At 44.0% G+C, this 144,179-nt stretch overlaps 1 pseudogene; it reads right to left on the reverse strand.

The window, feature by feature from the left end:
• Positions 1–14,037: 14,037 nt before the first annotated feature.
• On the reverse strand, positions 14,038–109,305 carry LOC146865622 (uncharacterized; annotated as a pseudogene).
• Between the last annotated feature and the right edge of the window lie 34,874 nt (positions 109,306–144,179).

A 144,179-nucleotide genomic window follows, 5' to 3' on the forward strand; every position in this document is an offset into this window, starting at 1 on the left:
CGTGACAGGGACAGGAACAGCTAGGCCTCTCTGCAAACCGACGGACAGCGATGCATCAACCCTCTCTCTTTTCCATTGGACCTAAGCTTAAACCACACCCCCAAAGGCGCCCCAGTTATATCCTAAAACCTACTTGTCCAACCCACATTAGTTGAAACATTTCACAGAATTCGACTGTTCATTGGTTGGTTTGGGAGGTGGTACATCACACCACCGGGATTTCATTCATAATTTCTACATGCTCATTGTTCTACATCCTTTTCTTATGACATAAGCTTTGACTAGTTCATTCAATTTAGTACTTGTTACATTTCATTATTTTTTCATAAATTTATAAAACATGTCCGCGGAAGAAGTGTTGAGTCCCACGGCCAGTCTCATCTTTTGGCAGTCGAACAATGTTCACTGATCTGAACAACCTTGTACTTTTGTTCTTCATCCGCAGTGCTCAGCGCTTCTGTTTGTTTTGTCAGGTCTTTCTTGCTCATTTTCTAGCCCCTCATCTATCCGGTCAATTTACGAAAATGCAGGCTCATTTGGCTCACTATGACTAATAAACATAAAAATTCATTAATTACATGGAAATGCACTTTTCACTGTTTACCACCCACCTTTGCATTAGCCCTTGTTAATATTTTCTTAGCAGAAGCTTAAGGCAAAAGCGGCATTATTTATTATCGTTTTAAAGCCAACTGCAAGAAGCGAAATGCAAAATGCGGCCTGGACATGCACTAATTTTTGTTTCTTTCAAAACGCAAATGTAAAATGTTGCCTAGTTCTTTCATGCATCAGTTCACATTAGTGAACGCATGCGCAAAGCGATTTTCCATATGGTTCATGTGTTTTGCATGTTCGTTTTCACTGCACACTGTTAGTAAGTATTATGGGGGAATTAATTTGAGCAGGTTTCTTTTTGCAAAATCCTGCTCCATCAATCCAAACTGTGAGTCTACCCTAACAAGTGGTGCCACCCCAGTCCTGGACCCTTGGAGGTTGGCCTAAGGTGCTTGCCAGCATAACCGATTCATCCTCTCTGTTGAGCAACGCATCCCTGAGCTGAACCAGTGCATCTCCTCAGCTGAGTGGTGCATCTGGAGCAGAACTAACACATTGCAGCTGATGCATGGATTGGACGTGTCACAAAAGAATCACATCGCCGCCACAACCCATATCTTTGGACGATGTATCCCCTTCGGAAACGCCTGTGTGCACCGCTTTCACTGGTGCAGCTCCTCAGATCTCTCGTCAACAGCAGCCTCGACGACAATTACAAGACTCCGCATCGCAGCTTCACCTCTCATCGGAATTGATGCATTCCCTCAGCTGTGTATCATAACACCGATACCTCAACACCCTGACTTTGCATTGCAAGGCCCATGGATGGGACCCTTGACGTTGACGCAACAGGAGCTCACATTGCAGCCTCACTGAATCTTGGAACCGATGCATCACCTAGGCTGCGTGGTGCATCTTTGATGCGGATCCTCGCAGCTCAACCAAGATTTAAGGTAGTTTATGTTACTTAACATGTCTTGAACAATGTAATATGTGAGGTACTTCTACCTGCGAGGGCCATCACCCTTTAGTTGCTGATACAGAAGTGAAGAGTTTATGAAATGAGATTAATAACTGTGGGTCAGAGGGTCTAAGGACCTCAGTTTTCGTTGCATAATGCTTGATGGCATCTCTTGACACACAACTTAGAGTGCACTGGGAATGAAGGAAACCTAATAATGGCAAAGTGGACTCCCACTGAGAGAAAGGCATTGTGGAACTAGCCGGAGAGTTAACATCTGAACTGAAATCCTTCTGAAAGATACTAAACATAGCAGCATAACCAACGTGCCAGATAGTAACTTCAAAGAAAGGTTATATCTGTTTTCCCATGATTGAAACCATTTGCAGAACCAAATTCACATCCCATAACACTGAATACCTGAGCTTAGGAGAGTTTGCATCCCTAATGCCCTTCATCAACCTACAAACCAAAGGTTTTTCTCCAACCAGCTTAACATACAGCTCCTGGTGCCCTGTTAATATTGCCAATCTGAACTCATTATTGGTCCAATAGGATTGGTGACCTACCACCAAAGAGGCAAAGCAAGTTAAAATTCTTGTGGCATCAAATGAAACAGGATTCAAACGCTTTCCAAACACTAGTCATTTCACACCTCCCAGCCAGAATTATGTGTCCATAAAAAACAGCTCTATCTTTTCTTGGGAGAGCTGCAATGGAGTCTGAAATATAGTCTAAACCAAAGTGGAATAAAACTCTATGTGAAACACCTGGATCATTTGCAAAACCCAAGGCTCGCTTGATATCAACATCCAATTTTCTACAAAAAAGGAAAAAGGGCCAATCTACCACTGATTTTAATCAGTAGAGGAGAAAACTCTTGAACTCATCCTCCCCTTGCTTGCCCTGTATGGAAGCCAAAATATCCTACCCTTCTTCTTTGTGGGAATAACATTCACCTAGTGTACTGGTAATGCAGCAAACACAACAAGATGATGGATGGTGTGCTGAAACATTTCAACCACTCACCCACAGTATCAGATCTGGGTGGAATCCATTGGTCTTTTGCTCATTATGCCACCCCAGTTTGGACCCAGCCATATGGAAATCACTCCTCATGTGAACAGTCCAGATCGAACTGCCAGGCCAGGTCCTACCTGGACCATAAACAGCATCCTGGGGCTGTTTTTTTTTTTAGTTGGTTGTCAAAAACATTTACTGAGTGCTTAAATGTTTACGATACATAGGTTTTAAGGAAGTGGTACCTCTCCCCTTAGGCAGGGCAGTCCACTTTAACTTTTCTTCACATGTACCTTAACATATACATTCCATCTGGCAGGGATTCAGAATTACTTGCTATGCGGGGCTTAGTCACAGTTTTAATGGGGTCATTTGAAAGAGTACAGTGGGGAGTGAGGGGTATGTTTTACAGTTCTTCCTCCTCCTCACTTTCCTTTTTTGTCCATGGCTGCGTAGTCCCTTAGCAGGCTGTGCACCATCCTGCTGCACCCTACCCTGCTCACCACCTCTCCGTTGGTCACCTGGTGGGTCCTGGCATACAGGAGAATGTCCTTCACACAACAGAGGAGTATCCAGCAACCCTGTATAGCTCCAACTGTATGTGTCTGTGGAAACATCCCATACATCATCGACTGATGCATTATGTTCTTCTTGAGGATGTGGGCTTTCAGGTCTTGTCTTACGGTAGCTGGTAGTCTCTGGGCAAAGGGGCAGGCCGAGAAAAGATGGTATGCCGTTTCCTCTGCGGGACATCCCCTTGGGCAGTTTCTGTGTAGGCATAGGCCCCTGCTGTTCATTAATGACCTTAGTGGCAGACCCCCCCTTAACGGCCTTCCACGCAATGTCTTTGTGTTTGTTTGTCAAGGTTGGGGAGGAAACATTTCCCCACATGTGTGTTGGCGTTGCCGGTGGCAGGCCGCTAACTTGTTCTGTGGTGTCCCTGGTCCTGATGAGTTTATGGATGATTGTCCTAGACCTCCAAAGGAAGGAGCAACACAGTTCTGTCCAAATTCCTCCACAAACCTTTCAACCTCCCTGTAGTTCCATGGGAAGTCCCAGTTAAATAGCACGTTGTTCTCCCACTTATCCCAACCTAATCTTCTCCACACCAGGAGGAGGAAAAAGCGGAACACCTTGTAGGCAGAATGGTCCTTGTTCTCATTTGACAGGCCTCATCCACACACAAAGAAGGCCATGGGGATTTTCGGGATGCCTGGGACTGCCTTCCCCCCATTTTTTGGTGTTCCTTGTGCATGACTGACCTTTTAACCCTGTCCATGTTCCAGTGCCAAGCAAAATGGAACATCATGCTGTTCATTGCCCTTTCTACGTTGGCCAGGAGAGGCCAGGCCTGTGTCACATACTGCAGCACAGGCAATGCATCATTCCTGAGCACCAGAGCCTTCCCTTCAATGCTCAAGTTTCTCAGACTCCAGAGGCCCAGTTTTTCCTTCACCTTGGCGAGGTGTTCTTTCCCACTCTTTGCAGCTGCCCCTGGTCCCCCAAACCAGTGGCTGCAAATCTTTACCAGTTCTGCCTTGATAAGGAAGTGGAGAGGCTTGTTGCATAGGTCCCATCACCCGAAGAGTTTCACCTGTGATTTGTCCACATTGATTTTCACCCCTGATGCCTTGCCAAAGTCCTTGCACACTTCCAGCAGGGATTGAACCGATTTACCATCCGCACAGAAGAGGGTGACATCATCTATGTACAGCGCACACTTGACTTCTTTCTTCGCGTCGCCTGGTGTTGGGATCCTTCTGATGTTCGGGTTCTTCCTGATGTACTCAGCGAGTAGCTCTATTGCCAAAACAAACAGAGGGGGTGAGAGTGGGCAGCCTTGAATTACCTAGACTTGATAGGAAAGGGATCTGTTTTACAACCATTTACTATGACTGAACTGAAGATGTATTTATACATTATTTTAACGTAAACATAGAACCACTCCTCTAGCCCAAAACCGTGCAGTACCCTGTTCATGAACTCATGGGAGACATGGTCAAATGCATTCTCCCGATCTAGACAGACCAGGGCATCCAGGATTGTGTGGTCCATGATGTACTGTCCCCAATCAGTGCCAGGCTATCTGCAACTCTGCGCCCCGGGACCCGCAGGCTTGGTCTGGGTGAACTAACTCTCCCATGGCACCCTTGAATCTGTTTACCAGTGACTTAGCCAGGATTTTGTAATCTACATTCAGGAGAGAGATAGGGTGCCAGTTGTTGAGGTCACAGATCTCCCCTTATGTTTATACAAGAGCGTGATCATTCCTTCCTGTAGAGTATGGGGCAAGGTTCCCTCCCTCTCCATCTCCTCATACAGCTGCAGGGGGTCTGGTCCCATTAGTGAGGCATAGAATTTGACTGGGAGACCGTGACTACCTGGCATCTTACCTGACTTGAAGGATTTAACTGCAAGGTGCAGCTCCTCCCAAGTGAGGGGGGCATTAAGTACCTCTCTCACTTTTGGGGACACAGTTCTTGGGATACCATACAGAAACTTTTCTGCTTGACCTCCCTCTGACCTCTTCTCTGAGTAGACGTCCCCATAGAAGTCTATCACAACCTTCGTAATGTCCTCTGTTGTGTCACAGAGGGTTCCCTCCTTATTGCGCATTTGAACCAGAGGGGTGTGCGCAGAGTGCATTTTCCTAAAGAAGGAGTTGCATTTCTGCCCCATCCTCAGGTTCTCCACCTTGGAACGGAAAATGATCCTCCTGGATTCGCCATGAAAGTGCTCACTCAGCTCTTTCTTGACTTCTTCCAGAGGGCTTATGACATCCCATCCCCGGAGTTGGAGGTCGTGCAGTTCTTGCAGCTCATGCTGCTGTCTACTGAACTCCTTCTTTCTCCCCCTTGCAAACTGACTGCCCACATTCTTGAAAAATCATGGATCCTGCCTTTGACCCATTCCCACCATTCCCCTCTGGACTGGAAAGTGTCTTTCATGCCTTGCCACTAGATGTATGTCTCTATCAGCTCCTTCTTCACCCCCTCTCTCTCCAGCTGAGAGCCTGCCCGTCAATTCCCCTTGAAAGTGAATAGCTGTGTGGCAAGAGAAATGCACTGTCACCATTGAATGTTGCCTGATCTTCACTAGTTGAGAGGTAGAGATGAAGTCGATCCTGGAGCGCATGGAACCATCAGGGTGACTCCAGGTAAAAATCCTGGTGTTCGCCCCCATATACCCAATGACATCTGTCAGGGAGGCCTCACCCACCATCTCCACCATTAGTTTCGCTGCATCATCCATCCATCCTTCCCCAGCCTTGACCCTGCATTGTCCACCTGCTTCTAGAATACAGCTGAAATCCCTACTCATCAAAATTGTTCTTGAAGTGACCAGCTGTGGCCTGAGGTGCTTAAACAGCTCCCATCACACACCTATGTCAGAAGGGGCATACACGTCGATAAGTCTAACTGGCTCGCCTGCCCATGAACCGTTGATGACAAGAGTCCTGCCGCCCTCCAGTTCGGTGACTGAGTCCAATGTGAAATGCCTCCCTCTGACCAAGGTAGCCACTCCTAGAGACCTACTGCTGTTCCCCTAGACCAAAAGGTCCTAGGGTCCACTGCTGTTCTAGGTGTCTTTATGATGTTGGTAAGGGGATGGAGCATTCCTGAATTATGTATACATCACTCTTCTGGCGGGCAAGAAAACTACTAGAACATCTGCTCCTGTCTCTAATACTTCTGACATTTATAGAAAATAAATGCAATAGCCATCAATAATTAGTTTTTAAGAGTTTAACTTAATAATTATCAGTCGGAGCAATTGGTTCCAAATACCCGCTCACCTTCCTCTCTCGCTGCCTGCTGGCAGGGGACTCCAGCCCCAAGATTCCATTGCGCCAGGAGGCCCAACGTGAGGCAGCAAGCGCCCGTAGCCGCATAAATTCACCGCGGGTCTCCCGCTGCACGGGAGCCCGCTCACCTTCCTCTGTTGCTGCCTGCTGACAGGGGACTCCAGCCCCCAGATTCCATTGCACCAGGAGGCGCCGACGTGAGGCAGCAAGTGCCCAGAGGGTGAAGCCCGGGCCAAGGGCGGGCCTGTCCTTGCCCATCATCCCCAAGAAGAAGCAGGGCAGGGCCATCCCCTTTGATTTGTTTGCCATCCAACTGTGAGTTAAAACCTTCTTGACTTTGATTCCAGCACTTTGACTTCGTCTTTGGCCTTTAATAACTGTTGCACTAGTTGAACATTTGAACTTGACCTATTCGGCCCATTTGCTATCTTGGGGGCGTTCATTACTTGTTTCTCAACTTACTGGGTTGCTGGTTGCCGCTTGCGGCTAGCTAATCTGCTGTTTTTGACCCACGTCCTGTTTAATTCCTGTATGTTTAAGTCCTGTATATTTCTCGCAGCATAAATCTGTTTTTATACTGTGCGGGTATAGTGTCTTGTGATCAGTTCTGTAACTCCTGGTTGATTACTGTAGTTGTGATCTGTATACTCGCTAGGTTGCTTGTTGAGCATATTAGCATCAACTCACTATATATAGACTAACTAAGGATTTAGGGTAGCATCTCTGGCTAAATCACTAGATTTGTAAGTCATAAAACCCACAATTGATCATGGGGAAAAGGAAGTCCAGAGACTTTGAAAACAGGGATGGAGAGGCACAATCTAAATTAAAATCAAATAAAATTTGAAAAGCGCGTAAGTCGACAGGAGGTAACTGTGTTCTAGATCGCATAGATGATCTTCTTGCTGAATGGGAAGACATCCTAACTCCACCGGCCGACATACCAGTGAACCCTTATTCATCGTACTCACCAATCCACTCTAGTAGTTCAAAGTCCAGCAGGACCAAACATATTCCCTCTATGTTTAGAAAGCCCAAAACATGCAGTACGAAAAACTGTTCCCTGGACCACTCACTAGCACTCAACATATGCAACCTTGTTGTAGAAGAGGCAGATGTGGGAGAGGGGGCAAAAGACTCTGAACCTACAGCCAGGGTCCCAGACAACGCCTCAGTTGCTAGTAATTTAACCACCGGTTTAACCCTCTCTAATAGGTTCCTCCCACTTCAGGCTATCCACGAGCACTCAGTGATAGTGGAGAAGGGGCCAGGTGAGTTTCGTAGCATAGATGTTGGGAGACAGGATCTAAGAGCAGAACAAGGGCCCTGAGACACTCAAACATGGTCATTACGTGAAATAGTTATTAGTGACCAGGTCCCTAAGGACCAGGATCCACTTATGACTCTAGCCGATTTGAGGTCAGAGGTAGATAGTTTAAAAATGCAGCTCAAGAGCTAACGGATCAAATTAAGTTGTTAATTAACAAAAGAGATATTGAAGCCCAACTGCCCAATCAGCTTCTATGAATTCTTTGATCCGTACAACTACCCCTGATAGTCCTACTGTTCTATGTCTAGCCTTTGTTGCAAATCCAATCTGCAAGAACTCCTCCGCCCCCACGACTAGGAACACAGTGCCCTATGTCAAAACAGCTCACAGTCGAACTCCAGTCCAGTTGCCACATACTGTCCCTCTGATTCCTCCCCCTATTGACTCTCACCTTTGTAGAGATATACCTAGTAGGCGAGTCACACCACAAGGACCCCCTAGGAGTATCTTTTTGTCCAATGTCCCTGGATTGTCGCCTACTGCAGGACACAAAAATTAAGACTCTATTATTAACAAAAGTATTCATTGGATACGCCATGTGAGGGAGTGCCAATCAATAATTAGGGAGGACATTTGGGGGGCTAAAAGGATTAATGGAGCCAATTCCATGACAGATTGTATAGAACTGCTCTTTGGGAATTTGAACCTAGCACATCATTCAATTGCATTAGAAACGAGGTACAATCGTTCCGCTACCACAGGAATTCAGATGAAATATTGCCCTGTAATGCATCCATTACTGCCAACTACCCATAGCCTGGCCCGTCAACATACCCCTGGTTCAAGTGTTGATGTTAATGATTGACTTGTGCATCCAATTTTTTCATCAGGGTTTACATCACTCCCTTCTATCCCAACTCCACTTACCCCTGTGACAGTTTGCCCTGCTGACTTAACCCCATCCTCAGCAACGGTTTTGGTCACCCTAACTGGTGAAGGAAATTCAACTGCAACCAGTTGCTGTAACGAGGGAGGTAGCCCTGAGGAACATGGGCCGGGATCCCAGGGAGGAGGTATGGGGGAGAGTGATATTCCTGTACTCTCAGGTATCACAGACCACGTGACCAAACTGTCTCTAGTGTCATGGAATATTGCCGGGGTGAGACCAAAACTCATACTTGCCCACTGGATCCAATATGTGGAAAGGACATCTGTATTTTACAGGAAATGTGGTGTCCCTCTCCCATCCTAATACCAGGGTATATTACTTTTCATCCTTCTGCTACCGCTGGTAAATCTGGGCACCCAAGCGGGGGTTTACTAATTCTAAACAAAATTGATCTCCACTGTTCTGCTAAACAACTCAAGACTAACAGCCCGAACATACTTGCAGTCCAGGTGAGGGTTAAAGATGGTTTGGGATTGGATCTTTTTAATGTGTATGCCAGAGGGACGAAAACGGGAAGTCCGTCTTCTACACTCCATGAGTTGGAGAACCTCCTAGATATTAGAGATACTTCAGTACCAGTAATAGTTGCAGGAGATTTCAACGTCACCTTTGAACCTTTGGGGTTGGAGGACTGAAGCAAAGAAGAGGAGGAGATAAGGTACATTACCCCCTTGGATCTTACTCCCATTAAAAAATGGGCTCAAACCGCACTGCAACTTCATGCAATAACACTTGAATTTGGTTTGAGGGCTACTAACGGACGAACCAAATCTGACAAGGCAGGAGCAAATACTTTTAATCGGACCACAAATATGAGTCAAATCGACTATTTTTTGTTAGATCTAAGACTGTGGCCGAATGTTGTCGACATGATTGTAGGGTCTACACGGATAGTGATCATAACCCCCTTGAGCTAACCCTAATCTCTCCTTGGGCTAGACGCCTAAACTCCACTGATACTACCCTCCCAACTTGGGAGGTCCTTTCCACCAATAACAATAGGTACCTTAAATGGGCACGGGTAGCAATGGACCCAGAGAAGTTAGTTCTTATTAACACAAATCCAGTACTAGATTGATGCTCAGCCTCATAGAACCTCCGGGTGATCTTAGCAAGATTGCTGACTGCCATGCAATTTTTTTTAACAAGCTGGCCAACTTTTTAAAAACCCAACGGAAAAAAGGGAATACATGCTCAAAATCGCAGTTTGTTTGGTTTACACGAGAATCCTGGGAATCCGTTCCAATAATGTAAATCAATTGAGGGAAACCAGGCGAGCTTACAAGAAAGCGATTCTCAAGGTAAAAAGGACTGGGAAGTGGAGCGATGGGCACTGATTAGTGACGCTTGTGCAAAGAAAGACACACAATGGTTTTGGCTTTTAGTAACTAGGGGAGAGGAAAATAGGTCTCAGTCACCCGACAACAACATTGCTGTCGAAGAATGGCATCGCCATTTCTCATCTTTATACACCGGAGAGCCTACCGAAGCTAACGAAGACCCAACAGTTGCTCATGACAGCTTTCAGACTGATTGGTTCTTTGGTGTGGCAGAAATAAAATCTAGCATCATAGCAATCATTAGCTCTCAAGCCCCTGGGCCGGACGCCATTCTTGGCGACCTATTTCTCAGCAATATTGAGATTTGGTGGCTGTATATTTTGGCCCTGGCAAACGGAATAGCCACTGGCTCAGCAATCCCGCCTTCATGGAAAGGGGCTGAGGTAATCCCTGTGTTTAAGAAGGGTGATCGTTCACTGCCCTCGAATTATAGACCTATCAACCTGATCCACAGTGCTCAAAAGGTCTTTTCCCGAGCACTTTTGATGAAAATACAAACATGGATAGAAGACAACAACATTCTGACTTCCTTTCAAGCCGGGTTCAGACAGAAAGTCAGCACTGTCGATCAGGTCTTTGCCTTCCAATATCTAAGATGGAAGACAGTGACACTCTCTAAGGAAGCCTATATGTAGCTTTCATTGATTTACGGTCTACCTTTGACCTTATCCCTAGACACAAAGTTTGGAGTGTCTTCAAGAAAATGGGTATCCCACCTGAAATTCTTTCATTGACCATTTGCTTGCACGAAAACAACTATGCAAGGGTACGTTGGGGTAATCAAGGTCAATTGTCAGATCCGATTAGGGTGGATAGAGGGGTCCGACAAGGGTGTGTAATGGCCCCTACTCCTTTCTCACTCTTCATCAATGGTGTAGTTCAGTTTCTCGCTGAGTGCCCAGCTGATGCACCGACCCTGGGGAGGGTTAAAGTGACAACCCTACTCTTTGCAGACAACACTTTCAAAGACCCAGAGTGGCCTTTAATTGCTCCTAAAACGCTTCGAGTCCTTTTGTGCACTGAGAGGACTTGAGATAAATACTGCAAAGACTAAGCTGCTAATGAATCACCCACATCGATCTTTTTATGGCAAAGCTTTTTTTTAGAGGTGAGACCACTAGAGAGAGTGAGTACCTTTGATTATTTGTGTATCACTCTCTCTTATGACTTCCCCTGGAGATTTCATGTCAAGCGACAGAACCTAAAGCTAAGACGTATCTCAGGGGCCTTGATTAAGGAGCATACGATCTCAGTGAACAAGCCAATAGCTGCCCCGCGTGTGTATTTACAATCACAAAGCCGTGGGAGCAGCTCTGAATGAGGCAGAACTCTGAGGGTTTGAAAAGCTGGGTGCACTTTTAGTGACCGAAAATAAATTCTTGAGGTCTCTTTGTTCCCTCCCACAGATCACCCCTCTGCAACTGCTGAGATTTGATCTGGGTAGATTCACGATTGTGCAAAAAGCTCAGTTACGCCTTTTGCTCTTTTGGCTACGTCTAAAGACAACCCCAAAGCTACGTCCATATGCTGCTGCTCTGGATGTGGTCTATACGTTAGATCACCACAAGAAAATTGGATGGATTACCTGGGCGAAATTATTGCTGTCCACCCTGGGGTTGGAAGGCATTTGGGATACTGACATCCCAGAATCCCTTCCAACGAAAGCCCAACTTAAACAGCACTACTGGGACTGGGTGGCACAGTCCCTTATTTCCGATCCAATTGGGGGCCGTTTGACCCTTGATTTTATGGAGTTCATACTGGAAGGTGCTTTTGAGCAATATCTGGAGGTTATTACAAATGCCCAGGACAGGAAACTCTTCATGCAATTTAGGTTTGGTTGTCTTCCTCTTAATACCTTTGTTGCCTCCTGGTCCCAGCACTCTTCTGCATCTGTGATCTGCCCTGGCTGCTCTCTTGCAGCCGAGACCATCAATCACATACTTTTTTGTATGCCCTAGGTACCACCAGTTGAGATCCAGGTGGATAGCTCCTATCTGTAAACAGCTAGGCACCCGCTGTTACAGTCAATCAATCAATCAATCAATCAATCAATCAATCAATCAATCAATCAATCAATCAATCAATCATTTGTAGAGCGCGCTACTCACCTGTGAGGGTCTCAAGGTGGTAAGGGGGTGGGAGAAGCCTCTACTGGTAGAACAGTCAGGTCTTGAGAAGTCTCCTGAAGGTCAGAAGGTCCTGGGTCTGACGCAGGTGGGTGGGGAGGGTGTTCCATATCTTGGCAGTGAGGTGGGAGAATGATCTGCCGCTGGTGGTCATTCGGTGGATGCGTGAGATGTTGACGTGGGCGAGGTCGGTGGAGCGAAGCTAGCAGTTTGGGGTGTAGAAGGACAGTCATTCGCTGAGGTATGCTGGTCCGGCGTTGTGGAGTGCTTTGTGAGCGTGGGTGGGGAGCTTGAAGGTGATCCTCTTGTTGACCGGGAGCCAACGCAGATCTCTCAGGTGGGTGGTCATGTGGCTGTGGCGAGGTAGTCTGAGATTGAGGTGTGCAGAGGCGTTTTGTATGCGTTGGAGTCTCTTCTGAAGTGTAGCCATGGTTCCTGTGAAGAGGTCGTTGCCGTAGTCCAACCTGCTGCTGACGAGTGCTTGGGTGACCATCCTGGTTTCAGTGGGGATCCATCTGTAGATCTTGTGGAGCATGTGGAGGGTGTTGAAACAGCGCTGATTTGCTGAGTCATAGAGAGCGTTGAGTCCAGAATGAACCCCAGGTTGCGTGCGTGGTTGGTGGGTGTCGGGGCAGCTCCCAGCATGGCCGGCCACCAGGAGTAGTCCCATTTGCAGGGGTGGAGCTAAGGATGAGGACCTCTGTCTTGTCCAAGTTCAGTTTCAGCTGGCTAGTCTTCATCTAGTCTGCGACGGACTTCATTCCCTCATGGAGGTTGGATTTGGTGGTAGCCGGGTCCTTGGGGAGGGAGAGGATCAGCTGGGTGTCGTCGGTGTACGAGACGATGTTGAGGTGGTGTGCTCGGACGATATTTTGTGAGCGGTGCAATGTAGATGTTGAAAAGTGTCGGGCTGAGGGATGATCCTTGGGATATGCCGCAGGTGATTGTGGTGGCTTTGGATCGGAAAGGGGGGAGGAGGACTCTCTGGGTTCTGCCGGTGAGGAAGGAGGTGATCCAGTCCAGGGTTTTGTCTCGTACCCCTGCGTCGTGGAGGCGTGTGTGCAGGGTGTTGTGGCAGACGGTGTCAAAGGTGGCCGAGAGGTCCAGGAGGATTTACGGCCGCGGTTTTGCCGTTGTCCAGTAGGGTCCTGATATTGTCAGTGGCGGTGATGAGGGCAGTTTCGGTGCTGTGATTGCTATGGTAGCCGGTTTGGGAGGAGTCAGGACGTAGTTCTCCTCCAGGAAGTGGGTCAGTTGTCTGTTGGCGTCCTCTCAATGACTTTCGCCAGGAACGGGAGCAGGGAGATGGGTCGAAAGTTCTTGAGGTCATTTGGGTCCGCATTGGGTTTCTTGAGAACAGTGATGCACTACGTATCTTAAAATCTGACTCCAGCATGCTAATTGTCTGTGCAGTTGCAAAAGTTCTAGGTAAAATGTGGATTAGTAGAAGATACGCATTTTCCACCCAACTGACGTAACCCTTTTGCTTTTTAATATTTCTCAAGCGATTTTATATAAGTAGCTATTTATTCATTTAGTGTATTATAAAACAAAGAATTGTACTGCTTGACGGGTCATGCTGTTACCTCTATGGCATATACTTTTGCTGCTATACTTCCTGGTCTTGATTACAATTGTTTTTATTGATCTTTTTGAATCTGTTCTAATATTGTATTAGATAGCTTGAACCGAACCAACTTTTTGATCTTTGTAATCAATCTTAGGATCATTTTGCACTTTAGGCACTGGCACTTTTAAGGTCCTTATCTGTCAACTGGGGGTTAGGAAGACTTGCTAGTCATAGGCTCATGCTTTTGAATGATGGTTACTAATTTATTATGCCCAATGCTCATGCACTTTTGTGGACTGTTTTTCTTCTATGGAGCTCTAGGAAGTACGGATCCCAAGAAGTAAAGTTCACATGTTATTAAGGACTGTTTTTTAAAAATTGATTGTTTACTATGTTTGTACTGTATTGTTTGCATGTGATACTTTTATGGCTGCAATGTTATTGTCTGACTGGTTCCAAATACAAGTGACAAGGGTACTTACAGGGCTGCTCAGCCTCCTGTTGGGACTCCGTTGTTGGCCTTCTTGCTGGGCAGCTGTTGCTTGATGTTGCTCAATGGCTGGTCCACACTCTTGGCTGGGCTTGGGGTCTGCCTCTTCCAGGGTGATGGGCAGGTCTTGCTCTTGGTCCTCAATGGAGGTCTCTTCCTCTTCTACTGTTGATGCCGATAGGGGTGGGGACACTTCCATGACACTTGGCAGCGCCCTCATCTCCCTTAGCACTTTTGACACTTGCTCGAGTTGGTCATCCAGGCTGTGCCTCCTTTTCCTGTGCTCCTGTTTTGTCCCGGGGCCTTCACCTTGATCTTCGGTGACAGGTTGGGCGGGTGCCTCCATTGGCTCACAGCGCTCACTGGGCTCAGGGATGGCAGGTGGGATATCTTTGGCTGTCTATATCTACAGGGCCTTGGCTGTGACCTGGTTGAGCTTGGGTTTGTCCTGTTTGGAGCCCTTCCCTCTACCAGTTTGCCTGACCGGCCGCGTGGCTGGGACTGGAGGCCTGGTCTCGTCAGCCTCCTCCTGTCAGTCTCTCAAAGGAGGTTTGGCCGCCTGGGTATTGGATTTGGCTCTTTTTGGGCAATCTTGCAAGTGGTGGCCTACACACCCACAGAGGTTTCATGGGGTCTCCTCTTTGCACGTCTTTGACGTGTGGCCTTCTTGTTTGCCAAACTTACATACTTGCACTGTGCAGTCCTTGGTGGTGTGGCCTGGTTTGCTGCACCTGTTGCATAGTTTGGGCTGCCCAGGGTAATACAGGGATCCTGAGTCGTGCCCTAGGGAGAAGCTGGAAGGGGGATGGTGGATTCCATCTGGGGCTGATGGGTCCTCCTTCAGCTCTATTATAACTGTCCATTTACCATCCTCGATGCTGTCACTGCCCAGGTTGCGGGAGGGTCCTTTCATCACTGTGCAGTGGTGGCGTAGGAAGGTTGTCAAGTCTTGGATATTGACGTGTGAGTTGTAGACGTGCATGGTCATTCTCTTTACCTCCTACACGAGCTCACATTCCAGGTGGAAGTCAGAGAAAGGTTTCTCCTCCCGTCGTGACCAACACATCTTCCAATATCTTCTGCAGATTTGTTCAGACATGACGTAAGCACATAGGTGCCTTTGGGTGCATCCGACATTATGCACCTGATTTCTGATGCTGTGAAACCCATCTTAATTACCAGTTGTTCAGTGAAGATCTTCCTGCTCAGGAGTGGTGTGGAGCCATGTGATTCCTGCTTCCTCTGAGGCTTTGCTGTTCTCTTGTGCTGTGCCCAGAAGAGGGATTTCTCAGGGAGTTGGTAGCAGGTCAGTAATCCTCAAAGCCAGTAGACAGGGTCCCCCTTAGTTGGGTGGAGGACACAGGCAGACCCCCAGCTCCAGCAGGGTGGGTGTACCCCAAAGCGGGTGGGGAGCCCAAAGGGGCTGGCAAGGGACTCCTTCAGGCTGGCAAGGGAACCCCAGCTGGCAGGCAGCTCCAGCAGGCAGCCCACAGCAGGCATGTATTCCACAGCAGACAGGAAGACAGTCCACAGCAGGCAGGCAGGCAGCTCCAGCAGTTAAAGCATCCCTAGCAGGTCAGACAGCTCCAGCAGGTCAGGCACCCTCAGAAGGCAGACCATGGCAGGCAGGGAGCTCCTGTAGGTGGGCAGCTTCAGCAGGTAGGAGTTCTCAGCAGGCAGGTATCCAGGCGTCCTGGGCAGGCAAAGCTCACGCTGTAGCACTTGAAAGTGCATTTGTGTGGGTAAAAGCACCAGACAGCTCTTTGGCAGAACAATTATCTCTAGGATTAGAGGTACTGCAGGCAGGTGATCATGGTGTCTACCCTGCCAGGGACCGGTTTCAGGGTATTACCCCTCTTCAGCCAGGCTACCTTGAATCCAGTGGCACAGTGAGCAAGGGACCCACATCTTAACATACCTTTGGCCGCTTAGTAGGAACATAGCAAACACAGCAAGATGATGGACGGAGTGCTGAAACATTTCAACCACTCACCCTCAATCACAGATCAGAGTTTAATCCATTGTTCTTTTGCTCACTATGCCATCCCACTTTGGACCCAGCCTTATGCAAATCAATCTTGACCCTGTTCCTCATGGGGACAGGCCTGCCTGAACTGCAAGCCAGGTCCTCCCTGGACCATAAACAAGCATCGTGGGACTGGTTTCGGTATATTAACTGGGGGTAAGTGTCTGAAATGTTTCAGCGCTCCATCCATAATTTTCTTGTCTTTATTTTGTTTGCCCTAAATTGGCAGGGTATGCCCAGATGTGGGTCACTTGCTCACTATGCCACTGGATTTAATCTAGACCGGCTGATATGGGGTGTTACCCCAAAACCAGTCCCTGGCTGCTTGTTTCCGGTCCAGGGAATACCTGGCTTGGACGTTCAGGCTGTACTGTTCCCATGAGGAACAGGGTCAAGACCTATTTGCCTATGGCTGTGTCCTGAACTGGGGTGGCGAAGTAAGCTAAAGAACGATGATGGATTCAACCTAGATCTATTAGTGACTGGGGGTGAGTGTCTGAAACGATTCAGCGCTCCGTCCATCATCTCCTTGTGTTTGCTTTGTACTAGTATTGTGGGCAGTTAAAGTATGGTCTGAAACAGGAATGATGAGCAAAGTGAATCCTATATCTGCCAACCCTGGAAGAGACCCAACCGAAGACCCTCATCCATGAGAAATGATACATACCCAAGAGAGCAGATGCCTTCTTAATGAAGTCGTCATCAAATAAACATCTTTTTTTTTTATCCAAGCCTTGGAATTGGATAATTCTCCCAGCTTTGCATCAATTCTCAGAAAACGCCTTTGTGCCTCTCATAGGACAATCCCGCATTTGCATTACCAAGAAGCATACTGCCCTTCGGACTCATCTAGATATTACTTCCAGGTCCAGTGTCTCACCTATATTTTTTGCTTACTCTCCTAAGTATAACTCTTTCTCAGTGAACTCAAGGTGTCCCACACTCTATCCTGGCATCATGACTAGCCTCTGTTTACAACCCTGCTAGGATCTTTAACACCCCTAAATTAAATTTTTAGTGCGCAAACCGGAGTCACAGCTGCTTTTTATGAAATAACTGGTCTGGGCATTCAGCCCTCAATTTGGCTCTTGTAGCTTTTTTAATACGAATTCTGATAAAAAAAATGTACATACTCATACACAAAACGTGGAGGAAAAGACTTGCCAGATTTCAGGTGTTGTAACAATTCCAGGTCAAACATTTGTATCTAAAACCACTCTTTGAGTTTCATCAGTTGATTTATATTTTTTGAGGGAGCTAACTGGATCATCATCAACACAGCATATATCATCATCGTACAAATCATCTATAAATTGGTCATTTAAATGGCTGTATGATGGAACCCCACATGCTTTTACAACAGCAACCTTACGATGTGTTACTTTACCACACAAGTCGGTACAACAACTTGCTTTAGGGGGCACTGGGCTTTGCAATAGTATAAATTGCTATTGCAACTCCAGACTACCAGACTACGCAACAGTAGTGAAGGTATTGGACTTAAAATTCCAACACCAGTCCAACAACTCGCCCCCTAAAGCAAGTTGTTGTAACAACTTGTGTGGTAAAGTAATGTGTGGTAACTTGGCAGTCAATGTAGTGACTGCGTTTTAAAGGCAGGTCATTGCTGTGACTGTCAGTAAAGGATGTTTCCCATTTAAATCATCAGATGGCCTTTTATATGCCTACCCAGTGTATCCATAAGAGTCTTGCCATGAGGACAGTAAGTCCTTTCCAAACTGCTGAATTGAAGTGCAACCACCCATATTATGCTTAATTGCTTGGGGATTTTATTACATTAGTTTATGTTTCTTTACCATTAGGCTCTTGCCCCCAGCAGGCGCAGGTCAGGAATAGGAGATGGCTGTAGCCACAGAACTACTAATATCATTAGCCACACTTTTGAAGGAGGGGGAGACTGCCTTATAAACAAACCTTGCGATAGACACACAATGTTTTTCTGAAAAGCTTTCTTCTCCGCATAGTCCTTCTTGGAACCATCATAATGATTTCCATTCATAATGAATGCCACCACAAACAGAGAATTGAATCCTCCAATGAATTTGTAAAAGATAAGTTGTTTTACTTCATGCAGATTACAAAAGTCATAACAAAAAAACACAATGTATGTTGTTGCTATTTCATTCAAATAAAACTATGCCATATATTTTGAACATTTGCCATTATGTGTAAAAGTAGCAGGGTGTATAGCAAACAATATAGCAAATGAAACCCCAGGTTTGAATCCTTAGGGGCGGATTTAACAAGCTCCTTGAGCACCCGTACGTCTCTTTTGCAATGTTAAAAATGACCAAAAAAATGTGCGCAGGAGGCTTGTAAATAAGCCCCTTAATCTTTAGAGTGAGAACATGAGATCCGATAATTACAGCTTTCAACTCTTTGTAAATTAACAAACACTAGAGGAGACATTTGTCCATGGAGACACCAGGACTCAAACCTTTAATCTTCGCAGTGATAGTCTAAGTGAATAGCTATTAGCACACAAGCAACTGAAGCACAGACTAACAAAGTCTGTTCTACTGAGTGGAAGTCAAACAAGTGCACCAAACTAAAATTGGCCAGGCCTTCAAACAGCCGCCCGTAGCAGGAAATCAATAGACACGCGACACGCTGCCCTTGCGGTCAAGAGAAACAATGTATCAAGCTGTGAATGCACCTTGCTGCCAGGATCTAAACAAACAGAAGTAACTACTTCTTCACAACATTGTACCCCACAAGCACACAGGTGCACAGCATGAATAACAGTCGTAAAACATTTCTATACATTTAACAATCAAAACTCAGCTCCCACACACCATTCATACAACGTAGTACACAGGTGCAGCATATACTTAACTCAAGCATCAAGAAAACAAAACATGTTGGTTGGACTTCCCTATTTATAGGGGGGTGGATGTATTATATCCATGTTGTTACTTTATGCCCAAGAGAACCTAAATCATAAGAAATGTAGTGCTTTGAAGTTTCTATTAAAAAAACAGCAAGAGAAAAGATTGCATATTATGAGCCAATTGTCTTGTAATAAAATTGCACACAGAATCTCACTCCTCCAATTAGCAGACAAAGTGCAGGCTAGATCATTATTGGTTGTTTTAGCCCAGTCAGTGACAGATTTATTTATTGCAATTTGTGAACACATGCCCGAAAAGGATTTGGTCACGTGGCCGCCTTCGAATGACAATATCCATGACTTGATGCAACAACAATATTGAAACTCTTGACTAAAATACACAAAATTCACCATATGGTCGTGATTCACAAGAAAATCCATTCACTATCAATGTACTATTGCTAGGAGGAAGCCTCCCCTGACCTACCAGCCTGCTGTGGCACCAGAAGGACTTTCAACACCCATGCTCCTTTCCTTTAGGATACAGAGCAATATATTTACTGAAAAATGAAAGATGTTGTGCTGTGTAGCCTGAGAGGGAGAGATCAATGACAGTACCTTATCTACTAAGATAAGGCACTGTCCTGCTCTCTCCCTGGAACTGGCACCCAATTAGGCTGTTTAACACCACACACACACACCCACCTTTGCACCATAGTGCAGGGGTGTGCAAGTGATTGTCAGCATAGGTTTTGTAATGGAAGGGTCCAGGAATGGAAAAGGGAACTTTCTAAAGGTTGTTTTTTTCTTAATATTCATTAAAAGTCCACCTTTACTACTTAATTGGAATTTTAGTAATGATTGCAAATATTGGTTTCCAAAGTTAGCAGTTTAGTATTTAAATATGCACTGTGATTTTCTACATTGGACAGCTATGCCTACCACAGTGAAAATAGCGTTTTGGGCTTTTTCACTGTAGGGACATGGTAGTTTTCATTTCTACATGTCCCACTTTAAAGTACCATACACCTTACTTCTGTGGGCTACACCGCTTATGAAAGGGTGACTTATTAATATTTAAAAGGGCTGTTTCCCCCCTCCCCTTTGGCCGTCCATGCAGATGACATTTTAATATTTTCTCATTGCTCTGAGCCAACGATCAAGAGTTTTGAGCGTGTTTCACTAGACTGTGGCCAGGTCTCAGGGTATGAAATAAACACTCATAAAAAACAATTGATCCTTGTGGGAGGTGCGACTAACTGTGCTCAGAGGGTGACGACTCGAGAAAGGAATTTAGGTATTATTTTGGCTGTGAATATAATTATACTGCACAACAACGGTCTCTAGGACTATTGTTAGATAAATGGATGTATTTACTTATTTCTCCCATTGGGTGAATAAATGTAATTAAAATGAACATCCTCCATAAATTTTGTATCGTTTTCCTTCATTACCTTTTTGTTCCTTATAGGCATTTTAAAATGCTGGACTCTTGTACTACAATATTCATATGGCAGATAAAGAAAGAACTGAGATCTTTAAAAATTGTAAAGCTTCCAATAGTTGAAGGTGGGTGGGCACTTCCTGATCGGCGTTTTTACTATTAGGCTAGTATGGCTGACCGTATTTGCACGCTGTGTGACTTTTTTTCCGGGTAACTGGTTTCATGCCATCTTAGCCATGAAGCATCCTGGTAGCAGTAGTACAAAATTTAAAATAAGTAATTTTTACCACAAAAGTTAGATTAAAGACTGTGATAGCTCTTAAAAGATTTGGAATGATATGAAGGGTCATCGAAAATCCCATTCTTTACATGCCTTTACACTTCTGCTGGATAACCCAGGCTTACCAAAGTGCTTTACCTCTTCTTATTTTGGTTTTTGGTTGCAGCTGGTAATCAAGCTCCTAGGCGACCTGATGGATTATTCCAGGCTTCAATCTTTCATAGATCTACAGGCAGAATTTGCCATACACCATTGCACTTTTTTAAAATACCTGCACATTCCAACTTTCTTACTGAGCGGGAGTAGCACTATCATTACCTCATTGGCTCAGTCCGATATTGCACAAATGATATTTGGTGAGCATACATGTAGCATTTTGGAAAATTATAGCTGTCTCATCCAGTATTCTTTGAACTTGGGCTGATAAATGGACTGCTAGCGTAAATGACGGTGTTTCGGTTCAGGAACTCTCTAACATTCATGCACGATATTGAAGAGTTGTCCCTTCTACTAGACTAAGGGGCCAGATTTATCGCACAATGTTTGATATTTACATCAGTCCTTCCAAATTGTCTAATTGGTATAATAGATCACATAGCTGCCCATAGGGCGCTCTTGAAGCAGCTGATAACACCCATATGTTTGCTACATGTCCTAAACTGATAAAATGTTGGCTTTTGCTACACAGGCAGATATCTATAGTACAACCTCATGCAGAGATACTTAAAATGTTTTATCCTGCTTGGCATAGGGGCTACGGACAGGGTTCTTTATATTCTTTCCATAGCTATACTTTTTTTTCCTTTTTTTTTAAGTTTGAGTTTCTTGAAGAAATAAAGAAGGGAAGGAGAAGGGAGGGGAACGGGGTATAATCATCATGATAAACATATACAAAAAACAAGCAATTCAATAGAAACTCTCATTGAAAGCAAATATAACAAGCATGAAAATTACATGAACAGAACCTACGTATATGAATGAAAAATACCATATAATATAGTAGAACGTAATATCATAGCAAAAAGGCATTAAAGAAACAAGAAAATCATGGTGGCTTACGCACCTCAACTGTGTTAGGGTCTGGAGAGGCGTGTGCTGGAGCAAAGGAGGAGAGATAAGATACCAAAGGGAGCCAAATGAGGTCGCGTTTAATTGCTAGGGAAACGGGAGATACATAATTAGTATCTAGGCGATGATGGAAGCAAACTGCATTCCACCAAGATTGGTAGGAGACATTTGCAGCCTGTTTCCAATTAGAAGTAATGGTATTGAAAGCCACAGCAACTAGAAGGTCAAGTAATAGATAATGGGAAGGAGATTGCGGGAGTGTCGGTGATAGGGAACCTAGAAAAACTTGCGAAGAGGAAAAGGGAATTTGAAGTTGGAATATCTTTTGTATTTGCGTCCAAACTAGGTGCCAGAAATTGGAGATAGGGGGGCATTCAAACAACATGTGTTTGAGATCTGCAACGGGACAGGAACAGGACCAACAAATAGGGGAGGTGTCAGGTGAAAAACGGGATAAAGCATGTGGAGTACATAAAGTTCTGTTATAAATGAAATATAAGGTTTGGGTAGTATTAGCAGCCCTAGAGGTTATATGAAGCTTAGCCCATATTTTGTCCCAAAAAGGTATTGGCCAATCCTGAGAAAGATCCAATTTCCATGCATTCTCGATTTTAGATTTTAGTCTGCCAGTGGCGTACCGGAGAGAGTTATAAATAGCAGAGGCTGAGGGAGAGGTCTCCAATAATAAAGAAGTAGCTTTGCGGTCCAAAGGAATATCGGTAGATGGCGCCAAGGAGCGCAGATATAAGATCAGGACTGGGAGAAGGGCATTGTATTGCGATCGAGCAGAAAAGGCAGTGAGAAAGAGGATTAAAGTTCCTGGAATGAGAGAGGAGTGTCTTGGGAAATTAATTGAGAGATCCAACACAATCCTCGAGAATGCCATGTCTTCCAAAAGATGGTGCGATTACGAATTTTGAAAAGAGAATTGTGCCATATCGGTTGTTCGTGATTGAAAAGGAGGGAGGGATAAGATGATATTATGTAAGGGAGAAGAAGAGTATGGGAATGAGAAATAACAGGCGTACGAAAGCAAACTAAAGAAGACGTGAAGGATAAGAACTCGCGAAAGGTAAAGGGGGACAGAAAGGAAGATTCCATACCTAACCAGACGGGCGGATAGTGCGGAAGGTCAGAAGAGAACCAACGGGTCTATTGTTTCGAAGAGAAAGCTCGATGATATTCTCTGAAATCCGGAAAGCGCACACCAGACTGGGCCTTATCCTTGCGCAATGAAGCCAAAGCTATCCGATACCGCTTGCCATTCCATAAGAATTTCAGCAACAAGGAATCAGTCCGTTTAAAGAAGGAAACTGGAAAGTGTACGGGAAGCATGGAGATGGTATAAAGAAGAAGAGGGGATCACATCAGTTTTATAGAATTGAGCCGACCCCACCAGGACAGAAAGAGCGGGTTCCAACGTTGAATAGCCATGTCCATTTTCTTGAAGACATAATCAAAATTACATTTGAGCGTATCAGACAAGAGAGGAGCGAACCAAACACCCAGATATTTGATCTTAGATGGTTGCCATGAGAAACCCGTTTGGGAGAAAAGATGCTTTTGACAAATAGGGTTTAAAGGTAGAATCTCGCACTTATCAGCATTCAGGTGATAACCAGAGACCGTGGAGAAGGAAGACACCTGCTGGAGAAAAGAGGGAATAGAGGAAACAGGATCAGAGCAGTAAAAAAGAATGTCGTCAGCATAGACCGAGAGATTAACCTTACGCGAACCAAATTTAAAACCAGAAATACTGTTGTCCAGACGAACTTTGGTAAGAAAGGGCTCCAAGGCTAAAACAAAAAGTAGGGGGGACAGAGGACAGCCTTGTCGCACTCCCCTGTGTAACGAGAAATAATCCGAGGTCATCCCGTTGACAAAAATGGAAGCCTGGGGGTTAGAATAGAGTAAAGAAATAATAGAGATGAATTTGGAAGAAAAGCCGATCCAACGCAAGGCCTGAAACATAAAATCCCATCCAATCCTGTCAAAGGCTTTCTCCGCGTCTAAAGAAATAGCCGCAAAGGGAAGTGACAAAGAGTAAGCCTTGCTAAGTATTTTAAGAAAAACACGGGAATTGTCAGAAGAGAGACGGCCCTTGACAAAGCCTGATTGTTCAGGGCCAATGAGATCGGGTAAAAGGGGATCCATGCGCAATGCCAAAATTTTAGCTAGAATTTTATAATCCGTATTGACCAGGGAAATTGGCCTGTAATTTTTGCATAACGAGTGATCCTTATCTTCTTTGGGAATTAAACAGATTAAAGCCTGTTGGAAGGAGCCGCTGGAAGAACCCGCTGCAAGGAAGGATTGGAATAATAGTAACAGTTTAGGGAGAAGTAGAGAGGCGAAGTGGCTATAAAATTCAATAGTGAAACCATCAGGGCCTGGAGACTTACCGTGCCGCAATTTAGAAACAGCATGGGAGATTTCAGAAAGTGAAATGTCCCGTTCTAGGGCAGTAAAATCAACGTGAGAAGCCGGGGTTGAGGGAAGCGAATGAAAAAATGAAAGAATATCCGTAGTCTCCGGGATGAGTTCGGGGGTATAAAGATTGTCATAGAATTTAACAAACTCAGAAAGAATGTCTTTATCTTTAAAGCAAGAGTTCCCAGTGGTAGTCTTAATGAACTCAATCTTTCTACGCTCCTTTCTTATCTTTAAGTAATTTGCCAAATGTTTCCCCATTTTGTTCTTACCCCCATAATACCTGGAATTACATTTTATTAAAAGGTTGGAGGCAGCATCAGTTGTAAACTTATTGAAGGAAATTTTCGCATCAATAAGCTTTTTAAGAGAAAACTCAGATTTAGAAGCATGATAATCACGCTCTAAAGTCTTAATAGTAGCTAAAATGCGTTCGGACTTGGCTTCTCAAAGTTTCTTTCGTCGGGCTACAGAATTAATAATAAAACCCCTAGAGGCTGCTTTAAAAGAATCCCAAACAATAACAAAGGAGGAATCAGGGGTATGATTGAGAAGGAAAAATTCAGTGGCAAAGGCAGTAAATTCAGAACAAAAAGTAGGTTCCAAAAGCAAAGCATTGTTGAAATGCCATCTGCCAGAGTGAGGGGAAAAAGGAAGTAGGTCAAGATCCACATGAACCGGAGCATGGTCCGAGATTAGGATGGAACCAATGTCAGAGCGTATAGCGTGCTGGGATAGGGATTTACTAAGGAAGATATGATCAATGCGGGATTGTGATTGATGGGGAGGGGAGTAAAAACTGTATTCTCTAAGATCAGGATTACACAATCTCCAGATATCCACCAAGGCACTATTTTGAAAGGTGTTAACAAATTGAGAGTGCATCCTAGAGGGGACACATTTAACATTGGAATGACGATCGAGGAAGGGATCAACAACTTGGTTACAATCTCATCCGAGAAGTATGTAATCTCCAGAAAGGGAGGACAGCTTAGTTGAAATAGAGGGCCAAAATAATCTGTCAATCCCAGTTGGGGCATACACATTAAAAAGAGTGATAGGAATATTATCTATAAGCAGTGTAACAATAACCCATCGACCATCAACATCACATTCGTGAGAAATTGAGGAAACATTTAACTTTTTATGTAATAAAATCACAACACCATTTTTCTTAGAAACTGTGGGGGAGCAAAAAACATGACCCACCCAACAACGCTTGAGTTTCAGAGCCTCCGTTTCAGAGAGATGAGTCTCCTGAAGGAGGGCAACATCAGACTTAAGTCTCGCTAAATGTGATAAAACCCTTTGCCTTTTAATGGGATTGTTTAAACCCTTAACGTTCCACGATGTAACACGGAATGGAACAGCAAAGAAAAACAGCTAAGAGCAACATGCTTATTACTACAGAAAAAATAACTTGAGAAAACTGAGAGAATTGTAACGAATTGATGAAGGAGAGAGGGCAGAAGGAGAGAAAGCAAATAAGAAGGAAAGAAAAGGAAAAGAAGGAAGGAACCACTATGAATGTAATACTGAATCTAAGGAAAGGAAGAAGAAAGAAGGGGAGATGGGAGGTGAAAGAAAGTGAAAAGAGAGAGGAAAGAGCAAATGGTAAGAGATCAAGTGTAGAAAAAAGGACAGAAACAAAAACCAGCAAGAAGACAGTACACGTTCGAAACGAATGACTGAAAGACATACTTACGGAACGAAAAACTCAAGAACAAGGATGGGGTGATGGCGCCGGGAGACAATGACGACAACATCCAGAGCAGACATCAAACCTCAACTGCTATGGATCCAAAAACGCAGCATATAGAAAATAGCATGGCACATCAGGGTAGGAGGGAGGAAGGAGATGTCTGTAAAACCAAGAGAGATAGACAATTGAAGGGAAAGACGTGTCACAGGGGAACAGAAAAAAAAAAATAAACAAACTTCAATTGAACTACCTAGGAGACACATGAGAGTGAAACGGCTATCGGAAGAAGAGACAGTAGGGGATTCACAACATCAGCGATAACGGAGAGACAACAGAATCATAACACAACGAGTTCCAAGAAGAAGTAGCAGATCTTGTCAACCAGGTCTGGATACATCCATAACACCTGGGCTGTGCCGTTGGAGAAATGCCTGCAAGGCTGCAGGATCTTCATATGTGGTTGTTCTGTCTATATGTGACCTTGAAGAGACAAGGATGTAGTAGTCCATATCTAGCATTCAGGGCCCGTAGTTGAGGACGCATGTCCAAGAACTTCTTCCTTCGATCTGCAGTGGCCTTGGAGACATCTTGTGAAAGATAGAGGCGATGACCTTCCCACATAATTTGCTTCTTGAGCTTGGCAGCTGAAAGGACCTGTAGGAGGTCAGTGAATTGCAGGAATAACATAAGGACACCTCTAGGCCTACTAGCGACCTTCGGTCCAAGGCGATGAGCCCTTTGGATGTTAACGGAAGTTAAGGCCGGAGCATCCAAGATATTGGCAAGAAAGGATTGGAAGAAGACGGTGGGGTTTGACCCCTCTGTGAGTTCTGGAAGACCATATAGGCGTAAATTGTTCCTACGATTCCTATTTTCCAAATCCTCCGTCTGACGTTTAAGTAGAAATATCTCCGCCTCCAATGACGGAAAATGGGAACAAGAGGATTGCAAAGAGTCTGTGGAAGTTTCCAAAGTTTGAAAACGAGACTCCAGAGACGACCATTTTTCCTGCATAGCCTGCATGTTCTTTGTGGTAGCTTCCATAAAGGGTTTGAACGCACGAAGTTCTTCCAAAATAAGATCCATGGAAGAGAATGAGGAGTTACTCGCTGGGGATGGTGGATCCTTCTTCAGGCGCTTAGAGGAAACTAGAGACGACGGCAGCTTTCCTTTGTTGCGCGCTTTTGGGATGGCTCCTCGTATTAAATCTGGTGTTGGTGCCGTGGTGTCTTCCATGTCCTGAGGAGGAGAATCCGAATCTAAGTCCACAGGTAATTGAGAAGAAGTAGCCAGCTTTAAATTTCGGAGTTTTCCCATGAAGAGTAGAGAAGAACAGAGGCAGCAAACAGCTTGTGCTTAAAGGTGCAAATGAACAGCTCTCTGAGGAACAAGATTAAGATTGTGGTGAGCCAATACTTGTGGAAAGTTCAATAATTGACCCTCTTGAAGAACAATAACATCCGTAGTACTGCAGACACCCCGTGAAATCCATGAGCCAGCCGTCTCTTAAATTCACGGCCGGTGCGAGGGAGACATCTATAAGAGAGGGAAACAGTGCCACATGTGCCTCACAAGTAGAGTGCATGTAGAAAACCCAGAGGACTAGAAGGGCCATTATGCACTTGGAAGATAGTCCAAACCCGACATGTAGATCCTTGTAGCACTGAGGACAGAATTCTCCAAAAAATGGCGGACATAGCCGCGATGATTAGGTCGAAATGTGAAACGGGGAAGAGAAACGACCAAAATTTGCATCAAAATAGTTGAAAAAGTCTCACCCCTTGTAAATGTCCAACTTCAGGGCAGCAGACTCCATAAAAGCATATGCGAGGCTCTTCAGCCGGCCGCTGTGAGGAGACGCGGCCGGCGGAGAAAATGGCGGATAATTCCGCAGGAGCCAGAGCTGGTACTGCCGAGCGACATGCAGGAAACGCCTCAGAACCGGGAAGTAATGAGGTTTCCAGCTCACCTCATGTTCCAAAACATGAAACACGCTGTCCGACAGGAAAAAAACTCTGTAATGTTGCAAAACTGTGCAAATGAAAGGAGGTTTGTGCCGGAGCTCCGGTGCTACGCCGCCATCTTGGCAGCCGCTCAAGCCACGCCCCCTCCATAGCTATACTTAACATTGCCAGAAATTGGAAATCTTTATCTGCGCCAAAGCATGAGGAGTGGTGGAAAGAAGCAATGGAGGCATGTCAATTAGAATTTCAGATAGCTAAGGCCAGAGACTCTGACCTGAAATTTCATCGTATTTGGGGGAATCTGAAAGATTATTTGATGTTAGATTAGAGATTGTTGACTGTATTCATTATTTTTTTGCCTGTCTGCAATGATTTACTCGAATTTTATGAAATAATTTTGATATAAATGAATAATTCATGTTTTCTTGATTTTGTATTATTATGATGTGTCTTGCTATTTTGTTGTTAGCACTCTCGACAATAAATAAAATAAAAAGAAAGAAAAAGAAAATGTGAGGTTTTTTTGCCTGGCAAAAAGGTGTTGCAGCGGCCAGGCCATACAGGTTAAGCCTGAAGTCATATTTTCCTTTGTCACACTAGTGGATGACAAAATAAATGCCGCAGTCCACAGATAGCAGTCAAGATTTTGTGACATAGGTGTATATCTGTACCAAATACTATGACCTTATAGAAACGTTAACTACACCAATCAGGAATTAGCCAATTTCGCTGCGGTTTAGGAGTCGGAGCACATTCACCGGGCACTGGATAGCAGTGTCCCATTGTGCAGCATATAAAATCCATAAAATAATTTAAGGTCCAGAAAAGGTGACAACATCTGGGGTAACCACTCACAAAAGGCTGATTGCTTACAAAGAGTATGCTCAACTATTGCTTAACTCATAGACGGATATGCTATGCCTAAAAGGAGGCTTTGAATGGCCGAGCATCCGAGATAATTTCTGTAAAGCGTTTTATCACATTAAAAATCAGGTCCACAGGGAATAACCATAAGAGTCAGCTGTGCTCAAGGCATCTTCATCTCCTGCCTAAACGCTGCAGCATTCTCATAGGCACTACCTACAAAAACACAGGGCAGATTTATAATAACTGGCGCATCCCTGCATATCAGCAGGGATGCGCCAGTTATTTTGCGCCCCAGCTCCGCCATCATGAATGCGCCGCATTTATAATGCGGCGCACCATGGGGCAAAAACGGCACAGATGCCTCACGCATCTGTGCCGTAAAAGTGGCGCATTGCTGGAGTTGCATCGCAAGCGCGACGCAGCTCCAGCAATGCTCTGGGGGGCCCTATCTGCACAATGCTGCGTCAATCCTTACGCCTGCTTCAAGCAGGCGCAGGGTTTTGATGCATCATGGGCTCAAAAGTGACTGAGTGAAATCTTGTAGATTTCACTCAGCCACTTTTAGGAGGTGTTCCTGCGCCAGAACGCCCCCACCTGCCCTGGAACGCCTACTTCTGGCGCAGGGCTTTACAACGTGACGCATCTCCCAGATGCGTCACGTTGTGAATACCCCGCACCATGGCGCAGGATTTGCGCCGCTGCTGCGTCACAAAAGTGACGCAACGGCGGCGTAAATGAGGCGCAAGTCGAACATAAATCTGCCCCACAGAATCTAAACTCGAGTTGATTCGTAATATCATGAACCACAAAAAAAAAAAAAACACAAAACAAATCCCCAATTTATAATGACAACTCAAAAACAGAAACAAATTAGATCTGTGCAAAATGGGATTTATTTTTAAAGGAATGTGCTTGCCCAAAGTGACCATAAACTTGGGTATTTTAATAAATCAGAACTCCCATGATATCAATATTTGCGAAACGTTGAAACCACAGACTGTTTTTTCACAACCGAGCACACATTAAGTCACCTTTTCGGTACGCAATTAAATTAATTTACTTTAGTGAAAGCTGAGAAAAGTGTATACACCAACGAAAAGCGAAAGGTGCATCTACCATGCTGCTAGCTCAGTGTGTACGGTGCAGGACAAATACATAAAAGATGACCGAACAAAACTCCACAGAAACAAAATGCTGTGAATAATTTTCTTTATTGGCACTAAACAAACTTCCATGAAGGGGAAGAGTTTTTTTTCCCCATATGTTGTGCAGATTGAATATTGTTTAAAACATCAATATAGCATATAGCTTTGCACGTGTTGATCAATCGCAGTGGGGCCTTTCTTCAAATGCAACAGTGAGGCAGTGAGTGCACAATCCACACCCTCCCTTGTCAGCAGCGGCGGCTAAAGCCAAATTGTGACTGAAACTGTGCTAGGAAGGGTCTCCTGACACTGGCCCTTTCGGGGCTCTTGCCAACTGGAACAAATCCGAAAGGGAGTCAGAAAGTGTGCGTCTTGTTTTCACCCTGCGAGAGGTGGCTATTTTTCTCACCGCGAGCTCTAGCTCGCAATGTCTGCTTTCAGTGGTGGAAATTTCATTATCACTTCTAAATCTGGTTCCTAGCACATTAAACTTTCCAGCAGTTAATGACTCTCTTTGTCTCCCCGCTCGGCTTTACTTTTCACATCGGATGGAGTAATGCGGGAGGGGAGATATTACAGTCAGACCGCCGAGCTCTGTTTAAATGAAGCCTGTGTTTTAGATTAGATTTTAGAACGGTCAGGAATAGCAGTCGGCAGTGTGCACACACTGGTAGACAGAATAGACAGACCTGAAGCAAATCAACTTAGTAGGACATCTATGCATGGTTAAGGGAACGCTTCTTCAAGTGATCAAACATGTTTCCATTCCTCCCCATTTTAAAATCTCTCCCTTGACATCTGCTTCTCTCCTCTTGTTCCTATCATACCTTTTCTCGTTTTCACCCTTTGTTTCACTTCGTAATGCCTCTTTCGTTTTTCCCACATATGTCCTTTCTTTATATTTTAATGCACCTTCTGTCATACTCACCCTAATAACTACAGTCATTTGTTTATTAGTTGTGGTTTCTTTCCCCCTCCTTTTATTCACTAAATCTGGATCTGGAGCCTCAGTGGTTAAACACATTTACTGCAGGGGTCAATGTTTGCCTGCGTGGTCACAAGTTTGAGTCCCTGCAGGTTTACTTCAGTTCCTGCTTTCTGTGGTTGGTAAGATAAGGTCTGCTAGATATGGGGGTCTCTAGTTGGCAGAGGTATGCACCTTGTCCAAGTAGGGACCCTTGCTTCTAGTCAGGATAAGGGAGTTAAACACTTTAGATAACTCCTGCTCACCCCCTTGGTAGCTTAGCATGAGCAGACAGGCTTATCCAAAAGGCAATGTGCAAATTATTTGCACCCAGACACACAGCAACACAGTGAAAACACTACAAATGGACACCACACCGGTTTAGAAAAATAAAGTATCTTTATCTAAACCAAACAAGACCAAAATGATAAAAATCCAACACACACAATTCACAATATGATTTTTAAAAGGTTTCAAGCAATTCTGTCCATAGAAAACTACGTCTGCGTGATTTTTACACAAAGTACCTCAATGTGTCAAAATCCACAAGGCAAAACAGCGGCAGAGAGGGGAAGCGTTGAAAACCTCAGCAGTGTATCAGTTCTTGAGTACCTGGGGAGGCGATGCAACAGTTATGCTGCACCCAGGAGAAGTGATGCATCGAATCCGGACTGTAGGGGGAAGCGATGCGTCGATTCCAAGATGGTTCTGGTCTGCTGGCGATGGGGTGGAAAACTTGCTGCACAGGTGCGATGCGTGGAAATCCGTGACACACTTGAGGTCGATGCAGAGGCAAATAGGCACTGCATCGGTTTCTTCAGCTGCAGTACCGCGATGCGCTGATTCTTTCAGCCACACAGCAGCGCCTGCATCGGAGTCGGTGCAGTGATTCTGAACTTCATAGCTTGGTGCACTGTACTCGACATACAGTGGATTTTTCAGCCGCTGACAAGCGGTGCGTCGATTCTTTAGCTGTTTGTATTCCGAACATCGACTCTCGAAAACCTTGAGATAATCCAGAACAGCAAAGCAGACCTTGTTTACATTACATTTTGACTTTGTCTTGCACTCAGTAAGATAATATGTTATTTTTTGCAGATGTGGTGTTTCTGTAGCTTTTTCATGCAACATATGCCTTTTTGTGAACAGAGTCGCCTTCAGGTATCTGCATGATTTCCAATTGTGGATAAGAGTTCAAAACAAGATATGAGTGAGAGTTCTGGAGATGAATCTGAAGGCGGTGTGAATTTCTCACCGTGACTTTGTGTGTGTCATAAAGGTGTTCAGACATCATGCCCTTGCAATCCTTGGCTTCACTGCTGAGCAAACTTAGCGTATTGCAAAATGTGTGAAGTAGGTATACAGCATTCAAAATATTGACCTTCTACATCCACAAACCCTTAGATTAGTATCAAAGCTACTTTAAGCCATGCAATAGACAATGTGCACCCCAGTAAATTGAAAACAATTACAATATCCTAGAGCACAAAAATCAACCTACATAATTTTCATATCTTCAAATTTGTGATACTATTTCTATAATTTCTATTGAAAGACAGAAACAGTGAGGGATCACTGTTTCATTGTCGTGTAACTCACCAGAGTGTACACAGATTTTATAGCCAAGGTAGTTTCAAACTTTCCTTTCCTTGAGTTATAGTTTTAGGTTCCCTCTGTTATTACACACTGCTTTTTACTCTGAATCATTTTTTACTGTTTTGCAACTTTCACATAGCTGGCTGCCCCTGATTCCTCTCTTCTTCTACTCATAATCTGCAGCTGAGTAATAAAACGCCTGCTCTCGCTTCTCGTCCATAGCCTGGTCAATTTACTAGGTATGGGTTTATGCTAGCCTGTCCTCCTAGGTCTCACTACACACATTTCGCTGAGAAAGAAATGGGCTGGAGTGGACAATATAGTCCAGAGAATCCAAAAAAGGCTCTATGCTGGATGGCCATACTTTTCCAAATAGAGGAAAAGTAACACCCCAACCCTATATATAACCACCGTCCAGTGCAAAGGTTCACGCTATTTTGTTTAGTTGGGTACATATTTATGCTTGTTGGGCAATCTCAGACTCACATGCCCCTAAAATGATTGACTACGATTCACACTTGCAGAAGGAGCAGGCACAGTTCCCCTGGCTCACTGATTACTCCCCCTGGGGCTGCAACTACTTTTCAGACTCATAAAATGGGCTTTGGCTATTAAAAAAAGAATATTTGTTCAGACTTGAACATACTTTTAGGGTTCCTTTTAGTAGTTCTTTCCCAGTCTACATTGAAGTCTTGCCTCAGACCACTGTCTTAAGCAAGTCTCTAAAATTGGAACTGGAAATACTTTTTTGAAATAAAAAACGAGTTTCCAACAATTGTCTATTTAGTTACCACTTATCCCTTTGTCTTGAAACAAAGAAAATACATGTTCTTGTTACTAATCTCCCTTTATTTGCTGTCTAGTGCCTTTCTGGACATGCCTGAGCCAATGTTCAATAGCCAAACAACGACCACTGACCATCATGCCCTTTAACCTTCATAATGTTAACACTGGGGGCAATGAGGGAATGCCTTCGAGTTTCTTTCAATTATAATTAAATAAAGAAGTTCTCACCTTCATCCATACATGAAGCGGCAACCTGTACCGTACTGCATTTTTTCTGAACGTTTCCCCTGTCTCTCAGATCTGGAAATAATGCTCTAAAGCTCCTCCCTAAAAGTGTGATGTCTGCAATGTGGACTCGCCTGGTTACTTGACCACAAGCAACCAAGGGTGGAGCTCACCTTAAACACCAGCATCTCACCCAAAATGTTGACAAGTTATTTCAAGATCCTGCAAGTTGCACACAGCTCTGCGAAATCTTGTGGTTTTCCAGAAGGTTGAAAAACTGAGGGGCAAGAATTACGGAGTCTTTTCCCCCTGCCTCATCAATGTGTAAGTCCAAAACCTAGGTCTTTTGCAAAGTGGTTTCTTACATGCCACCTGTACCACATGATCTTGCAGAGGTTGATATGTCAAAGACCTTATGACCATATATTCTGGAGGAGGTAGGTGACTAAGATGGACAGGGTGGACCTTGATATTGACAGAAAGAAAGGGCTAATTTCCATCCAGGTTCAAACCACCAGTATCTGGTAAAATTCACTGGACATGTTATGTTATGTTATGGTTATTTCTAGAGCGCACGACTCACCCTGGGGCATCTCGGCGCTATACCTGGTAGAGAACTAAGGGGAAGGTGGGAGAAACAGCTGGAAGTGAGAGCTGATCACGAGTGATCAGAACAGAAAGGTTTTCAATTTTTTCCTGAAGGTGATGAGGGAGGGGCAGGAGCGTATGGAAATGGGGAGCATATTCCAGTAACGAGGGGCGAGATATGAGAAGGACCTCCCCCCAGAGCGGGTAAGGCGTATTCGTGGGGTCTTCAAGAACCCTAGCGCATTAGACCTAAGGTCACGAACTGAGATTTGTTTAGTGAGTCTGCGTGATAGATATTGAGGGCCTTTTCCGTTTAAGGCCTTATATGTAAGACAGCAGGTCTTGAAATATGCTCGTTTCGCAATTGGAAGCCAGTGAAGGTCTAGCAGTAGAGGGGCTGACGGTGAACCCGGAGGGCGGTTTAGGATAATTTGCGCGGCAGTGTTTTGTAGGAGAAGTGTGGCTCAATGGTTAGAGCGGCAGACCCTGATGCAGAGGTTTGGCCCGGGACCAGGGTTCAATTTCCGCCTCGGTGGCTCTTGGATTAAATTTCCCCGGACCTGATAATTCCCGCCTCGGTGCCTATTCTAATCATGGGTCCCACTGTGCAACTCTGGGCAATAGCTTGCTTAATCTCCACAACGGCCCCCACAGCGCTAGGATGCCTGGCTTCACCTTGGGGGTGCCCAGGAGTGGACATCTCACAGGAAAACCAGGAAGGGTTCCACAGCGGTATGAATACAGCGCTACGAGACCCCTGGGTAGAAGTGCACTATATAAGTACAAATACATTTACATTTGTATGACCTGCAGTTTCCTTAGCAGTGTCGGGCCTAATTCTGCCAATAACGCGTTGCCATAGTCGAGGCGAGAGATCACCATGGCCTGGACCAGGGTCTTACGATGCTTGGTAGGTAGATAGGGAAGTATTTTCCGTAGGAGCCGCAGGCTGAAATAGCAAGAGCTGGAAGTTGCTGCTATATGATCCTTCATGGATAGTGCTTGATCAAGTTTGAAACCCAAGTTCTTTACCACTTGTTTTGCGGTGGGGGGGGGGGGTACCCAGATCATCGGGCTAGCAGCCCTGGGACCAGCACAGAGAAGCTTTCCCAATTAGCATAATTTCTGTTTTGCTGGGATTTAATTGGAGATAATTCTCAGTCATCCAGTCGGCGATGTTGCGCATTCAGGCTGCGAAGTGAAGATGTTCGAATTGTGCTTCTGGGTTGATTTTAAAAATGAGCTGGGTATCATCTGCGTATGAGATTATCTCAAATCCTGATTATTCTGCTATTTTTGCTAAAGGGGCCATGTACAAATTAAACAAAGTGGGGCTAAGGCACGATCCCTGAGGAACCCCTTTGTCCACACAGTACTTGTCTGAACGGTAAGGTCCCAGCATGATTGTCTGGCTTCTATCAGACAGGAAGTTCTGTATCCATTTTAAGGCCTGGTCTCGAATACTGCAAGATATCAGTCTCTCCGACAGCTTGGCATGTGAGATAGTGTTGAATGCTGCGGACAAGTCCAGGAGGACCAGAATAGCTGATCCTCAGGCATCCATTTCTAGCCTCAAAGAGTCCGTCACTGCCAGGATCGCGGTTTCAGTGCTGAAACCTGGCCGGAACCCTGATTGTTATGGATCCAAATGATTGTTAGATTCTAGGTAGAGACTTAACTGTCTGTTAATGGGCGATTCAAGTAGTTTGCCCAACAAGGGTAACAAAGATATGGGCCGGTAGTTACCCAGTATGAGAGGGTCCGCAGCCGGTTTCTTCAAGATGGGTCGAACAAAAGCTTCCTTCCAGGATGGGGGAATGCTACCCGAACTGATAGAACAGTTAAAAATTTCTGGGGCACAACATGGGGCTAGCAGGGCCATAATTCTGGGGGAGCACAAGTCGTTAGGTGAACCTGATTTAGCCGAAGATATTAATTTAGAGACTTCCGTTATAGAGAGAGGTTGAAATTGTGTGAGATTATCGGAAGTCTGCTGATTGAATTCTGTGGAGCTCCTGCAGGGGGTTACGGACTGGGCTAGTGGGGGAGTGAAATTAGCATAGATCAAGGTGATTTTTTCTTGGAAGTGAGTCGCAAGGGAGTTGCAAAGATCCTGTGATTCCATTTGAGGTAGTCTGCAGGCTTGGGGTGAGACAAAGTCTCTAACTATGTTAAATAGTGTTTTTGAGGAATTAGTGGCCTGGTCAATTTGTTTTAGAATAAACAGTTTCCTAGCTTTTTTTATATTTTGATGGTATTTTGATAGGGACAATTTAAAGGTATGTCTGTCCAAAAGTGCTTTGCTGGATCTCCAGCGTCTCTCCAGGACCTTACATCTAGTTTTTTCCGTGCCAAGTTCACCTGTATACCAGGGGGCTGATGGTCGTTGTTTGAAGGGGGAAACATTTTTTTCAGGGATCACCAAGTCAAAAGCCAGAGTTAGTCTGGAATTGAAATTCTTCAGCAGTCTCAGGACGGTTGGGTCTGCCGGAGTATCTGCCTGTGAATATACCTGATAGGCGGCCTCAAATGCCTCTAGGGATAAGTTGTTCCAAGGTCTACGGCGTTGCTTAGGGCGAGGCCCAGATCGTGGTTGTACCATTGTATGCTGCTGTCGAGTAGAAAAAGGGACCATGAAGTGGTCAGACCATGTTTAGGGAAGGGGGGGAAGGACGAATAAATGATCTCTAATGGTGAAAATCAGGTCTAGAGCATGGCCTGCCTTGTGCGTAGGGGCCGTTGTCAGTAAGGAGAGCCCGATTTGAGTTAGGCTGCTTAGGAGGTGATTTATCTCAGGGTTCAGAAGGTCTTCGCCGTGGAAATTAAATTCTCCAAGCAGCATGAAGTTGCTGGATGCTAGAGCCTGCATGGCAATCAGCTCGACTAATTCATTTGAGAAGTGGGTCCTGGTGGACGATAGATCAGGGCCCCATTCCAGCAATCCGAGGGAGACCTAGTGACTTTAAAAAAGCCTAATTCCAGGCCATCCGTGCTATGCGTATCAGTCCATTGGACATTTAGATAATTCGTAAAAGCGATAGCGATTCCACCCCCCTGTTTTCCCTGCCTATCCAAATGAATGAATTTGTACCCATCCGGTATAGCAAGATTAATCTGAGGGTGGTTTGTGGGATTTAACCAGGTTTCGGTCAGAAAACATAATTCCGGGGCATGTGAGCTGATCATGTCCCAGATTTCGATCGGGTGTTTCGTCAGAGATCTAACATAACAACGAATGAATTTAGGAGTGGGCTGGACTGTCTCGGCCTGGTCAGCCCCCGACGGCATATCTAACTTGCAGCCGAAGGGGCAGATTTTGCATGCTACAGGTCCTTCCAGGTTCCAGGGAAAGGTGTTTGAGCAACTAAGCATAGGTGTTGGCTGGGAGACTATCCTGTTCTTAATGTCTAGTAAGCCTGTAGCGGAGTAGGTTATCCGAGTCATGCTGCGGGAAGTAGTCATGATTTGAGCAGCCGTTCCTGGCTTAGAGCTTGTAAGGGCGCGGACGGGCGCAGACGGGCTTGCCTTGGTGCAAGTGCAAAATAGCAAGTTAAACGAATTATGGTTTAGCAGCAGAAGATAGTTAAAAAACGAGCATAAATATCACCGCTAGCGTGCGTTTCCCGGCTTCCGCCTCGGGAAACTACAAGGTGCTGCGCGTGCGCTCAAGCTGGGGCATTTATGGTGGAGAGAACCCGACAGCTAGCCCGCTACCTGCTTGTCCCACCCAAGATGGCGGTCGTCCCAAGCAGCGAGACGAGCTTTCCGCGTCTGATTTCCAAGCGTGGCTCTCAAGAAATGTGGGATCACAAGTATTAAAAGTAAGTGCAAGTGCAAAATAGCAAGTTAAACGAATTATGGTTTAGCAGCAGAAGATAGTTAAAAAACGAGCGTAAATATCACCGCTAGCGCGCGTTTCCCAGCTTCCGCCTGAGGAAACTACAAGGTACAAACTACATGGAGTACTATCTCAACTTCGGCCATTTATAGAGAGGAATGATATTTTTGACTATATGCAGTTGGGAATTACAATTGATTGTTGCACTGACATAGCTATCACTGTGATCTTGGATGATATGAGAATGGCGTTTTATGAGACCTCTAGCCTGTTTTTGGCACTGTCAAACATTCCATCCTGTTAACCACATTCAAATGCTATCAAATAGAAACACATGTTTTGGATTAGTTGAGGCCCCTTCTCCAAGGTTGGTTTCTTAAGATCTTTTTGCATTGGTTCTACTTGAAGGATCAAAGAATAATTTTTACTGTACCACATGCCTTTGCACTCTCGCTGACACAGTTTAACCTTTATATGATTCCTTTCAGTTATTTATTACGATCTTTGTGAATTGTTCTTTAACTGTGCAAATGACATCCAATTGAAACTTAGGTTACATTAAGAAAATGGATAACAAAAAGAGATATTCCCTTGTCTTACATTGTTGGATCAATGAAGGCATCAAAACAATCAATCTATACGTTACCCCCCTCTTCTCTCTCATTAGGTCATTCGGTTTTATGACAGTGTCGTACGCCGACTATACACAAATCATAGCGTCCTTTTCAGGGGACTCAACAAATACTGCTCTGAGATTTCAGCACTGTATGCGCAAAGTTGGGCTTTGGATGTCCCAAAATTGCTTGAGGTTGAACGCGGGAAAAAACGAAGTTCTCCTGTTTGGGCGAGACACCTCCTTTTGGCAACCCAACTGGTGGCCTCAGGAAATGGGAGAGATTCCTATTCCCACCTCAAAGGTGAAGAATCTAGGAGTCTTTTTTGACACCAAGTTGTCTTTTGAGGGGCAAATAAACGCAATCACCTCCACATGCTTTTATTTGATCAAAACTATTAGGAAAATTCTCCCATACATCCCGTCAGATCTCCAGAAAATGGTGGTTACAGCCTTGATTCTGTCTAGAATAGATTATTGTAGCGATCTGTTTCTAAATATACAGGCACGTCTCCTTAACAAAATGAAAGTCCTCCAAAATGCAGCAGCTCGCCTTTTACTTGACATCCTGAAACGTCAATCAGTGGCCCACGCCCTTTCAATTCTACACTGGCATCCAGTTAAATGAAGGATAGAATTCAAGGCCCTCTGTATTGCCTTTAAAGCATTACAGGGCGTGGGCCCTGAATTTTTCGCAGACAAGTTCAAGCGTTATACTCCTGGAAGGCAACTGTGCTCTGTGACACCTGCTAATCTGATAATCCCCAGGGCCAAGACGGCCTCCTGGGGAGGGAAAAGCTTCATTTCAGGTACAGCCAGATTGTGAAACTCCCTCCCACTGGCTCTAAAGAAAGAGAACAATTTTCTGGGATTTCGAAAACGTCTGAAAACTCAACTTTTTAATAACGAGCCTGTTACTGCATTTTAAATAACCACTCTGGTTAGTATATCAGGGGGAGCCGCGGCGCCTAGACACCTCCGGGTATTAGTGCGCGTTATTAATCAAATTTTCCTTTCATTTAATTTCATTTTCATTTCATTCATTTTCTAAACCATTTAAGGACCTGATTTAGATGGTTGCGGTAACGGTCCTGCCATTGACTTTTCAACTGTAAAACTGCCTGCCGTCTCAATGGCTTGCCCGACGTATTTAGATTGTGGCAGTCCCAAGCGAAAGACCACATCCAAACAGCTGTGTTGATCGCAGAAAAGGGGATGCCGGCGGGACCACAGACATCTTTTTTTTTTTTTATATATTTTTTTTAATTAGTTTTCCAATACATCACATTAACCATCGGATCTATCCATGCTGAAGCGACGCACATCCTGAAGATGGCCATACCAACAAAAATCAGCCCCTGTATCTCACTAGATCGAATATTGTCAGAAACGCCCAGCAATACTTCTGTGTTCGTGATATTAACCTTACAGTGTAAAATCCTTGATAAAAAGTCGGATATTTCAGAAAGGACTTTGGTTAAGACGGGGCATGAAGCAAACATATGCGTTATATCTGCTGCTGGAAGAGCACACCGAGGACACATCGTTCCATTCCCCGTCCCCCATTTTGCCATTTTTTCAGGAGTGTAGTAAAGTGAAAAAAATGTTTTAAAGAATTGAGCCTGAAGTTTCATAGACATTAAATGAGTTAATGACATATCATAGGCGTCACAAGGAATTTGAGATGCAACACCCAACCTGGTCTGCCATGTCATCACATGTTTATTCATATCATCGGGTAGTAAAGCGTTTAGTCCTGCATATATCTCCCTGATTCTCGGGGTTTTAACTAATCTCAATTTATCTATAATATCACAAGGGTGAAATTTAATGCAGCCACCTAATTTCCTAGATAAGAAGTCCCTCACCTGAAGAAATTAAAAAAAATCCCGATTTGTCAAATGAAACTCTATTTTTAATTCATCAAATGATTTTATTCCACTACCTGAAAAAAAACACCCAAGTCGTTTAACGCCTAGTTCAGCCCATCTCTGTATATATATATCATGAAATATTTCTGGGAGATCCGCATTCTGAAGTACGGGGGTGTAGTATGAATATCGACCTAAACCGACTAGTTTTTTTATACTGCTCCATATTTTGAAAATACTAGAAATAGTTTTAAATTTTACTTTTTTAAAATAATCATCGTTCATATGGCGCCATAGGCACCCAATACTGTCCTCACCCAGAATAAGTTCTTGCGGGTGGGTATATTGTGACCCATTGAAATCTCCATTAAGAGACTATTGACCGCAGCCATCTTTAACGCTGTGCAGATTTAGATGTGCCTTACTGCAAATGAAAAGGTGGCTCTGTGACCGCCACTCCTTAGTTGGCAGATTGGAGGTGAAATGGAGTAACTGCCCACCTTTTCACCACTTTCCAACCCTGTCTTTGACTGGACAACACCTGCCTGCACTGCTGCCATGACCCATGGAGAAAACAGGACCCCGACTAAACACTGTGAAGTAGGGATGCTGCATTGTCATGGTACATTGGGTGGGCATTGCCTGTGAGGTGGGGACCGCTGGAGAATTATACGTCACAGTAATTTTTTTAATCACTTTTACTTGAATATGTCACAGACACAATTGGGTTAGACTCAAGCGAGGACATAAGGGTACACAACACAGATCGCACTAATACAAATACCATCATGGTCCAGTATTCATTGCCAAATGAATGCTGGCAACAAAATGACGGTACATTTTCACCTGTCAACTGTGTCCATGTGTACACAGGGGACCTGTACCTGTCATGTAGTGCTGCGAGTTGTGTGTGTGAGTCAGTATGTGTATGTGTGTATGCGATGCCATTGGTGTGGGTGTGTGTGAGTGTGAGTGCGTTGTGTAGCTCAGTGTGTAGTTGTGTTGTTTGTTGTGGCTGTGTTGTGTGTGGGTGCACTATCAATGGTGTGTGTATGTTACGTCATAGATGTGTGTCAATTTGTCTTTTCAGCATGTAAAGATTGTGTTGTGTCAGACTGGCAATATGTAAATGTGTGTATGTGTTGTGTAGTATGTAGTGCGGGGGCACCTATGGCTCGGGGACAGTGTGTCTCTGTCACTTACCTCCCTTCCATACCTGCTGCCATTGTAGGAAGTCCATTGAGTCCCTCTGCCATTTCCAGCTGTCAGCGAAACGCCATCAGTAAACCACATGCAGGACTGTGACATCTAAATACGTCAGGCAGAACATTGCCACCTTGACAATCTTCTTGGGTGCGCCGCCGACATGGCTTGATGGTAACTTGAGCAAAGAAAAACATTTTCATGGTGACAGAGACCTCCAGATAGGAATGTCCTTAGAACATGGTCACTCCACGCAAGCTCAGAAACTGAATGTTTTGTTGATTAAAGATAAATTGATGCTAATAAAAGATTTGAGAACAGGGACCTAGCTATTGATGCTAAATAGATTACCTGTTCTTTCTGAGACATGTTGAAGGTTTAAGTGCTCTTTTGTTTCAAAACTGATTTACTTCCGGAGGGATATATCTTCCCGACAAAGAATAGGAACTTGTACAGATAGAGGGCCAACAGTTAAATTTGTGAGGGATCTGATAAATTTCATTGTAGTGCTAGAAGTAGATTCAAATTTGCTAACCAAGTTATCACACTTTGATTTAAGATAAAAAAAGGCAAACTTACCAACGATAAAATGTTTGTTTGGTAATTTGAAAGCCTTTCATTCAGTCAATTAATGGGAGGTCACTCCCGCAGACAAGGATATACTTTAGACCTTCAGTGTTCCATGTACACTCAAAAAAAGTGCAGACTTTATCCCTGATTCTGATAATTTGGCTGGACTATTGGGCTATTCCTTTTGACCTATGGAAATCTGGGGAACATCAATCAGCCTGTAGGCTGAAGTTAGGCTTGGGAAAGAAAATGGAAGTTACTCAACATGGAAGATCAAAAGACTCGTTTGTGTATTGTCCCATAAGATGGTTCATTAAATGGTAACTTGACTAGTTGTGTGTCATCAGCCACACCGCCTCGGTCAGGATTAACTGCATTTAAGAACTTTAAATTCAGACTTCTTTTCATGACAGAAAGTAATTGAATGAAATCTTACTTTCAGGAAAATAGAACACACATTATTGGTAAGGCAGAGGTGTCTCAATTTTAATTCAGAGACTCTTTTTACTCATGACAAATTTTTTTGTCATCACAGTGGCCTGATCAGGAAGGAAAAGTTTGCTGATTTGTTGATGCTGACAGAATTATAATGTATCAACCACCTCATAGGAAAATTATCTTAAGGAAATGGTTATACACTAGGAACCCCCAACTCTCCGGATAAATGTGAGGAGATCACTGAGTATTTTTTAAGGAAAATAGAACTAATTTTTAAGGAGGCGCAAAGTAAGAAAAACAACACAGAGAGGGAACTTATGACTCATACGGTGAATACAACAATGTTTTAGACCTCCCGTTAATTCAACTAAGGCACACCACTGAATATTTCTGTATTTAACGATATAATGGTGGCAAGTAAAGTTGCATCATTTATTATTTCTTTATTTACTTATAAAGTACAAATTCTCGCCTGGAGATTTTTTGGTGCTAAAAGAACTAAATAGGAAGGCAATTACACACCACCTAAAGATTAGGAAGAAAATCTAGTTTCAGAGCACCTCTAAATGCTAGATAGCTCTGAGGAGCTCCGTGATACAAAGGTAATAATTTCTAGAGCTTGGGGTAAAGATATGGGACAGCACAAACACTCACCCAAATCTTCTTTACTCATGGGACAGGAAGTATTAATAGATGGACAGGACAAAGGGGGTGGGATGGTGCGTGGGGAGTCAGCAATTGTTTTTAAATCAGATTTTTCTACATCATAGAACATTCTATGAGTCATGCAAAGGGTCTTAATTTGTACTCCTTGTTAACTGTTTAGGTATCTTGATTGGATATCTTGCCAGCACTAATCTTTAAACCATTAGTTTTATCAGGGGTGCGACTCAGTTGAGGGAATCTTTACACATGTTTCTGAACTATTGACTGCTTTCTCACTCCCTAATCAGAAAAACCCTAGCTTAGATAGACAATAATGTGTCTAGTATCTATACGGTTTCCACCCTTTCATATCCAGAAAAATTAGGTGAACAGGCACTACTAGCTAATCATTAGCCATTATTAAGAAAAGTAGCATTCCTAGCAATGTGCATCTGGGTATTAGACCAGATCATAGCAAAGAGGTAACATCACAGCAATTGTGGATTATTCCATAATGGAGCTTATAAAACGGTGACATAATTAGATGTAGTGGCTAGTTTCAACACATTTGATCATTCCATTCTATTAACTGGATATCAGGAACATCAACACAGTATTAATTACTTGTGGTTAAAATAGGAAAGTTTTCATTATAGTAGCCAATTAAGATAAATGGACATGGGTATGAGGTATATTCATGGTAGCCCACAATTAGTCATTCAAAACAGTTATATCTTGAATGTTGATTTCACATTATTAAACCTGACAACCTTCATGTGGTATTCCCTCAACCATTTTACCTTCACACATCCTATTTAGCTGCATTCATTGTTGTTGGCATTAAGACTATGTTCACTTTACCACTGCTAACCAATGCTAAAATGCTTATATTTTCTCCTTCAGACATGGTAAAAGTTGGGCACACACAATTGGCATAGGTCCCAAATAAATGGTACTACATGTACTGAGGGCTTGTATATTAAATGCTACTAGTAGGCCTGCAGCACTAATTCTAACGCCCACTAAAATAGTCTTTTAAAACATGTCTCAGGCCTGCCACTGCAGTCTTTAGTGCAGTTTTACACTGTCATTGGGACCAAGCAAAATAAACATTTTGCCAGGCCTACACCTTCCTTTTTAATATTTATGTCACCCCTAAAGTAGGCCCCAACCACTCATAGGGAAAAGTGCATTGTATTTCAAAAGTTGGACATTTGTACCTAAGTTTTACGTGTCCTGGTAGTGAAAATACTCATAAAGCCATTTTTCACTGATGCAAGGCCTATCTCTCATTGGCTCACAGTGGGTTAGTTACCTTAATATATTTACAAAGTGATAACTCTGGATTGGGAGCAGATAGAAATATACTGTTTACACTCAAATATAGTGCAATTTAAAATCCTCTATAATGGTAAATTCGAATTTAAAGTCACAATTCTGACAGTGTCACTTTTGTAAAGTTGGCATTGTCTTATCCTAACCATTTGTACCTTCTGCCTATGCCTGGGTCTCATGACTGAATGGATCTTCTATTGGGGTTTGTGTATTCATTCCAGAAAGTGACACAAAGGGGGCTACGTTGTGGACAAGATGGGCCATCCTGGCAGGATGACTGGGAGACACTGCAGCCAACCCCACCTGTACTTCAAAGCATTCTGTCTCACTCACATACAAAGCAATGTGTACCATGCCAGCATTATCTTTTCTCAGCCGACTTCTTGAATCTTTGACAGGGGAACAGAAGATTGTTCCAAAGCAGATATGGGGGTAGTATAGTGAATCCCCCTACTTAAAAGGCTGCCACCAGGTGTACATTTTGGATCTTCAGAGCCGCTCTTCAATACATTCCTGGTCCAGTGGACATTACAAACGAAGGACTGCCCTCCCACCAGAAGACAGTCCTGCTGCTATCAGAGATCTGCCGTTCTACTTGAGGACTGCTGTGCTCTCTGAGAAGGAAGAGTGGACCTGCTTTCTTCATCTGTGGTGAACCTGAGTGGCTCTAAGGGTCAGTTGCCTGACCTCCTGTCTGTGCTACAGGGACACAACAAGCTCCAAAGGCTTCACTGCAACTGCAAGGCTGACCTGCTCTTGGACCTGCCTGGAGCTGCCTAAGTCCTACTGGAGTGAGTTCCAGATCCCAAAGAGGTGCTTCCCCGGGTCCTCAGCTCTTGACCATGAATGGACCCCTTCGTGCCAAGACTCTGCTGCCTTCAATGACCTGTGAAGACCTTCTCTATGAACTACAGTGACTTCCAGCGGCAATGAGCACCGCGAGATCTGCTCTTCATGCTACAGCAACAACAGCGCGTGATGACCGCCAGAATGAGGCACCAGCAACAACTTCCTGCAATGCCTAACCTTCTCTTCATGCTGCAGCGATGACCATCCACGATACTCTCCCTGCTCCCTGCGTAAACGGAACTCTTCTTGCCGGACTGTGAGAAGATAACTTTTTAAGCTGGACTATCCTGGTCCCTGTATCTGGCCAGTGCTATATCGTAGTCAGCCTAAACATGTGACTTTCCCCTGGTCTAGCACAATCAAATATCTGAGTGGCGCTATTTATTTATAGAAGCTATTTCTACCTAAAATGTAAAATCTCCAGGTCTAGTGATTGGTTTTCAGTTTTTCTGGTATTAGTTCATTTATTAAAATCTACTGTATTTGCTAAATTAGTTTAGAGTTTTTTGTGCGATGTGTTTTCATTTTATTGCTGTTTGTGTGCTGTATAAATACTTTACATTGTGCTCCTTAGTTAAGCCTGATTGCTTTTGTGCCAAGCTAGCTGAGAGTTATTCACAGGTTAATTTAGTGACTTTTGTGGTTCAACCTGACAAGGATTGTGATTGTTGCCTAAGAGGGGCTTCCACCCCATCAACCAAAAACTCAAATTCTTAATTAATATCAAATGCAGACTTAACTAAGAGGGAAGCTGAAATGGTGAATGTTTTGTGTATCTTTTCCAAACCAAGATGGTGTCCACATAGTGAGAGTCACATTCGAAATGTGAACAAATATGATCAAGAATGTGAGCAGCCATCTTTGACCTCGAGTTTGTCAAGGTTCTTACTTAGAGAAACTTGCTTCTCAATGGCCATTTTTTGTCTCACTCAGTTTGAGAACTCTCTTATGCTAGGTCATTTTCGGGAAATCATCTTTGTGTTTTCAGTTGACTTTCTTTAGTGGATTGTTGTTTAAGTGCCGTCATCTTTGTTTGTATGGATTTGGAAATTTCTTCAAAAAAGGTATAGCTTGAAGACTGGATCTATTGAAACAATGTTGCATTTTGTCTGTCGGGTGACAATCTCCCATTTCTTCTGAAGACTTTGGATCACATACTTGATTTGGTTTTCTGAATGTATTATAGCATTTAAGTAGAGTTAGACTTTAGAAGAGCATTTCGTATTATATGTTACAAGTAGAGCCACTTTTGGGGCCCGATTACGAGTTTGGCAGTGCACTTCCGGGTCCGCACTGCCAAACCTGCGGGGAGGCCGCCTGTAAGATTACGAGTGTAACTTGTGTCTGGTGTTTTTTTTCCCCATGGTGGTGCTTTTAAAAACAGGCACAGCAATGGGATGCTAAAAACAGTTCCTGCATAGCATGGACAAAAAAGTCATGTTGTGCCCCCTGTGTGTATCCACAGGGTGCACAAGCACCAGGAGGGCCTTTAGGGGCCTCTTTGTTTCTTCTCTGCCAGCGTTTACATGATGAGGGAACCGCCATGTAAACCCTGGTGGAGCGCAAACTCCTAATATGCTTGGCTGTGGTCCTGCCAAGCATATAGATGCATCCTGACCTTCACAACACCAACAGGGAATGGCGGTTCCCTGGCTGCTGTGGTGGGCATGGTGGTCCAACTGCCCATTTCATAATAGGGCAGTAGGGAGACTACCACTGCCGCGCCCCGCGGGTCTGGCAATCCTTGGACCGCCAGACTCGTTATCGGCCAATTGTGTTACAAGCACATAGAGCTGCAGAGTGATAGCCAACTTTAAAATGTATATCATGCACAGTATTATGGATAGTGTGAGATGAGACAAAGCCATACCAGGTTCAAGAGAGGGTGCTTCTCAGTGGCATGTACCTTTCCCAATTCCATGTTCCCCCTTTGTTTTCCAGAGTGACTTCTTAGCTTCAATCAGTATACAAGGTGGGTGAGGCGGAGCAGCATCAGAGTTCAGACATCCCCAAATGAGGTAGCATTTATAAAGCGGATGGCTACCCATGGGCATCGCCGCGCTGAAAAGTGAGAGAGGCTTCCGAGGCTCATTTGGGGAAAAGTCACGTTTTCAACAGCTTGCGAAAGGTCAGGTGGTTAGTCTCTCTTCGTAGCCGAAGGGGAAGGGAGTTCCAAAGCTTGGTGGTATCGTAGAAGAAAAGCCGACCACCGCTTCTGACTCTCCGACTCTCTAAATGAAACCATGACTTAGAAAACACTAGATTGTAAGACTGTGGAATAGGAGGAAATGATTTGGAATGGATCAGTCTATTTTCCAGAATTATTCACTCTTTTTTTTTTACTTCAGTTCCACTGTAAGTATTGAAGAATCGTCTGCTCACTACCAAAAATCTGTCCACAGTTACTGGTGCTGTTTAGACTTTTTAACCGTGTGAAATCCATTCAGAACTTTTGGGGCCAAAAAGGATCTTCCAGTACTAGATAAAAGCTTTAGATCAATGGATGGCTGTAAAATGTAAAATCTAATTCTATTAACACTGAGAATATGGTGATGGGTGCACCCTTAACTAGTTGACTATAGTCATTTCCATTTACAGAAAATCTAGAACCACTTGCCAGCATAAGAAACCTGGAAGTTTTGATCGATAAAGACTAATTTTGAAAGTTAGGGCACATAGGTAGTCTAAGGAGCATTCTTCCATTTAAAGATTGTGGCACATATTTTCTCTTTCTAACCTCTTCCATTGCATGCAAGTGAATTTGGAACTTGTTGTGTTGCAGCTGAACTATTTAAAACAGTGTGTATCTTAGGCTTTTAGGATATCTGATTGCTAAACAGGCTGAATGCTGCAGCATTTATAATACAAGAAGAGATCATGTCTCCCCACATCCACAGGCACTTCTTTGGTTGCCAATAAAATAAAATCGCATCCAGTTTAATTCCTTTGGCTTCACAGACTGTTTGGGCAGGATGTACCAAGGGGATCAGAATCTGGACTAAGTGCTGCCAAATTGTATAAAACCAAGATGGGGGAGGCAAATATTTTCACTCATAGCTACAAAAGCATTGAATGACCTAGTGCTGACAGGAAACAGTTGGGACAACGCGGGCAGAGCCATGTGTGTTCCAACATCGCAAGCACTACCACACTTGCCTTAACCACACATATGCCTTAACAGTGCGTGGTCTAGTTGCTGGTTGGCGGAAGCAGGAAGGATTGGGCAGGACAAGACGTGGTGAGGTAAGTGAGGGTGGGGCTGGGCTTTGGAGGGGGTTAGTTTGTGTGGTTTTGGGGGTTCGGGGTTGTTTTCAGGGCTGGGGGTCAGGTAGGTTTTAGGGCTGGGGGTTAGATTTCAGGGCTGGGCGTTAGTTTTCAGGGCTGGGGAGGGGGTTGTTGTTTTAGGAGGGAAGGGGTAGTTTTAGATGTCAGGGCAGGGGTTTGGGGGCCATTTTAGGGCTCAGGGTTGGGAGCAAGGATCGTAATACTTTTTAGGGCTTAGCAGCAGGGTCGTTTTTAGGTTCCATAGGGTCAGGGTAGTTTTTAGGGCTTAGGGAAGGCCATGGTTGTTTTTAGGGCTCAGAGGGTGTTGGGGTAGTTATTATGGCTAAGGGGAGGGTGGGCTAGTTTTTAAGACTGGGGCGGGGACGTTTTGAGGACTCCGGGGAGGGGGTTGGTTTTCAGGAGGGAGTTTTTTTTTAGGAGTCAGGGCAGGGGTCAAAGGGTTAAGACTTGCAAGTCAAGTCTTAACCACGGATATGGCTTTACCATACGTGCCTCTTAGCAATGCATAATTTATTGTAAAGGCAAGCGTGGTAAAGGCATATTCGTGGGTAAGACTTGCATTGTTGAGACGGCATCGAACCGGCATGCGTAGTAAACCCATACGTGGTTCCATCACACAACCAGTGCTAACTTTAAGGAGAGATTCTTAGTCATAGAACGCCAGCATCTTTCAGTGGCGGCTGCTTGCATTTCAAAGTGGTGAGATGAGGAGGTGGGGAAAGATGAAAAAAAGCATGGAAGACACTTAAAAAATATGAAATTGTACTTACCTGCCGCTCCGGTAGCCACCACCTTGCTTCTCTCTCCCGATCCTTGCCTCCTGGACGTCTACGAATTGCTGCACACTGCGCAGGCTCCCAGATGCCAATCCCAACGCTGCTTTCATGCTTAGAGTACCATTCCCAGCATGAGAGAAGCGTCACAATTGGTTGGAGCAGCCTGGTTTGCTGCTCAAACAGTACCTGAGAGTCTGTGCTGGTCTCCAACCCGGCTGTGCAACACAGCTTGGGTTGGAGAAGCCTAAGTGTGCATGTCTGTTTGGCCGGCCAAACTGACATGCACACTTACAAGTGCACCTACCACTACTCCACCCAATCCCTGCCCTATTAAGGATTGCCTGGCCCTGCCCGCTGTAGACTTGCGCCAGCTGTCAGGTAGTGAAAAATACAATCCTAATAAAATAGTTTTATTATCACTTCATTTTTCTTCTGCTGGCTTTTAGCAGGGGGGCAAAGCTCCTCTGCCATTATGGAGGAGCCACAGCTGGCGTCTTTATGATTCTACAAAAGGCAAGGACACTGATCAAAGAACTCGACTTTTGTTAACTGCAGGGCCTAAAAAAAGGAAATATATGAACAGGGTTTTCCTGGATTCTGCAGTTCACCATTAATAGCCCTGGCTTATACTCCTGCATTCAAAGGAACAATCATCTTAATTTGCATGCAAATGCTTAGTCGTTTTAAGCAAAAAATATACAGTGATTTGTGAAAGTATTTATTTATTATTTCATTGTTTGTTGGAAAGGTTGTTCGTGTAATGCCTCCTGCGTTATGGGAGAGAAGCAGGTTGAGTATGAATTCTAATTCAAAATGTGGGAAGAATGTTGTCTGAAATTATGAAAACAACAAAAAATACAAAAAGTGTGTTTATATGAACACTGCGGGTGCATTTATTTTCCCTGTTAATATGTCTGCAACATAATTGTGTGTTGATAGTAAAGACTTAGGTGACCTATGCATTACTGCACTAGAGCAGAGGCTGATGTATTTTGTTTTAAAGGCAGTCTCAAGCAGTGGTGTAAATGCCATGGGAATGCAATCGGAAGCAGCAGCTTTAACACACTACATCTAATGAACAATGACTGGTAGATCTGGGGGGGATGGAGAGGGGGGCAACTAATTCAGAAAAGCAGATCATTGGTGAAATTTAAAGAGGCAGGCCGGAGTTAATTTGAAGGAATGGCAATTCAGGTACCAAGGAAACTATAGGGATGGGTAGGTTGACAATTTGATTGGTAAATATTGGGGGTTTGAATGATAGGAGTAAGAGAGGCAGGACAGGTGAGGTGCTACGATCACTGGGCGCCGATATCATATGCCAACAAGAAACCCATATCCCTTGTCAAAAGAGAGGGCTCAACGTCATCCCAGGGTATATTCAGATATTGTGCTCATCTCAGTCTACCACGATTAGAGGCGTTGCAATCCATGTCTCTAATCGGATGCCACCCATTAAGCGAACATTTTCCGATAAGTGGGGTAGGTGGGCGATCGCCTCAATACCAAGTGGATTAACATTATGTACGATCATAGGGTCGAACTTAGATGATTCAGACTTGATGTTAGAATTAGAACTCAAATTGGCCTCCTGGCCGTCCCCCCTTATTATCTGCAGTGATTTTAATATTCATTTAGATGCAAATGGCCCCTTGCGGGGAGGATATCGGGGGAGGAAGCCACAAGTTTTTAAAGCATTAGAGGCTCTAGTGGACAGTCACGGGCTAGTGGATATGTGGTCTTATAAAACATCAGGGACCCAGGGTACAACTATTTCTTGTGTCCTCTTATAGAGGGGGCCAACATTAGGAAACTACCTAAAGTCCTGTCGGATCATAACCCTCTAATGCCTGAAATTGAGGCTCAGGGTCATGATAGGAAACTTTTGGCCACCAAAGGATTTATAGAACATATCAGGGGGTGGACCCGACAGTTCTACGATATGAATAGGTTTAGTACCTCGAGAGAAAATGTTTGGGATGCATTTAAAGCAGGGCTCAGGGGAGAGATAATCAGATATGTGGGGTTTTATAGGAAGAGATAGAGAGAGGAAATACATCAACTTACGGAGGAGTTGTCTAAATATGAGGAAGAGCATATGGCTGCTATAGCTCAAAAGCAGGAGAAGCAACAAACTCAGTTAGAATTAAAAATTATAAGAACTAAGGCTACAATTAACAGATTTTATAATAAAATAGTGATGGAAACGTTCCAAACCCATGTCAGGGATAATTATGAATATGGAGAGACGAAAGTGAAACATTTGGCACTCCGTCTGAAACAAAGGGCTGCAGCAAACAATATTTTAAGGCTAAAGAGGAAGGATGGTAAAATGGCTACTGAGCCCCAAGATATATAAAAAATATTTGCAGATTTCTATTAAGATTTGTATAGCTCCAGGGACAGGGTACCAATGACAATAGGTACGGGAACTGATGTAACGCCCCTTGTTATACAGTAACTCGAGGAAGATATCTCAATGAATAAGGTTATTGAGGCACTTCAGACAATGGCCTCGGGTAAAGTGGCTGGCCATGACTGGATTCCGATGGATGTCTACAAAGCTTTACAGATGGAGCTAGCCCCCCTTTTATTAGACCTATTCCTGGCTGTACAGCAGAAGGGGATTCCGCCTCAACCATGGCAGGAGACTAACATAGTTATCTTCCTGAAGAAGGGAAAGATTGCAGAGGATCCAGCTACATATTGACCCATTTCTTTGATAAATGCTGATGAGAAATTATATTCCAAGATCATCGCCTCCCTGGTGAACCCATGGCAACATGGCTTCATTTCTGGTAGCGGGACAACAGATCATGCCCCACGGGTAATATCATTATTTGATATAGCGGAAGCTACAGAAGAGCAGATGTCCCTGATACTTTTGAACGCACAAAAAGCCTTTGACCAGGTTGAGTGGGCATACCTGTGGAATAACTTAAGAACCAATGGTTTTGGCCCATGTATATTAACAGCCCTAAGAGCAAGGTATGTACAATCTTATACGAGCTTACAGCTGATTGGGAGGGAGTCAGAAAGGGTTAAGATTGCTCGTGGTACAAGGCAGGGCTGCCCCTGTTCCCCTATTCTTTGTGCTCTTTCCATAGACCCCTTAATTAGATTAATACTAAACGATCAGGCAATCAAACCGGTAGTGGTCAGGGGATATAATACCAAAGTATTAGCTTATGTTGATGATATAGCAGTTGTTACCCCTGACCCACTAGGAGCAATAGGAAGGATTGAAGCCTTGGCCTTGGAATTCGGTAGACAGTCGGGCTATGGTTTAAATACCAACAAAACAAAGATTGTCTGTTCCAAAACAGCACTATGCCAGCATCCACAGAGGACGGAGGTAGCCACATACTTAGGGATAAACATAGCTGCAGATGTTGGGACTATATGGGATATTATTTTGGCCCCTCTTATAAAGAAGATAAGTGGAGATTTAAAAAGAATGGACGATTTGCATCTCTCCATCATAGGAACAGCCATTGTTCTCAAGATGACAATGTTCCCTATTTTTTTTTTTTATCTATTTCTATGTATCCCGCTGGAACCATCAAATATATATATATTTTTTTAACAATTTATATGGGGTTATATGAAGATTAGCAGATCATTGAAATTAATGACTTTACCACAAGATCGAGGGGGACTGGCCATTCCTAACCTTCGATATTACTATTGGGCTATAACGCTGCGTAAAATGACTATATTATTGAAACCTAAAATATGGGCAGAAACATTGTTGGGAGGTCAGGATAGGGAAACTTCCCCTTCCATTTATGAGCTAGCCATAGGTGATGCAGCATCAGGGATATTAGTGAGGCAATTGGAGGGCAGCTACTATAAAAAAACACGCTTTAAACCCCTAAGAGCAGTCTGGAAAGTTTGGCGTAAGGCCGGTAAGATCTTAAAAATCCCAAAGGTCCAGTGATATTTAATATTATGGCGATCATCAATTTTCCCAGCCCCACTCTATGACAAAATAGGTAGAACCTGGGAACAGGCTGGAATTAATAATCTAGGAGATATTATCAATCTGAATGGAGTCATGTCATTTGGAGAACTCCAGGAACGATATGGGGTAGACCCCAGGACATTCTTTAAGTGTGTACAAATCAGGGAGACAATTTAACCGGTTGTATCGCAGCTTACCAGTCTGGCACGAATCCCGTTGTTAGAATGTCTAGTGTACAGGCAGCCCGAATCAATGATTTATACTTAATGCTGATGAGTGCTAACCCAGATGACATAGCCAGGTCTGAAAGTGTTTGGGCAGACAAGCGGGAGAATCAGGATGTTGATCTGTGTAGATCTTTAAAGTTGTCTAAAACTGTATTTTTATCTGCTAATCTCAAAGCCCAACATTTTAAAACAGTATTTAGAATATATTTTACACCGCCAAAATTGTTCACTTGGGGGAAAAGGGATAACAATAATTGCCCAAGATGTGCACAGGGCCCTGCAGATATGGTCCACATGTTTTCCAATTGTAGTAAATTGAATACATTGAAACAGGGGATTAAAACTTTCTTGTATCAACATACAGGACGGGCGGTCCCTCTAACTCCAACGATGATGTTACTTGGCTGTGATGAGACCTTACAGCTGGAACTGACCCAAGTATTTTTTTGTTTCATGGTAACAGCAATATTTTGTATAATGAATGCTTCAAAATGGAAGGATGTGGAACCTCCAACATATCAGGTGTGGTATGCTAGACTATTTCATATGTTCAATTTGGAGATGGCATTGTATAAATGTAAAGGCCGGAGAGTAAAGAAAAGGGGTCGTCAAGTATGGGGGCCCTTGATGCAGCAACAGGTGAAATAGGAATACTGAACTAATATGGTGTCTTCTTTTATGATATTGTCTCCTTTATTTTTTTTCTTTCTTTAAATATTCTCTTTTTCTTCAAATATTTTCTTTCCCCTTCCTCTCTGCTTCTTCTTTTGTCTGTCTCCCCTTCTTGAAGATATAGGTAGGGGAAAAATGTTGCAAAGTATTGTAGGGTTGGAATAATATCTGTACCATGTATAGTTGTAAAAAAAATATATATATATTGTATTTGTACATTATGTATTTTTGATTTCTGGATTAATGAAAATTACAGCTTTTCTGAAAAAAAAAAAGACTGGTAGATCTATAAAAAAATCAAAAAGGAAGCATTCACTCTTAGATCCAGCAATTCTATACATGTATAAAGAATTTTATGCAGTTATTTTATGGAAATAAGCCATATGAGTTAGATATCTACAGGTACATCAGAAATATTTGTTCTTGCACTATTAAAATTGTGACTTTAAAGCCACATGAATGGTGGACGTCAAGAATTAGCAAGGTCTGGTGGCACTGACAGTGCCTTAGGTGCCATTAACCCCTTCGGTGCTCATGACGGAATGGTTCCGTCATGACCCACGGTTGAGCTGTGCTCATGACGGAACCATTCCGTCATGACCACACCCGCGCAAGATTCCGTCAGCACAGCGGCGGAATCTGCGCAGCATCGAAGGGGTTAATCTCGACTGTGGCAAGGTGCACTTGGTTTATCTCACTGCCCCCTCGTAGCCTCTGTTGACATGATCCGTGCCTGCCTGTGAGGGCAGACAGTGCATCAATGAAGTGCAAGGCACTCGGTGTTAGGATGGCAAGGACCACACACGAGTCGCTGTCTCGTCTAAATATAGCGCCACTGGAGACCGGATGCTGGGGACAGGGGTGTAACACAGGCCCCCGCATCCCCCGCGGTGCGGGGGCGGCCCAAGCTGGCCCCTCAGCAATGCACTCTGGCCATAGAGCTCCTGATTGAGCCCGGAGGGGGCCCCTCTACGTACCGTGCAGGGAGGCCCCTTCACTTTTCGTTACGCCAGTGGCTGGGGATGCCGTCACATGGCACCAGGAGATGTGTCAAAGCTGTTTGGAGCAATGGGATAAATTAAGGTGGCAGGTTAAGTGAGAAGCTCTCTCTTCTACTTTATGAATCTTGAGATGGTTCCTCAATTCATAACAGAAGTTTACATAACAGCTCTGCGTTTTTCCTACCTCTACGTATATAGATGTGTAATGCAATCATTTCATGGGAGTCCCTTTCACATGTTTATACAGGTATATTACATGTAAATTAAATAATAACGGACATTTGTTTACTTCTTTGTGCTTTTTTTGTCTTCCTCTAGCCATCAGATATTCCCAGATCCTCTACTTTTTTATACTTCATTTCCCACCGGGCCGATGGACAATAAATAGCGGAAGAAATTCAGGTATCAACATATGTGTGGAAGGGGGCATATGCCTTGACCTGTGTGGGGACCAAAGCTCTGGGGTAATTGAGGCTGCTGTTCATCATATCACCTCCCGCTGATTAGTAAATGACAAATGACAAATGTAGCACAGCGTTAGGTTGATTCACATTTTTATATATTTTGGGGGGGCTCTTTCCTCACTTGGTTCATAATGGTGCCATGCATTTAGACAAATGGAAATACCCTTATGCAGAAACGAATATGCATGTCATAAGTGATGTAGATGTGCCTGTGCATGTATTATCAACCATAGGTTATATGTCTCCTTCTGCAATGCAAAAAGTCGCTGGCAGGACAAACCATGGCAGATTGCCCTGTGTGTATTTCCGTCATATTTTTATACCATTGCTCTGATTTCTGAACCGATTTTTATCAGTCTTTCTTTTTGTGCTATTTTTTAAAGAAATCTATCATTATTTTACTTGTCTTTCAGTAGAATGTGTGCGTTCAAGTTGGGGCTTTTACCTTTGTCGGGTTGATTTCATGCTTGCCTACTAAAAGCTACAAATGTTGCCCCATGTGTTTGCCACCGTATTTTACTTTTATCATTGAAATGGCCGCTGTTCCTTGTGCAGGCACACACTCTCACCTTAACCTTTTGTATCTTTGAGGTGCTTGTGTGGGGCCAAAGGAGAAGCAGCTTGCTGAGCACATAACACACCTAGGTCCATATTTATGTATGGGTTGCGTCGCTTTTGCACCACACAACAGGGTGCATGTGCGATGCAACTTTAAACTGTGATTTATCAAGCTATGCAAGGCCACTTTATGTGGCCCTGAGTGGCTTGATAAATCCAGAGTAACGCAATGCATCGCAAATCACTGCGTTTTGTTACTCTGTCCCAGGGAGGCTTTCCATGTGTGGTGCATGGGTCTTCTCAAACAACATTCATGGATTTTAATGCATTCCCAGGTGTACTATTACTGGTACACCTGGAAATGAAACCAAATACTACGCCTTCCCAGTGGAGGCATACCGAAGAAACATTTCTTTATTTCTCCTCGGTTTTTCCTCTTTCAATGTGTGCTGCTTTCTGCAGAACTCATTGAAAAAGGAAAATGCCTCAGGGGACTGTTGTTGTGTAGGAAGGCATCCCTTCCTGCCCCATCCTGCTTACAAGGAAGGAACTCATGTACCATGGTGCAAGGGTGCCTGCATGGACTCTAGGCAGCACATTGTGTCCCAGTGATGGGAAAAGCCTGGAATTGAACGTAGTGTGTTAAATATCATGCATTCCTGCTCTTTCCCTGTCATACAGTGCAGCAAGGTAACTTGCTGTGCTTGGCTGCATGACTTCTACATAAATATCTTCCCTAGTATTCAGTGATGAGGCAGTGCTGTAGCTGACTCCACAGACTGCAGATCCTGGTTCTCATGCAACTGCCTCTTATGTCCCGGGTCACACATCCTCGGCCAATGGAGAAGCAGTTTGCTGCATACACTGTGGTCCTTGCTAATTGGAAGTCTGTTGACAGCAAATCTAGATCTATGTGCTGAGTCAAAGCAGAGAGTGAAGCCATGTATATTTAGCAGGGGCGATTCTCAAACTACATAACCTAGCTGACATTACCTCATTCGGAGCATGTGCATCAAAGTGCTTATAATCACAGTGTTTTCATTAATTAATCAGAGTTCCATATCAGCCTTAAGGGATAATCATGATTGAAATAAGTACATTATTTTACAGTCTCTGCAATATAATAATTGTTACAGGTCATTGTCTCATGTTTAGATCATGGGTAAAATCCTTGCCTTAGAGGCCACTCAGAATGAGGAATTGTCAGCGAGGTTATGTATTGAAATAATTAATTGTTCTGACCATAAATTATCTGCCATAATTTGAATAGAAGGAAAAAGATGAGCAGTAAATTGTTGTGTTAATTTTAATTGGAAATAATACTCTTCTTTTGGAGGAATGACACAAACTACATTTCCCAAAATGCATCATTATGTGCAAGATGGGCAACAATCTATAAATTGACAGTGAAAAAGGACTTTCTAACTGTGAAAAAGACCCTCTGGTCGAAATGAATTGATTGTTGTTCGAAACACAATAAATGATTGTTACCATAAGCTTCCTGAGTGCAGTGGATTTTGTTGGAAGAAAGGATTGGGAAACCAGGTCTGTTGTGCACGCTGGTACCAGCTGAAAATGTGCACCAGTGTACCCGTAGTGAATTTCTAAGGTTTATTTAAGTAGAGTTTCTAGCTACAATGCCCCTGTTACCTTTGGCTTTTTAAGTGAATGATATAATCACCACAGACCATCTCACATACACAGTCACAGTACTATATACACTCCCATACACCCACTCCCGTACCCATACAACCACTCAGTTACCCATTTGTAGACCCATACAAGTACACACATAAACACTAACTCATCCAATCTTTCCCCTTGCCCGCTACACCACCTAGCCCCCTGTCCTTTTGTTCCCTTTGACTAAGCACTCCTTCTCCCCTTGTTGTGGAAAGATCCAATATTTATACTCTGGAGTCTCAGTGAAGCCGCTGAGAGAGTCCACAGCGCCTAGGGAGCCACTCACAGTTGAGGTATGGTATGGCACCCCTTGCCAAAGCACTCCCTCTACCCTTTTTGGGGAAGGATCCAGTATGTAGGCCTTGGAGTCTCAGAGACCCCTCTGAGAGAGTCCACTGCATATAGGGAGCCTCTAGCAACAGAGTTGGGGAAATGATACCACTTCCCCTGGGATCACAGCTTACTGGACTTTGGATGCAGCTCTGACTCGTCTACCGGTTTGTGTCCCCGTCACCCTCCCCCTCCTCTTTCCATGCTGTCTCTCACCCTCCCCTCCTCTTTCCCTCCTCCATTCTCTGTCTACTTCCCCTGCTCTTACCCCCTCCCCTGAATCTCTCCCCTTGCCTGCTTTCTCCCTTACGTATATGTCCTTTTTTGTTTGTCTCGACCTTACTTGTCACTATGTTGCCAGGGTCTAATAACTGTGTAACCTTTGTAGCGATGTAACCTGCAATTATGATCTGATACTCATGTAAAGCGCTCTGATACCTCCGGGTCTAGCCAGCGCTATATAAAACCTTTAAAATAAAAATAAATAAATCCATAGAGCCACTCACATACCCACTCACTCTCTCATGCGGCCACTCACACAACCACCCATTTACCTATAAAGCCACTCTCTCACCTACTCAATCTCTCATACAGCCTCTCAATACAGTCACTCACTCACTTGTATAACTACTCACACACTCACTCACACATCCACACAACCAGTTACACACCCATTCACACATACATACAAGCACTCACAGAAACACTCACTCATCCTTACAGTCATTCACTCAGGTACCCACTCTTTAATACAGCAACTCACATACCAACTCAGTTAACCAAACACCCACTCAGCCACTCACTCACCCATACAGCCACTTTTACACCCAGTCACTCATTCATATGGCCATTAAGACACCCACTCACTCACCATTACAGTCACTCAAATACCCACTCACCCACCCATACAACCACCCACACACCTACTCACATACCCATACAAGCACTCACATGTATACTCACTCACCAATACAGCCACTCACATAGTCACCCACTCCCCATTACAACCACTCACACAACCAATTGATTAACCAATCACCCATACAGTCAATCATGCAGCCGCTTACACACACAGATACCCATACAACCACTCAGTCACCCATACAGCCACTCACAGACCCATACAGCCACTGACTCACCCAAACAGCCACTCATACACCCACCTACCAATACATACACTCACACACCCACTCACAAAACAATAGAGTCACTCACACACTCACTCATTCATCCATACAGCCACTCAATCATCCATACAGCCACTAACAAACCCAATCAATCAATCAATCAATCAATCAATCAAGGGTTTATAAAGTGCACTACTCACCCGAAAGGGTTTCAAAGTGCTGAGGGGGGCAGCACCTGGGTGGTACATGGTGATTCTCCAAAGAGCCAAGTCTTGAGGCCCTTCAAGAACTTGGAGAGTGTGGGTGTCTGTCGGAGGCCAAGAGGGAGGGCTTTCCATGCCTTGGCTGCGAGGAGGGAGAATGAGCATCCTCCTGTTTTGGACTTCTTGATTCGTGGTACTGTCGCCAGAGAGAGCTGGGCTGAGTGGAGAGATCTTTAGGGGGTGTGAAACGAGAGGCAGTGGTTCATTTAGGTGGGTCCGGTGTTGTGGAGGGCTTTGTGGGCATGGATGAGAAGCTTGAAAGTGATTCTCTTCTTGACGGGGAGCCTGTGAAGTGACCATAGGTGTTAGCTGATGTGTCAGTGGCGGGGTAGATTGACTAGTCTGGTGGGGGCGTTCTTGTCATGCTGGAGTTTACAGGTGAGGTTTTTGTTGAGCCCGGCAGAGAGCGTTGCTGTAGTCTTGTCTGCTGCTGATGAGGGAGTGGGTGATGGTTTTTCTGTGTTCGAGAGGAATCCAGTTGAATGTCTTCCAGAATAAGTGGAGGGTGTTGTAGCAGGGAGAGGTGACAGCGTTGATTTGGCAGTCCATTTTGTGTTTGGAGTCCAGGATGATTCAGAGGCTGTGTGCATGGCCTGTGGGGGAGGTAGGGGTCCTGAGGGCAGGGGGCCACCGGGTGTCATTCCAGGCATCAGGGTGTAGGCCCATGATGAGCACTTTTGTTCTGTCTGTGTTGAGTTGTAGGAAGCTGTTCCTCATCCACCTGACGACTGCTTCCATTCCATCTTGGAAGTTGTGTCTGGAGATGTTGGGTTTGTTGGATAGGGAGAGAAAGAGTTGGGTGTCGTACGATCCAATGTTGAGTCTGTGTGATCTAACGATGAATGCTAGTGGGCCAGGTAGATGTTGAACAGGGTGGGGCTGATGCAGGTGGTCGTTGTGGGTTCCTGAGAGGAAAGGGGGGAGAATGACCCACTACTTTCTGCAGTAGACGAAGGAGAGGATCCAGTCGGGGGTCTTGTTTTGGATTCCTGCATCGTTGAGTCTGCTGGCTAAGGTGCGGTGTGAGACTGTGTTGAAGGCAGCGGAGAGGTCCAGGAGGATGAGGGGCACAGTCTCTCCTCTGTCGAGTAGGGAGCGGATGTCGTCTGTCGGGGCGAGAAGGGCGGTCTTGGTGCTGTGATTCTTCCTGAAGCCTGATTGGGAGGGGTCGAGGATGTTGTTTTCTTCTATGAAGGTGGCGAGTTGACTGTTGACTGCTTTTTTCATGAAATTCGCTGGATATGGGAGTAAGGAGATCAGCCTGAAGTTCTTGAGGTTGGTGGGGTCACCAATGCAGCCAATCACACAACCACTCCCACACTCACACAGTTACTCACACACACATGTATTCACCCATACATGTACTCACAAACCCACTTATTCACCCATACAACTACTCACACACCCAGTCACACCTATACAACCACTCTGACATCCACTCACACATGGATGCACACAGTAACACAGCCACTCACATTATATATGTTAAAAATAGCATCCTTCATTTGGAGTAAAAAAAAGTACAGTAATTAAACTTTCATAGTACCTTAGTATATATGTTTAACACTCATACAGAGTTCAGAAAACACTCACAATTAATGGATGACATCATCAGTGATGTCATTTCAGATGTCATGAGTGATGTCATTTCAGATGTCATGAGTAATGTAATATTATATATGAGGACATAAGAAGTGCATTGCGAGGTGCACAAATTATAGTTAGCTCAGGTAACTATAACTGCTGAATTTCACTGGTTCTGTATGAGTTAAATCTGAGCTTAACTATAACGGTCCCTGTAATGTTTGGTTTTTTCAGTGCATTTCTAAGCTTTTTGAAATTCTATATCCTAACTGTAAAATACCTGTAACTGTTCTTTTTTTCAGTGAATTTCTAAAGTTTTTTTAACGTTAAGTACGATTCCCATTGCAATGCACAGTCGGGATGTGGGTGGAATGCACGGCCTGGCCAGGAATTGTGCTGCCCCCATCCAAGCTTGCTTTTCCTACCCCCCTCCTTCTTGGCATCCATTTTCCAAGTTCATGACCCTGCTTCCTCTTTATAGCTGTGTTGTTCTGCTACTGTCCTTCCCACCTGCCCTAAACAGTTAGATTGCTCCCCCTCCAACTTCTCCCTACCCTCTGTTGTTAGCGTCCATATACCAGACCCCTCTTTCCTGCTCTGCATGGTCCGATGTGATGTCACTGCCCTCTATTTAGCTTGATGTGCCTGAACCACTCCTCCTGCCCTCCATTGCACAATTCTATGCCCCATCATTGCCCCATTGCTTAGCCTCTGTGCTTAGTTTGCTGCCCCTACTCTCCTTCCCTCTGCCCTCTGATGTTTGTGTGCATGCCCCTGCTCCCTTCTTTTTGCCCACCATATTCCATGGACCTGCCACTCTCCTATCTACTCTGAGGGGGATATTCTCAAGAACATGTGATAACCATTGCAAAATTAGCTTAACGCAACTCTTCACATCGCAGTCTATCGCGGGAAAATAACTCTGTGTTAACGTGGTATTCTCAAGCCGGCTGCACCATGCGATAGTCCCACGATAATGCGTGAAATGACCGCAGTAAAATCAACATGACCCTGCAAAAATGTGAAACACCAACGCGAAAAATGTTGCGATGCCCCAAATCGCAAAACAAAAATCAGCGACAACCAGTGACAGGCCTGCTATTCCCACGCGTCATGCGGGAAAATGCACTATAAAAGCAAAAAAAAAAAAACACCAAAGCCAAATCCAACTGCGTAGCACCATGGATGCATCCGGACCGAGTGCAGAGGACAACCTGAACCTTACAAGCCCCAAGGAGGACCAGCCAGGAACCCCGTGTTCGGGGAAGGGCAAGGAGAAGAGGAAGAGGAAGACGGGGTTCAGTCCACAGGAAGACCGGATCATCGTCACGGAGGTGATAGAACACTACCATCAACTGTTCATCACCTCCACTGCGTCATTGGCAACACAAACAGAAAAATGGCAGTCCATTGTCACCAACGTGAATGCAGTCGGAGTGTCGAGGAGGTCAATGGAGGAGGTCAAGCGGCGCTGGCATGATGTGCACAGCCAAACCTAGGAGAAACTCGCTGCCAATAGGAAGGCAGCAAATGTGACTGGAGGTGGGAGTCCTGTGCCACAGAAGAAGCTGGATGAGCTGAAGGAAATGGTGGCCGGAGTCATCAGTGTGGAGACGGTGGCAGGAGTTGGGGGTCTGGACACAGCTCGATATGACCTGACCCAACAGCAACAGGGTGAGTAACGACCAGGGACTGGGGGTCAGAGGGAGATGGGCACAATGGCAAACATGCACAAGCATGTGCAGCACACTGCACACCCACAATGAGTGTGGAACATGTCCCTGATACCCTTGGCACACTGCAGCACACATAGAAACACCAAGTAGGCCCCCGTCCACAATGTGAACAAATGGGCCCCCCTCCATATCACCAATGCCACAACCCACCCATGCACATGTGCTGAATCCAGAAAAGCAGTGGCTCTGTGAGCCACACTGACAATGCAAGTGACACTGCATGACAGATAGCATGGCTGCAGTCACAATACATGACATGGTGCATGAGACAACATTGAGGTGGCTGAGTGTGGACCACATCCGTAAATGAGCAGGTCACACTCTGACACATCCATGTGCACCTACAACCCATGACATCAAAACAAATCTGCAGACAAACAATGCACAAGAGTACAAAATTTGTCCAAGAGCACCACTGACCCAAGTCACAAATATCCCAGGACCCGAAAAGCACACAAGTCAAAGGCACACCTCAAAGGGATAAGGGTCCGCCAAATCAGAGCTGCAGGAGTGACTCACCAACAATGCAGCACACACACATAGCAATCACAGTACATCAACATTGACGACAATGTGGTACAAAGTGCAACCCTTACACCACAGGACAGAGGACACAGCTGGTGCTGCTCGTGCGTAGAAACTGGCCAATCACATCTGGCATTGTATGACACTGTGAGATGATAATGTACGAGTACAACCACACATCTGTCATGTTGTCGAAATGTCCACTGTCTCTCATCAAATAGCCAGCTTCACCAAAACAGCCACAATGTACATTGTCATACAGTCTGAATGTAAACATCTACAATGCGTCAACATACATTGAACACACTGTTAATCTGCATCTCCCTGATACATTGCAGAGGCACAATCAACACCTCCTGCAGAGCAGACTACACATCTCTACAGTGATGATGAAGAGGACACCCTGCACAGACACCCTCCAACGGCTAGCGGACGCCTCTGCACCCCACCCCCAGGAGCAGGGCAGCCCAACTGCATCGTGGTGACCCCACACCCTACACAGATCACACAACAGGAAGCAAACACCACCTGGGCTGCCTCACAGGACCGCCACGACCAACACATGGAATTCCAATGCCGTGTGTTAGGGTGCCAGGAGAAGATGGCTGATCAGCTGCGGGTGGGGTTTGACCTCATGGCAGCCAAACTCGATGTCATACGTGGGTGTCTGAGTCCCATCAGGGACCACTTACTGTCCCTAACGGACACCCACTGTCCATACCATGCTCACCAACAATTCTTGGCTGACCTCGCTGGGGCCCTTACTCGAATACAAGAACTGTCTAGTCTGACAGGCTTCAGTGATGACAGCACAGAGTTGGCACAGATGCGGAGCTCAATGGAGACCATGGAGCCGATGCAGCCTGGAAGTATGGTTGCCACGGCTGAACACCAGCGAGGCGTAGCTGGGATCTTCCATGCCATGCAGATCGTCATCCTGCCATTTCTGCCACAGAGCCTGTACCAGATGAGTGCTGCAGGAACCTCGAAACACACATCTCTGCCTGCTGACGTGTCATTGGCACATAGTGATGCAGCCCTATCACCTTTGCACCCTGATGTGTCAGTGGACGACAGTGATGAAGCCATAACACCACCACACACACCTGACACACCAGACACAGAAGACATCTCAGAGAAGGAAGATGTGTAGGGTAATGATTGAGTGAGGAAGGAGGTAGTAGCATCCGTCCCCGCCACATGGCCTGTCCCTGCCTGGTTCAGCCCTATGCATCATGCCCTGGAACAACACCTCCCACTGTCCCCCGAAACACTCTGCGACATTCACCTGGACCCCGACATGGCCTGGTACCAATGACACAGCAATCCGGCTGCGGACTGAACTCTTCCTCTTCAGATTAACTTTGCATTCCCCCAAGGACTCTGGTTGGCCCACCACTGGGCACCCATGTTATGTGGGCTTGAACTGGCCATATACCGCTCCAGCTCCGACACTCCCCAGAATGTGAATAAAACATTCTAAATCACACAGATGTGTCATGTCAATGTTCACTTACGTATAAATGTATGTAAATGTCATCAATGCACATTTTTGACCCTGACCCACATGGCCAATTAGATGACGTGAAGGTGTGAACTAGCTGTGGCCTCATTGCACATGAACAACAATCTTGGAACCCCAACATAGCCCCACGTCCATGTATTAATTAGGGCTGTGTGGAGAAATTTAAAGATCGGTAGCATGCCTGAAGTAGTGTCCCCCATCGCATGTGGCTACAGAGCATCTCTTTGCATGACCTACTCACACACATCAGTGTGGACACAGCCTGTTTTGATGGACCACATTGATCCACATGGCAAAAAGTTGGACACCATACTCACATTGCTGAAGACACGTAAGACCACAGGTCTACCAGCAACTATCCCAAACACAATGTCTGGCTAACAGAGGTGGAGCTGCCAAAGGGGATTCACCACCAATGTACATGCAGCAGTCTGTCCCTCCCTATGTACGGACAATGCTCATTGAGGCACACAATTTGTCATACCAATCAACACTCATCACAGTTGTACACTGGTGAAGTTGCGTAGACTTTATTAACATGTGCGTGTCAGTATAGGCAAGGAATGGGCCAAAACATGCAGACAAATGCTTAAGACACTTACAGGCAGCATGGGAAAGTGTCGAGGTGCAAGAAATGGGCAGGCAAAAATAAACACATATCCTTACGGATGGCAACGGTCTCAGCCCACCTTGCCTTGCTGGTCGAGTCATGTGATGTTTGACGTCTGCTCATTGCCCCGTGTCAGGGGACATTACTCACAGCCCATGGGATCTGCATGGAGCTGTACCACCGGACTGTGCCGACTGTGTGCTATGCTGACAGTGAGCAGGTGAAAGGGACCAACAAGGTCACATCACATGTCGTGCTACATTGTCATGTGTGCAGTCTCCCTCCAGCAGTATGTCAGAATTATGAACGTTGCCAAACGACGCTGTGTAGCTCCACCCATGGGGCTGCATCACCTTTGCACAGCTGTGTAACAACACGCGTAGGTGCACGAACATGCATTCTGAGTCCAGGCGAATGCAGACATGTCCACTGTTGTTCTGGTATATGGGACCATTCCTCCGCGATACAACACGGTGTTGGGACCTGTGCTCTGGGTGTCAATCAGTTGTGGCTGCAGGAAGGTAGTTAGTCGTCCATGAATGCGAGCGCAGCTTCATAGGCAATCAGTTCCAGAAGTACGTTGTTCTCGAGTTCAAGGCACACGAGGGAGAGCCAATCCATTAACTGGTCTGGACAGATGTGCTCCGTCCACGCAGTTTCACCAATTCGCAACAGCGCCAAATAGGGGAGCGCCTCGATGTGGTCACTGCACACAATGACTTGTGCAATCTCCCATCCTCTACTGCTAGCACATACGCCACAGATCAAGGCATCCCATGCACGGGTATCCCGGTTGCACTCCTGTTCGTGGGCCAACAGGGGGCGCACACACAAGTCATAATCCAGTTCAGCTACCATTGTATTGGATAGACAGACATCCATGAACCACTCGAATGTGCATGATCGACAGTGGAACCAGGGCTGGACGCATGTGACGTAGGCAAGCCAGAAACTCAGACAGTAACTGATTCGCAAAACTGCCAGTGGCAGTGATCCCAACAGATGCAGCATTTGTGCACAGTACAGTTCCATGTGACAGGGGTTGTGCATGTGCCCAGGATTGCCGGGCATTGTGTTTGTTGGTCCCGTACCACCGGCACTCCTCAGACCGGCGGCAGTTCTGTGGACGATATGCCACAGCTCGGAGCAATGAGTCGTATGTGTGTTCAACGTTTGGATGTATGGATTGTTTTTTACAAATGTGTCAGCGGCATCCCATGCAGGTGTAGCTCGAGCAGGGACAAGAGTGTGTGGGGTGTGGACACGTTGGTCTTTCATTAGCACAGTTTGTGGTGTACGAGTCGTCAGAGTCTGGTATGGTATCTCACTCAAGGGGTGCCGGGCACATTCAAGACCAAGGTCGGAGGTTCGGATTTCCTTCTGCCTTGTGTATTGAGACAAAGGAGCTTTCATGCCTAATTTTAGTCTGACTTCTGCTTGCATTTCTGAAATGTGATGTGGCCTTTGCGCTGAAATTGATGCCAGGCCTTAGATTTAGGGTGCACCAATTGCGAAACACACGCAACAGTTGGCATGTATGAGCCAAGGGCCAGATTGGCCTTCTGCTCCTTGTTCAGTCTCTCTCTCTCTCTCTCTCTCTCTCTCTCTCTCTCTCTCTCTCTCTCTCTCTCTCTCTCTCTCTCTCTCTTTTTCTCTCTCTCTCTGTCCTTTGATGAGTGCCTAACACACCTTCTTATCTTGGATATTGTCTTGCAGGATGTGACTTGCAGATTGTCCAGGGATGACCCACCATGACTCTTCCAAATAGTTGTTTGGAGACAAATTTGATTGTGATATTTTGTTTGGACTTTCAATGGTGAATGATTGATTCTGCTATTTCCGTACTCACATGACTGTTATTTGTTGTGATTCTGCAGAATCAGGCAAATGATTTGTTTTGTGACATTGATGCGCAATCTCTAGGTCCGGGGAAGTGGGGGTGCCCAGGGTAGGGCCCCAGGGAGGTGGGGGGGGGTCTGTGGGGGTGGTGGTGGGTGTTGTGGCCCTCTTGGGGGTCCGAGCTGCATGATCATTGGCTCCATAGCATTTGTTGTTCTTCAGGTGTGGCTCTAGGCTGGGCTCCCTTTTCTGGTGCAGGTTGTAGTCTGACTTTACACCAGGTGAGAGCAGGTGTTAAATTCCTGCTGCTAATGCTCCTTATCGCCTGTCATCTTATTTCAGATCTGACTGGTCATTGAGAATGTCGGGAACGCCTACTCTGCATCTCATTAGCGATAGTTGCCAGGGTCATCTGTGGCGATGTTTTTTGCGAGTGCTATCGCAGGCAAAATGGTGGTATTGACTGTTAGCACCAGCTTGTGAATGGGGCGATGACGTTATCGTGACTTTGGCAGAGATAAAGTGCCAATAACTCGGCGATAGATCCTTGAAAATATGCCCCTGAGTGTTCTGTTGAGCTGAGCTGCCACTGCCCCTCCAACCAGCCTAGCATGGTCAGATGGCTGCTGCTTATCCTTGCCCCCACCACCCTGCCTGTCCAAGTTCCATGTCCCTATCTCCTCCCTTCTGTTCTCCATGGTCAATTTTGCTGACACTCCCTTCTGCCCTCCATGCTTGTTATGCTACAGCTGCTCCACCTCCCTGTCCTGCATGGTATGTTGTGCAGCCCTTTCCCCGTCCTCTTTTTTCTGTGTCCAGCCCCTACCCATCCATTCTGGCTTCCATGGTCATTTGTGCATGACCCTGCCCCCTCCCTTTTGCCCGCCATGGCTGTTGTGCTGCCACTAACCTTCCCATTTGCCATGCATGGCCTTCTGTGCTGCCACAGGTCCTCCTACCTGCCCCGTGTTGTCAGCTTGCTGCCCCTCTCTCCCTACCACCTTCCCCCTGTTGTCTGTGTGTATGCCATTATAATTTCCATGGTGTGTTGTGCTTCCAGTGCCCATCTTGCCTGCCCTCCTTGGTCTTTTATTTTACCACAGCCTCTCTTGCCTCTACGGCATTGTTGGTTTGTTACCGCCAAGCCCCCAAGCCCCTGCCCTTTATGGTCCATTGTGCTGTCACTACCCCTCCTGTCCGCCAAGCATGGTCAACTTGTTCCCTCTGCACCCTCCTCCATGAGAGGGTCTTATTCCCATAGAAATTATGGTTAGTGGTCTTAACAACTAAAACAAGGACATATTTTCTGAGTTCTCAAATAGCGACAAAGCACTTTCAAATAACTTGCTAATTTTATGTTTTTTTAATCCAGTTGATAACTTGAGTATATGTTACACTTAAAGGAGAGGATATGGTGTTCCAGTCAGATCTGGATACTTCTCAACAGGGGAGCCAGGTTCAAGTTTCGGCACCAGCTGGACATCCTGTGATTCTGGGTAAATCACTTGGGGCCTCATTTATCAGTTTTTTGAACTAGGGACTTCTTGCTGCTGCTACACTGCCCTATGGCAAAAGAAGAGGGCAGAAATGCACCATATCTATTAAATATGGAGCATTCCTGTCCTTTTCCCCAGTGCTGGCGCTATAGTGGGTTGTGGGGTCTATAGGGGTATAGGGTGAGAAGTAAATTAAATATAATTAATTAATAATTAATTTTTAATTAATAACTTTTACATACTTGATAACTATTTGTTAATTGTATAATTAACTTTATGTATTTAATTACCTTTGAGGTGCGGATTGTGTGTTTATAGGGGTATAGTTTGGGAGATAAATTAATTACAATTAATGAATAAATAGTTTTAATTAATATTAATTATTTAATTGATAAATAATTATATCAATTGTATCAGTATTTTATTATTTAATTAGTTTTACAGGTGTGGTTTTGTGTTTTGTAGGGTTAAAGGGTAGGAAGTAAATTAATTATAATTAATTTATTGCTAATTAATATCACAAATGTATTTGAAATTAATTATGCAAATTGTGTAATACAATAATATTTTTTGTGTTGTTTTGTTGTGTTGTTTTTGTAATGGTTGTGTAGGAAATTAATTATAAGAAATAATTAATGTTATTTAACACTAATTATTGAAAGATAACTACTTATGTATAATATTTAATTATGATGTTTTTTTATGTTATATATTAGGTGTGAGTTGTGCATTTGTAGGATTAAAGGAAATGAAGTTAATTAAATACAATTAATTATTTATAGTTAATATTAATACTAATTGTTGTATTGACAGGTAATTATGAAAAGTATGCAAATAGTATTTTTTCATTTTATATATTAGGTGGGTATTTTTGTTTTGTATGGTTCAAGTGTGGGGAGGTAATTAAATATAAATATTTTAGTAATAGTTCATTTTAATTTAATTATGTAACATACGTAAATAATAACATTTATAAATTTAATTTCAGATATGTGTTGTGTACTTTGTAGAAATATATGGTAGAAAGGTATTTAAGTAATAATACATTTAAAAATGGTTAATTAATGTTTTATAAATATGTTATTTAATATTGTGTGTTAATTATTTTGTGCTTTTTAAATGTAATTAGCATTGTATTTATTGGTTAAAATTAATCTGAGAATATCGTTTTTGTATTGTAATTATAATAATCCTTATAATTACTAATGATATGCATTATGCATTGTAATAAATATTTAATGTATTTAAGTAAAAAATAGATTTTTTATATTTAATTATTTTATTTTTGTAATTTACTATGTTTTTGAAATTATTTATTTTGTTCAAGGTAATTAGTCTTTTTCTAATGTTGCACTGACTTTCTAGGGCTTTGTCGCAGATGCCGGCACCGTGGATTCAAAAAGTCATTTGGAATGCACAGTCAGGCTACTTCTCCCATCCTCAAGTGTATGTCCCATCCAACGTACAGATTTGCAGGAATACCAACCTCAGTCTAGGGGATTCATCTACTCCTAAAGTTTTCATCAGGCAGGCCAGGCCTTGTCCAACATAGAATCCAAGGTACTCCATTGTATGTTCCAGTTCAGGCACTTCTGCACTCACTGTACAGTAACAGCACATTCACTGTCCAGTACTGTAATCCACATGTATTATGCTACCACCAGCCTACTCATATGCCACACACACGCTCAGTCTGCACACAATCATCAGTGCTACAGTCCCTCTGTACTATACAAGAGTGTGACACTTTGAACACACACTGCCAGCACACATGCATCACACATTTACCATGAGAACATTGTACCACACTTCACCCTCTGTGTAGTGTATATCTTGCACAGGGATGTACATTCATCATATGCTTTAATCATGTACATACTTCCACATCAACCTGATTTTGGCCAGGGGTGAGTTAAACACACAGCAAAGGAATTATAGAAAAGGTGAGTGAGTCTGTAGACCTCACTCCAGTCACCCAGGGTACAATGGTCATGTTCACTACTACTTACATCTACACAGTATGCTATTACCACCACACTTACTCCTGGTAAAGGCAGGAGCTGTCCACAACTACGAGGGTAGTTCTTTGGGTGCCCCTCCCAATCCAACAAGACAGCAAACCATGAGACAGGCCTATATCATGGCACACACGTATGGTCCATATTCGCCTATTGAAAAAAAACAGCATTAGGGATCCAGATACCTATACATTTGGGCACTCAGGGCAGGGTTACATGTCTCACCAGGCAGGGGGCCTTCCATCCCAACACCCCCATTACATCATAGGTCTCATGATTTTTGTATGTCCACTAATATTTGTGTTTGCATGTTGACAGCCATGTTTCACACATTAGACAGCTCCATATTGGTAACGTGAAGTGATGTTTTGCAGACATTTCCCTTGTCTTACTTTTCAGATCAATGCTAGGCAATGCTACTTTAGCAGTTTGGCATGTTTTGGTTTGGGTTTTTGAGCTTCCTTGCATGCTCAGCAAAGCATGTCAAATGTATATTATAGCAAGTGTGGACAAATGGAGACCTTACATTAAGCAGCCCTGGGAAGGTGTTGCATATGTGTAGACCCCCACATATGCATCAAAGCAAATTTGCCAACTGACATGTTGACATCAACATAAGTCAAGGCCTTCGGCTAGATGTCTCCCAAGATATATGATGGTATGCTCTTCAATATTTGTTCCAGCACAGTGCTACCACTCTTCATGCATGTTCAAATGTGCAGCATATGCCATTCTGATGATTGCCTCAGGGACTGACTTAATACGAGGATTGTTACCCTTCATACTCTGAGGGCCGCATAGAACAAACTTTCATGCAGTAGAACAAAGCAAGACAGCTTGCAGTGCTGCACTGCGCTGCATAAGACAGGGAGGACAAATATATCCCATATCTATCCAGGTGTGGGGTAATCCCGTCCTCTCACTTTCATGCAGCGCAGTGCATCAAGTTGGCTTGCTGCATTGATTTTTTTTTGTTTGAGGATTCATACATGTTGAGGTCTAGTTGAGATGAGTGTGACAACACATGTAGCTTTAAATTCACTCAAACACCACAACATGGATGAGTTTGAAAAAGATTTATTGGGTGGAAGATTTACATTTTTTGGTTATTATTTTCAACATTTTAATGCTATTTTGTGAAAATAATTAGATACAATTTCATATATCTTGGCATGGCCTGCCCTTGAGGGTATTATATCTGATAAAGAATCTTCATTCTCCTCATCCTCTGCAGTGATTTGTAAATCAAGCTCTCATGGTACATTGGTCATTAAACAGATATTATGCAAAAAGGCACAGACAAGTATAATTTTGCACACAATTGGCAGTGAGTAAAGGCGAATACCACCTGAGTGGTCCAATCATCGGAAACATGATTTCAACAATCCAAACATTCTTTCTACAATGTTGCGAGTCTTGAGCAATGCAGCATTCTGTCGCCTCTGCCCATTATGCTGTGGCTGTGTATTGGGGACCCTCATCCACGGCTGGAGAACATAGCCTTGATCACCTAAAGGAGATTAAGATATACATTTATGACTTAGTAGTGTACTTACATCTCTAAGCAGACTTTATGTGTAGGCTAAGAATGATACATGTGTAATTGAGTTGTTTGGCATTGGAAGGTCTGCTAATAACAGATGTCTCTGTTTGACATATATGTCTTTTTCAGAAAGCATTGTGAACATGTTAATCTTCATGTCAGTTTTCAGATTCCAAGTCACAGGTCATAACAGACAACTGATTTGAGTACAGAACATGCCCCATTGTACAGCATAAGTTGCTGGAGTTGTCTTTAGTTGTACTTCTCCCTTCACATATGACAAATGTTTTTTGTTTCCAATGATTTGTATTGGGTGACTACCATATACATTGCATACATATGTGAAACAGACAAATGCATACAATGTAACACAATACTTACTGTACTTGGTTTTGCACACATATGATATTCTACTGATCTAGAGTTTACCAACCATGAACCATTCATGCACATGCTGCTTATTCATTTGAATCTAAAATTTTTGTTTCGGTATCAACCTGTTCATTTATGATGCGTGAATAGAGATACAGTTGCAATTTAGGTAGTGCTTACCATTATTAAACCATATATCATGTATGATTGCTGTAGCTTGATGAACAGGCAGTCATATTAACATATTTCAACACCAGTTTGTCAATGTGTCCATATATATGTGTTATATATGTGTTAGACAACATTTAGGCTGATACATGTCTTGACATGACACAGTATTTATGATTGATTGCTACCCAGATATATGACTTCTTGTAACCCTACATCAACTTATAACCATTGAAGAGTATGGGAAATCTACATAAGAAGATAAGAGGTAACATTATGAGAAGAACCTCACTCTGGGGGAGACCTCTGACCCTGCCTGCAGGTAGGTCGCCCCCCCAGCTGCCACACGGTCCTCCTTGTGCCCTGCTGCTGCCTGTTCTCACCGCCACCGCTGCCAAGTGAGTACCCGCTCGCTGTGCCCTGCTCTGTGCCCCAGTGACCTACTTTGTTTTCTGTACCCCGTTGGTTTTGCTCCCCCCGATCTGTTGTGCCCTGCTCTGTGCCCCAGTAACCTCCTTGTACTTCTGGACCCCGTTATCTCTGCTCCCCCCGCTTTGTTGTGCCCTGCTCTGTGCCCCACTGTCCCGCTCTTCGTTCTGTACCCCGCTCCAGCCCACGCCCCCCCTGAGCATCCACTTTCCTGCCACTGAACCCTGCGGCCACGCCCTCCGCTGCCCCATTCGCCACCCCGCTCCCGCATCGCAGCTGCCCCTCCCTCCCACTCCCACTTATATGGACGCCGCGCAGCCCGTCTGCGCCCGTCCGTGCCTGGAACGCGCCCAGCGCCAGGACCCCTGGCCCCCGAGAACGCCAGACAACACGACGGACCTACGACCCCGCCACCCTCAACGCACTCAACACCGGCCGGAACCCCGCCTGCTACCGAGACGCACCCACGGACCCTTCACCTGCCAAGACTGCAAATTCACCTGCCTTCGGACCGGCACCGCCAAGCCAGACACCAGCAACAACCACCTCAAGTGCATCCTGCTCAACACCCGCTCCGTCCACAGGCACGCCGTCGAACTCTGGAACCTGCTCAACACAAAAGCACCAGACGTCGCCTTCCTCACTGAAACCTGGATGAACGCCTCCTCAGCGCCCGACATCGCCATAGCCATCCCGGACGGATACAAGATCACCCAGAAGGACCGCGTCAACCAGACAGGAGGAGGCATCGCCATCGTACACAAGAACACCATCTGCATCTCGACCAACTCCGACGAAACCTTTACTGCCGCCGAACACCTCCACTTCCAGATACACACCGACCCCAAGACCACCCTCAGAGGCACCCTCATCTACAGACCCCCGGGACCACGCACACAGTTCAGCGAAGACATCGCAGACTTCATCAGCCCGCACGCCCTTCCCTCCGCTGACTACATCCTCCTAGGGGACCTCAACTTCCACCTGGAGAACAACAATGACAGAAACACCACCACCCTGCTGGACAACCTCGCCAACCTCAGACTCAAGCAACTGGTGAACACCCCCACCCACTACGCCGGCCACACGCTTGACCCCATCTTCTCATCCAGCAAGCACATCTCCTTCAGCCACTCCACTGGACTCCACTGGACTGACAACAGCTGCGTTCACTTTAGCTTCAGAAGAACCACGAACCACCACCACCCGCAACAGGCTCCTCGCCGGAGCTGGAGCAAGATCACCGCCGAGCAGCTCACCGCCTCCCTCAGCCAGAACCCTCCCACCTGCACAACGGACCCCAACGAAGCAGCCAGCCACCTCACCAAGTGGCTGACCACATGCGCCGATGACCTCGCACCACTAAAGAACCCTCCCAGCAGACCCGGCAGCAAGAAAACCCCCTGGTTCACCGACGAACTCAAGGACTCCAAGAAGAACTGCCGCACCCTCGAGAAAGCCTGGCGGCTCGACCAGACCACAAACAACAGGACTGCCCTCAAGCACGCCATCCGCAAACACCATCAGCTGATCCGCGCCACCAAGAAGACAGCACTCAAAAATCGACTGGACAACAACGCCCACGACAGCAAGGAACTCTTCAGCATCGTCAAAGAGTTCTCCAACCCCAGCGCCAGAAACAACGACATCACCCCCTCTAAAGACCTCTGCGACTCACTCGCCTCGTTCTTCCACCACAAGATCGCCGACATACACAACAGCTTCGACGCACAGACCACGCACCCTACCACCGAACCAACGCCCGCCACCACCACCCTCGGCAACTGGACCACGATCAGCACCGAAGACACCATCCACACGATGAACACCATCCACTCCGGATCCCCCACCGACCCCTGCCCCCACCACGTCTTCAACAAGGCCGATGCCATCATCGCACCCCATTTCTGGGATATCATTAACACCTCCTTCCACACCGCCATCTTCCCGGAGAGCTGGAAACACGCCGAGCTAAGCGCCCTCCTGAAGAAACCAACGGCGGACCCCACCGACCTCAAGAACTACCGTCCCATCTCGCTCCTTCCTTTTCCTGCCAAAGTCATCGAGAAGACCGTCAACAAACAGCTCGCCGCCTTCCTCGAGACGAACGGCTCCCTCGACCCACCGAAGTCTGGGTTTCGGGCCAACCACAGCACCGAGACCGCCCTGATCGCAGCCACCGACGACATCAGATCCCTGATCGACAACGGGGAAACGGCGGCCCTCATCCTCCTGGACCTCTCTGCTGCGTTCGACACTGTCTGCCACTGCACCCTAGTGCAGCGCCTCAGCAACATCAGAATCCAAGAGAAGGCACTGGAGTGGATCATCTCGTTCCTCGCCGGAAGAACCCAGAGAGTCCGCCTCCCCCCGTTCAGATCCGAGGCCACCGAAGTCATCTGCGGCGTACCACAAGGATCATCACTCAGCCCAACCCTCTTCAACGTCTACATGAGCCCCCTCACAGCCATCGCACGCCAACACAACCTCAACATCATCTCCTACGCCGATGACACCCAACTGATCCTCTCCCTCACCAAAGACCCCGCCTCCGCCAGAGCCAGCCTACACGAAGGGATGAAGAACGTCGCCGAGTGGATGAAGAACAGCCGCCTGAAACTGAACTCAGACAAGACGGAAGTCCTCATCCTGGGATCATCCCCCTCCGCCTGGGACGATTCCTGGTGGCCCCCGGCCCTGGGCACCACTCCCAAACCAACGGACCAGGCACGCAACCTGGGCTTCATCCTGGACTCCTCCCTCTCGATGACCAGACAAGTCAACGCCGTCTCCTCATCATGGTTCAACACCCTGCGCATGCTCCGCAAGATCTTCAGATGGATCCCTACAGAAACCAGGAAGACCGTCACCCAGGCTCTCGTCACCAGCCGACTGGACTACGGGAACACCCTCTATGCCGGAACCACAGACAAACTTAAAAAAAGACTCCAACGCATCCAGAACGCCTCCGCATGACTCATCCTGAACATCCCCCGACAAAGCCACATTACCGGACACCCGAGAGACCTGCACTGGCTCCCCGTCAGCAAGAGAATCACGTTCAGACTCCTCACCCACGCACACAAGGCTCTCCACGACCTGGGCCCTAAGTACCTAAACGACCGCATGACCTTCTACACGCCCACCCGCCAGCTACGATCGATCAGCCACGCCCTCGCCACCGTACCTCGCATCCGCAGAGCCACCGCCGGAGGAAGATCCTTCTCCTACCTGGCAGCCAAGACTTGGAACTCCCTCCCCATCCACCTCCGGCTAACCGAAGACCATCTCTCCTTCAGGAAGCAGCTCACGACCTGGCTGTTCGAGCAGTGACGAACCCCTCCCCCCCAGCGCCTTGAGACCCTTCCGGGTGAGTAGCGCGCTATACAAATGCCGTGATTGATTGATTGATTGATTGATTGACAGTAAGCTACAAATAAATAAGTTACAACGATCATGCTTAAGGAAAGCCAAATTCGTACTGGTACAAACCTGCACCCTGAAGGCAACTGACTGCACACACTGAGTGCACAAATGTCAGCTAGAAGGTGTAAGCAATTTCTATTCACCGAACAAAAGTTTAATTTTAAATCGTGTATAACTTTTTTTTCAGTTTAAAAAGCTTTATTGAATAAGATAATCTAAGTAGAACATCAATACAAAAAGAGAATCATCAGGCAGTGATACAAAGATAGAAAATTTGAATTCTTACAAAATGTAAAGAATGCCATAAAGGAATTGGAAATATACTTAGGGAAAAAGCTTTTAAAGGTATTTTTTTTTTTGCGGGGAGGGAGGAGCAGGAGGGAAAAAAATGGAAAAAGGGGGGAGGAAAGGAGGGGAGAAAGACAATCAATATACAGAGTGGATAACATAAAATTAACATAGACTATAAAATAAATAAACAACTAAATGATTCAAGGAACATTTCTAGAGAGAAAATTAGTTAAAGGCAACCATAACAAATCGTTTTTGATCAAAAGAGGTACTGTGGTAGCAAAAGCATGATCAAGCCTATGATGATGGCATTATAGGTTCCACCAGGCATTATATGAAATCTTTGAAGTATCTTTCCAATTGGTTGTGATTATCTGTAAGGAAATGGCTATATACAGATCTATAAATGTGCGTACATTACATTGAATATTCCATATAGGTGAAGCACCACCCAGAAAGATATGGACAATCTCAAAGGATTGGTCAGTAGCCAATATTTCATTTAATTTTGACCAAATACGAGACCACAGGGATTTAACCAACGGGCAGTGAAAGAACATATGACAAAAATCACTATCAGCATAAGAGCAAGATCAGCACTTTTTGGAGTTAATTAATTGAAAATTATGTAAATCATGAGGGGTATAAAAAAGTCTATTATAAAAAAAGTATAAAGTCTGCGTGGTACTGGCAGAACAGGAAACAGTGTGTAACTTAGACCATAAGGAATTCCAAACCTGAAGGGAAAATTCTTGAGCTAAATCTTTTTCGCATGAGAGTTCAAGCTTAGATTTGGGTCTAGCAACGAAGGGACGGGAAAGTAATTTGTAGATGGCAACAGCTTTGAGGGGAATAGAAAAGTCTGGTAGAGGGGAAGGGGCTGCGTCTGTGGTGGGCAGGGAAGCAATTTGAGAGATAATGGAGGCTAAGGAGTTTTTAAGCAAGGGATACTGGGAGGAATATGTGTTGGAGAGGTGAAAAGAGGCACAAATATCGGAAAAGTCTCTCAAGTAATTGTCACTAAGTAGATGATCGTAAGTGATGATTCCTTTGTCAATCCATTCTTTCCAAAAAAGCGCTCTGCGATTAATCTTTAAAGATTTATTATACCGAATTGGAGTTAAGGAGTAAAACTCTGACTGTGAAAGGGAGGAGCGAAACACTGAGAGAGCAAGTGCTTTAGAGTGTTTAAAGTGAGAAAACGTTGCGGAGGTTGAGATAAGCGAGTGGCCGTAAGAAATGAGAAAGGCGAATGTTGCGCAAGTTCTATTGAGCTCCAGGCTGTTTGGGGAGGATCAGATGAATCAGAAAGAAAAGGCCACATTTGTTTTAAAGTAAAAGCAGAATGGAATCGAGTGAGGTTGGGGAAGTTGACACCACCTAAATCTTTGGGTTGTTGAAGACGAGAGAGAGAGATCCTGGCTTTGCGGTTATTCCATAAGAATGTTGTAAAGATGCGGTTTATTGTTTTAAAAAAGCAGAGTGGAAGGGAAATTGGAATCATTGAAAGATAAAAATTAACAATGGGGAGAAGCATCATCTTGATAGTTGCTAACCTCCCCCAACAGGATAGGAAAAGGGGAGACCAACTATCAACAAGAGAAGAGAGCTTTTTAAGTATTTCTTTCTGATTAAGATTAATGGTCTCTCTAATAGTATTAGCATAGAGAATGCCTAAACATTTAATATTGCCAGAATTCCATTCAAAGCCAGAGCCATGAAACATGTGTGGAAGGCAGAATCTATTAAGGGGTAAAACCTCAGATTTGTCTATATTAAGTTTGTAACCAGAAACTAGGGAATATTCTTGTAACAAGGAGAAGAGAGAAGGTAAAGAAGTGGACGGATTGGAGATATGGAGTAAAATATCGTCCGCATAAGCAGTAAACTTAATATGAATGTTCTGAAATATGAAGCCAGTATATGATGGTGAACGGCAAATTTTTTCTAAGAAGGGATCTAATGCAAGAATAAAAAGAAGAGGGGAAAGAGGGCAACCTTGTCTCTATGTCTCTATGTAGAGAGAAATAGTGAGATTGAGAGCCATTAACCCAGATAGAGGTAGAGGGAGCAGAGTATAACAATTGAATATATTGAATAATGGAAGGGCTAAATCCATGCCACCTCAACGCACCAAACATGAAATCCCAACTAACTCTGTCAAATGTTTTCTCAGCATCCAAAGTAATAGCGGCGACTGGGAAGTCCATCTTTGAGACAAGGTGAATGATGTTGAGGATGGTTCTCGAATTATCAGTAATGGACCTGCCATTAACAAACCCAGATTGATAAATATTAGTAAGGTTAGGAATTACCTTATTAATGTGAGAAGCCACAATTTTGGCATACATTTTACAGTCAGTATTAATTAAGAAAATAGGTTGATAATTCTTACAAAGTGAGGGATCCTTATCTTTTTTAGGAATTAGACATAGCATTGCCTCTGTAAATGAATCTTTGGATTCTCCTTGGGCGAGAAAGTGAATGTGGTAATAGAATATCCTTGAAGTGAAGATAGAAACGAACCGTAAAGCCATCAGGGCCTGGTGCTTTGTCTTTAGGTAGAAGAGTAATAGCATTAAGTATTTCCTTTTCTGAGATAGGAACATCTAGAGAAGAAAGGTCAGTAAAGCAATCAGAAGATTTAGGAATAGACTGAAAGAAAGAGTAGAGTTGTGCAGGGGAGGAAACGGATTCCGGAGTGTAAAGGGAAGAATAATATTGAACAAAACAGTCAAGGATTTTGTCATCAGTAAACTGATGAGTTCCTTGTGAATCAATAATGGATATTATTTTGGATTTTTGTTTTTTAATTTTGAGATAATTAGCAAGAGATTTGCCCGCCTTATTGCGTCCCCCGTACATTTTGGCATGAAATTTAAGAAGATTATTACATGCGGAGTCCCAAGAGTGTTTGTTATATTGCATTTTCGCCTTAATGAGAGAGGAGAGTATGTCTGAGGAATTCTTGGTGAAGTAAAGATGCTCTAGGTCTTTAATTGGTTTAAGAATTTGAGAGGACTGTGATAGAGCTTTTTTGCTCTTGCGGGATACAAAGTCAATAATAAATACTCTGGCAGCAGCCTTGAAAGCATCCCAAATAAAATGAAAATGGGAGGTAGAATGAAGATTGTGTTTGAAGAATTCCTCTATGTAAAGCGTAAATTGTTCAGTAAATTGTGCGTCTAGAAGGAGAGAGTTATTAAAGTGCCAGCGCCGAGGAGTGGGAGTAGGTAGGAGAGGGATAATCCATGTCTATTATAACAGGGGCGTGGTCAGATATCAGAATAGAGCCTATTTCTGAGTTAGTCATAAATTGGAGGGTATGTTGGGTAAGAAAAATATAGTCAATACGGGAGTGTGATGCGTGCACTGGAGAAAAAAAGGAACATTCTAAAGTGTCGGGGTGAGAAAGTCTCCATGAATCTATAAGATCTCTAGAAGAGATGGATTTAAAAAAGGACTTTTGCAACTTATTAGGGACATATCTGGTGAGTGATTTACGATATAGAAAGGGATCCATAAGTTGGTTACAATCCCCTCCCACAATTAGATCATCAGTCGCATGAGAAGAAAGAAGCAGGGAAAAGTCATTCCAGAAGGTTAAATCTACACTATTAGGGCCATAAACATTGCAGAAGGAAAATTTTGTATTATTAACAATAACATCTAAAAACAACCATCTACCACAGTTATCATGAAGCTCATTCTGTAACTGAACATTCAGCGATTTAGGAAACAAAATGAGAACACCATTTTTGTTGTTCACTGCCGGAGAGCAGAAGGCCTCTCCAACCCATTGTTTACGTAGTGAAGACAAATCTTGTGAATTAAGGTGAGTTTCTTGTAACATTGCAACATGACATTTCAGTCTCGCTAAATGAGATAAAACACGTTGCTTTTTAACAGGATTTTGAATACCTTTGACATTCCAAGAAATGACACGAAGATCGTTCATCTCTGGAAGTAAAATAGGTGTAAGCAAAAGGAGGTAGAGAATTCCAAGCAGAGTGGTAAAAGAGAGGGAAAAAGAGAAGAGAGGTTGAATAAATATAAATGAAGAGGGAGAAGCTGATGCAAGAAGGCTAGCATATGACCACCACAGAAGTGGAAACAGAGATAGATTAGGAAAACAGTGGAGTATCATAAGCAGAAATAGGAAAAAGGAAAATGTAGATTGGAGTAGATAGTGTAAATGTTGCCAAAAAAGTGAGAGGGATAAAAAGGAAGGGAGCACGGGATAGGAGGGCAGGAAAGAAGAAAAAAAGGAAGAGGAAACAGAAAAGAGTGAAGAAGAGGGTAAGGGGGAAAAGATTCTAACAGGAGAATATAACCAAAGGAGCATGGCAAAAAGCCAAGGGGCTTTAGCCACGAAGGACAATGAAACGAAAAACATTAATGTGGGAGTGGGGCAACAAAGAGCAAGGCAACCGCACTAAGAAGAGACAACGAAAAGAACAGGTCACCATATAGCACAAAAAAAAACTATGGAAATGAGTATCCAAGACTAAAGGCAACCAAATAGAACAGGTGAAGGGAACTTATCAAACATCGAGAAAAATGAAACAGCAGCGGGATGGAATGCACAATATAAACACCAGAACAATACAAAAGGTGTTCTTTGACAACAACGCCACGTGGGGGAGACCTGCAAAACATAAGAGGAGATGAACAAAGGAAACATAAGAGCAATACTCTACATATTAAAGTAAAATAAAAACAGGACTCAATAATAAGATATTGATATAACAGTTAGGGTTTGCTCAATTCCATGAGTTCTCCTTTGTGAGTATGAATGAATTTCCGTAGGTCTGCAGGATCTTCATAACTAAATGTTCTGTCCTTATAGGTTACTTTGAAAAAACAAGGATGGATTAAACCATAGTGACCATTCATGGATCGCAATGCAGGTCTAAGGTCCAAAAATTATTTCCGACGAGAAGCAGTAGGTTTAGAAACATCTTTAGTGAAAAAGACTTTATGCCCAGACCAGATCATGTGCTTATGTTGCTTAGCAGCTTGGAGAATCGTCATAAGATCTGAGTATAGGAGGAAATAGGCAATGATACCTCTAGGTTTAGATGTAGGAGATGTCATTTTTGGCCCCAGGCGATGAGCACATTGTATGTTGAAGTCTGAAGATTTTGGGAGGCCATCAATTTGGAGAACTTGAGTTTTCAAGAATTTAATCATGTCAGACCCTTCAGAACCCTCTGGAATACCATATATGTGATAGGTTATTGCGCCTGTTGCGATTTTCTAAATCCTCCGTAAACCTTTGAAGCTGGCTGACTTCCTTGTTGAGTGTATCAACTCTGGCAACGACATCCTGAGCATCACTGATCTTTTGCTCTACATCAGAAAGTCTTGCATCCAAGCTAGACCATTTATCATCCAACCTCTGAAGTGTGGCAACAGTGTCTGTCATGAAAGGACAGATAAGACGTATCTCCTCCATGATGTCCTCGAGCATAAGAGGCAACTGTGATTTAGATGGAGAAGGTGGATCTTTTTTGGTGCATTTGACAGAAGAGGCGTAGTATCCTTTCGACCACCTGAAGTGCTTCCATGAGGTTTATTTGAATGTGTGAAGTCCATGTTGAAACTAATACAGCAGATGAATTGCAAATGAAAGCAATTGAAGACAGCAGGAGGAACAGTAGTACTGTAAGTGGAACAGAGTTGGGAGGTAATGAGGCTCAGAACCAGCACTCCGTGAGGAAAAGAAGTGACACTTTTAAACCCAACACAGCGATGAAGAGCGTTGAAATGTGAGGTGCTGGAAGCAAGTGTCAGAGCTAACAGTGAAAGCAGAAAAAAAGCCAGCAACACCAGTGGCACCAAAGTGACCAAGGAGATTAGATCATACCATCAGAGCAAACTGGGGACATCATGTGAGGAGTGAACATGAAACTCTTCTTTCCACCTTTATTTGAGAACTTGATGTCGGAAAATACAGTGCACTGAGGGGAATCAGAGAGCAGAGAAAGAAACACTAAAGAGTGAGGCAAAAACCGTTAATGAAAGTTGAAGGAGAAAGCCTCCTCTTTAGTGGTAGTAAATCATGGCTAGGAGTGATCAGAAGGCATGATTGCAGCATAAGGAAAGAAAAGAAAAAAAATGCTGCATGGGAGTAAAAACAAAATGGCGGGCGCTATCTGAGGAGAGCAGAAATCAGCGTATAAAATGCCATGGTGCACCCTGCCACTTCCGACATCGAAATCTGCTGATTCTGCGGATTAGCGCTGACAAATGAAGGTCCCTTTATCTTCGAGCAGGCTCGACCGAGTGGAGCTCTTCACGTGGCGGCCATCTTGCCTCGCCGCGCCGCACGCTCCCCCCGTGTATAGCTTTTAAAGAAATGTTTTTCTGCACCAGATACTTAAGGGATCATTTTCTTTTGCCACATCTTTTGATCATCATCTCCAATTGCTTTCATTTTTGTGACATTTTAATATTTAGGGGAATTTAATTGTTTAGTGTATACAAATGAGCTTTCTCTGAGGGTTGCCTGTCACTCATGCCAACAAAAAACAAGGCATGTTTGCATTCATCACCTATAAAGGCTCTCCTGCAGAAGAAGTGTGGGGGCTTATTCACTACTCACATAGCTCACAATAAAGACAGTGAAATCTTTCCTGATGTCCTAGTAGAGGGATTTCCTTCAATATGGATGTACTGAAATCTGACATCCACTATCATAAGCAGGGCTATGTTGATTGATCTGGCTAGTGCTCCTCTTTCTTTGAGGAAAAATATTTATAGCACAAATAGAAGGTGTGCAGTCCCTTGTATAATGCAAATAAATGCTGGATACACATCAGGAATGTGAGAAATTTCAAGGCCAACTGAACTTACATAGTTTGTTTAACATTTTTCAAAATTCACATGAAGGGAAATATTAAAAGGATTAATAAAAGGAGAAGTTTTAGTAGCCTTTTTTGCGTCGTGAAAACCCTTTTTACTGTCATTAAGGGTTGTGTTTGGCGGTGGGTGGATTCCATAGTTCAACAACTGTTCTCTGCTCTAAGCCAACCTCCTCGTATCACCATGAACACCTCCTTAATGCTTAATGCTGATTGCCAGCCTTAGCACTGACCAGCACATTATCAAGCAACAAGATGCCCCACCTTTTGCTAGCAGGACGATCTGTGGTAGGAAATTGTCACTGTTAGAAATGGTGTTTCTGTTTGTCAGAGTATGCACCTTGTGTGCTTGTGCAGGACCCAGTACTCTATTCAGGGTAAGCTAGATTCACATTAAATGATAACCTGTGCTCACTCACTGTTAGCTTGGCACAGAGCAGTCAGGCTTATCCAAAGAGGCAATGTGTAACATATTTGTGCAACATACACATACAGTAAGACAATGGAAACACCACAAAAATAATCCACACAGGGTTAAAAATTTAGATTATATTTTTATGAGTAAATCAAGACAAAAATACAAAGATCCAATGAGTAGAGCGGGAGTTATGATTTTTTTAAAGACTAAATCAAATTATAGTCATTATAGAGTCATAAAGCGCAAACCGGGGGCATCTGGTCACACTAGACCCGGGTAAATACAAAGTTCAGGCTAACCACAATGAAAGATAGGCTGGCTATGGGGCTTGTGTAGGTCCCACCGAAAATGTACCTTGGATGCAGGAAGCGTTGTTGTTGAAGCCTTGGTCTGAGGAGCAGAGGAGGAGAGGCATCATCGTCAATACCGTGGAGGCAGGCGATGCGTCGGTTATGATCAGCGCAAGTGTTTAAGGCTTCATTGGGAAACCCTTTATGATGCAGGCATTGCATCGTGATTGAGCAACTCAGCCTGTAGGCATTGAGTCACCCAGTCCGTCCAAGTGATGTTGTTGAGTGGCAGCTGCGGCGGCGTAGAAGGGTGATGCGTCAGTTCTGATCAACGCAAAGTTGTCGATGCATTGGTTTTGATGGATCAACACAGTATAAATCTCCTTTCAAGGGCTCAGGACTAGATTGGCACCAATTGTCAGGAGAGGACTCAAAAATGGAAGAGTACTGGGGATGTTAAAGAAAGTCTTTGATGGCCCTGAGACTTCAGAAGAGGAGGTAAGCCAGTTAGCCTTTAGAGTTACTCTGGGTTCAAGTGAGATGGATCCAGTCCTTGTCCTCATCAGGGCAGAGGTCAGCAGACAGCAGGGCAGCACAGCAAAGCAGAGAAGTAGTTCTTCCAGGGCAGCATTCAAGCAGAGTGGCAATCCTTGTAGCACATAACTTTTTACTCCTTGCAGAGTCTTCACAGGTCCAGTAGTGTACTGTCTTGGTAGGGTCAGAGCCCCAGTACTTATACCCAGGTGTGCCTTTGAAGTGGCGGTGACATCAAAGAAGGGTCATTGAAGTGCACACAGGCCCTTTCTTCCCAGCCCTGGCTCCAGACCATGATTAGGGGTTAATCAACCATTTGTGTGGGTAACAGGACCCTGTCTATCCAGGTTTAAGTGTCAGCTCCCCCCTCTCTTCGTGCCCAGTAAGAACTATCAGAATGCAAATGAATGCAAATGAGTTCTCTGTCACATCTACACTTTCTGTGTTTGAGGCTGTCTAGAGGGAATGCAGAAAGTGTAGCTGTCACTCACCTCAGATGTATATTGGGGTCAGACTGTAGGCCCACACAGCAGTGACAGTAAAGAAACAACCACTTTCTAAAAGTAATACTTTTAAAACAGTAATGTGAAATCCAACTTTACCTGTAAAGAGGATTTATCATTCCCATTCCAAAAATATAAAACATGTAGCTGCTACTCCTTTTTAATCAGGAATTACAACTTAAAAGTGTATGAAATATTTCCCAATGCTAACCTATAAGTGGCATATGTCCCAGAACAGTGAAAAACAAATGTAGCTGTTTGTCACTACCAAGACAAATAAAGCCTAAAAGTAAATGTCCAACCTTTTATTTACACAGCACTCTGCCCAATGGGCTACCTAGGGACTGCCTTAGGGTTGACATATGTGTAATGAAAGGGAAGGATAAGGCTTGGCAAGGGTTTTGAAAGCCATGTTTAAGTGGCAGTAATCAATCAAATCAAAAATACTTATAAAGTGCATGGCTACTCAATAGAGTGTCCCGGCACTAACAGGTCAGAAAAGCATGAGAATCTACAAGCGAGAGATTAAAATATGTCATTCCTAAAAGACTCCAAATCCTTAATGGCTCTGAGAGACAAATGTAAAGAATTCTGGCCTCTGGAGCCTCACCCCGTCTTTTCTTCTTAGTCTTGGGCACCGCTGTCAGTAAAGCCTCCAATGCGTGCACTGTTCTTTGAAACTACAGTACACTCTTGGACCAATAGATTGGACCCAGTCTATAGAAAGATTTATGGACTAAGGTCTGTTCTTTAAATGTTACTCTTGCCTTGATCGACAGCCAATGCAAATCTCTGAGGTGAGTATACACATTATGCTGCCCCCGGGAATCTTGAGTAACAGGCGAGCAGCAACGTTCTGCACCAACTGCAATCTTTATAACGAATACTCCAGGAGACCCCAGTAGAGAGCATTCGCATAATCTAGGCGGGAAATTATCAAAGAATGGACCACAAACATTTGACAGGAAGTGGGGATCATAAACAAGAACTTCCTCAGCATCCTGAGGAGGCCAAAACATGTCCCAACCACGGTCTCAACTTGGGAATTGGAGGTGAAATTATTATCAAATTTTATTCCTAAATTATGCAGTACAGTGGAAGGAGTCGGAAGAAGGGGGGTATGAGTTTCGCCAGATCTCACCTCCCCACCGTGGAGGAGGGGAACCAAAATCAACACTTCTGTCTTCCTAGTGTTACATTTAAGATTTTTCTGAGACATCCAATTGAACACTGCAGAAGGTCATGATTTAAATTTAATCTGGTCGGTTGACACATCACCCTCCCACGTTAGCATCAATTGCATGTCATCAGCATAGGAAATAATGTGCACTCCACCAGATCTGCCAGTGGAGCAAGGTAGATATTAAACAATATCGGGCATAGCACTGAGCCCTCAGGGCCTCCGCACTTCAAGATCTTGGACTCAGAAACAAACAGTGGCATCCACACTGCTTGTGATCTATCCAAAAGGAAAGAACGTAGCCACCGTAAAGCGATCCCATCTATCCCGAGATCCTGCAAACCTAACAGCAGGATAGGGTGGGAAGCCATATCAAATACCACCCAAAGATCCAGCAGCAATAAGGCAACCTTCTTTCCATTATCCACTGCAAGTTTAATAAGATCAGATAGTTCAACTAAAGCCTATTTTGTGCTACAACGTGCGAAAACCCGATAGTGAAGGATGAAGCAGTTGATTTGTCACCAGGTAGCTGGAAACCTGAAAATAAACCAGTGTCTCAAGGATTTTTGAAAAATCCAGCAGCAAAGATATTGGTCTATAATTGGCCAAGATGGATTTATCTGTTAATGGCCTTTTTCCACAGCGATATTTATTTAGCCCTCTTCCAGCACATTGGAACAATAGCCTGTTGTATAGATTCAATTAATAATGAATTTAGAGCCAGATTAATGGCCTCAGCATTAGGAGCTACACTCTGAGGAGGGCACAAATCCATACAAGAACCTGATTAACAGGCTCTAAGAGCATGCATTGAGACTTCAAAGCAAAAAGAGGAAAACTCCAGCAACAAACATCCAAGCAGGGGGGAAATTGTTGGGAAATTGGCTTCTGTTACACCAGGTGTTGTATTGTTGTTGTCTAGCCAATTACATGGTTTCTTGTTAATCCCTGTAACAACCTCATGTCCTGGAACATGGGTTATGTTGTCTGAGCCCAAACGACCCAATGACTCCACAATATTACAGGTCTTCTGCTAAAAAAATCAGATAATTGGGAGCAGAGCTTAGGTGAAGCTTCTAATGTCAGGGAAAGAGCGGATGGATTTGTTAATTTTTTTACAATTTTAAAAACCTCTCCAGGCTTATTTTTGGACCTCAAAATTTTATGGCTAGATAATTAGCTTGTGCAATTTTTATTCCTCTGTGATAAGATGAAAGCTCTTTTTTTCATACCTTTCCGTATTCCCTGGCTAATAGTATTTTTGCCAAGCTCTTTTAAGCTTTTTGGATTTAATATGGCTGTTCTAAAAAATAGGGTCGATAAGATGACCTACTGGATGGGTAGTTTTTTTTACTAGTTCAATCGTATTTCAAGCAGACATTATATCTCATAAATAGGAGACATGGGAATGCTCAAGCTTATCTAGCTGTATATTTAGATCACCAAGCACAGTAAAGATGGAATATTTTAACATGAAGCGCGACAATCCTTCCTCCAAAGATGACAAAAAGATGGAGGCCAAACACTGTTTGGTTTGAGGACATGGACAAAACAGAAACCCAAACATTCTGCACCAAAGAGTTTAGGGCTTGTGAAGGTTTCAGTTTCAGAGTGTTAAAAAATCATGGCAACACCTCCTCCTCTTTTCCCAACTCTAACAAGATGAATAATTGAACTGCTCACGCAGGCCCTGGAATGGCAGACCTGACACAGGTTAGAAAGGCTACTGCTGTGGGTGGCACAATCAATACTGTAGGTCCACTAGTAACATTTAATATAAAGGCCCTGGGTATATGGTACACCACTTCCCAAGGGACTTTACTAGTAAGCTAAATATGCCAATTGGGAATACAGCAATGTTACCATGTTTAGGAAAGAAGCACATTCACTTTATCACTGGTCAGCAGTGGTAAAGTGCTCAAAGTCCTAAAGCTAACAAAACGAATCAGCAAAGGAGATGGTAAGCAGGCAAAAAGTTTGGAGGAAGTCTACCATAGGGGTGACAGGTCTAACAGTCACTTTCAGAGGGCACTATGGATAGAGTTTGCCCCAATTGAAGACAAGAAACTTCACCACCTTCCTGATTAGGTTTTTCAACTTTGCTTAGCTTTGCCGGCAAAAATAATTGATTTACCCTAGCTCTTTGCATAGGGCCCAGCATGGATAGAAGTTTGCACTACCTACAATTCTGTAGCATTGTCCTTTTTTATATCCCATATTTTAGCATTTAGTTAAGGCAGGTGAACTGTTTTAACCAAAGTTTTTGTTTTTGTTTACCATATCACACTGTTTAAATGGCAAAGTCAAAGTATTTCAATCTATCCAGCCCAAAATTTGAAATATATAGTGCTGCATTTTGTATGTCTAAAGTATCTTCCGTAGAGTTCAATGGAAAAACCAATAAAATTAATTTGAAATGCTGCTATTTTGGAATAATCTTGTTGAAAAATTCAAAGCTTTTATATTTTTTATAGAAAAGCTGAGGAAAAAAGAGGTCATAAATGTTATAAATATCTGTTGTGACACAATAAAGTTTGTGTATGAAGAGATAGCAAAACTGTGACAAGTAATATCCTAAGGACTGTATCAAGATTTTGTAAATACCTATGAGACTTTACTTAACTGGAACCCAAATCTGAACAACTCGGCCCCTACAAGGATGTAGCTAAGACAGCATTTCCAAACCTCAAACGTCCATAAAATAGTTCCATCAACAACAAAATGGTGGGGCATCTGGATCTAGCCAACTTCCAGTGATGCATGAGATTGAAATCAGAATTGCTGAAAAAAATCAATTTCATGTCTGGGAACATTTTGGTTGAATCATCAAAGATAAATCTATTAGCTGGAGTCAAACATGCCCCAGTTACAGCGTTGGTTTCTTTGAAGATGGTATTCCTACAGTTGTACACGTTTTTGCAAAATGCAAACACATGGACGGAATCAGCTTACAACCCTCCACATTAAAATCATGTCATATCTTGTTTACTGCCATACCGTAATATCTTTTTAGGTGTGCAATATGACTCATGAATGGTCTCATAATCCTGTGGTTGGGTACGGAAAAGTCCCATGCATGGTAATGGATTTGTACTTTACCCTGAGTGCCCTAGTTGCAGTGATATCAGGATCTCTGGTTCTGATTTTTGGTCCTGGGCGAACGCAAATCATGTGTGTGTGACAGGATCTAGGCCAGTCTCATGTATTGCAGGCTTACTTAGATCAGGAAGGGTTCCCAAAGAGCTACCCTTGTCTGGGGGAAGGATACAGCTTTGATTGGGAGTTAAGTACCATGATCAGTAGAGTGAACAGGTCTCTTTACCTGGGTTACTGGAGTAAGGCCCACTAGCTCACTCATGTGAAGTGTCACTGATGTGTGGTTAACCCACACTTGGCTTATATTAGGATGGATGTAGCGCCCCACCATGTGCCCATTTCTGTGTGTGCATGCCTGGATGTATATGTACCTGCGAGTGGTGCAATAACTGAAAGTCAGCAAGTGTCTGAATGAGTGCATTGGTATGTATCTGAACCTGTACGCAGTGCAATACATGGAATGCAGCTCGTGTCTGCATATGTGTACTGTGAATTATGTGTACCTGTGAGTGGTGCATTGCATGGCAGTCAGTGCATGTCTGTGGAAGTTTGCTGGGATATATATGAGCTTGTGAGGGGCACATTACATGGAAGCTTCTGAGTTCCATTGTGGGAGACTTGGGCCTGTTTGAGAAACATGTAGAGGTGAAGAGGCCCCCACACAGATTTGTGGGCAACAGCATTGCTGAAACTGGGTGGCACATATGCACTGGAGCAAGGAAGAGCCAGGGTCTTCAGTACACTTCTAAAGGGATCTTTCATTAAGGAAAAGGTCTCTTGTCAAAGGGACCTAGATACATCTCAGGCACGTGATGAGACTGAAAAGGCAAACATAAAGTGTAGGGCCGGTGGCCTTTGTAACTTTTTAGTAAACATATATAATTTAAACTGACATCCAGGTGTGATCCTCTTGTCACTGTCATGGCCTGTGTTTAGGGGCTATCACATTTGGAGGCATTCCTGCTGTCATAGACAGTATTCTGGCAAAAGGATAAGGCAGAAGAGAGGGAACTTCAAAGTGGGCAAACCCCATAAGACTCAGACACTTATTTATGTCTGCAAACTGATAAGATAAAGGAGAGATTATCCTCCCCATATGGTAAAAAAAAAGCTGAACATCAGCACAGAGAAGCTCAGCATGACTTCCGCCTGTTGTGATGAAGACTGAGAACTATGGGTGTACCAGTCTCCCTACTGTGTAAGGGGACATCACTCACAAAGATCAAGGTCATTAGCTCTGGAGCTTGGAGTACCATCTTCTGCCTGATCCAAGGCTAGGGGACCCTTTGAGGGGAAGAAGGCTGCCTGGAGGCAGCGAGGTCCAGAGAAGATCCTGCGAGGTGATCCCAGGAGTGTGAGATCTTGTTTGGACAGGACTGCCACACAAATTGGGCTGGGTATCTTTGTGTATCTTTCATGACCCGCTTATGATAGATGGGGCCGCAGTGAATTGAAAAAGCTGTTCCCCTGGTGTAGGGCTTTAAGAATGATAGGAGCATTGGCCTTTGCAGTGTTGTGACCCAAAGAGGGATGTTGCCTTGTGTGCGCTATATGCGACTTCTGTATGGCAGGTGGGGGCTGCCGTGGAGATTAAGGGCTGTCACCTGTGCAGAGTAAAGGGCTGTTTCACTGTGCAACGTCCTAACCCGAAGGGACTGTCACTGGGTGTTCCACTCTGTCTGACCTCAGTATGGAGGAAGGAGCCATAACAAGGAGAGAGGGCAATCACCTTTGGAGCAACACGCAGCCATGAAGATGTTGGAGGTTGTTACCTGTGAGGATGAGCATTGATTCACCCACCTGAGCCCAGAGTACCCAAGACCTGTCACCAGACTTAGGGAGACTTCCATGGAACCACAGGAGGGCAGGCACTGTCTGAATGCCTTGACTGTGTCATCAATCAGTGATGGGCCACCCCCATGTACTCTCCAATCCACCTTTCCAAGAGTCGAAGGTAAGATTTAAAATCGGGCCACCGGGCCTTTGGGGGACTTTCTCTGACTGGAGCGCTATGGCGGAGGAACCCTTTGACTTTTCAAAAGCCATTGTGGAACATCTATTTGGTACTCACTAGAGAAGCCTAGCCTGAGAGGCTAAGGACCATTAGTGGGGGAGGTGGAACTTAAGAGTTCACCCGGTTAATGCTAGTGTACCTGACTTAAGAAGACTATGAATATTTATTTTTATGTACTGTATTTCAAGTACTGTCCATATATCAATACTACATTTACAGAAAGGCAAGTATTTAATGGAGTTATTGGATGTATTTTGGTTCTTGAGACTGTGTTCACTTCCAATCTATCTCCTCCTTGAGAAGCCTTGTGCTTCCTGACTCACACTGTGCTGAAGGGATACTTTCGCAGTTCATCATAGCAGGCTTGAGATTTCAGAAGTAAAACGTTCCAACCACCATGGTTGGACCCAATAGCTCCTCCTTGCCCCATGGCCCGCTGAACAGGGTTCTAAGAGTTACGTTCTAATATTGGCGGCATTGACCATGCTATAGAGCCACAAAGTGCTTTCTTTCAGTTGCTCCTCTCCTACAACATTCTTAGGCCACACTGTCCATTTGATAGCTACAGACAACAAACCATATTCAAGTTGAAAAATTAATTTTTGTTGTTGTTGCATAATTAAACCTTTTTGAGCACCTATCAATAAAGCAAAAATAGACTTTGAACCAATGTAAACTTGTGGTAGTCAATACCATGATCACAAGTTTGTCAATATTAATAAAATGTCTACTTAAAAATACCAAAGAGATTATATAATTCTCAAAAAGTATCAAATTCATTACATGTAATAAAGGAGTCCAGCATAGGATTAGTTTATCACCAAGAATGTGTGCCAGAACTCCTGAAGAACTCTGGTAGGAGAGATTTTTCCAATATTGAGATCAATGGATTGCATTTAAGAAAATCAGAGTGCCTGCCCCACAATTTTCATATGTGGGCAAATTCCTTTAAGGATTCAAACCTAACCTGCTTAAAACAGGAGGATTCAAACTGGAAGAAATTGATGCATTGGTTGAGAGTCTCAAAGGGACAAGGCACAAAGCTGCACCTGTGGATGAGTCGCTGACAATGAGGAGATACTGTATGAGGTCTCAGTGAAGCCATAGACGAAGGTGGGAAAAGCTCTGAGTGGGAGAAGCTGGGTTTCCATGCTGAGGATTTTGTTGTTGTCGATGGGGTGCTGGTTATCATCGAGCCCGGTGAAGAATTTTACCATCAGACTTAGATGTTTTCACAGACCTTGGATTTACCCACTGGGATGAAGGTGGAAGCTGCAGCCAAAGACGCCTTCATGAGGCCAGGAGGTCCTGCTGAAGAGGATTTGCTGCTGTGGGGAAGAAGGTAGCAGGAACTGTGGCAAAGTCAAACCCACCGGCAATGCACCTTTGTCAGATTGGCTTGCTGGCAGGTCCCGGTCTCCTGACGGTTCTCAGAGGGGTTTTTGCTACAAATTTGTCAAAATCCCAGGTTTGGGAATTTGGTTGGAGGAGGCCACTTTGGCACTATATCAATGGTTTAGGACCTGGGTACACTTGAGGGCTAGGACTCACTCCAACAAGGAACAGTAGCAGGCTGGGGAAAGGATGTAGCCTTGCGGCTAGAACGGTCAACCTCGAAGCTGGGGAACCGGGCTCGAGTCTCGGCAACGACACTTAACATCCTGTGATTTTGGGCAAATCACTTAATCTCCCCGTGCCTAACAAAAATGAATGTGTCCATCTGTAACGAAACTGGTGCTCATTTAAAGCCCTCTGATAACTGATATCTTTGGGTCTAGTATGCGCTATATGCAACTCTAAAAAAAATAATTGCAGGGTCTCTGAAGCTTGTTGTGTCCCCGTAGGTCACACAGGAGGCCAGCCCAGCTAGCATTGGAATCACTTTGGTTGTCCTGGGTTCAAGGAGCAGATCCAATCTTCCTTCCTCATGCAGCAGGGCAGCATGACAATCCTTCCAGCAGCCGGGCAGGAGGGCAGTCCTTCGTGCAGGAGAGAAGTCATTCTTCTAAGAGTTCCACAGATCCAGAAGTGATTCTGGGGTCTAATATGTATACCTGGCACCTGCCTTTGTGTGTGGGAGGACCCCCTGTTTTACCCTCTCCTATGGCTCTGGAAAATTATTCCCTTCCCCTGTCAAGGCTCCAAGCTGTCTAGGGGAAGAAAGGCTGGTGTCAGGTTCCTTTCTGTGTGCTGAAGGAAAATCCCTTTGTAGGGCAGGGTATAGCTATGCCCCTGCCATCATGGTGGGATGGCCCATCCTGCCCAGATCAAGTCTCCTTTGTGTCACTGACTGGTAGGAATACACAAACCAGCAACAGCAAAGACTTCCACAGTCATGTAACAACCCAGGGTAATTGTAGAAGGACACATTTTCTAAAAGTGGCATTTTAGGAATGTGAGTTAAAATCCTACTTTACCAGTAATTCATATTTTAAATTGCAATTTATTTGAGTCTAAACAGCAAATCTTTATCTGCTACCAATCCATAGTTATCACTTATTGAATAAGGTACGGTGACCCGATGTTAGCCAATGGGGGAGATCGTCCTTACAACACTGGAAAATGACCTTAGGAGTTTTTCACTGCCCTATGAGCTGTTGGTGCCTACCTTAGGTATGACATAAGTATTAAAAAGAAAGGTTTAGGTCTTACAAAAGGATTAGATTGCCTGGTCCAGATAGCAAGTTAAAACTGCTCTACAGGCTGCAGTGGCAGGCCTGAAGCATGTTTTAAACTGCTGCTTTAGTGGTTGTCAGAATGAGTGCTGTAGGCCCACTAGTAGCATTTAATTTACAGGCTCAGTGTGCAAATATTACCATCTACTGGTGCGAGGTCCATCTAAAAGTGCCAGACCTAACACAAACAAACTGGAAACCCTACCTATTTCCTGATGGAATGAATATGGATCTCATGATGGCCAATAAAGCTGCAGAAAGGCCCACCATTTCCATCATTCTGGTGCCATTCTAATACCTCAGATCTATGAGTGGCTAACTGTCAAAATTCACGAGGAACTTTAAAAATCACAGCACTGCTCAAGGTTTTCTATATTCCACAAAAGCTATTCCAGGTAACCTTAGCTGTTCAATTAATAAAGCTGGCACAATTAAGTGTATTGCTTTAAATAACCACAAAAACTTCAGGAGGACCAGCCTATTAATATATTGCAATGGCCCATAATGCCAATATGGTCTATATCATATTTTTTGCATCAGCATAACCCACTTTTTTCTATATAGGTTCTCAATTGAATGCAATCATTTTGTCAACCTTAGAGGACAATAGTAACCCCAAGTTGACCAACTGATTCAAACCACCTGTGTTCAGCTGGAAGTACAATATGACTTACTTATCTTTTTGTTTTGCCTGTGTTTAACAGAAAGCCTTAAATGAAACCAAAATGCTTCAATTTCTGTATCTGTAGCCTGTAGTGCTAACACCACAACTGAGGTAAAGATGGACATATCTTTTGCATTGGCAGCAACCTTACATTTAGGCCTATTAAAAACATTGTATATATATTTTATGATTTCTGAAGATAGCATTGAAACGACTCTCAATACAGAGCAAATATAAGCAAGAATCAGGGGAAACCCTGCCTTGCAACACAATAAAACATACAATTATGAGATCTACTCTAACAGCCAGACCATGGTTTAGTAATTGAAATCTGTTATCTGATTAAGGCCCAGCCCCTGGTTTACTCAAAATGAACCAGATTGAGGCCAATAAACCTGGTGAATGCCTTCTCAGTACTGACCAGGATCATATTAGCCCTAACACCAGTAGTTTCTGCAGTAATAAAGTTCACAGTGGTTATGTTTTTAGGATCAGAAGTGTCCCTGGTTGGTATAAAGCCGTAGTGCATAGAAGAAACCAAACTATGAATTATATTTTACATAGAATTAGCCAAGATTTTAGAGTAAATATAGGCAACTGCTTTAACAAGAGAAATGGGATCAGACAAATGGAATAGTTTCCTTTCACAAGGGCATAGAACCAGCCCCAGCTGTCTCACTGTCAAAGAGCCCTTTTACTGCATTTAGAATGTATTCCAAAGTAAAGTGTATCTCCAGGGCAGATGCTTCTTCCAACACAAAATTACCCTTGCCCATTAAGCTTTTACTAATACTTTGTCCAGTATACTGTTAAAAGCTGTGAGGGAGATTCACAATTTCCAGTATAAAGTTCAAATAAATAAATAAATCTCCCTGGTTACAGATCTAGAACTCTGTTCTTTCCATTAAAGTCCCAAAATGTGACCTATAGATTTGCTATATTATAAAGATTTAGGACACTCTATATAACACAACTTTGTGAATATGACGCTGATTTGTCGAATAAGCTGACAGTGGATGGTGACTAACTGTTTGTAAACCTCATAGCCATGTTTCTACTCATTTTGTTGTATCCAAATTTGACTGAGCCTTAATCCACTGGCTATATTAATTTTACAGCATTAACACATGATTACATAATTTATTAGACTCATGAAGTTCACATTTATGTTTATGTATCCTGAAACCTGGTGTAGCACCTCAGTAATACTGCTTTCAGGGAACACCAGGTGGCATTTAATGATCAGCTGCAACATTAACACATCATGAATTCTTCTGTGGTAGCAGTGTGAGAGACACTGATCAAAAGGCCATCCTTTATACTTAAGTAATGAGGATAGAAATAACCCTATAAGGTCTATCAATACGTTGTTATGGTCTGACAGTACTTTAAGACAAATTTGTACCCATGCCTGTTGCAGAAGGATTAAAATGCACAATATAGTGTCAGTACATGAGTATGGTCTTTAAGGATGACAATTATAGGTACAGTCTCCAACATTACCATGTATGGTAGACAAATTATCCCTCAAATCTAGTAACTCAATGAAACTGGTTGAACTTTGGCCCACACTTTACACATTCTGGCCTTACCATTCTCACTAGAACATTCAGATATTGGATTTAATTGAACATTATTGTTTCCACAAATAATGAACAGATTTTTCCAATCTGGAAATTCTAGTAATAGCTGAGAAACAATTGCGGTGTTGTCTACATGTGTGCCCTAAATTGAACACTCTGTCATATGAATTTCAGTGTGTTCTAAGTTAGCTATGGCCCATTGACTGCTATCACCTGATTTAGCATATCACAAATGCATTAGCCCTAATCAATCCTGTGACCCCTCAGATTGACATACATGCATTTGTGGCAACAGCCTGATTCCCTAACTATTGCAAAACAGTTGGCCTTCTCTTTGAGCATGAGGATCTTAAACACCGGGGATGTCAGCCTTTAAATTGGCTAATTCCACCCAGATCTCCCTTCAATTAAGTTGTTAATTTATACCATTTACATTTCAATTTACACACATACCTTGAGTAATCTATCAATAAGATTGTACATAGGTAGTGCCACAGCTGAAATGCATGTGCCTTTCTAATTTTTTGCTACTGCCCTTGTCCCATCCCTCAGCAAAGCCCTCCACTCCAGCCCTCTATCCTACTAGGCATCAGAATGAATTCAAAACCACATTTGCAGCCCATAGGGGAAATCACCCACATACTGGCTATTGAATTGCAAATCACTGGAAGAAGCCAAATACCATCTCCCATCCCCTCCCCAATCTCCAATTATAAAGAAAAAAGGAAGAAGCTCAGCATCAAATAAAATATAGCTAAAATGCGAGTAAATACAAATAGGCTTTAACCATAGTCAGGGAATCTTGAAAAGAAAATTACAACAGTGCCTGACTAGAGTTCACTAAATAGCCTACAAATGCCATATCAAAATACAGACTATTGGTCTTAATGAGTTAATCTGTTTTAGTTGCCTCTCCATTTTCTTCCAAGAGTCCAATTGTTGCATTTTGATCTCAGAGGAATAAAAGTAGGTACAATTATTATAAACGATCTTCAACTTAAGGTGTTCCTGTAGAAACACATTTGTACCCAACTCCTGGAGCTCTGAGATCATCTAATGGGAGCAACACCACAGTTTGACAGTAGAATCACAGAAGTCAGCACAGAGGAGAAATGTAGATACATCTTCAACAATTAGCTTGGACAAGTGCACTATGTCAATTATTAATTTACTATGAGAAAGTGGATTATTAGTTGAGGTGAATAGTAGTCCACCACACGTAATGGTGCCACTATTCCAGAAATGGTCCAGTAAAGGTTTCATTAATTTAAACCTGTGCTCAACCCCTGGTAACTACCATCTCTACACACCAACACTTGGATGCAAATAAATGTGTCAGCCAAGCAGCATTTCTCCCCAAAATTACCATCGGCAATCAGCTAAAATAGGGGTTTGTACTTGCTCCATCTCTGTTTCCATTATACATTTCTGACTTGGGCAATTAAATAAAAAAAATCTGAATTCTTGCCTTTTGAACTGGGGAGTTATCTATTCAGTTGTCTGGCATGCGCAGATGACCTTGTAATCTCCAAACAGATCCCTATTGGATTACCACATCAGTTTACTGCACTTAATAAATATAACCAATTGACGGTCTATCTGCTAACATCAAGAAAACTGAAATAACCTTCTTTGGAAGGAGGCCACATAAATTCTAATGAAATTTGGCAATAATATGGGCAACACCATTGGCTATTTCGGCTTCCAGTTGGACAACCATCTGACATCTACAAATCATTTAAATACATTAAAAACAAAGGTCATCATCATAACAAAAGCTTTGAAAAAGGTTTTTGCAAGTTAATGTAGAGCACGGTATCAGGCCAACCATCTTAGCATTTAGGGCCAAACTAATTTATTTCTTGAGCTATGGTTCACTAGTACTGAATGAAAAGAAGTTTAATAAAATAGGCACAATGTTTCTGAAAATGCTTGCTTTCTATTTGATTTACAAAGTTCTACTCCACATGCCATGATTAGACTTTAACCCCTCCCCTGCTCATGACGGAGCCATTCCGTCATGAGCCACGGTTGCCGTGTGCTCATGACGGAGTGGTTCCGTCATGCCGCGACCGTTGGCGGCCGCTCCGCCCACGCGGCGCTGTTTCCCCGCCTGTGCGGGGGGACAACGCAACTGGGCGGAGTCATGACGGAACCACTCCGTCATGAGCACAGCTCAACCGTGGCTCATGACGGAGTGGCTCCGTCATGAGCACAGCGCCACCGCGCTGCCCCCCAACCCCCCCAGCGCTGCGGCGGAATTCCCGCCGCAGCAAAAGGGTTAATTAAGTCTCTGATTATTCAAAGAGGTTTACTGGATCCAGAAAAACAACTACTTATATGATTGTGCCTCTGCAAATTCTGATTCTCTGCAAGGTTGATATACCAAGAGCTGACACAGATTTCTGTGACTAGCTTGAGTACCTCTTGCTAATAAATCAATATTCTTATCCAAAATCATACCCTACCAACTTTAAATGACTTGCTGGAAATGTCATTATCAACATGCAAGAGAGTTATTAGAGAAAGACTTCAGGAGTCCTTTCATCTAAGGGATTTATTAAAAACTTCCAAATACAAACACTTAGAGCTTCTCATGGAATCCAATTTCCAGTTAAATCTGCAGTACATTGATTCTAATTTAGAGTCACCAACAAACATTTATTTTTAAAGATTCTGTCTAGTGTATATTCATTTGAAAGAGTTTAAAGGCCTCTGGAATTCTACATTCAGATCTCCAAATTGTAGACCTTGTAATAAATGCAAGAAATCTTTGAACATATCATCTTTCTTTGTCCTGAGTTGAGCGATATTTTCAGCCAAGTATTTACTCCATTTCTTTAGGAAGTTTTCCTCGTGTACTTTAAAGGAGGCAACTCTAGTATGCTTTATGGCAGAATCAAAAATGCTTTTATAGGGAAACTAATAAAAAAATTAGTAACAAAACATATATAACCTCAAATAAAAAGATATGAAATAATGGGCCTATAAAGGAGGTTGAACATATGTTATGTACTTTTTTGAATGCACTTTAGTGGCTGGTGAAAGAAAGACCTATTCTATAAATGTTAACTGTTCCTTCTAGCACAGCTTTTTGTTTTAGCTGTTTAGGGTGTTGGTTTTAACAATGTAAAGTATGGGTTTTATCAGTTTGAATTATGTATAGGTATTTTGCATAGAATTATATATTCTACACAATAAAAATATTTTACCTACTTACCCTGGTAACTATGGCATGGAGCAGACAGGGATAACTTAAGGAACTGTTATAAAGCATTCAGATGGACAAAAACTATTAAAATTTTGAAAATACAATGCAATAAAAAATCCCACTCCAATTTATAAAAACAGAGAACATTTTCATAAGCAAAATGACACAAAAATGACAAAAAAATCTATTAAATGGAAATAGAGATCTGAATTTGTAAGGTCTTAAACAATCATAGCACCAAAAAGCACAAAGTGCCAACCACAGGTACCTGGTCTTGCAGAACAATTAACAGTTAAGGCTGACTTCGATGGATCACCAATCAGAGATAGGTGGAAAGTTTACCTTAACTATTATAGAGATAAGAAGTGGTGGTTGATGAGTCATTGGCCGATCAAGCAGTAAGCTGGATCCAATGTGAGGCTTGACAATGGTTGGTTGCTGAAGAGTAGGGTCCCGGTGTAGTTGTCGATGAAACTGGGAAATCTCTGAGCAGGCGAAGTCTGTGCCCAGGTAAGGCCTCAACATTGGTACGATGCAGGTTGGCATCGGTCCTGGTAAAACCCTCCATGTTGGGACTGAGAAACTTTTCTGGAAATCAGATCTCCTTCTGTGAGGCAAGCTGGCAAGTTGAGGTCGACCGGCAATTCAATGGCTGCAGCTTCGAATGCAACCAAGGTCTCGAATGGTTCTCCAAGCAGAAAGCTGGCAAAAAAGACCCACTTCTTCAAGCTTGTGGACAGGGGAGTCCACCAGACACGGGTAAAGAATCTAGAGGCCACCACTTGGGGTTAGGACTCACTCCAACAAAAGACACCTGCAGGGTCCTGGGGCGTTCCAGTTGAAGTAATCAGCTGGCCTACTTCGCAAATGTGGGCTTCTTCCAACTTTTGTATACGTGCAACTTAACAGAACATCAGATAACTGATCCTTGTAGTCCACTTTTTTGTCCTGGGCGCAGATGGCAGCATGTTCAGCCCTTAGGCTTCTTCTCACAGGTCTCAGGAGCAGGTGCAGTCTTTCTTCTATCTTCCATGCTAGCTTGTAGGTGGGATTAACTCTTGACTCCTCCCTAGCCAATAGGAGTAAAGTTCCCAGTGATAGCTCTATCTACTTTTGTAGCCACTCTTGTGTTCCCAACTACAAACAATCCCATAATGCCCTTCTCTATGTAAATTCAATATGGCATAGCCTTTTTCCCCATGTGCAGAGCTCCTGTGCCCCCCCCTAGAAGTGTGGCCAAGCAAATGAGCAACCACTCCTCTGTGGGCACTATAAACCAGTTTTGGGGGAAAGACCCTCTCCGACTGGGATAGAAGCCTGTCTGGCCAGAAGGACAAAAGGGAGGCTGTCCCAAGTGTGAGCTACATCTGCTAGTGACAGGGTAGGCATCCTTTGAATAAATAGAAAGCGAGGCGGAGAACAGCCCTGAGGCCATCCTGACAATCTCTTCCCACACCCAAGGCCTTTGTCTCATCTCATTGTGGAGGTATTCTCATCTGGGTGACAGTTGGAAGATCAGGCAAATGGGCTTTTTAAGGCTTTAGGCTGGTTAAATGTCACTTTTTAAAAGTTCATTTTGTAAATCATTTAGTACAAATCTGACTTTACCAACAAATTGGATTTGTAGTTATTATTTGCGAATTAAAGTTTTATCTGGTTGCTAAGCGGAGATAAGATTACTTTTAATAACGTAACCCAATGCTTTCTTATGGAACTGCTAACCCTGCTGCAGTGAAAATATTGTAATGGCATTGCCACTATAAGGACAAGTTTAACAGGAAGCTTTTACATGGCCTACTTTCAAATATTATGAACACTGACTTATGGGCATTTAAGTCCTACTCAGCAGTGACCTAAATTTTATTTAAAAGGAGGGTTTAGGCCTATCACAAGGGGTTATTTTGACAGGTCGAATTTGCAGTTTAAACCTGCACAAGCAAATTACTGGTGACAAGTTATGCATTGCCACTTTAGTGGTGGCACAATTTGTGCTGCAAATATCAATCAAGAACAAAACCCACTGCCTGCAAATGATTTATGAATACTCTATATGTCAAGGATAGGGAACTACTTAATCCCGTCCCCAAAGGGATAACGCAATGAAACCATTATTGTAAGGGCATATATTTCAAATTGATTTGACCCTTTTTCAGTGTATCAAAATATCAAATATACATTTAATTAACATTTATTAAATACTCCAATAGATACAATACCATATCAACAAATAATTGCACATATCGGTGGTGCCCAGGAGCATCAAAAAAACAAATACCCCCACATACTGGCAACAAAAAAATACTAACTCACTCACACAATGCATTGCTCAATGGCAATCCACTGCATCAAATATAATGATCTCCTAAACAATCGTGAGGATATTTTACATAAATTTAAACAAAGAATGCTTCATAATTATTCATCCCCATTGAATAGCCACAATTTTAAAATGTGTGTCCAATGCCCCATTGTAACATATTCTTTTGAACCTTCATGTGAACCTCAGAAAAAAGCACGTAGATGATAATATAAAAAGGAGACATTATGGTCAGTGGACACCAGCACTGATGCACGTTTCGGTGGATGACCCAAAATGTAGGTCACACCTTCTTCAGGGCACAAGAAACATAATGTACAGGATGCTATGGGCGCCTGGGAAACCTGAACTAATGCCAGTTCTGGGGGAACTGAATAGGAGACCTGTGCACATTGGTCAGTCATCTGAAAAATGGGGCTCCTTCAGGTAAACAAAGGTAGCAAGCTTTAGGATGAAATGCCCGCAGAGGGGTCTGGTGTGTATGGATAGGGCGCACAGGTCTGTTATCCATGGGCCAGGTATTCAGGGCGTCCTGTCACCGTGAATACGGGGCGGCCAAATAGCAAGAGTATATCGTCCTCAATTATCTGCTTATAGGTCCAAAACCAGTTGCAGGACTGACTCCAGAGTTTCCCCCGGTAGAGTCAATATGTGCTGCAGTCCACTTGTGATATACAGCTTACAGACCCTGGATAAAATGAAGAGGTTTGTCGTTCTAGTATGAAAATGCAGACTGGCGTTTTAAAGGTCTCAGCCTTGTGACCTTTAAAACTGCAACCTGTATTTTCAAACTTGCACAACATACCTCTAGATGATCCTTCCAGATCTCATCCCAATGAAAGTCAACAATCATTTCCCAGATAAAGTGTGTTCCTCATAAAAATGATGTGTTTTAAATGCATGCCCTAATCTTGCAGTAATGGTCTGATCACCCAGCAACTTTAAATCTTTAGCAGCGGTATCCCTCAGAAGGTTAAACTCCCCCTCATAACTCCCTTCAAGCCCTTGTAATTTTTTTTTTTGTACTGTGTCATCCCAAAACTGTGGTAGTGCTTTATTTACAGACTGATCCAAATGTGAAAGGTTTCGACACATTGAAACTGGATCTAAACATGCTTTTTTTATTGGTGACAACAGACTTCAACTGTGGGGGTTCCATCATATAATGTCTCTTTTTCCTGAAGCACTGCACCAGTCCATCACAATTTCTCAGTAGGGATTATATTGAACAGTGGACTTTCAGAACAGGGCAAAAACCCAGTTTACACAACCAGCACATTCGTTTGTGTTCATTAAGTCAAAATTCTGCATGTTTCTAAAGTTCCAGATTTAAACCAATTACCAGACAGTACTCGTTTTAAAAGTTACACAGCAAACATGATTTAAATAAATTAGGCAATATTGTTCCAAGTGCCCCAGGGTGCAAAGGGTATTGCAGCCTGTGTTTGAACTCTTAGATCCTTTGTTATTACAGAAGGAGCTTCAGATGTTTGTACAGGCCCTTCTGTGAGATCAATCATTCCAGTGTTGGATGTATGCCTTTACGATCATAAGGGCGTGTGTTCTGATTTGCATAGGTTGTGAACCTATGGAAATGGATGAATCCTTTGGCCTAGCACCAGCGCCCCATTACAAATGCAGAGGAAAGCACAACAAATGGTTGAGAGGATCACTGAGTGTGCATCACCAAGAAGGTGGCACACATTCAATGCACCACCTGAAAGTGAACCTCAGAAGAGGTGAACAGGGGTCTCAGGGATCCCCAGAAATCCTCCTGCAGGTTGGTGCAGAGAATGCCTTCATCAACCTGTAGGAAGAGCCTTGTCTATCTTTGAAACCTGGGTTGGATTTCCACCTGCAGTGACAGATAGACCCGCAATTTTAAAGAGCGGGTCTGACTACAACCAATGTGATGCTGGAAGGATGCAGATTCACTCCTGCACTCTGAAGTATTAACTGCAATGAGACACATTGTCCTAGTATGCACCCAGGACACCAAGGGAAAGGTGAGACTATGACTTGTAACTGAAAATAGCTTAACTTGAACACTATGCATTTGCAGGTCGTAATAAGTTATCCTCTGCCATATTTTTGAATGTTAGATAGGATTATTCCTTTTTCTATTTGATTAAGTAGCACCGCCAGTATTCCTATCAAATAAGCTCTTTGTGTTTATTGTTATATACATGGTGTGCAAACACACCCTTGCTAACATTAGGTGCTCAGTGCTCTGTACTTTTTAGTAATAAACAACTGTGCACACTATCGAGTTTGGTTGGAAAACACTCTTGTTTATTTAAATTTTTAACAAGAAAATGAAATACACAGGTGAAAGATGGTGTAGTAAACGCAAGAAACAATTTCAGGTAGAAATACATTATAGCATAGAATGTATTTAACATTTCTAAGGAGCAAAGTAATAAAATAAGACTATGTCAACAACAAGACATTAATCTGCAAAGATACAATACAGCCTCTTTTCAAACAAATTATGAAAGAGACACAAACTGCTAAGAGCGCGAGAAATATTTAATATGATCCTCCAGAAACTTTGATGGATGCGCTTCTCTTTTTCGAGCTATGGTAGAAGGATGATTAGCAGAATTAAAACTTTGTATAGCCTCATATCCGTAATTACCTACCACACCCTTAGAATACACTTTAGCAGTTTTAATGATGCTCCATTTTTACTAGAATCTTCTATCAACTAACGGAATTGAATCTTTGATAAACTAAACCATTTTCAAAAATTAGAAACACTTATAACCACGTTTATCATCCAGCAAGGTTTCCTTACTCTGCTGTACACCTCCTGGAATGCACTGATGTCATCCAGAGATTATATATGTATATACCCTTCGAACTAATAACTAGGACAGGAATTTGTGTACCAGTGCATAATACAATATCTCATTTACACGAGTAGACAATCCTAAAATATTTAATCATCTTTTTGACAATTGACATTCGTAAATATTTTTCTGTCACAAAGTTCAGTCCAATCTACAGGTAATTCCTTCAAATCAGTATTTTATTAAACAAGTGCTGTTTTTAAAAACAAACATTTTTTAACTTAGATAACTCTTTTCTAAACCAACATTCCAATATGTTTTATTTGAAATTATAGTAAGTGGTGAGCCTGATTTCCATGACTTGTAATAGTAGTTTACCGATTAAAGTGTACAAATACATAGATTTAACATTGCAATTTGTTTACTCAGCTTTGAACATAGTGCTCCTCACGTACAAAGTGACTTTATGGTTGAAAAGATCAGATCAGCTCCTGTGCGACCGCAAAGTGGCATTTTAAATGTACAAATCCCAAATTGGGAATCACAGTTTTAATTTGTGAGTACACACGAATCGGTATTTGGAGGAAAGTGTTAAGGGCTCTCTTGCAAATAAGCCATGAACTAACGTTTTGCAACCGAAATCTTGTTTACCTGCAAATATACCATAAATATTGGCTATAATCTTAAACTGTATTTCGGTGTTCATCTCGAAGACATACGTGCACTTTAACAATCAGTTGAGGCAGGGCATCACTTTAAAAGAATTTCTGTAACTGAGGTGATTATCTGTTAGAATAAAAGTCATGCAATGTTTCTTTAATATGAAGTTGAAATACTTTGTGCTCCTGGTTTACTATCTAGATGTCGTCATCCCGACCGCTGAATATGTAAACCAATACACCACAAGCAGAATCTATAGTATGTGTTTAATAGTATTGTTTTGGCCTGTGCTTTGTGTATAATTAACATTCGATGTCTAACAATGGCTTTTGTCCCTAAATGACCAATTTCATTGTCTGGTGTAGGCAGTGTTAATTGCCGTGGAAGGGTGTGTTTCCCCAATGCAATCATGCCCTTCTGTCTGTGAATTAAAAGATGAGAACCGATGACTGGAGTTTAATTATACTAATTATTTTTATTAAAACATGGTTTGCCTTTCGACCTTTGCGTCCTGTTAGCAAAAAGAATTCTAGATGTACCCCATCGAAAGTATTGGCAATACTAAACTTTCAAAAGGATTCGGAAAAAATTATGTGAATGCCCTCCTGCAAGCCAGAACACCTAAACAGTTCACACCTATTGATGATATTTGCATTTTTAATGAGTGTAAAATTACTGCATTTTGGAAATGATTACTTCTTCCAAGAACAATATGTGAGAGAACTTAGAGATATATAAGCAGGACGGGCGCCAGAGCATGCACATTTATTAAAAAATGCACACAGTTTCTCCACTTTTCAAAATGATCACGGCCAAGTGTTCATGCACAATGAGAACCCAGAGCAAAGAAAGCTCTGGGCCACATTAATCAAGGTTTTTCATTGCCCTAGGGCCATGCAAGGTAGCTCAAGGGCGAAGCAATACCGAAGTGAGATTTATCAAGCCACACAAGGCCACCTCTCAGGATTGTTTTTATGGGTGCTGATTTTTAGCACCTGGAACTCGTTCTGTGCTGAAAAATCAGTGTGAACAGCACCATGCAGCGTGCCACAAGGCGCTGCTTCTCCAGTTGCTTGAGTAGATTTTCTACCCGAGCGGCAGCTTCCTCACCGTGAACGATGGCAATCACCCTCAACTGCCCACATTGGGGAAATCTTGCCTGGTGCCCTCCTAATGACCAAAAGTCATGGTAGGGAACGCTAAATCTCACTCACGCTCACCAGCTTACCATTAGCGAGCTGCATAAGAGTAAAAATTCCGCCATGCGGCGGTTGGAAGTATTTGGCTGGAACTCTGTGTTACATGTATACCGCGGATTGGCCAAAACACCCGCCCCTAGTCCTGGGTCACATAACTGTTGAGAGAAAGGACTACATATTTAGAAATCAACATATTCTAGCACATCAGAAATGCAATTTAGAACATACTTTAATACAAGTAAAATGTATATTTTGGATATGACTTACAAAATGTGTGAATACTTTTTAGTAGAACAAATATTAAAACCAAAACATGTAGTAGAATAACAAATGTAGACGTGAAAAATGCTTTTAGAAATGCTTTGCTACAATTACATGTATTTTAGAATTTGCACCAAGCAACTATACCTCACATGCAGCAGTCTATCGTGATGGCCGTAGCACATAATTCCCACTTGTTTGTGTTCATCATAGCACTTATCTAGTCGGCACTTTTTAATCAACGTAGTACCGTGTAGAGCTGGCCATTTACTGCGTGCTCACCACCATGGTCAAATTGGTCACCCTTTCAGCTATGACATATTCATACTTGTTTTATCTCCCAACCGCCCTTTCCCTAACCCCATTTTCTGTTCTCTCCCCCTTTTTTCCCCTTATTTCCTCCTTCTCGCCTTGTCTCAACTCAGGCTCTCTCAGGCATTTTATAGCTCTAGTCCTGATGATGATCCCCCTATTTTGAGTAGGGATCGAAACGTCACCGACACTCACACAGTGAATCCTAATGTATGATGATTTATGCGGAGCTCTAGCTGTCTTTTGACATTGATACTGTTTTAAAAATGTATTGTTAATGTCACGTCTTGATGCGAATGCCTGAGGTCTGGAAATCTGTTGATTTCCAATCCCCGTAACATTACTGTGGTGTACTGCCTTTTCCTCTACATGTGATGTTTTAGTCACAGAATTCTACTATGTCATTTACGGAATGTTGTATGAGTCATAGACCATTGTCATGACATTCTATGTGGAGTTTGCCAGTAAACCTTAGCAGTTGATGCTAGACCTGCTGGTTGATGGATGGGATTCTTGGTGGAATAAACTTAAGAAGAAACTGCATACCTCTGTCCAGTCTTATGTCTCAGGCATGCTTCACTGGCGTAGTCGGCAGGATGAACACGAAGAATCTCAACACAGAAGATTGGTGAGAGATCTCTTTATTTAAAAAGGAAAAGATTTATCATCTAAGGATAATTTAAATTTAAGGTATATCCTAAGTGGGAGTTACCTTCATGAATCATTAAGAAACATGAAATCCTTACTGCAAGTTAAAGAAGTTACTCAAATTTCGCAAAATTCATGGTAAAGGATTGGGAGCTTCGCCGCATTAGTACCCTGATTGATCTAAAAGGATTTTGTAGCTTGCTGGTGTTTGGGTTTTATCGATGCGGGCTCATCCTTGCTTCCATCTGGGACTTGTAATGTGACCCTGCTCATAACGCTTCTAAAGATATACAATGACTTTGTGAGACTCTTCATATGACGCTTTTAAAGAAATATAATCGGTAGTAGTAATCAGCAGGGAGTGCTTATTGCCTGGAAATTTATAAAGCCTCATTGTGACTAAGAGGAAGTGCTTGTTATTTCCTTTTGAATGAACAATTTTATATCTTCGAAGGCTCTACATTTAGCGCTTAATCATTTAATGACAAGAAGCACGTGATGAACTTAGAATGCTGTTCATATTTCAAGCTCTATACATTTGACTGGTGGTAACCATAAAATTAAAGTTGGTGCTTGCAAAATATGGAAAAACGTAGTGTATTAAGGCTTCATTGTTAAAAAAAATTTGAAAGTAAACATTTTCGTTACCTGAGGTTGACGTTTGTCTTTAGTTCGAACCCTGAGCGTGGAGTCGTCATTGTTTTCTGACAAGCTGGTCTCACGGAGCTGCGCTTCTGCGTAGGGATCATACGTCACTACGCTGGGTAACGTGGAAGTCATCTTTGTTTGGGAAGTTGTTGAGGAGCTGAGGTAAATCTATCCATTGCGCATGAGATCCGTACGCTGATGCGCACAGCACATAAACTTCATCATTCATTGCGCATAAGATTTGTACGCTGATGCGCACAGCACGTAAGCTTCATTATTCATCATTTACATTATGCGATGACGAAGAGCTGAAGTGAATCTGCTTACTGCGAATGACATGTTGACGCTGATGCGCACAGCACAAAGTCTTCTTCATTCATCTGCATATATCGCGCTGATGCTCACAGCATTCATGTGGATTTTGGAAGCCATTCTTGTTTGAGGTAAATTTATTGGAAGCGCTCTGCATTTGATACGCTGATGCACACATCACAAAAACTTCATCATGTATTAACAATCCTGATGTGCACAGCATTTGTAACGCTAATGCGTACAGCTTTAGGATATTATTCAGCATTTAATTTGGAAAGCTTATAATGTCCAAATGATATTATTGATTGATTTTATAGAACTTAACTTACAGTTCATATTAATCTATAAGATATAGACACGTTTGTTACACATTATATTTGGCAACAAATACTCGTGTAATTCAACATTTCTACTCTAAGTAGTAGAGGCACATTGAACTTAAAGTATAATATTTATTTTGTTACATTTCTTGTAAAAGTTTTAGTGAAGTGAATATGCAAAACGTTACTGCTGCACCTTTCTTCCTTAGTACTCCGGGTGATCCTCCTATTCAGTAGAAGAAATGGAAAGTAGTCTTTGAAAGATACGCTAGGGTATGTGGACCCTCACTTAGTGCAGAAAGGAAATCTTCGTTATTTTAACACTGTTTAGGGTCAGAAGGCCAGGATGTGTTTGACCATTTACCTGAGCTGTCTGGAGAGGAGGCTAATGGACTCAATGATTATGAAATATGCATCAAGATTTTAGATAAGCATTATTTACCAAAGATGAGCACTATTTTGGAATGTTACAAATTTGTTAAAAGAATGCAAGGTGATGACGAAACTGTGGAAGGGTATGTAACCTATTTGAGGAAGCTTGCATCTTCATGCAGGTTTGATAATCTCACCGATGAACGAATACGTGACCAGTTCATGTTTGGATGTAATATGGAAAAGGTCAGAGAAGAGTTGTGGCTTTGTGATGAGCCTACCCTGGATGAGGTTCTGAGTGTTGCAAAGAGGATTGAACACTCATTAAAATGTGTTGCTGTGTTAAAGAAAGATTCTGAGAAAGTATACAAAGTTCAAGAAATTAAAAACAAGAGTAAAACAAACATCATTCTTAAAGATAAGCATAAGGGTGCAGTGATAAACAGTGGAAGATTGACTGAGAAGTGGTCCAACACCAAGTGTTTCAGATGTGGTAAGACAGGACACTTAGCTAATGATAAGAAATGTCCTGCTTTGGGTCAAACTTGTCCTAAGTGTTAGAAGAAGGGTCACTTGGCGTCTTTATGTAAGAGTAGGCCCATTCCCAAAGTTAAAGAAGTTGAGATATACGATAGTGAGAATGGTGAATAAGGGACTGATGATTATGAGTGAGGACAGATTGTTGTACAAGTTGTGAGTGGTAAAAAGAAAAAAAATAGTCCTTGTGATAACATTTTGGTTGAAGTAGCAAGCACTAAAGTGTTATTTGATTCAGGTGCAAAAATAACTATTGTCCCGGGTGGGTTCTACTTGGAGAACTTGAAAGGGAAGGTAAAACTTTTGAAACCTGATATTAGGCCATTAGCTTATGGAGGAAAACCCATTAAGCTTCATGGATATTTTGTGGGTCTCATTGAATATAAAGGTAGACTAGTCTCAGGGAAGATCTATGTTTCTAAGAAAGGAGACAGCATTATTAGCTGGATCCATCAAGGTGATCTCGGAGTTTACCTCGACCGAATGTTGACCCTCCTATTCAGCTAAAACATGGTGTGAATTCCATCCTTTCTGAGAGTGGTGATGATAATTTTGTTTCTGAGCTCAAGAAAGATTATCCAAACGTTTTCAGAAATGAATTCGGTTGCCTCAAAGGGTACCAACATAAAATTGTACTTAGGAAAGACTCCATACCGGTTTGTTGCAGTAAGGAATGTTCCTCTTTCTGTTAGAGATGACATGAGAAAAGAAATTGATAAACTTAAAGATTGGGGTATCATAGAGGATGTTGAGGGCACCGAATGGTTGGCCCCAGTTGTAGCAGCTCGCAAATCTAATGGGGTTTTGAGGCTCTGCATCGATTTGAGGCAATTGAATAAATGCGTGGTGGTTGATAAATATCCATTACCAAACATAAATGAATTATTAGCTTTGTTAGGTGGTGCCAAAGTTTTTAGCACAATAGACCTTACTTCAGCGTATCATCAAATAGAATTAGAAGAGACATGCAGAGACTTCACTTCCTTCATAACGCCTTTTGGTACTTATAGATTTAAACGTATGCCCTTTGGCTTGGTATCAGCCTCTTAGGTATTCCAGAGAGTTATGGAGAGAATTCTTCATGGTCTCCCAGGTGTTTATGTGTATCAGGATGACATTTTGATATATGGTGATTATGTGAGTCAGCATGATGGTCTTTTAAGATTAGTTTTGGAGAAATTATGTAATCACAACTTGACCATTAAAGCAGAAAATTTCAATTTAGAGCAAACTCAATAAATTACTTAGGTCACAATATCACCAGCGAAGGGGTCAAACCGAAGTCAGATGTAATCAATACTATACAGGAAATTAGTTCTCCTTCGTGTAAGAGTGAACTCATGAAGTTCTTAGGTGTAGTAGAATATTATGCTAACTTTGTGAAACATTTTGCTGATTGTACGGTCAATATGAGGCATTTATTGAAGAAGGAAATTGATTTTGAATGGTCTGACTGTTGTGAGAGAGAATTTATTGATATTAGTGGGCAGCTGCTACGTTTAGGTTTGAATAGCGGCGCACTTTTGATTCAGCTGCTAGGCAGCAGCCCTGACATGCTGGACACAGAGCGTTTGAGCCCCTTTGGAGAGGGCCAGTTGGCCAGGGGGACGGAGAGGTTTGTTGGGCGCCAGACCCTAATGTGATTTATGCCACTACTATGGTCTTTCTTAGGAGACTATGTGGTAATGTGATTTATGTGGTGCTTGGAAATGTGATTCATGTAGTATGATTTACGCACACTGTTTTCTACCTCTAAATGTGGTTTTTATGATTATGAGGTTGGTTTGCATATTATGGTTCATGCTAGTGAGATTATGTTCCACTGACATTATTTCCTAATGTGGGTTATACTTAGGAGGTTAGGGTCTAATGCATTTAGACTTATGAGAGGATTGCATAATGTGTTTATGCTGGTGAGGTTGGCGCAGAATGTAATTCGCGCCTAATGTGATACTGTGCATAATGTAGTTTAAGTTACAGGCTGATGCTCAGTACAGTGATTACCAGTGGTTACTGGTCGTAGGTTTATGAGATGTATTACTTTTACTAAGTTAGCTTTGTGATGGTTCTGACAGTGGTCCAGTGGGCCCTGTCAGGTGTATATAATCCCTTGTAAATATGACCTTGTGCCAGGTGGCACCATGTATATTATGTGTTTACTATTCTAATGTGTTATGAGAATACAAAGGCTATTTTTTAAATAAGCTTGTGTGGAGTTCCTTTTGTAGTGTGCCTGGGGTGTTGTTGCTGTGTGAGTGCACAAATGCTTTACACACGGACTCCGGGATAAGCCTGACTGCTCATGCCAAGCTACCAAGGGGGTGAGCTGGGGTTATCTTAGGCGTGTAACTCCCTTGCCCTGACTAGAGTGGTGGTCTCTGTGTGGCTTTGGCGCCAGCCTTAGCCAACCAAAGATCCCATTTCTAAAAGTATGCTATTCACGTAATCGCAATTTTTTCATGTATAAACTAGGGAACTACAATTAACATGCATATTGTCCCTATGAGCTTTCGAAGTAGATGCCTGAATCTAAAGTATATTTTAAGTACAATGAGGCCTACTCACAAAAATCACAACTAATATACCAATTTGAATAGGTCGCAACAAGTAGCCAGTGCTAGCAAACATTGTTTATTATTAAAGTCCTTTCCACTGACACTAGCCCCTACCATTGAATGCTAATTCACATTCATTATATAGGCACACAATGGTGGCCTCTTTGCTGAGACTGCCAGCAAGGAAATCAGGCCAATATTTACGAAGATTTTGTGTCAGGGTTGTGTGAAAGCAAAATCCATTTTGGCATTTAGTAAGCCACGCAAAGTTGATTTGCATGACTTTGCTTGACTTAGTAAATGCAAAGTAAGGCAAGGCCTTGCATTCATCCACCCATGTATTTTGAGGCAAACACAGATTTACAAAGACTTGTAAACCTAGGTTTGTGTCAAAATGGTGCGGCTAGCATAGAGAGGTATAATGAGGAGAAATATCTTTATTTCTCTTCATGATTTTTTCATTCCATGTGTGATGCATTCTGCAGCACACATAGAAAGAGGTATATGCCTCTAAGGATTGTTTTTGTGCAAGAAGGTATCCCTTTCTGCACAAAAGCAATCCTGTCTGTAACGCATGGCTGGCACAATGCGTGCACAAAGATGCCTGCTAAGGCACTAGACTGGCACAGGTGCATCAGTTCTACTAAACTGCACCATATCCTTTTAAATATGGCGCAGTTCAGCTCTCTCCCTTTCACGCAACGCAGAAAGCAACTTCCCTTGCTGCGCAACGTCACACTAAACTTAGTAAATATGCCCATCAGTGTGTATTGGTTGTGCCTTCCGGTATTGGGAAATATGCCCACTACACAATGGACTAATACAAAAAGAATTGTGTGAATTTACAGAAGCTTCTAAACATTTGCCTGACGAGTATGACCGTCATCACAATGATCTCTCAGCATTTCACATCATAGTTACAACCTAAAGGCGTTCTAACAATCCAAGAAAACCAGAGAGCTGGAGCTCACTAATTGAATTTGTTTCCGCATTTTATGGCTGGATCAAATCTCTGGTGTGGCCTGAAGGAGTCATTCTATCTGCATTAAGTAAACAGTCCATTCCCTTCAGAGGTCAGTCGAATGGCGGCATGATGATCGTCAATCTTACTTTGGAAATGTCTGGCCGGGAGTAGTATGGATGGAAATCACGCGCTCATACCCAAAACAAGACGGGTGGTCAACCAGAGTCCAGACAGCACATCAACAACGTGACCACACACTTAACCAGAGGCATTCCCAGACGTTCTTCCACAGCCGTCTGATGTTCACTAAGAAGATAGGGGCATATCAGCAAAAACCGGTGATAATTATCGCTAAGTGTACTTAGCGCTAGGATTATCATCGCCGGCTTGCGTGGATTTCTATCACTGAGATAGCGTGCTATTAGCAACGCTTATCTCAAAAGCGATACAAATCCTCACGCTAACTGCCTAAAGTGAGATTATCGCTGGATACCCAGCGATAATCTCACGCAATGTGGCGTTAACTTGTTGATAGGGACTCACAAACTTAGCCATGATATCCACCTTCCATAGGATATCATGGCTAAGTCAGTCCTGAAGCAGGAGTAAGGAAAGTAGCGATAACAGGGGTTATTGCTACTTTTCTTGCCGCTATGCTTCATAGCGTGGGGCTTGATGATAGGAGAAATGTCGCTTAGCGACATTTCTCCTGTCATGTCAGGTCAGGAACGCCCACTTTGCATCTCATTAGAGATGCAAAGCTGGGCGTTCCGAATTCCTACGCTAACGCAAGTTTTCACGCGTTAGCGTGAGCTTGCTAATTAGGCGATAAAATGATCGCCGCTTTTCGGCCGAAATAGATAGATAGATAGATAGATAGATAGATAGATAGATAGATAGATAGATAGATAGATAGATAGATAGATAGATAGATAGATAGATAGATAGATAGATAGATAGATAGATAGATAGATAGATAGATAGATAGATAGATAGATAGATAGATAGATAGATAGATAGATAGATAGATAGATGAATATATGAAACAACAGAGTGCCAAGCCAAGTTTCAGGAACATCATACATTTATTCTTGTGAATGGCAGAAAGCTCTCTTTCATGTTGTCCTTCCTTACACGTTTCGGCTTCTCAATAAGCCTTGTTCACAGGTGAAAACGGTTTGACAATAAAGTGCACTTTAATACACCATGCTGTCACATGACTCAGTATTTCAAAGTACTGTTAGTACCAGAATGCACTGTTATTATTGCCAGAAATTCTTAACATATTTTGAAAATATGGGTGCCCTAGGTTGGAACCGGGGTACCCATTCTTAAATAAATTGCCAGCTCCTACCTCCAACTACTATGAGTGCTGGCCAAGGGAGTAGCCAGAAAATACCTCAACTTGAACAATACCTCTACTCATATGAGCATGTGAATTGATAGATAGATAGATAGATAGATAGATAGATAGATAGATAGATAGATAGATAGATAGATAGATAGATAGATAGATAGATAGATAGATAGATAGATAGATAGATAGATAGATAGATAGATAGATAGATAGATAGATAGATAGATAACTAGATAGATAGATAGATATAGATATAGATATAGATATAGAGAGATATATATATGAATATTTCTTATATATTTACTGAAAATATAAACATTTTCTAATTTAAATACAAAAATGTAAACATTTTGTAAAAAAAAATACTGTAACGTTATAGTATAACCTTAGCATATGTTTGAAAATGAGACAAAAATTCACTGAAAAAAACAACTGTTAATAGACGTCGTGCATAGGATTTGGAATTAGATATGAGCTAACATTAACTAAAAAGCACTGAAATATGCCAGTTGTAGTTTAGTGAACTAACTATAAGGTTTGGCGTAAATGTATGCAGCTGTTCACATAGGCTGGGCCTGTGCTGTGTAGTACTTTGTATTCGTGGATGAAGAGTTAGGACTGTGCACACATGTGAATAAGGAGCCAGTTGAGCTCTCTCAGCTTTAGTTTGTTGTTAGAACAGTGTGTGAGCTTTTTTTTCTATTATGATCTGGAGGTTCCTTGCTTAAAGGCTGGGATGGTTCTGAGGTTTGTCAGCCATCAGGTGCAGTCTGACAGCAAGGCATCCTTTGTGTTGATCACCACTTCTGTCTTGTTGGTTTTCAGCTTAAAACAGTTGTACTTCGTGCAGGTGGCGAGACTTCTGTTAATTAATTTTTCTATGACTTTGGCCAGATATGGTAGTAGGGAGATCGGTCAGAAGTTCGCGAGCATGACTGGGTCTGCAGATGGTTTATTTTGGATATCCGTGACTGCTGCATGCTTCCAGGCTTCCAGGAATGTGGCTATGATGATAGAGTTGCTGGGGAAGAGGGTTTTGCTGATGTGGTGAGTCCTTCATTGAAGGTGTGGTGGGGGATAGGGTCTGATGATGCTCTGGAGTGGATGGTCTTCATGATTGCGGTGGTTTCATCTGTGGTGATGGCATGCCATGTAGTTAAGGTGTGTTGTTTGTCTGAAGTCGGCAGGCTGGCTACAAGGTTGCTGCAGGCAGGTTAAGGGTTCAAGTTGTACTCCATGTCTGTGATTTTGCCACTGAAAAAGTCAAAGAGGTCATTACACAGTTCTTGAGATGGGTGATGTTACTGGCGTAAACTGCTGGTAAGGTGAAGTCCTTGATAATCAAGAAGATTTCTTTGCTGCTGTTGAGTCTGGTGTTATTGCAATCTCATAGGGATTTCCACTTGGTTTACTGGATGTGCTGATGATAGCCCCTCAGAGCAGATTTGAAAATGTCCTTGTCCTCCTTGCTCTTCCTCCACTTTTAATCCAATAGGTTGCAGGGATGCTTGATCATTCTGAGGCCTTTCATGTACCAATCAGCCTCAGTTGGGGTTCTGGTGGTTTGGTTGTGCTTGTGAGGGGACAGAGTGTCAATGCAGATGGTAATCAATTCAATCAACTTCTTGTTGTCGTTTGGTAGGTAAGCAGGGTGCTTTCAGTGGTTCTGGGAAAAGGCAGAAGCCCAATGCTTCTCTGTTATGTTTTCCCAGCATCGGCAGTCTGAGCCTGTAGTGGTTGGTTTCCTGTGGGGGGAAGTTGATTTGAGGTGAAAATTGTGTCCAGAATGTGTCCGGCAATGTGGGTGGAGTCGGATATGTGATGGGTGAGTCTGATGTCTCTGAGACTTTCAAGGAGTATGACTGAGTTGAGGTTGGTGAAGTCCTCAAGCTGAAAGTTGAGGTGTCCTAGAATGATGTAGACACTGAAGTCTATGACCAGAGGAGAAATGCAATCTGTGGTGTTGTTGGTAAGTTTGCATGGGGTTCTGGAGCTGCTAGACTGGGATACTGTACAGGGCGAAGTCGGCTGTGATTTGAAGCTTGATGGTGTGCTGTTCCATGTAGATGGTTTTGGTTTCTGCAAAGATGCTACAGCACATACTGTCTGTAAAGATGATGGCAACTCCTCCCTAGACCTGAGTTGAAGGTCTTGTCTGATGATCTTATATCTGGCTGCGATGGCCGTGGTGATGACCGATGTGGATGATGGACCAGCCATGTTTCTGTGAGCTCAAGGATGTCTGGTTGGAGTCATCCAGCAGCTCCCAAACCTCTGTGGCATGTTTGCTGGGCAACCAGGTGTTGAGAAGCCTGCACGCGAGTGAGAAGTGGGGTGTGGGTGGAAGCTGGTTTGAATGTTTTTGAGTGGGTGGTATGCTGTGTACCATTGAGGTGGTTCTGGTGGGTGTTGTAATAGGGAACATGGGTGTTGGGATGCAGGTGGAGCAACAGGGAGTGAAGGCTCCTTCTGTGTTCTGTGTTGAAGTGCAGCCGCATTAAGTAGCGTCTTGGGTAGAGGGCATGACGGAGCATCACAGGTGGTGGTGGGCCAAGGATGACTAGGGTGTCAGGCACTGGGTGCAGTCAAGTTGCAGATGGTTGCAGATTGGCTTGCCTTTCACACCTTTGACACATCCATAGGTGGTGCTGGAAGTAACGCCGGAGGCAGGAGCAGGAAAGAGTGAGAAAGGGTGAGCAGAGAGAAGCAGATTTACTTGGAGGTAAGTAAATAATTAAATAAATAAAACGAATTTCGTAGGGCGTGCTGCACCGCATTTTGTGATGCAGGGCGCGCTACGAAATTCATTTTATTTATTTAATTGTTTACTTACCTCCAATTATCCATGTTCCGGTGTTTTGTACCCTCCACCCTGCCCCTCCCCCGCCCCGCCTTTCCACCCACGGAACTCTCTCCACGGACCGCTGCTGCTGTATACTTATTCAGATGGAGGACTGTGTAATAACTATAAGTTTGAAGACTGCATGCTTGCTGTATTCTAGCTACACCATATTATGTGTATTACAGTCTTCGAAGATGACTAATGAATAAAAAAAACATGGGCCTGATTCCCCTGATAATCCTGATCAGACCGGGAACAGGATATCAAACCCATGGTGCTTATGAATGGAGCATTCAACCCAGAGACTTTGGCGGCTGAAGCATCCCAGATCTCTGGGAGTTTACTTGGCAAAACATATATGATTCAGAGCTGATATGCAGATTACCATGTATTGTTCACCAAAACCCATTAGTTTCAGTACAAAATACCCCCTGCCATACATTATAAGAATATTGCAGGTCACCGAGAAGTTCAATAACCATATAGATGAACAAGGCTAAAGGGCGAGTTCCTTTATAAGATTACCGAACTCCAAGGTGACTTGCATTATCCTTATCATGTATGCTGGGGGGTACTTTATCTCATATAATACATGATCGCACCGTCACCTTTACCACAAACCGCTTAAAACCTTAGTGTGTAGCACTTTCATGTGTAAGAGCTAGCATGTTCACAAACATAAAGAATACAAATGAAACCTCAAGTGCAAAAATAAACACATCAAAAACCTATCAGTTATTTGTTTCAGACAGATATTAAAAACAGTTCAATACAAGTCAGTTAGAAAAAAGCTGTAGTAGCTCGGAAGGTAGAAACATGCATAAAGATTCTCGCTTTTCTCTAAGGAGTGCAAAAAATAAACATATTCTCTCTGCTTGTCATTGTAAGCTATTAAAATAGAGCAGGAGGAAAAAAAGCAACGTTCTGTTGTTGTTTTAAACAGCTGTTTCAATTATGCTCTGTGACCTGACCTGCTATAAGCTCAGCTGCTGGCTCTGGCAGTAAGCATTGTGACGTCAGAACGTGACTGTAATAGCCTTATAATCGTAGAATTATGATATCTTTTCGTTATAATTGGTGACTGGATGTATCACAAAATGCCAATTATAAAGAAATTAGTGACTGTTGTTTATACTAGGATTACAGAATCGCATGTATTATATGGAGAATTTCTGCCACCTCCAAGTTACTGTTACTCCTGGTATTGGCAACTTCAAGGAGAAAATAAAATAAAGGTAGGTAGATTTAAAACATATTTATCATACTGCCCTATGTGGGAATATTTGGAGTAGAGAAAATGAACTTAAAATTCTGTCTGCTTCGAACAAAGGGAAAATGGTTGTCCACTGGGCTACAGTGCAGAAATGTCTCCACTAGAAGAAATGCGAATTGTATGAAAGCCTCTGTAAGTCACACTTTGGAGGTGAAGGTGATTTCTGGTACCTCCCAAAATGACACAATAACTCAGAAAGATCTGCCAGTGTGACAAACAAACACTTCAACCAAAATGACCTTCAAAATGCTGGCCTTAAAATGGTTGGATTTTACCTGTTTGTGCCGGCACCGTAATGCCAATTTGGCATTTCAAGCACACATGAATAGAGGGGAGGGCTGGAATACAAATGTAGTGTTGTGTATGCATGTGGCCCTTCCCTCTACTGATGGAGATTGGTGGTGCCAATGTGGATCACTGCCATAGGCATTGCTAGTTTCTAAATGGGTTTGCATCTTGGTTATATAGAAAACCCATTTAGGTATTGAGGACATTGACCTTTTAAAAGCTGACACAGTAGATAGATAGTCCCACAAATAGCAATACCAAAAACTGTCTGTATTTGTTGCTGCAACCCACAGGTATAGGGAATTGATCCCTATTTACCACTGAGAAACAATATGTTTTACTACTCCATTGTGATACTGAAGCTGTCACAAGGACTTACTCTTGCACTGGAATCCACTGGGCAGTCAGGCAACACAGTCTCTGTGCCAAGCTTTAACTCCACCCAAACTAGGTTTTAGAATTATAACCCGTAACACAGAACATTTGCTGACTTTTTAAAATCTGAATAATATGAATGTTTTCGAATTCAGCTGTACGTAATGTTGTGGTGTCATGGAGGGTGTGACCTAGATAAATAGCGCTCCATTTTGTGTGAAGTGTATTCAGTGCTACAGATTAACATTTTTCAGTAGCAGTTATTTTGCCTGAAAATGAGAGGGCTGACACTTTTTCTTGTGAGTAAAACCAAAGACCTAGGCTTAGCCTAACTACACACTGAAAAAACATTAAGATATTCAATTGGTTGGAGAAAAAAGTGCCCAGTGATGATACCCCTTTTATTATCATAACTCAGTTGCTAGAAATTGGGTTTTTGATTGGCAAAGGTATGCACCGTGTCCACGAAGAAGCCACAATCCTAGTCAGGGTAGGCTACATACAGACTAAATATAACCTGTGCTCACCTTCTTGTAGCCCAGCACAGAACAGTCAGTCTTATCTAAAGAGCCAATGTGTAAAGAATTTGAGCAAAACACACACACGGTAACACAATGAATATATAACAAAAAAGACTCCACTCAGGTTTATAACAATAGATTATTATATTATAAACAAAACAAGTTAAAAACGACACAAATCCAATGTATAGAAGTTGAGATATTGAATTTTAAAAGAATAAATAAAGTAAAGCACTGAAAAGCAAGTAGTGCTAAACAGTAAACAGGTTACTTTAGGTCACACTGCAGCAGGGCAAAGTCAAAGTTCATGCTGACCATGTGCTGGCCTGCTACAGGACCCACACAGGCCCCAGTGAACCAAGTACCTTTCCTGATCTTCTCCATGCAGTCAAGGCGATGCGTCAGTTCCATAGATAGGTGCTGGAGTTCACAGATCTAAAGAGAGGTACCGGTTTCTGCCATGCAGTCGAGGGCATGCATCGATCTCATCAAGCACTGCAGAACTAGTGACACGCAGTCTGATGTGTCGATATCTGGATGTGAAGCACTGGTTCCTATGCGATGAGCCTTTTTTACCTGTCTTCCAGGTCGATGCGCTGGTTCTGTTACACGCAGCCAGAAGATGCATCAAAATCTTTGTTGCAAGCATCTGGGCCACTTCCAGTGAGCCAGACACAAGAGCAGGGGTAGAGACTTTGATTTCCCTGAGTCTCAAGCAACAGTAGATAATCCAACAAACCCTTGGATATCATTTGGAGTGAAATCAGAGTCCAGCTCTCCTTTAGCAGAGTCAGAGAGCAGCAGGCAACAGGGCAACACAGGAACACAGCAATCATTCTGAAAGAGGTTCAGTTCAAGATCCAGGAGTGTCCTATTTTAGGGGATCAGAGACCTAGTATTTATCCCCAAAGTTCATTTGATGGGATGTGACTTCAAAACAGCTCTCTGAAGTACAGAGGCTCCCCTTTCAGCCCGGCCCTGTCTGCCAGGCTACCTATATGGGGTAAATTAGCCCTTTGTATGGGGACAGGACACGTTCTATTCAAGAGAAGTGTTAGCCCCTCCCTTCCATCCTGCCCAGGAAGGCCATCAGAATGCAGATGCATGTAGATGGGAACTCAGACACACCTAGCCTTACTGTGTTGTGGCTGTTTAGAGGGAATGCACAAAGTGTAGATGTCACACACCGCAGGCATGTATTGGAGACAGGCTATCAGGCACATAGAGCAGTAAGTGCAGAACAATGATCACTTTCAAAAAGTGGCATTTCTAAAACAGTAATGTTAAATCCAACTTCACTGGTAAATTAGGCTTTATCAGTACCATTCCAAACATCAAAACATAAAAAAACATGAAAAAGCTATTATCTGATCAAGAATTACATCTTAAAAGTGTATTAAGGAATTCCCAATGCTAACCTATGACAGAATAAGGTCTCACATGAGTGAACAATGAAATAGGCTGTTTGTCACTACCAGGAATTGTAAAACATAAAAGAACATGTCCTACCTTTTACTTACATAGCACCCTGCCCTTTGGGTAACCTAGGGCCTACCTTACGGGTGACTTATAGGTAATAAAAGGGTAGTTTAAGGCTTGGCAAGTAGTTTTGAATGCCAAGTCAAAGTAGCAGTAAATTGCCTGAAGCAGGTTTGAAAGGATACTTCTGTGGGTGGCACAATCAGTATTTTAGGCCCACTAGTAGCAGTTAATTTACAGGCCCTAGGTATATGGTATACCATCTTACAACAGACTTAGAAGTACATTAAATATGTCAATCAGGTATACACCAATTACACCCATGCTTATGGAAGAAGCACACACACTTTAGCACTGATTAGCAGTGGTAAATTCCTTAGAGTCCTAATGCCAACAAAAAGATTCAGCAAAACATGGAGGCAAAAAGCAAGAGAATTGGGGAAAGACCACCTAAGGCTGATAGGTCTAACACGTGCCCCCTCCCCGATCTGGTCTCTAGGGAGTTTTCTTCACTAAGGCCCTCAGCATTGGAGTGTTCTACGCCTGGGCTTTGTTTTCCACCCTGAATTTCATGCCCTGTAGGATAATGGACCATCTCAACAGTTTTCGATTCTCACCCCTCATTTGAGTGAGCCACCCGAGGGGTCTGTGGTCAGTCTGAATTAGGAAATGAGTGCCAGACAAGTATGGCTTCAGCTTCATCAGTGCCAAACCAAGAAAAAACTTCTCTTTGTATAGCACTCCACCTTTGTTCCCTGGGAATTAACCTCATGGAACTAAAGGCTACCTTAACCTATCAATCAGCTCATTAGCCCGGGGGATGGGGTGTGAATCAGTCTTAGTCAGAGGATGTAGCCCTTTGTACTCCACACATAACCTCAGGTCAGGTGTGGTGCCCGCAGGGGCAGCTTTTGATACCAGAACCACATGATTGGTCCACGGGCTACTGTAGGGTTCTATCACCCCCAACGTCAGCATTTTGGACACTTCAGCTTTAATTCTGGACCTCACTTTATGTGACAACCTGTAAGACTTATTCTTAACACAGAGGCTGTCTCCTGTGTCCACATCATGGGCACACAGGTGGGTAGTCCCAGGGATGATGGAGAACAGAGAGGAGTACTGCCCCAATACTTGGTGGCATGCTCTCTGTTGCACAGGAGTTAGAGTAGGGGAAAGGACTACTCCACCTACACACCCATCTTTCTCCTTGTAGGCTAAGAGGTCAGGGAAAGGTTCACACTGTTCTTCCTCCTCACTATCTGTCACCAGCAACATGGTGACCTCAGAACTCTCAAAGTGGGGCTTGAGGCGATTGGTATGCAGCATCCTGTGGATTTTTCAATGGGTCTTGAGATCCACAAAGTAGATGGTCTCTGCCTTTCTCTCAATCACATCATATGGTCCAGTCCAGAGGTCCTGGAGAGGTCTTGCCTCCACTGACTATTGAACCTCTCAACAATCCCATTGGTTTGTGGATGGTAAGGGGTGGAGAACTTATAAGTAACTCCACACTCCTTCCACATTTACTCCATGTAGGCAGACATCAAGATTTGTGCCCCGTCAGACACAATTTCCTTGGAGAAACCCACATGGGTAAAAATCCACATCAGGGCTTTTGCCAGTGCAGGTGCAATCACGGTTCTCAGAGGGATTGGCTCAGGATACCTGGTAGCATAATCCACCAGAACCAGGATGAATCTGTTGCATGAAGCAGTCTGAGGATCCAAAGGTCCTACAATGTTAATGCTCATCCTCTCAAAGGGTCTGCCAAGCAGTGGGTCAAGGGGGGCCTTAAGCCTTTGCACTCTCTTAGCACTAGCCTAGTGGGTCACAAAAGTCCTAGAGAACGTATCTGAGGAAGTATTGATTCTGGGACAATAAAAGTGTGGGACAAGCCTTGTAAAGGTATTGTCTGGGCCCAGATGTCCTGCCAGAGACATTTTGTGAGCCGGCTCCAGCAGGACGGCCATGTGACATTGTGGCCCACCAGGGCCCTTGTTGTCCCATGAACAGGAACCTTAGGCTCACTGTAAAGGAGGCCGTCCTTCCAGTAAATATGGTGACTACCAGAGGCATCCCCTGCTGCTTGGGATTCATCCTATTGCTTCATTCTCTCAAGGATTGGACATTCTCTCTATGCCCTACAGAACTTCTGCTTGTGGGTCCTCCTTCTACATGCCATCCAGCAATGACAGGCATTCCACCAAGGGGAGCAATGCCCTCCTCAGTGGGCTCCAGGGAGGCCACAGCAGGTACCCCATCCACATCACTGGAATTACACTCAGGAGCCATTTTCTCTTTTCACATTTTAGCAGCTTGTTGGGCCATTGTTCCAGGCTCCAGCCCTTTTTGACTCCCACCCTGGGCAGCCCTGGACCTTGTCATAGCACAGACCCAATCGGGCAATAAAAACACCTCCACTTGAGCCTTGAGCTCCACTTCTTTCTCGGTAGAGTGGTCAAGGTTATTAACTAACAAAGAGTCCACAGGCATGGCAGGGCTCACAGCAACTTTCAGAAGACCTGAAACTCCCCCCTGCTCAAATGGAATCAGGGCCACAGGATAATGACCCTCTCTGTTGTCAGCAACCACGACCTTATGGAATACATTTAGAATTACCTACTATGGGTGACAACCAGCTGACTCCTTACCATAGTCATGCTGGCTCCTACATCCCTCAAAGCCTCCACACATTGCCCATTTATGGTGACCCATTGCCTACACTTTGCCGTATTACAGGGCACATGGATCTTAGGAACCATCTCATTGTCACCAAGGGACACCAGGGTAACCTCACTAAACCCTCCCCCATTAACTGGGACACACTTCTCCCCAGCACTATATTCACCACCCCTGGAACCTTTCCTTCAGTGGGAGGTTGTGCTCTTTTTGGACATTTGGGGTCCCCCTTCTAGTGTCCATTCTTGTAGCACTCATAGCACTTATGAGCTTTGACTCCTGACTTTTCTCACAGTAGTTTTTATTCTGGTGACCCAATTGAAAATGAGGACCAAACCTTTCCCCTATGAGTTGTTTTGGAGGCCTGAAGAGAACTCCTTCTTTTTATCTGCCCCTCCTTCTTTTGATGGGAAACCTGACCACCCTTTTGGGAGTCCCCCCAAATGCTTTCTGTGACACTCAGACCCAGATGTCCACCTCCTCAGCAAGCTTCTTAAGATCAGTAAGCTTACTATTCACTAGTTGTTAGCTCATCTCTGTAAAACAAATAACAAGCATGTGCTCCTTTAAAATTATGTTGTAAAGACCTGAATAAATATCTCCTTTTCTGCCCCTCACCCAGCCCTTCATTTACTTACCAGGATAGTCTAAGCAGTCAACCCAGCTCTGTGTGGATAGCTTCTGACTGGCCCTGCTCATTTGTAGGTATTTCCCAGTTGTCAGCCAAAGCTTACTAGTCAAGATGGCCTTCATAGCAGTGTCAAGGGGAAAAACAGGGGAACCCTACTCACAGCGGAACCAGGGTACTAGGTTAATATAAGAAACAACGGTTCCTGTGAACTATAGAAACTTATTTAAGCAATGTTTATGCACAATCGCAATGTAAAGGGTGCATTCATGTTAGAGGGCAAGAAACCGACTACACAGTATAATTCGGTCAAGCATATTTATAAGAAACAATAAGAATATATTTACACTTCTTTTCAATGGAACCAACAAAAAAGTGAATATATAAAGTGAATCAGTGTATACAGGGTTTCCATGAATTCTGAGAAACGGCCATACAAATATATTGTTTCAACAGCATAGGTACACAATAAAACATGCTCGGTATTGGTCCGTTCTCTGTGCTTGTCGACGGCGTTTCAACCCTTCTATGTATGTGGGGTCTCTTCAGGACTGACGATGTTGGGACATCTAAAACAAATTAAGGAAAGCATAAGGCCCATATACCGGCACAAATGCAAGAAATGGTAGAGAAGGGCTAGAATAAGCAGGGGTTACCTGGGTTGTGATGTGCGCAGCCTTGGTGAAAGTGATGTGCCACAGTGAAAGGGTGAAAATGAAAATGAAAACTCACATGAGGACCCAGCCGGGTTCTTTCATGATGGTATGAGAAAACAAACCGTTAATGTCTGTAATGTTAAATACCTGGTTGTGTATTATGGGCGATTAGCTTAAATATTTACCTCAATGTGAGGCAAGGCAGGCACTTCTGGATAGGTGAGGCCCGTTGGCTTGTTGATGAACGCGCTGCAGCCGTAGCGGTGTAATTAATCCTTTGTTGATACAATGAATGCGCACTGGAAATACTACGGGGGGAGAGGAAGCAGATAATTGGTATCATAATGGTGGAAATGAGGGAAAGTTGGATGTGTCTGCCATAGGGTCGGGACTTACCAGAGTGTTATCTGGCCGGACAGATCTCCGTGTATAGTGCGGAAGCCGCGTGAGTCAGCTCCTTATTTTGGTACGATGACAACGACCGCGAGTGACATATACTAATTTTTGCATACGTTTCCCGCCATTCTGGCTGTAGAACCGGCAGGCTTGTTAGTGGAGCACCGGATGAGCGTTCGTTCTAGTGATCTGTGCCCTCCATTAATAGAGAGTGTAAAAAGACCTATTTGTGTAACCGAGGTATTTGTGGCACATAAGGGTTAAAAATTGCGCTTGGATTAGTTAAGCCAATAATAATTTTATGAGGTAGGAGAAATAAATTAAAAATAACAACCAATAAATAAAGGTGAAGGGAGTGGGCCAGTCATGTGGCATTGTCAATGCCTGACGGTAGCATGTGTACTGAAGGAGCGTTTAAATCGTTCTCTCCACTGTGCATTATAGACGGGATTCTGTATATTATAAGCAGGGAGACAATGTAATACCGCTGGGAATTGCAGGCGGTGGCGAAGTAATGTCTCAAGGTAGACAATTGTCACATGGCGGTATAGCTGGGTGACAGACAGGGGATACATTACATCATCATACATTTTACAGAGTAAACATGCTGATGTGGGACAGGTTGTTGTGAATAGGAAAGGATACAATATTACAAAATAATACAATGCATACGTAGACTGCGCCTGCTGATGTGCGGTAGGTCGTAGTGGTACAGTATTTTCAAAATGCGCAAGAAACTTCCTTATATGTCTTTCATTATAGATCTCATATTGTATAGCTCTTGCTTACATTAAGGTTGTTTGTGCTGCAGGATTGTCTACTGGGCTTGAACGATGTTGGAGAGGGTGTGCCACTGTTGCTGTGTGGTCATGTGACATTATGGATGTCGGTGTGCTGTCTCAATGGAGAGTTGACACATAGCCTCTCTATTCTTCGGCAGAGTTAAGGCCATTTTCTATGGAGTTAACTTTATCTATCCAACGGCATTCAATGCGTTGTAGTATGTTTGTTATGTCTCCTCCTCGCTCTGGAACAGTAGCAATGTCAATCACTTGCCATTTCAACTCGTCTGCAGTGTGGTTTTACAATACACTACATTTTGTGTGTTACAATTTGAAAAGGTTTCTAAATTGTATTTTAGGTTGCCATGTTCAAAGGTGGTTGTGTTAAATGTAAAGTCACATGAGACACAGTCAGTTACCACATTTATGGTGGCCTTTTATTTTTGGAAGGCCCCATGCGTTAATGAGTGTGTTCGGTGTGTTCACTTTCTTGTCTGTGGCAGATTTCACAAGGTGATCTTTTATGTTTTTGCCTCTTTTATATGAAAACAGTGGCATTTCTAATGAGGGGTCTATGCTCTTGATGATATTCCAATTTTTCGTAATGAGGTTGCGTATCTGGTTTGTATGTGTGCCAAAAGTGGTGACACATACAATTTTCTCCAGGATCTGTTTGTCTTTTGTTTTCAGTAGTTCTTCCCTGGGACAGTGCCAGGCACTTTTGAGGGATCTCTTTACTAGTCTGTTGGGGTAGCCCCTTGTGATTAATTTAGCTCTGAATATTTTTGCTTTTCTCATGTAGTCTGCTTTATGTGTGCAATTTCGGTGTATCCTAAGGAACTGACCGAAAGGTAGGCCATCCCTTAAGGCTCGGGGATGATGGCTGCGGTATAATAGCAGCGTGTTTCTTTCAGTGACTTTTCTGTGGAGGGAGGTGTATAGTACTCCACCTTCATGATTTATATTCAGATCTAGAAATGCTGTGGTGGACTTGTGTATTGTGGACGTGAATGTGAGGTGTGTCTGGGCAGTGTTCAGGTATGCCCAGACACACCTCAGGATTAGAAGGACAATCAGCACAGTGTAAACAAGTCTCCTTCTGCATATTTCTTCGCAAACAGACTTTACATCTATTACAGGGATTTATTTTTTTTGCGGCGTGGGAGGAATTAAATCAGGAAAAGGGCGATCTTTCAATCTAGCCACATCCTCCACCTCTTCCACTCTAGGAACACTTGCCTGTTCCACTACAACAAGGCTGCTTATCACAGACTCCTCAAATTGAACAAAAGTCATCTTTGATGCAGGAGAACACTCCTTGAACAGAACAAAAGCATTAAATGTTGCTAAATTAAAGAGATGGATGGCCATCTTCTTATGCCAAATGTAAGCCTTACGAACAGGAGTGTAAGGTTCCAACCTCTGATCTACTCTATCAACACCACCCATGTGCTTATTGAAGTCTACAATGCACACAGGTTTGCACATTTCAGCAACCTGACCCCAAACAGTCACGGGTGAAATACTGTCATCATGGATGGTAGTCAGCATGTAAACATACCTCCTGTCCACACATTTCACAGCTAGCAGTTCCTCACTATGCAAGGCACTCGACTGTCCCCTCTGAAGCTTTTTGAAAACAAGTTCTTTGGGTAACATTTACGGTTTCAGCGGATTGTGCCACAAGCAAGAGTGTCCACTTTGAACAATTCCTTAAACAATTGCACAACAGTGTAGAAGTTATCAAAGTACAAATGGTGACCTTTGTTAAATAGTCCTCTAGCAAGTTCCCACACAAGTTTCTCTGAAACTCCTAAAGTGGATGGACAACCAGCAGGGGTCAATAGTGGAATCCCTACCAGTGCACTCGGAAATTATAGACATACCCTGTCCTACTCTCAGACAACATATACGTCTTAACCCCTTCAGTGCCACGCCCTTTCCCCCTCCTGTGCCGGGCGTTGTATTAGTGGGTGGGGTTCATGACGAGATAGTCTTGTCATGGGCACAGCGCAACCGTGCTCCATGACGAGACTATCTCGTCATGGCCACAGAAGAGGTTAATTCCATAACGTGCCCTCTTCCTAGGAATGTACTGCCTATACACCAAACGGCCCTTGAACAGGACCAAAGACTGATCCACAGCTATTTCTTTCCCTTGAGTATAGATCTTTGAAAATCGATCTACAAAGTGTTCAAGAACAGGTCGAATCTTAAAAAGACGGTCACTATCAGGGTGATCTCGTGTCAACCTCAAAGCATTATCAACAAAATGTAGCATCCGAAACCAAAGTAAATACTGATCATGACTCATAATTGCAGGAAACATGGCAGTTGCCATCAATGGACTGGTAGACCAATATGAAGCCAGGGACGGCTTCCTTATGAAGTCCATCAAAAAAGTCAAACCCAAAAACGTCTTCATCTCATCCAGATTTGTGGGAGTCCACCTGGTAACTCTAGAGCGGGGCCTAAGTCTGGCACTGTTGACCCACAAAAACTGTTCAGCATAGAAATTAGTCTGCTCAACAATCTCAGCCAAAAATACATCATCCATAAACAACTGAAAAAACTGTATAGGCAAAAAAAAATATCACAATCCACTCTACACCCTGCATCACCACTAAATGCTGGCAACTCCGGCTGTACCATGTTTGGATCAACCCAGAGTCCAGCACTTCCAGTAGGAAGCCTTGCAGCCCCAGGCTGCAATCCTGATGCCTCTTGCTGCACCAGCGACACATCAGTGTCCTCCTATAAAACAGGCACTTCTTTCACACTGAAAGTAGCTTCATCTGTACTGAGAGTAGCTTCATCATCAGATGATTCCTCGTGGACAGAAAACTCACTGCCAGAATCTTGCAGTCCCTCCTCTCCCTCAGACACACTGTCAGTCTCATAATCATGGTCAGAGGAAGATTCAGAAAGCAAACCAACCATCTGCTGAGCAGTAATTCTGTGGCTAGCTATAATCCTTACTAATAAAGGTAACTTGTCAAACAAGCCAACAACAAACACTTTGTAAAATAAATAATAAACAAAAATATACTCCAAACCTATACCACTCACTTGCCAGAAGCAGCTAGACTCACCACCACCTACTCTGCACTGACACAGTAAGGACCAACAATATCCCAAAAAGAAAAAGAAAAGACAATTTCACATAAGACAATGCAAAACACATCGCAAAGTATTTCATGCTCAAAACACTAACTAAACATGCTGCTATTCTGACACCACTTACAAAAAAATCAATCATGCATGACAATAATACTCATTTGGAGTAAACACAACAAAAATGTTGTTCTTACCAAATAAATGCAACTACGCAAAACTGCAGATCAACCACTGCTGAAACCGCAAACAAGAATCAAAAGCTTAGCACTAGAATAAAAAGGAGAAGTAAAACATTACAATCACATATGCAAATAATGCACTAGCCCACACACAATCTGCCAGTCAAGCTGCAGGGTAGGTGGGCCCAAAAGCATAAGGCCGATCTGATGCCAAGGGGGGTTAGAAACAGACCAAAAAGTCACCCCCTTAAAAGGGAGTGACCCTTGCCCAAGGGGTCACTCCCCAACAATAACATTTAAAAAACCCTGGTGTCTAGTGGCTTCAGAAATGGCCACAATAATCACCCCATAAAGGGCAGCGACCCTTGCCCAAGGGGCCACTCCCCACCAACACAGACACAATCCCTGGTATTTAATGGGTTCTGCTCCCCTTGGGGGCGGATAGGCCTCAAAAACATACGGCTGATCTGCGTCCAAAGGGGGCAGAAATGGCAAAAATATTCACCCCTATAAAGGGGGGTGACCCTTGCCCAAGGGGCCGCTACTCAACAACACTAAAACAATCCCTGGTGTCTAATGACTTCTGCCCTAAAATAATAAAGATGATCTGCCCCCAACTGGGGCAGAAACAGCCAAAATAAATGCTCCCCAAAGGGGGGCTGACCCTTGCCTAAGGGGCCGCTGCCCACATACATATTTCATAAAACAAAAAAATCCCTGGTGGCCTAGTGGGTACACAATAAAAGTATTTATTTATTTGCGACGATCTGCCCTCCCAGGGGGGCAGAAATGGTCCAATAAATGCTCCCTAAAGGGGAGCGACCCTCACCTAAGGGGCCGCTCCCCAAAAACATATTTATAAGAAAAACCCTGGCGACCTATTGGGCACACAACTATATATATATTTTTTTTTTACTTCGATCTGCCCCCGCCAAGGGGGGCAGAAACAGGCAAACAAATTGCTCTCCAAAGGGGAGCGACCCTTGCCCAAAAGGCATTTCCTCTACACAAAAGGCATTTAAAAAAAAATCCCTGGTGTCTAGTGGGAATTCCTGCTGCACGATCACACCCCATGTGCGATCGTGCAGCAGGAATGCTGAAAAGAGACATCGGAGGAAAGGAAAGCCCTTTCCTTTCCTCTGATGCCTCTTTTTAAAAACCCTCCACCCTCGCCGAGGAGAAACTCACCTCTCGTCTTTGGACACGCTGGAAGCAAATGGCTCCGGTTTTCACCTAATGACGTCGGCTCACGGTGCGCGCTAACGTAATTAGATGTCATTGAGGGGCGGCCCATAAGGGGAGAGTGCTATCGCTTCCTCTGTGGGTGGGTGCTAGGACTGCCGGGAGCTATCCGATGCACACACCCACTGTGACGTCGGTTGGCTCTCGGTCGTCCGCCGCACACAAATAGTTAATGTCATAATAGCAATAGTTTAACTTATATCTGAAACCCTACGCCACTGTTAATAACATGCTGAGTTACTTTGAGTGTCTGGGAATGTACCCTGTATTCAGATAACTCATTCCTCATTCTCACCCTTCACTTTCACGCTCACCCTGCACTCAAAGCGATCACAATGCACTTACACTGATCACCGGCTAACCCTGCACTCCTTGCACTCCTGCACTCCTTGCGCCTCTGGAGCGTCACTTTTAGTGATGTTCCATGGCGCAGAAGCCTGCATGATATTTATCAGGCAGCACTAACCCACTTTTTTTTAACTTAATGCTGCCTGATAAATATCAGTCCCTTTAACGCATTGTTCTGCGTTAAAGGGGCGTGCAATGGGTGTTGCTGGGGGCGTTCCCAGCAACATCCATGGCACTATAAAAAAATGAAATATTTGTCAGAAAGGTGCTTGTTGGAGGCTGGCTTAGTATACGGGGCTCACGTATGTAGGTGTAGCACCCTGCACTAATCCAGACAACCCTTATAGTGATTTTAGTGGCCTTAGACAGCCATAGAAAGCTCTTTAAGTGGTAGCTGTGGAGAGCATCCTTCAGGCTTAGTCCAAAAGGAGTGTAAAACAGCTTGTTTTACCAGTTTGTAATCTTATGGTGTGAGTTAAGTAAAAAAGAACCACACAGTGTATTTTCAAAAATAGGTATTTATCATCATCACTATCTAACACAATGCAATATCTCCTACCCGGAATTATAAGCGCAATACACACAATACTTCAGTTATAGGAGAGTTAAGTAGCACAAATAGACAGTGATCACCAGGGGGAGACCAAACCATATACAAAAATAGTGGAATGCAAACCACGACCTAAGTCGATCCCGGACCCAGAGGACGTAGAAGAGTCGGGAACCCAAGGAACCACCCGAGGTGAGTATCTAGGAACTCCACGGAGGTCGTGTGCAGAGCGGGGAAACAACTGCATGTTCAATACAAGTCAATGGGTAAGTCGTGGTTGCAGTTTTAAAGAAGAAGGACCCTTCCCAGGGGACCCAAAAGAACCCCAGTGGAAGATGGAAGGTTGGAGAGTCACCCCATCAGTGGATACCCCAGGAACCAGAATGCCGTTGCATAGGTACCGTAGACCATAATGTAGGACTTCAGTAAAGATGCCACTGGTGAAGAAGCTGAAAGAGTGTGGTGGAACCCAAAGTTGGATTCAAGGTGAGAAAAACCTGCAAGCAGAGGGGACAGAGTCTGTGCCTCACAGGAGTGACCAGGAAGCACGGAAGACGAATGCCAACCGATGTCGATAGAAATGATGATGCCCTTGAAATTGCAGCTGTGCAGACCAGGCAATGCTGAGGATGACCAGGTGCCAGTTACGAGCTGTCCCACATCAGGTGTTGAGAGCCAGGAGGTCAGTGTCCCTCGGGGACACCCACAAGCCTTGGCAATGGGCGCAGTATTCGGAAAAGATGCAATGTCGGGATCAACAAGGTCCAAGTGACTCACCATGATCAGGAAAGTCAGAGCAGACCCCGAGCAAGCAGGGGAGCCCACTGGAGGCCAAGAAGATCCCTGAGAGGACCCACAGGTTGGAAGCACATTAGTCGCAAGTGGACATTGAACAGCTTGCCAGGGATGAAGGGCCTCGGTGCAGAGGATGAGGTGAGGACAAAGATCATGGCTGCAGGGAATGCTTGAGGCTGAAGCTTCTCAGAGCCCAAAGAGCTCTGGAGGAGAGAGTCAACAAGCCTTGGCAATGGCAAGTCAACAAGGTGCACAGGGGTACTACTCCAGCGGATCCGACGAAGGAAACTGGCTTCAAACTTGCTGTGAAGACAGGTCAGACCTTGAGAGAGTTGCAGAACCCCCACCTGTGTTGTTGAGACTTTCTGAGTCAGTGGGAGCCCAGGATCAGCAGACTGGTCAGCCTTGTTTCGGTGTCTGCAGATTCTGGGGAGTTACTCTTCCACTCCAAGGGAGATTCCTTTGGGTGTCTTGGATGTCCACAGGCCCTGTGAAGAACCTGTATGGAGCACAGGCATAGACACTGCAGAAGACTTGCAGAACGACGAGACCAGGAGCAGCAGGAGTCTTCCCAGGTGCAGTCTCGGTCTGGGAGGTGGTTACACCTTGTTGTGACAGGAAACCTTTTGTCCTCCCTCCCCCTGCCCGAGCCAGGCTCAGCAGCAGTGGGGCAGAATTGGGTCTCTGGTCAGCAGTAGCCAGAGCTTGCTGTCCAGATCTAGAAGACTGGTACCGGGAGCACTGAGGGCCTACCGGAGGAGCTTTAAAGTGCTTGAAATCATACGGCATATGATTCCAACATGTTTGATATCAAACACAACAGGGTTTATTTCAGCCAGTTAAGTGATGGCAATCACATAATGAAGCATAGCCACTCTATGTATCGTAATAGGTGATGCACTCACAACCCAGGAGAATGGACTCCGAAGGTTGTAGGCCCTGTTAATGCAAGGGCCCCCTCACAATTCGAACCACACTTAGAACCAAGCACCCTGCCTTCAGGATTGAAAGCCCTGCTTAGTAGTGACTTATAGGGTATAAGTGCAGTGACCTCAGATATAAGTTTATAGGTAAACCTATATCTGTCGTAAGTGGTGCTAGCACAGGCTGCAGTGGCAGGCCTGTAGTCACAATCTGAGTGGTCCCTCATGGTTGGCATAATACAAGCTTCAGCCCATGGGGGACCGCTGGTGTATCCATGCCCTTGGTACCTTAGTACCATATACTAGGGACTTATAAGGGTACATCAGTAGCCAATCTGGGGGTACCTAACTATTCACTATGTTCAATTTAGGGAGGAAGCACAAAAATTGGGGTCCTGGTTAGCAGGATCCCAGTCAGACTAGTTGGAAAATCATAATGACACCAGCACAACGTGGGGGTGACTATGAAAGCAGATCCTCCTTTTCTAAAGTGCTATAGAGAGATAAGGTGCAATGTTGGTGAGTGGTAGTGAGGGAATTCATGGAAAAGGAGGAAATCGGGGAGGGGCCGCAAAATAGTACTGTTGCACTGTGTGTGACCAGTGCAAGGGCCAGCCCTGGCTGGAAGTGTTAGCCCCCACCCCCTGAAGTTCGGGTCTAGTTGTGCCCTTTATGTCATACATATATGGGAACATTTGATGGGGTGCAGTGGCCAGTGCGGCTGAGTCTGGGGCACGGGCTCATGGTTCGATCCCCGTCACCAGCGGCAGGTCACCCCATCACCATGTGACTCTGGGCAAGAGCTTGCTTAATCTTCCCAAGCCCCCAGTGCCTCTAGACCAGGGGTCTCCAACCTTTTCTTTAGTGAGAGCTACTTCTGCTCAAGGGAAGACTTGCAGAGCTACTAGCATTTTTTATCTCTGTAATATATTGACAAAACGTGTTCATATTACAGTGTCTACTCTAGACGCTTAGGGGTGATTAGTTCGCACTTTACAAATACTGGGTTATTTATTTATTCATTTATGGTGCAGAGTAAAAACTACATTGCAATGTTTCCGTGCTGTCAGTACTTGTTAACTGATGTCAGTGTCACACCAAGGGAAGCTATTATATCAAAAATACTGACTACTGCTCCGCCTGCTCAGAACTAAACAGCTGTTTTAGAAATACAGTAATTTCCATTGGTCTGTATTGAAATGCAATTACTTTTAAAAACTCCATTTGGGAAACTATACCGTTCGATTGGTGAAGAGAAATACACACATATTCGGTTTTTACTCCATTATGAAAGTTCATTTCTTCTCTTCTTGAGAAAACATGAATCTTTTAAATGAAATTTAATATTTGTGCCTCATTTAATATTTAAAGATGGAGCCTTTCCAAGAGTGCATAAAACCTATTAAATGTGGCACGATTCATGTGAAATAAAATATAATGGCCATAAAATAGAGTGATGATGATGGGGTAGAAGAATCCAGGAACTGGAGGAGCACATGAGGAACACAGCTGAGGGTTCATTAAACACTAACAGTAGAGAGGTGAATGTACATGTGGGTTTGAGGGCCAGTGCCATCATATAACAAAATAAGTCAAATGTTTGAAACAGGCTGTATAATACATGCTAAGCCCGTGCCTTGTTTGCCTGTAAAAGCTGTTTACCAGGGCTGCGACGCTGTAAAACTGATGTTGCACGGCTAGATGTGCAAAACCATTAAAGATGTGGAAATTAGTCCAAACAAAGGGACTGGGGAGGGAAGAGAGCGGCAAATATATACACTCTGTTAGGAGAGTCACAAACCACTTTTTGAAATCCTGTTTTTTTTTGTCACGGTAGTTACAGAAAAGCCCATTCTTGAAAGCGGGCCTCCTCGAAGGATAACTACATACATCATGAACAAAGCAAATACGTCCTTGAGTTTGCAAAATGAGGCACACCGCTAACACACCACTTAAAAAATCCACAACAAAAGTGTGAACTTCGACATTGTTTGTCGGGAAATAGAAGCAAGTGACCGGAACCATACAAATTAGTCTCACCTGACTGATGAAACACAATTATATTGATTTCAACCAGTTACACTCTTTTGAACGTGTTCATGCAGTAAGAGTCTAAAAGAACAAAGTATAGATAGACGGGGAACGAACTAAGGATACCTTTCACATTGTAAGACTCACATCACATGCGGAAGAGCAAAGGTCAATGAGACAGCACAGCACTAAAACACCGTACTCCATGGCTAGGAGTTTGACTTATGGCATGGCAGCATGAGCCATCCCCATGCGCAGTTATAGAATCATGAGCAGGGCACTACACAACACCCCACTTGCATTAACCCGTATCTTTGTCCACCTATATGTTTGCTCACATATACTGTCAGTAGTTTAATAGTAAAAGAATAAGCTCCAGTTCCCACATTTACCCTCAGATGGCTGCCTCCGGCGCTACAGACGTTAGGGTCGCTGAATACCAAGGATGCCTAGTCTTGATTCTATCTCACACCTTTCTGCCACCACCCTACACTCCCTGCCCCATTATCTCCCTCTTACAGTTTGCTTGTATGTCCGCACTCTCCCTTTGTACTGTCTTTGTCTTCCTCCTACTTTCTTCCTTTTCTGCCTTTCTTTCACTTGTTCAGGGTGAAAGTATGATGATGAAAAAAAAGACTACTGTGGGCTCCACCTGCAACCACCGGCTCAAAGTAATGCTGCATCTGCACTTTAAATCAGGTCCAACATTACCACATGTATCTGAAAGAAGGACATATTAAGGGCTGATGTAGAGTTTGGCGAATGAATACTCCATCACCGATGTGACGGACATTATGTCCATTTATTAACAAGTGCCATACAATGTACTTGGGATATCCATTACATTTGTGATTGAGTAGCCCGTCCATCAGACTTGCATATTCTCAAGGACTCATCGCTGATTTAGCGGCACTTGTCCGCACAAAAGTGGTGATAGATTTATCGCCCTATTCACATGCCTGCGCTAACAGCTGACATTGTCAGTTTACCTACGATAGCTGCCGCTAAAAACATCGCCAAGGCTGACAGCGACAACTAGCGCTAATCATATGCAGAGTTGGCGTTCCCGTCCAAAAACTCACAATAACACCACTTTGCGATATTCTCAACGACCAGCCAGATCAGCGATGCGGGCCAAAAACAGGCAATAAGGCACGTTAGCAGCAGGGACTTAAGACCTGCTTTTTTCTGGTCTTAAGTAGGACGATATCCTGCAGTAGAAAGGGAGCCCAGCCCAGAGCCACAGCTGGAGACCCACAGATGCCATGGAGCTACTAATCATGCAAGGGGGTCACAACACCCACTGCCACCACCCTCAGGACCACCCCCACCCCCAGGACTACCCCGACTGGACTACCACCGAGGCAGCGCAGAACAAGACAGCGGATCTTCCGAAAACGCACCAACCTCAGAGACTTAACGCCGGAAAATGTCATTGCCCACTAAAGGCTCAAAAGTACAACCATCCTCCGCATCCTGACCCACATTGCCCACAGGCTGACAGTAGCAACACAGCGGACAACCAACATCCCTCCACAGATAAAACTGCTAGCTGAGCTGCACTTGTTGGCCTCCGGTACCTTCCAACTAACAACTGCCGGAGTCAGAGGAGTCTCACATCCACCCCTATCAAAGTTCCTCACACCTGTCTTGGAAGCATTCATCAGCTTGATACCCCAGCACCTTCACTTCCCCCACACTGTGCAGGAACAGCTGGAGACCAAGGAAGGCTTCTACGCCATAGCTGGCTTCCCGCACGTGTTGGGGGCAATTTACTGCACAAATCTCCTACTTGTGCCCTGTTAGACCTGACACCATTGGCATGGGTCTCCCTTCCATTTGAGCTGTCGCCTCATGTGTGTTTGCTGGTTATAGATGCTTTGGGCACTGTGCCACTGCCAATCAGTGCCACAGTCCAAGTGCTCCCTATGGTAAAATTGATGTATGGATTAGTGACTCCATGATTGGCTGATTTGGTTTACTGATCAGACCCTAGCAGAGTGCACTGAGGGTGCCAAGGGCATGTAAATCAAATGCTGCTGGTCGGCTTGCAGCACTGGTTGTGCCACCCACCAGAGCAGCTTGTAAAGTGTGTCTCAGGTGTGCCATCGCAGAGCCTGCGTGCAGTCTGGTACTGCCTAGTTTAACGGCCAAGTGCACCCACTTGCCAGTCCCTAAACCTTCCCTTTTCTTCATATCAGGCACCCATATGGTAGGCCCAAGGCCAGGGTGCATTGTAAGTATAAGGTAAGACATGCCCTGGTGTGTGTGGCATGTCCTAATAGTGAATTACAGCCATTTTAGTTTTTCACTATTGCAAGGCTACCTGTTCCCCATAGGCCAGAATGGGCAGTTTGATTATAACATCCTATAATCCTAACTGACTCAGGGAACATGGTATACATCTTTTAGTGAAGTTGGTTTTAACATTCTATGTTTGAAAATACCACTTTTAGAAAGTAGGTATTCTCTTGCCTAACTATCCAAGCCTGCCTCTGCTAGGTTGTGTATTCCTCGTCACAAGTTTGTGTGACAGGGGCTGGGGGATTCCAGGAGACAGGGTGAGTTAGCACAAGGCTGAATAGAGAGATCAGCATGTAGAGTGTAGGGAGGAGTGCACCTGGGACCTGAATAGGGCTGTGCCTGCCTTCCACAATGCTGGCTCCGCCTCCTGTGGTGCGTCTGATGGCCCAGGCCTACACTGTCAAAAGAAAGAAGGAGTCTTGTCAACAAAGTGCTCCAGGACTGACCAGAACTGGTTTGGACTAGGCAAAGGCCTCTCTACCTTCAGAGAACGAAGAGAAAATTAGTATAAAAGGGGGGACCCAGACCCAAGAACTTTAAATCACTTTGGAAAACAAGAAGAACCTTTGCTGAGGAGAGGAACCAGAGAAACTGAGGAAGAGACTATCCCTAAGCTGAGTGCTGTTTGGGGGATTGGCCTGCAGTGGTTGCCTGACTGCCATAGAAAGGAGAAAGGAACGTTGTGCTTTTCAAATCAACTTGTAAAGGATCTCCAAGGGCTTGAGATAGAGCTTGCCTCCTGCTGAAGTCTCAGGGACAACAGACTTCACCAAGCAGCTCCCCCTGACTTCCCTTGCTGGGAACCGAAGTGCCTGCTTTTGAGCTGGGCCTTCTGGAAGACTGTGTGTCCCTGGGAGCTTGAAGCGCGACTTAAGACAAAGAACCGTGTCGCCGCCGCAGCCGTTGTCGTCGCATCACCAGAGAAGAGTGTCGCTGTCGCAGCAGACACTGTTGCATCACCGGAGAAGAGTGTTGCTGACGCCGCTGCTGTCGTTGCATTACCGAGAAAGCGTGCCGCTGCTGCCGCTGTCGCATCGCATCACCGCGGCGCCCCGCATCCCTGGAGCAGAGTGTCGCCGTTGCAGCAGATGCCGTCGCATCACCAGAAAAGCATGTCACAGGGCCTGTCGCGGCTCTGAAGATTTGTTGAGTTGCCACATGGCCGTCGGGCGTGCACGCATCGTTGTTGCATCAAGAAGAAGATGCCATTTTGTTTCATTGCTCCGGATCTTCATCGCATCACAGCATTGGGGGTCACACCGCCACGGAAGCGCAGTAAGAAACCAACGCATCACCTCACCATGCAGAGAAGATCCGACGCATCACCGTGCTTTACACACTGCCTCTGGGATAAGCCTATCTGCTCGTGCCAAGCAACCAAGGGGGTGAGCAGGGGTTATTTTATGAGTGTACCCCTTTACCCTGACTAGACGCAAGGGTCCCTATTTGGTCAAAGGTACCCACCGCTGCCAACTAAAGACCCCCAGTTCTAACATGCCCCCTGTCGCCACTGCGCACAATTACCGCAACAGAAAGCACACGCATTCCATCAATGTGCAGGCAATAGTGGACCACTGAGGACTGTTCACCAATGTCGTCACCAACTTCCCAGACTGTGTGCATGATTCCTACATCTTCCAACAGTCCATCATCAACCAGCTCTTCCAGGATGGCACCTATGCAAATGGACTGCTCGTTGGTAAGTACCAACCGAACACACCACACACCACAACTCCACAATCATACAGCTCACAACTGTGGGAATGCACATGTAACAAAATCACATGCAACATGCCAAACAACATGCCCACCTGCTAGACATGACAACACAAGTAACTGTGGTAACAGGGGTCAGACATGTAGACAAACCATCCACAAAGGCATAGCCCCTCTGCCACACAATTCAAGAATGTGGGGAAAGGTGGGAACCAAGAATGTGCGAAGGAGGCAAGTGACCCATGAATAAGAATGTACACAATGCCAAGTGTGGCGGTGATGTGCTGGACAGTCTTGAGTATGCAAAGCACAGACATGTCCATGTGGACATATACTGCTGGTGTTTGTAGTGTTGTGGACAGTGGACGCAACCATGTTACCTCAGGCAGTGGGGAAGACCTTGGACATGTAGCTATGTTGCCCCCTGTAAGAGTAAGCATTGTGGGCTGGGCCAGCGTACGCCAGTCCAGTGTAGGAGTGTGAATAAATAGCCCGGGGCTCTGGGTGTGTTTCACTTCCAGGATGGCCACCAAAGTAACTACTGCGTGTGTCTCTGTGTCCACCATATCCTGACCACAGGCCTACACACACATGGCTGACCACCTTCAATGGACAAATCTACACTGGCCACGAGGTGGCTATGTCACACGCCACCCGGAGCACATCTCGTCATCGCCTGCTGGGGCGTGTCTGCCAGGGCGACACCCCTCACCCTGCCACGATGCTGCCACCGTGACCGGGGGTGTCTGCGCGATCCTGTGCGACCGCTGAACCCCAGCCCGCTGGTCCCCAAACCTGTCCGTCACCCAGCGGTGATTGCCCACCCCTGCGCACCCAGGCCTCACTGCTCACCTGCCGCCACTGGTGTGTCTCCTAGAGGGCCTACCACATGCAGGTACAAACTTCAAGCTAGATGCTAGTGAGCTTGGCAGCCTCCTCATCCAATCGCTGGCTTCCACGCAACAGGTCCCCCGTGCACTCTGCCGCACCGCAGAGTTCTGTGCGTGCTGACTGCTCCCTCCGACCTTCACTGCGGTCCAGCAGGTCTCACACAAATCAAATCCAGTCCGGACCTCCAGGCCTGCTGCATCATCGCAGGCTGCACACCTGCTCAGCTCTTCCGGTGGGCCTAGCTCAGTGCACCGCAAGTCATCGTCCAGCCTCCAGGCCACTGCATCATCACAGGCTGCACACCCGCCCAGCTCTTCTGGTGGGCCTAGCTTAGTGCACCGCAAGTCATCGTCCAGCCTCCAGGCCGCTGCATCATCGCAGGCTGCACACCCGCTCAACTCTTCCGGTGGGCCTACCTCAGTGCACCGCAAGTCATCGTCCCGTGGGGCTACCCCACGAGTTCACCTGCAGCAGCCAACAGCATGTCCTCGGTAATACCACTGGAGCCCTTCACAGTCACGGGGGCCACCCCCATCTCAGGCAGGCCGCTGGTTAGCCTTGGTGGAACGTCTGGAGACATACTCCGAAGCGCCCGACATCCCAGCGCTGCGGCGGCGGCCCACGCGTAGGCATATGAGGAGTGTGAAGTTCCAGGCTGGCCACAAAAGTAACTATGACGTGAGTCTCTGTTCTAGTGTCAGTGCCACCCAGCCCTTAATCGACAATGTTGCAATGTAGCATGCACCCGGAGGGCGGGCTCGCCCTAATGGATAAATAACAGAGTGCAAGACCGCTCGGGGTCTTGGCTCATACATGCCAACTGTTGTGGGTGTATCTTTATTGCCGCAGCATAAGCCAAAGGCCTAGCCTCAATCGCAGCGCAAGTTCAGCCAGGCCTGAACTCTACATCTGTGTCTGCCCTATCCTTACCATAGGCCTACACACACGTGGCCGCCCACCTTCAACAGCCCACATTACAGTGTTATTGTCAGGATTGTGGAAATGCGCAGACAGGCATGACAATGGTGTCCTGTAGGAGTGCAAGTGATGCAATCGCGCAGCGCACACAAGTAAATAGGCTTGGGGGGAGGAAGGAGGAGCTGTGAGGCTATGTAATACACATTGATCCTGCACATTTGCCAGAAGCAATACATGGCAAACATGAATCCCGAAGTCTCACAAATCCCACGCCACAAAACCTGTAAGTCTGCCAACACAGCATACTGAACCAACAATTTACACTAATCTCACTTACCTCTCACAGGTGAGCAAGGATATGCACTCTGCCCGTGGATGATGACACCCCTCCGAGCCCCGAACACCCCGGCCCAGAGGCAGTACAATGTGGCCCACAAACGCACCAGGGGCATTGTTGAGTGCACATTTGGCATGTTAAAGTCACATTTCAGGTGCCTGGACATCACAGGTGGAATACTCCTGTACAGCCCAGAAATAGTGTGCAAGATGATCATTGCATGTTGTGTGTTGCACAACATATGTGTACGCACCAATGCCCCATGGATCCATGTGCCAGATGCACCGGATGATGATGAGGAAGAAGAGGCAGGTGGACCACACACAACTCCAGCTGCAGCAGCAATAGCCCGAAAGAACACAATCATTAACAATTTCTTTGCATGAGCACGTCCCCTTGTGACTGTCCTTAGCAATCATGGAACAGTACAAAATGACCACATGAACAACATGTTCAAATAAATTCATTGCAACACACATTCCCTTTGTGCATGTCAGTCCTCTGCATTAACACGTCACTCTGACAAGTGTAAGTGCAGCATTAAGTGCTAACAGTCTCACAAATAGCAAACATATGGTGGGTATGTCACCTCTGCACAGAGAGGCTGTTTAGGGTGTCACATATTCGAAATGCCATTTCAGGGTGTCAAATGTAATACGTAATCCCACTTATCAGCGTATCACATGTGTACAAAAACATGACATGAAGGCTGTCATTGGTGTCCAAATATGACATTTTGGGGGTCGTTTGGGGTCAAATATGAACCACCCTGATACAGAGATGCACCCAGTGACTCAAGTCCCACAACATGAGCAACATGGATGTAAAGGGAATGACGTCAGGGGTTGTTTGTGGACGTGGATGTGTCAGAGTGTGACCTGCTCCTTTACGGATGTGGTCCACACTCAGTCACTTCAGTGTCGTGGCGTGCACCATGTCATCATAATTGGACTGCAGCCATGCTCGTCATGCAGTACCACTTGCATTGTCAGTGTGGCTCATGGACCCCCAGCTTTGCTCGGTTCAGCACATGAGCATGGGTTTGTTGTGAGAGTGATGTGTGGGGAGGGCCCCCTCTCGGCACATTATCGACGAGGGCCTACTTGCTGTTTCTATGTGTGCTGCAGTATGCCAAGGAGATCAAGGACATGATTAGGAGTCATTGTGGGTGTGCACTGTGCTATACTTAATTGTGCATGTGTGCCATTGTGCCCGTCTCCCCCGTCCCCCCAGTCCCTTGTCGTTACTCACCCTGTTGCTGTTGGTTCAGGTCATGTTGAGCAGTATCCGGTCCCCTAACTCTTGCCACCGTCTCC

This window comes from Triturus cristatus, chromosome 2_1, assembly GCF_964204655.1.
Source record: "Triturus cristatus chromosome 2_1, aTriCri1.1, whole genome shotgun sequence".
NCBI classification, from domain to species: domain Eukaryota; kingdom Metazoa; phylum Chordata; class Amphibia; order Caudata; family Salamandridae; genus Triturus; species Triturus cristatus.